Raw genomic sequence first — 144,179 nt, 5'->3', positions numbered from 1 at the left:
GGCTCTTGTTGATTCTTCTTTCTTCTCAAGGCTCGCTCAAAATCGTCGTCAAAGTCTAAGATATGCGCATGAACCGGTTGAGAACTCCGAGTCATAAACTAGTGCCTAAAACAAGGAAACAAATAGGTCAGAAACTAAAATAAATAACAAACTAATAACACACGAAAATAACTAAATAGAAATAACAAGGGATTAGCAAAGTTGCTAATCCCCGGCAACGGCGCCAAAATTTGATGCGAAAATTAACTTAACACACAAATTAACCCTCTTTTGACAATTGTAGCATATAAATAAGTAGGGATCGTTCTAAACCGGGGATTAGGAGGGATTGCTAAATCACTTGGAAACTGACTCAAAAACGTAAAACAAAGGTTAAAACACTAAACTAGACTCAAAGAATGCAAAATTAAACAATAAAAACCTAAAACAAACCAAAAGACTCAAAACAGCCCCAAAACACTCAAAACTGCCTTAAAAACACTTTCTGGGCAGTTTTGAGCACTTTCACTAATTTGGACGAATTTGGGTAACAACTTGAATCAAAACACTCAAAAACACAATCTAAAACATATTCTAACTAATTAGACACTCTAAGACACTTGGGGATTTGGTTTTTGACGAAAATCAAACAAACAAAAAAAATATGTAAAATAGGCAGATTCTGACGAAATTGGTGAAATTAAGTGGATGGTGAGATGGCTAGGAGGTTTTTCTCCACACATGGCATACTTGCACATAATACAATTTCCAGTTGCTTAATCAATGAATTCATGAACCTCAACACCCGAAATTAATTAGGTACGCTTAAATTAACTATCAGATTTCCCTTAGGTCATTGAATTGAATGGAATTAGCGCATTGCAATCAAATTATTCCTTAAAAGTTTTCTATATGAAAGCGCATAATAGAAAGACAATCAAAGATCATTAGGTTCTATGGAAATCATAGGTGTTGACGAGGCATTCGTAACTATGAAAGCGCATGATACTTATGCCAAGAATTTACTTAACATAATTGCGACCAACAATCTTAACTACTCATGGATGTGAGTTCCCAACGATTAGGTGAAGTTCCCTCATATCCTAGCATCATGTTTATGCATGCAAATCAAGCGTGCACTCTCAATTCATATACATAAGCAAGTTTTAATTAAAATAGATAAGTAAATTGAATTCATCATTCATGAAATCACAACTGAAAGTAATCAAATCATCATGCAAATATAACCATGGTTTCGAAATTCCCCCCTAGCCAAAGGGGGGATTAGTTCCTCATGCTTGCACAACAAAAAGTATTGAATTTAAACATTGAAATCATAAGAAAGAATACACCTAAATGCTCAGCAATCCAAGATGAATTCGATGCACAGATTGGCTCCTCTTCCTCCTCCTTGTTGCGGCACAAAGTGTGGGTGCTGGAATTGGTGGTTTTGGATGGTGTTTCCTTGTTTAGAGGGATGGAGGATGGTTGATTATGGTGGGGAAGGTGCGGCAGAGGTGTATGGATGTGTAGGGAGATGTGTGGATGTGTAGAATGGAGAATGGAGGTGCGGCACAAGGGTTTCTGAATAGCATAAGGGGGTTGTACGAATTTGTGGCTGAAAATATGTTTATATAGTCCTAGGGTTTATTAGATTAGGGTTTACTTAGCAGATTTGGTGGATTAGGGCCCTAGAATTCGGCCATGGGTTGTCAAATCCACCTAGGAGAAGGTTTTGGCCCACATAGTTTTATAAACTGATTTGTATACCCAAATCCACAAGGATTAGGCCTTGGAAATCAGAATCCCAAAGGGATTGGGCCTAGGAAGGTGCGGCTGATTTAGGGGAGAGGGTAGCTGATAGGAGCATATTTAGGCGACTTACTTAGCTTGTTTTCGTGCATCTATGTTGTTAATTCATAATTGTTTTAATAGTTTAAGCCATTTTCGTGTGTTTTTAGGTTCATATGGCTAAGGAAGCAAAAAGATGCATTTTGGAGCATTTTGGAGCAAAATTGGGCTTGGAATGGATAGCATATGCTTGGAGCCAAAGTGTTGGACGAATTTGAAAGCCTTGTATGGACTTTGGACATAAAACAAAGGGCCTAGCCCAATCAAACAATCCTTTGAGCCATGCAAAACCTCTAGCCCAATCAACAACCCTTAGCCACATGCATTCACATGCATCACAACCCCAAAACCATCAAGAACCACCATTCACACACACATGTGATAGGAGCATATTTATGCGACTTAAATGGCTTGTTCTCGTACATTTACGTTATGTTTCTTTAGTTATTTTAGTACTTTAAGCTATTTTCGTGTGTTTGTAGGTCCAAAGGGCTAAAGGAGCAAAAAGATGCATTTTGGAGACTTTTGGAGCACTTTTGGGCTAAGGACGGATAGCTTATGCTTGAAGCCAAAGTGTTGGACGAAATTGAAGACCTAATTGGAGCCAAAGTGTTGGAACCTTGTTCTCTTTAGTTTTAGGACATTTAAACCTTTCCTAATCCCAATCATGCCATGCATAACACACATCCATTCTAACACATTGTCATTGCACATGCATTTCCTTCATTAGTTAACCCACATGCACTTATCACTTATCATCACCACATATCATATCACTTAATCACTTATCACTTATCATCACCACTTAACCACTTATCATATCATAACCACATATCATATCACTTATCACTTATCACTTAACATAACATCCACCTACTTCACCTACAACATCCACTTCACCTACAACATCCACCCACTTCACCTACAACATCCACCTACTTCACCTACAACATCCACCTACTTCACCTACAAATGACATAGCCATATGTTCCCTCCACTACTCCTATAAATACCCTTGCATTCATTCATTCAATTGACATCTCATTTCATACACAACACATTACAAACACATTCTCCCTTCCCTAGCCGTGAGCTTCCCATCCATTCCCTTATAATCCAAATACCACTCCTCATCCATTTCCATAATCCCCCAAACCTCACCTTAGACCTTGTGCTACAACAACGAGGAAGATAAGAGGGCCTAAACGTTCATACAATTCAAGTGTGAGTTGTTGGAATGTTTAGGTGTTTCTTTGATTTCAAAGTTTAAATTCAATTCTCTTTGTTTTGTATGAGGAACTAAACCCCCCTTTAGCTAGGGGGGGATTCGAAATATATGTTTATGCTTGCATTTTGATTTGATTACTTTTAATTACGTTTCATAAATTGTGAATTCAATTTGTTTAACTGTTTGATTGATAACCTATTTATGTATGTTTATTAAGAATGAACGCTTAATTTTCATGCATGAATTTGACGCTAGAATATAAGTGAGTTTCACATAATAGTTATGAAGTTATATTCACAAGTAGTGGAGGTTGCTTATAAACAATCGCGTTAAACAAATTCTTGGCATAAGTTTCATGCAATCATAGTAACGAATGCCTCGTCAACACTTATAGTTTTCAAAGAACTTAATGATTCTTGCTTGTATATCTATTATGCAATTCATGTAGGGAACTTGTGAGGAATGTTTTGGGTTGTCGTATGCAATCATCCAATTCATTAACTTAAGGAAAACTTGACGGTTAATTTAAGCGGACCTAATTAACTTGGAGTGTTGAGAATTCATGGTTTATTGAAGTGCAATTGGAAATCATTTTATTATGCAAGTGTAACATGTATGGAGATGAACCCCTTAGCTAGCCATACCATCCATTCATTTCCGTCAATTTCATATTTACAATTTGTTTTCTTTACAATCTATCCATTTTAGTTTAAATTCGTCCAAAATCAATCCCCCCATATTTCGTTTAAGTCTTAGTCTTAATCTTTCTTATTTTTAGTTTTGAATTCTTCGAGTTTAGTATAGCATTTTAGTTTGTGTTTTTAAAAGCATTTTGAGTCTTTTGATTTGTTTTAGTGTTTTAAAGTTTAGTTTTACATTCTTTGAGTCTAGTTTAGTGTTTTATATTATGTTTTTACGTTTTTAAGTCAAATCCAAGTGATTAACAATCCCTCCTAATCCCCGGTCCAGAACGATCCCTACTTGCACCTATACTACAATTGATAAAAAGAGGGTTTAATTTGTGTGCGTATAAACCACGCATCAAATTTTGGCGCCGTTGCCGGGGATTAGCAACTTTGCTAATCCCTTGGTTCTTTTCTTTTTTTTTTTTTTTTTTTTTTTTTTTGGTTTAGTTGTTTTCGTTTTAGTTTCTAACTTAATGTTGTTTTCTTTGTTTGTTGTTACTTTTGATATTTGATTTAGTTCTCTTTCTTTGATTTTAGGTACTAGAGAAGTAAGATATGGATTTTGCTAGCATTCAAGCTCAATTGGCAAATCTTACTTCTAAATTGTCGCCGTATGCCGAAAGGACCACAATGCAGAGTGTCCCTACATTTGGTGCTTCATATAGGCAAGGATTTCAAGCCAATCAATGTCCACAAAGAGATTGGAGGGATCATTCAAACTCTATATGGTGGGAAGATCAACAAGTTCAACGTGAAGCATATTGGCAACCATATGAGGAGTTCTATTCAAGACCTATGCAGCCACCACAACTTCATATGCAATATGCTCAATTAAATTCAAGTTCGCCAATAGATTATAATCAAATTCTTAATGAAATAAATTCTTTGGCGCAGGGGTCACAAAATCAAGCCAAGGAGGCTCAACAAGAAGCATATTGGAAACCATATGAGGAGTTCAATACAACACCTATGCAGCCACCACAACCTCCCCCACAACAATTCCAATCAAGTTCAAGTATGTCCATGGATAATGATAAAAATTTTCAATTACTTACCTCTTTGGCGCAGGGGTCACAAAATCAAGCCAAGGAGTTGGGTAAATTGGACGAGCAATTTGGGCAGATTATGGAGTTCATGAAACAAATTCAAGAGCAAAGTGAACTCTCCAACTCAACTATTGAAAACTCGAAGGAAGATTTTGAAATCCATAATGCTATCACTTTGGGAAGTGCTATGGAGGTTGGAGCTGACCTAAAAATGTCCAAACATAGCCTAGAAGTGGATGAAGAGCTGCTAATTGAGGAGGAGGAAGAAGACATGCACACGGCAAGGGTAGAACAACCCTTGCCGCAGCCCCCTAAGCCCTCTAAACCACCCACCACCAGTAAGGACGTCCCAATTCCATGTTATTCTGATGTTATTCCACCCAATGTCCCTTTTCCTAGCAGGTTTTTGATTCCCAACCAAGAAGAGAGTAAAAAGGACATCATGGAAGCCTTCCCAAAGGTGCAAAATGCTATTCAAATTCTTGGTGCAACACAGCAAGTTTTAGATGGTGTTGAATTCTTCAAAGGACTTTGTACACCAAGAAGAATGATTCAAGAGAAGGTAGTGGCTGGAGAAGATGTAGAAGGCATCAAAGAGGACATATTTGAAACCACAATTCCCAAGGAAGTTGGATTTTATGACACGGGACAAGTCATAACTTTCGAAGGGGTGTTTATTCTGGAGTTCATTTTGGAGCACACAGGTAAGCCGCCTCCCCGAATTTCAATTTTCTTTTATACTAACATGTGGTTAATGATTCAGGCACCCAATCTGGAATTTAAACTATTACCGGATCATTTCAAGTATCACCTTCCATTCAAGGACCAATTCCATGCCGTTTGATTTTATTTATAAAAAAAAAAAAAAAAAAAAAAAAAAAAAACATGGCAGAATGATGGAGCTTCACAAAGGGCGTTTACTTGAAGCCCCACTACTGGGCAAAACTCTAGAAGCAGGAGGCATAGATGCGGAAGGCATCGGAGTAGAAGGCATCGAGGCGGAAGGCATCGGGGCGGAAGGTATCGGAGCGGGAGGCATCAAAGAAGAGGCCTCAATACTTGGCCAAACGCTGGATGAGCCCGGAAAAATGTGCCTCTGGAAGTAAGCCGCAAGCCTTTGACGGTCAGTTTGACGGTCACTTTGCATCCGACCATTGGATTCTTGTAGCTCATCAAGCTTCCTCTTCATACCCGTCGAATAGTTGTTGGCAAGCACGTGCAAACTTCTATTCTCGTACTTAAGCAGTTTGATCTCCTGCTTGAGACTTTCCACCTCTGCCATCAAAGATTCCACCTGACGGGAGCGGGCAAGCAGGCGTTGGCCCATGTTGGACACAGAACTCGCACACTGAACACTAAGTGCGAGGGATTCTTGAACGGCCAACTCATCGGACCGTCCTGACAGCAGCCTACTATCTTTTGGAGTAAGAAGGTTCCTAGCTACTATTGTAGCTGTTGTGGCGTCCTGCATCACAGAGTCTTCACCTGAAAGAGGACCGTTAGAAGATAAGAAAGAAGGGCGCCATACGTTACCTTGACGTGGCGCGGCCGTATCACTGCTGAGACTCAATTCTAAGCTAAGGTTCGATGGGTTTGCCATTTTTCAAAAGTGTTCAAAGAGATGGGGTGGATGGAGTTAATTCTCAAAGGGCCGGAGTCGATTTTCAAGAATGGGAATTCTTCAGAGTGTGTTTGTTGTGGTGATCGATAGCTCTATAAGAAGCCAAGGCGACGCGTCAACCAATTCGAAAAGCCGGAATTTCTGGCGTAATTTAGGCGACGCGTTCTCTGCTTTTCAGAAGACGCGTTCAACTTTGTCAAAAGATTTCTGACAAAGCTGAAAACACGTGGAGGCCATCATCGCAACTACACATCTTTAGCCGACAAAGCGCAAAGTTCGGCGACGCTTTCTCTGCTTTTCAGAAGACGTGTGCAGCTTTGTCAAAAGGAGCCGCATCTGCACTACCACGTGTCGTTCAGAAAGCGAAGGGGCGTCGTTCAGAAATCGAAGGGGCGCCTGCTCAGAAATCGAAGAGGCGTATTCAAAGATCGAAGAGGCGCCACTATTTCAAAAAGCCGGATTTGCGGGATCAAAACGTTTGTCGACAAGGGTAAAAAGTACCACCACTTGATATTATCTCTATATATGTCGACCTTCGTCTTTTATGGCAGGGCAAACCTGAAGAAAATGCCCAACTCTCCCTCACCTCTGAGGGCGCACTCCCAGCAATGCCTTTCGAAATACTCAATTCTTTCTTCTTCCCCAAAGATGATACCAGATGCCTGGAGTACATATGACCCAGGAGGAAACGGCGGATTGAAGCATGTGCTGATTCATTCACCGTTTCTTCAAAGCAAAGGTATCTCATATCATCAAGGTCAAAAGCAAAAATATCTCATATCATGCTCTTTCCCTGTCTTTTTCTTTGTCCTTGTTCTTACTTGCATGGCAAAGTAAAAGAAGCAATCAGCCGGCACTTGGAGTCAGTCTACCGATCTGGAGCCAACTGCCCGGAATCTATTCCTGATTGCTTACCTAGCGTTGCTCTCGAGTAGTCATCTTCAACGGTTGATACACTTCCAGAGAAGGGACCACTCCTGCAAAGATTGAACAAAGAAACAGATAACAGGAGGAAGCTCAGACCTTCGGGGGAGACCCTAAAAGGAATCCTGCTGCCCAGTTCAAGAGTAGCACAAAGGAAAATCAACGATGGGCGGAAACCAGTTCAAGAGTAAGCCTGTGGAATCACAAAGATCAAAGCCTCAATGCAATCACCAAGGAGAAGAGGGAATTTACACTCCATAACCAGATTTGCGTCCCTAAACTCTTCTCTTTGTTAATTACATTCTGCCATGTTTAGTATGTTTAAATGTTTTTTGTGTGTTTACTTATGTTTTGTGTGAACCATATGCTTAAAACATTGAGGACAATGTTTGATTTAAGTGTGGGGGGGTAACTAAGTTTATTTAATGCAAATTTGTGGGATTTTATCACCAATAACTTCAAATGTTGTTCCTTGCTGTTTTAAGGTGTTTTTAAGTTGTTTTAGAGTGTTTTAGTGTGTTTTGTTTTATAACTCCGAAAATCACATAAAAATTTGAAAAACTTGTTTTAAAAACCCTAAAAAGAGTGTTTTGAGTCGTTTTTGTGTGTTTGTGTCTTAGGGTACCTTCCAACACAATGATAAGGATTTGGTTTATAATTGCATGACGGTTAGAAAGAGTTATAAACATAGAGAAAAGTTTGATTTACTCTTGGTATATGCTTGGTTATGGTTATAATGTATGACTTCACATGCAATCATAAAAGAAAAAAATTCGTTTTTGTAACATGCTTGAAGGAAGTAACTCAAACAAACGCTACAACCCTGAGAGACTTGAGCCTATAACGTTCTTTGGAGAGTATAATCTGTGATTTCTTGTTTTCTAAAGTCGTTGCATGATCTCATTATTCTTTGCTTGGTTACTACTTAGAAGGCGTTTCATCATATAGTTCCAAATGCTAGAACTCATGCCCATTTCATTCAAAGCATGTTATTGATTTGCATAACACATATTCAAGAAGAAGTTGTGTAGTGACCACCACCATAGCCAAATAGCCTTACTTCCCATACTTCGTATATGTTGTAAGTTTTAACCCCGTTGAGCCTCGTTTTGCCTTTATTCCTTGTTTACCCATATCACCCCTTACCTAGCTTAGAGTAGGACTTTCCTATACCCTTGTTCTTAAAGTTTAGTGAGCATGACTTAAATGAATTCCTTTTGAGTTACATTATGCAAGAAAATGAGTGTGGGGGAGTAAAAGTTTGTTCTTACGTTTATATGTATGTTTTGAGATTCAAAAGAAAAAGAAGAAAAGAAAAGAAAAAAAAAAAAAAAAAAAAAAGAGGAGTGAAAATAAGTAAGAATGAACTCACGAGCGTTGATGGTTGAAGAAAGGGTCCAAAAAGTTGAATATGGCCCTAAGTTTTGTGTGATTTTCCCTTGGGTGTTCAAAGTTGACTTCTGCGTTCTTAAGGGAATTCTAAGTGTCTAATTCAATACTTTGCTCACTATTGCTTTAAGAATGTTTGTTTATCCTTCACCTTTCATTGTTAGCCAATACCCTAGCCCCGTTACTACCCTTTGACTTCTATATTGAGTGTTATGTATTTCAATTGTGGAGTTTGAACTTGGTATGAGCTTATGGTGTCACTGGTTCTCGCGTCTAAGTAGTAGCATTCCATTCATGAGATCATATCTAAACATGCTTATTAACTCCAGAAAATGCTTTCCTTATTATAACATATGTGAGTGTTCATCTACATGTTTACATCAATCTTCTCACATATACCTAGTGTAGGGTGTGTAGTCAGAAAATCTGTGTGAAAAACGAGAGTACATCTAGTAAGAAATTGAGGGAATTCTCTAAAGGCATGTTACTACATTTGAAATGTGTTTTAATTGCTTAATTGTGAACTAGTATGTGGTGACTATGATTAAGAATGTACTTAAGTGTAAAGATGGCTCAAATCTGTGAGAATAATGATTTTTAACTTGTCATATGCATTGGAAGTCCCTGATACGATTGTTGGAAGGTGTAGGTTGTGTTTTGTTCTTTTTGTTTTGTTTTTCTGTTTTGCTCGAGGACTAGCAAAAGCTAAGTGTGGGGGTATTTGATAGGAGCATATTTATGCGACTTAAATGGCTTGTTCTCGTACATTTACGTTATGTTTCTTTAGTTATTTTAGTACTTTAAGCTATTTTCGTGTGTTTGTAGGTCCAAAGGGCTAAAGGAGCAAAAAGATGCATTTTGGAGACTTTTGGAGCACTTTTGGGCTAAGGACGGATAGCTTATGCTTGAAGCCAAAGTGTTGGACGAAATTGAAGACCTAATTGGAGCCAAAGTGTTGGAACCTTGTTCTCTTTAGTTTTAGGACATTTAAACCTTTCCTAATCCCAATCATGCCATGCATAACACACATCCATTCTAACACATTGTCATTGCACATGCATTTCCTTCATTAGTTAACCCACATGCACTTATCACTTATCATCACCACATATCATATCACTTAATCACTTATCACTTATCATCACCACTTAACCACTTATCATATCATAACCACATATCATATCACTTATCACTTATCACTTAACATAACATCCACCTACTTCACCTACAACATCCACTTCACCTACAACATCCACCCACTTCACCTACAACATCCACCTACTTCACCTACAACATCCACCTACTTCACCTACAAATGACATAGCCATATGTTCCCTCCACTACTCCTATAAATACCCTTGCATTCATTCATTCAATTGACATCTCATTTCATACACAACACATTACAAACACATTCTCCCTTCCCTAGCCGTGAGCTTCCCATCCATTCCCTTATAATCCAAACACCACTCCTCATCCATTTCCATAATCCCCCAAACCTCACCTTAGACCTTGTGCTACAACAACGAGGAAGATAAGAGGGCCTAAACGTTCATACAATTCAAGTGTGAGTTGTTGGAATGTTTAGGTGTTTCTTTGATTTCAAAGTTTAAATTCAATTCTCTTTGTTTTGTATGAGGAACTAAACCCCCCTTTAGCTAGGGGGGGATTCGAAATATATGTTTATGCTTGCATTTTGATTTGATTACTTTTAATTACGTTTCATAAATTGTGAATTCAATTTGTTTAACTGTTTGATTGATAACCTATTTATGTATGTTTATTAAGAATGAACGCTTAATTTTCATGCATGAATTTGACGCTAGAATATAAGTGAGTTTCACATAATAGTTATGAAGTTATATTCACAAGTAGTGGAGGTTGCTTATAAACAATCGCGTTAAACAAATTCTTGGCATAAGTTTCATGCAATCATAGTAACGAATGCCTCGTCAACACTTATAGTTTTCAAAGAACTTAATGATTCTTGCTTGTATATCTATTATGCAATTCATGTAGGGAACTTGTGAGGAATGTTTTGGGTTGTCGTATGCAATCATCCAATTCATTAACTTAAGGAAAACTTGACGGTTAATTTAAGCGGACCTAATTAACTTGGAGTGTTGAGAATTCATGGTTTATTGAAGTGCAATTGGAAATCATTTTATTATGCAAGTGTAACATGTATGGAGATGAACCCCTTAGCTAGCCATACCATCCATTCATTTCCGTCAATTTCATATTTACAATTTGTTTTCTTTACAATCTATCCATTTTAGTTTAAATTCGTCCAAAATCAATCCCCCCATATTTCGTTTAAGTCTTAGTCTTAATCTTTCTTATTTTTAGTTTTGAATTCTTCGAGTTTAGTATAGCATTTTAGTTTGTGTTTTTAAAAGCATTTTGAGTCTTTTGATTTGTTTTAGTGTTTTAAAGTTTAGTTTTACATTCTTTGAGTCTAGTTTAGTGTTTTATATTATGTTTTTACGTTTTTAAGTCAAATCCAAGTGATTAACAATCCCTCCTAATCCCCGGTCCAGAACGATCCCTACTTGCACCTATACTACAATTGATAAAAAGAGGGTTTAATTTGTGTGCGTATAAACCACGCATCAACATGCACTTAATCCTTCATCATTACACCACCTTCTCCATCTTTATTCCACATGCATTCATCATAATTCACCCTAGCTACCACCATTCACACACACATGCACTTACTCTTTCATCATTGCACCACCATTCACACACACATGCACTTACTCTTTCATCATTGCACCACCAATTCAACACATGCATTTCCACCTTCCTACTTCATCATTTCATCCACATGCACTCTCAATCATAACAACCACATTCACTCTTAAACAATCACCCACATATTCTCCCATTCCCCCTATAAAAACCCATGCATTCATACACAAAAATCTCATCTCATTTTCATACACAACACATCACAAACACATCCAATCTTCCCTCATTGCCGTGAGCTACCATTCCCTTATAATCCAAACACCACTCCTCATCCATTTCCATAATTCCCCAATCCATTCAACACACCAACAACATCCCTTAGACCTTGTGCTACGACGAAGAGGAAGATAAGAGGGCCTAAACGTTCATACAATTCAAGTTTGAGTTGTTGGAATGTTTAGGTGTTTCTTTGATTCTCTTTGTTTTGTACCATGAGGAACTTCCTCTCGGCTTCATTCCATTCGATACACTCTCCCATTTCTTAAAGGATTTCGACATCAGTTTTGCTTCAAGGGTTATTTCTTCTTAATCCTATGTTCACTCATGTTATATATTTTTATGTCAAACCTTTTGTAAACATGAAGTGTAACTAATCTCTCTCTAGGGATTCGATGTAGCCTTGCAAGATTGCCATGTAGTTAATTCGGAATTCTCATTTAATCTATCTATTTCTTGTTTCATTCTCCGATTTAATTGTGACTTAGTGTGTTGATTTTAATGCTTGATCATCATTTGAATTAACCACAGGTTGTTTAGCCAAGATTAAAGCACACATCATGCATAATCTTGGTAGATATGTGAATGAATGAAGGGAATGTTTTGCAAACATCCTGCCGAGTGTTCCCTTTGGTTTTGTGAAAGTTTCTTGTGCACTACATAGTCTTGATTAGGAACCAAAGTTGCACATCACAATTAGGCTCATGATTAGAGACATTTGATCAAATCCACACATCATATGGCTGATCATATCTAAGTGAAACAAACCCAAGAAATAAGTAGAGGGATGAGTATAATCTGACTTAACAAGCATGGACTTGGCTTGGCAATGGTGAAATCGAATCTCTAGCTTCATCTCCATTTGTGCTATCTCTTTTTATTAGCTGTTGATTCATTCATTTTGTGTTTACTTCATTTCCTTATGCTTTAATTTACAATCTGTCATTTAGTTTAATCAAAACCTAAATCCCCCTTTACCTTATTGTTCAATTTAGTTTATGCTTTAAAGCATTTTGAGTCTTTGGTTTGTCTTAGTGTTTTAAAATTTAGTTTTGCATTCTTTGAGTCTAGTATAGTGTTTTAGATTGTGTTTTTAGCGTTTTTGAGTCAAATCCAAGTGATTAACAATCCCTCCTAATCCCCGGTCCAGAACGATCCCTACTTACATACTTACTACAATTGTCAAAAAGAGGGTTTAATTTGTGTGCGTATAATTCTCGCATCACTTAATCATTAAGCCACACATTCACACACATGCACTCCCATTTCTCTTCCCATTCACCCTTTGCCGTGCATGATAGGAGCATATTCATGCGACTTAAATGGCTTGTTCTCGTGCATTTACGTTATGTTTCTTTAGTTATTTTAGTCCTTTAAGCTATTTTCGTGTGTTTGTAGGTCCAAAGGGCTAAAGGAGCAAAAAGATGCATTTTGGAGACTTTTGGAGCACTTTTGGGCTAAGGATGGATAGCTTATGCTTGGCGCCAAAGTGTTGGACGAAATTGAAGACCTAATTGAAGACCAAAGTGTTGGAACCTTGTTCCCTTTAGTTTTAGGACATTTAAACCTTCCCAATTTCCTTAGCCGTGCATAACATTCCAACATTCCACTCCTTCATTTCAGCCACACTCCCACATATCATTACTTATCATCACCACTTATCACTTATCATAACCACATATCATATCATCATCACTTATCACTTATCACTTATCATAACCACATATCATATCATCATCACTTATCACTTAACATGCACCCATCACCTAACACAACACCTTTAATTCACATGCATTCACTCTTTAATTCACATGCATTTACTCTTTAATTCACATGCAAAACACCTCCATTCCATCTCCCATTTCAGATTGCATTCCATAATCATTCACTCACCTTTAATCCACATGCATCTTCAACAAATCAAATGAGCCACATTCACTCACCACAAACATTCCACATGCATTCATCAACATATCTAGTTGTCACTCACATGCATTCCATCCTTTAAAACATTGCACATGCACTCCCTTTAATTAATTAAGCCACATGCACTCCCATCCATTTCATCATTGCAGCCAACACATGCTTTCACATGCATTTTCAGATTGTCCCCTTGCACATGCAGCCACATATTCATTGCACATGCAATTCCAACCCACATGCATCCTTTAATCATTCAAACATGCAGCCACATTCCCTCCTAGCTGTCATGTTCCCCCCATTTCACCTATAAATAAGCATCCATTGCATTCATTCTAACTCATCCATTGCAGAAATGTAGACCATCAAACCATCTTTGTGCCGTGAGTCTCCCTTACAATCCAAACACCATCCTTCCATTTCCACCACTCCCCAAACCATTCACACCATCAAACTATCCCTAGACCTTGTGCTACAACGAAGAGGAAGAGAAGAGTGCCTAAACGTTCATACAATTCAAGTTTGAGTTGTTGGAATGTTTAGGTGTTTCTTTGATTTCAATGTTTAAATTCAATTCTCTTTGTTTTGTACGAATGAGGAATGGAAGAGAAGAGGGCCTAAACGTTCATACAATTCAAGTTTGAGTTGTTGGAATGTTTAGGTGTTTCTTTGATTCTCTTTGTTTTGTACCATGAGGAACTAAATCCCCTTTAGCTAGGGGGTGATTTGAATATATGTTTATGCTTGCATTTTGATTTGATTACTTCTAATTGCGTTTCATAAGTTGTGGATTCAATTTGTTTAACCGTTTGATTGATAACTTATTTATGTATGTTTATTAAGAATGCGCGCTTAATTTTCATGCATGAATATGACGCTAGAATATAAGTGAGTTTCACCTAATCGTTATGAACTTATATTCACAAGTAGTGGAGGTTGCTTATAAACAATCGCGTTAAACGAATTCTTGGCATAAGTTTCATGCAATTGATAGGAGCATATTCATGCGACTTAAATGGCTTGTTCTCGTGCATTTACGTTATGTTTCTTTAGTTATTTTAGTCCTTTAAGCTATTTTCGTGTGTTTGTAGGTCCAAAGGGCTAAAGGAGCAAAAAGATGCATTTTGGAGACTTTTGGAGCACTTTTGGGCTAAGGATGGATAGCTTATGCTTGGCGCCAAAGTGTTGGACGAAATTGAAGACCTAATTGAAGACCAAAGTGTTGGAACCTTGTTCCCTTTAGTTTTAGGACATTTAAACCTTCCCAATTTCCTTAGTCGTGCATAACATTCCAACATTCCACTCCTTCATTCACCACTTATCATATCATACACTTATCTTATCATCACCACATATCATTCATTTATTACTTATCATATCATTCATTCATCTACATATCAATAACCACTTATCATTCATTTATTACTTATCATATCATTCATTCATCTACATATCAATAACCACTCATCTTATCACTCAACATATCATTCATTTATCACTCAACATATCATACACTTATCACTCATCACACTTCATCATTATACCACCATTCATTCTTTAAAACACATGCACATTCACACACACTTCACACAAACAACATTCACATGCAAACACAAGCTTTAACCAACAAACAAAACAGCCAACACATGCACCAAAACACCTTTGCCGTGGCCTTCACTCCATCTTGCATTTTCAGCCATTCCACTTCATCATTACACCACCTTCTCCATCTTTAATCACATGCACCACCAATTCAACACATGCACTTGTTCCTCCATTAAATCAACCACATTCATCACCAAAGAACCCTTGTGCCGTGAGTTCCATTGCATTTCCAGCATCCTCACATGCATTCCCTTCACATTCACCCACATGCACATTCAATCATTCACTCATGCACCCTTTATTCTTCATCATTCAAGCCATGCCTTCACATTCATTTCCAAACAATAATCACTTCAAATCACATGCACAAACATGCATTTTCAGCACCATTACACTAGTCCATGCCGTGGCTCCCCCTTTGAAATTCCAGCTTTCCCATTGATGCGAGATTTATACGCGCACTCAAATTAAACCCTCGTTTGACAATTGTAGTAGAATGGATAAGTGAGGGATCGTTCTAGACCGGGGATTAGGAGGGAATGCAAATCTCTTGGAAACTGACTCAAAAACGTAAAATAAAGTTTAAAACACTAAACTAGACTCAAAGAATGCAAAATTAAAGTTTAAAACACTAAGACAAACCAAAAACTCAAAATGCTTTAAAAAACACAAACTAAAATGATTTCTAACTAAATTGACATTAAAGTAAAGGGGGATTTAAGTTTATACGAAATTAAATTAAATGAACAAATTAAAACAGAATGTAAATATGGAATTGATGAAATGGAATGAATGGATGATAGAATAGCTAAGGGGTTCATCTCCATACATGTTACACTTGCATAATAAAAAGATTTCCAATTGCATTTCAACAAATCATTAATTCTCAACGCCCCGGGTCAATTAGGTCCGCTTAAATTAACCGTCAAGTTTTCCTTAAGTTAATGAATTGGATGGGTTAGCGCAACGCAATTCACAACATTCTCCAAAAGTCCTTTACGTGAAAAGCACAATAAAGATACAATCAAAAATCATTAAGCATCATGAAAACTTTAAGTGTTGACGAGGCATTCGTTACTATGGAATACGCATGAAACTTATGCCAAGAATTCATTTAACGCGATTGTTTATAAGCAACCTCCACTACTTGTGAATATAAGTTCGTAACTATTAGGTGAAACTCACTTATATTCTAGCGTCATATTCATGCATGAAAATTAAGTGTACACTCTTAATAAACATACATAAATAAGTTATCAATCAAACGGTTAAACAAATTGAACCACAACTTATGAAACGCAATTAGAAGTAATCAAATCAAAATGCAAGCATAAACATTTATTTCGAATCACCCCCTAGCTAAAGGGGGTTTTAGTTCCTCATTACGTTGAAATCAAAGAAACACCTAAACATTCCAACAACTCAAACTTGAATTGTATGAACGTTTAGGCACTCTTCTCTTCCATTCCTTATACGTACAAAACAAAGAGAATTAAAATGAAACATTGAAATCAAAGAATCACCTAAACATTCCAACAACTCAAACTTGAATTGTATGAACGTTTAGGTCCTCTTCTCTTCCTCGTTGTTGTAGCACAAGGTCTAAGGTGAGGTTTGGGGGATTATGGAAATGTGGAATGGAGTGAGGAGTGATGGAAATGGAAAGATGGTTTTGGATTCTAAGGGGACTCACGGCAAAGAGAAGGAATGGAAGTGTTTGTGGTGTGTTGTGTATGAAATGAGATGTGTTTGAATGATGGGAATGCAAGGGCTTTTATAGGAGAATGAAGGTATAAATGGCTGTTTGTTTAAGCATGCAAGTGGCTAATTAATGATGGACAAATAGCTAGGAAAACATGTGAAAGCTGGAATTGCATGTGAAGGTGTTGGAATGTGAATGAAGGCCACGGCATGGGATGTTTTTCTGGAATGATGGCAGGTTGTGTATGTGTTTGGGAAGAGAATAAATGTATGATGGTGGCTGAATGATTAAAGGGAATGAATGGGAGTGACACTAGGTTGGTTATGCATGTGGAATGTGGCTGAATTGTTGGTGAAATGATGAATGGGAAAGCTGGAATTTCAAAAGGGGGAGCCACGGCATGGACTAGTGTAATGGTGCTGAAAATGCATGTTTGTGCATGTGATTTGAAGTGATTATTGTTTGGAAATGAATGTGAAGGCATGTGAAAGCTGGAAATGCATGTGAAGATGTTGGAAATGGAATGAAACTCACGGCAATAGTGTAATGGTGCATGTGTTGGCTGTTTTGTTTGTTGGTTAAAGCTTGTGTTTGCATGTGAATGTTGTTTGTGTGAAGTGTGTGTGAATGCATGTGGATTAAAGAGTGAATGCATGTGTTGAATGATTTCTTGGTGAGGGAATGCATGTGCAAATGCATGTGGAATGTGGCTGAAAATGAAAGGAGGAGTGCAATGGAATGTGCACGGCAATAATGTGTGTTTGTGCATGTGGGTGAATGTGCATGTGTTTTAGGTTGTAATGTGTAGATAATTATGAGTATGATAAATGATAAGTGTATGATATGTTGAGTGATATGTTGAGTGGTAAGTGAATGATAAGATAAGTGATAAGTGAATGATATGTTGAGTGATAAATGAATGATATGTTGAGTGATAAGATAAGTGGTTATTGATATGTAGATGAATGAATGATATGATAAGTAATAAATGAATGATAAGTGGTTATTGATATGTAGATGAATGAATGATATGATAAGTAATAAATGAATGATATGTGGTGATGATAAGATAAGTGTATGATGTGATAAGTGGTGAATGAAGGAGTGGAATGTTGGAATGTTATGCACGACTAAGGATATAGGAAAGGTTTAAATATCCTAAAACTAAAAGGAACAAGGTTCCAACACTTTGGTCTTCAATTAGGTTTTCAATTTCGTCCAACACTTTGGCTCCAAGCATAAGCTATCCATCCTTAGCCCAAAAGTGCTCCAAACGTCTCCAAAATGCATCTTTTTGCTCCTTTAGCCCTTTCGGCCTACAAACACACGAAAATAGCTTAAAGTACTAAAATAACTAAAGAAACATAACGTAAATGCACGAGAACAAGCCATTTAAGTCGCATGAATATGCTCCTATCACCCATTCATCATTTCACCAACAATTCAGCCACATTCCACATGCATAACCAACCTAGTGTCACTCCCATTCATTCCCTTTAATCATTCAGCCACCATCATACATTTATTCTCTTCCCAAACACATGCACAACCTGCCATCATTCCAGAAAAACATCCCATGCTGTGGCCTTCATTCACATTCCAACACCTTCACATGCAATTCCAGCTTTCACATGTTTTCCTAGCTATTTGTCCATCATTAATTAGCCACTTGCATGCTTAAACAAACAGCCATTTATACCTTCATTCTCTTATAAAAGCCCTTGCATTCCCATCATTCAAACACATCTCATTTTCATACACAACACACCACAAACACTTCCATCTTCTCCCTAGCCGTGAGTCTCTCCATTTTCTGCACCATTCCCTTCCCTTTCTCCTCCATTTCTTCCATTTCCATAATCCCCCAATCCATTCAACACACCAACAACATCCCTTAGTCCTTGTGCTACAACGAAGACGAAGAGAAGAGGGCCTAAACGTTCATACAATTCAAGTTTGAGTTGTTGGAATGTTTAGGCGTTTCTTTGATTTCAATGTTTAATTTCAATTCTCTTTGTTTTGTATGAGGAACTAAACCCCCCTTTAGCTAGGGGGGGATTCGAAATATATGTTTATGCTTGCATTTTGATTTGATTACTTCTAATTGCGTTTCATAAGTTGTGGATTCAATTTGTTTAACCGTTTGATGGATAACTTATTTATGTATGTTTATTAAGAATGCGCGCTTAATTTTCATGGATGAATATGACGCTAGAATATAAGTGAGTTTCACCTAATCGTTATGAACTTATATTCACAAGTAGTGGAGGTTGCTTATAAACAATCGCGTTAAACGAATTCTTGGCATAAGTTTCATGCAATCATAGTAACGAATGCCTCGTCAACACTTATAGTTTTCATGATGCTTAATGATTCTTGCTTGTTTCTCTATTATGCAATTCATGTAGGGAACTTGTGAGGAATGCTTTGGGTTGTCGTATGCAATCATCCAATTCATTAACTTAAGGAAAACTTGACGGTTAATTTAAGCGGACCTAATTAACCCGGGGTGTTGAGAATTCATGGTTTATTGAAATGCAATTGGAAATCATTTTATTATGCAAGTGTAACATGTATGGAGATGAACCCCTTAGCTAGCCATACCATCCATTCATTTCCGTTAATTTCATATTTACAATTTGTTTTCTTTACAATCTATCCATTTTAGTTTAAATTCGTCCAAAATCAATCCCCCCATATTTCGTTTAAGTCTTAGTCTTAATCTTTTTTTTATTTTTAGTTTTGAATTCTTCGAGTTTAGTATAGCATTTTAGTTTGTGTTTTTAAAAGCATTTTGAGTCTTTTGATTTGTTTTAGTGTTTTAAAGTTTAGTTTTACATTCTTTGAGTCTAGTTTAGTGTTTTATATTATGTTTTTACGTTTTTAAGTCAAATCCAAGTGATTAACAATCCCTCCTAATCCCCGGTCCAGAACGATCCCTACTTATACTTATACTACAATTGTCAAAAAGAGGGTTTAATTTGTGTGCGTATAAATCTCGCATCAATTGTTAATCACTTGGATTTGACTTAAAAACGTAAAAACACAATATAAAACACTATTTAATGCTCGAAGAAAGCAAAACTAAAAATAAGAAAGATTAAGACTAAGACTTCAACGAAATAGGGGGAATTGGATTTGGACGAATTTAAACTAAAATGGATACTTGGAAACAAAACAAATTGTAAATATGGATTTGACGGAAATGAATGGATGGGAAGCTAGCTAAGGGGTTCATCTCTATACATGTTATACTTGCATACAAAACGATTTCTAATTGCTTTTCAATAAACCATGAATTTTCAACGCCCCGGGTTAATTAGGTCCGCTTAAATTAACCGTCAAGTTTTCCTTAAGTTAATGAATTGGATGATTGCATACGACAATCCAAAGCATTCCTCACAAGTTCCCTACATGAATTGCATAATAGAGATACAAGCAAGAATCATTAAGCAACATGAAAACTATAAGTGTTGACGAGGCATTCGTTATTATGATTGCATGAAACTTATGCCAAGAATTTGTTTAACGCGATTGTTTATAAGCAACCTCCACTACTTGTGAATATAAGTTCATAACTATTACGTGAAACTCACTTATATTCTAGCGTCATATTCATGCATGAAAATTAAGCGTTCATTCTTAATAAACATACATAAATAGGATATCAATCAAATAGTTAAACAAATTGAATTCACAACTTATGAAACGTAATTAAAAGTAATCAAATCATAATGCAAGCATAAACATTTATTTCGAATCACCCCCTAGCTAAAGGGGGTTTTAGTTCCTCATTACGTTGAAATCAAAGAAACACCTAAACATTCCAACAACTCAAACTTGAATTGTATGAACGTTTAGGCACTCTTCTCTTCCATTCCTTATACGTACAACACAAAGAGAATTAAAATGAAACGTTGAAATCAAAGAATCACCTAAACATTCCAACAACTCAAACTTGAATTGTATGAACGTTTAGGTCATCTTCTCTTCCTCGTTGTTGTAGCACAAGGTCTAAGGTGAGGTTTGGGGGATTATGGAAATGGTAGAGGAGTGGTGTTGTGAAGTGTTGGAATGGTGTTTGGATTGTAAGGGAGATACACGGCAACAAGGGGTTTGTTGCTTGGTGTTTGTGACTGAAATGTGTATGGAAGAGTGAATGAATTTTGAGGAGTGTTGGATGCTTATTTATAGGTGAAAGGGGGGGAACATAATAGCTAGGAGGTTGGTGGAAATCTGAAATGGTGATGGGAGATGCATGTGGCTGATTTATGCATGTGATTAAAGGGTGGAAGTGCATGTACTTTGACAGAAATGAAAGGGAACCCACGGCATGGATGGTTTTCTGGAATGATGGCAGGTTGTGTATGTGTTTGGGAAGAGATTAAATGTATGATGGTGGTTGAATGATTAAAGGGAATGAATGGGAGTGACACTAGGTTGGTTATGCATGTGGAATGTGGCTGAATTGTTGGTGAAATGATGAAATGGAATGCTGAAAAGGTAGGGAACTCACGGCAAGGATGGTGTTTGGTGCTGGAAATAAATGTGTTTGCATGAGAAATAAAGCTAATGGTGAATGAATGTGAATGCATGTGAATTAAAGAAGGAATGCTTGTTTGGAAATGAATGTGAAGACATGTGAAAGCTGGAAATGCATGTGAAGATGTTGGAAATGGGAATGAAGGTCACGGCAATGGTTGGAGAAATGATTATGGATGCATGTGTTGAATGATTTCTTGGTGAGGGATGTGGAGTGATTGAATGTGGTGCAATGATAATGTTTTGTGGCTGAATTGGTGGTGGAATTATGATGGGAGTGCATATGATTAAAGAGTGGGAGTGCATGTGGGTGAATGTGAAGGGAATGCATGTGTTGATGACTAGGTTAGTGGGTGGAAATCTGAAAATGGCAAAAGGGAATGGGAGCTCACGGTTTTGAGTTGTTTGTTTGTGTGAAGTGTGTGTGAATGCATGTGAAGATGCTAATAAATAATGCATGTAGGGTTAGGAAATAAAATCATAACTTAAAGGGAGATGATTAAAGGGTGTTGAAAGGTTTTGCATGGCTTTGAAGTGATTGTGGATTGGGCTAGGGTTTTAAGTACATGAAATGGACCCAAATTGCTCCCCCTTGCATGGCAAGGAATGGTGTTTGTGTTAAGCCCAAGGCAAGGTGAATGTAATTGGGTTAGGGCCATTGTTTTATGTCCTCAAGTGCATACAAGGCCTTCAATTCCATCCAACACTTGGGCTCCAAGCATAAGCTATCCATCCTTAGCCCAATAGTGCTCCAAAACACTCCACAATGCATCCTTTCGTCAAACACGTCTTATTATCCTGAAAACACACAAAAGAAGCATAAAGGACTAAACTAACTAAAGAAACATAACGTAAATGTACGAGAACAAGTCATTTAAGTCGCATGAATATGCTCCTATCACGTATGCAATCATCCAATTCAATAACGTTAGGAAGATTTGAAGGTTAATTTAAGCGGACCTAATTAACTTGGAGCGTTGAGAATTAATGATTTGTTGAAATGCAATTGGAAATCGTTTTATTATGCAAGTATAACATATGTGGAGATGAACCCCGTAGCTAACCTTCCATCCATTCAATTTGTTCTTTCTTTTCTTGTTTCTGTTTTCATGTTTAATTTAACTTGTTGTTCAATTATGTTAAACATGTGAAACTAATTTCTTTTTAGTTAGAGGTGAATTTGAAGCCATGGACATATGTTGGTTATGATTTGATTTACTCCAGTTATGAATTCATGAACTTTAGATGTGGTTTACTTTTCTGTTTTGATTAAGAACTTGTTTATGTATGTGGGTTGAGGGTCGACACTTAATTTGCATGCCTAAACTTGATGCTAGGATATAAGGGAATTTCACCTAATCGTTATGAACTTATATTCATGAGTAGTAAAGATCGCTAGTCACGATTGTGTTTAGTAAACCCTAGGCTGGATTAACATGCGTATTCCATAGTTATGAATGCCTAGTCGATGTTTATGATTTCCATTGAACTTAATGATCCTTGTTGAATGTCTCTATCATGCGTATTCCATGGTTAGGGACTTTGATTAGGAATAATTTGGTTGTAATGCGTATTCCATTCAATCCAATGAATCTAGGGAAATCTAAAGGTTAGTTTAAGCGAACCTAATTAACTTGGAGCATTGTCATTCATCGTTTGTTGAAGTCATAACTGATGCGAAAATTAACTTAACACACAAATTAACCCTCTTTTGACAATTGTAGCATATAAATAAGTAGGGATCGTTCTAAACCGGGGATTAGGAGGGATTGCTAAATCACTTGGAAACTGACTCAAAAACGTAAAACAAAGGTTAAAACACTAAACTAGACTCAAAGAATGCAAAACTAAACAATAAAAACACTAAAACAAACCAAAAGACTCAAAACAGCCCCAAAACACTCAAAACTGCCTTAAAAACACTTTCTGGGCAGTTTTGAGCACTTTCACTAATTTGGACGAATTTGGGTAACAACTTGAATCAAAACACTCAAAAACACAATCTAAAACATATTCTAACTAATTAGACACTCTAAGACACTTGGGGATTTGGTTTTTGACGAAAATCAAACAAACAAAACAAATATGTAAAATAGGCAGATTCTGACGAAATTGGTGAAATTAAGTGGATGGTGAGATGGCTAGGAGGTTTTTCTCCACACATGGCATACTTGCACATAATACAATTTCCAGTTGCTTAATCAATGAATTCATGAACCTCAACACCCCAAATTAATTAGGTACGCTTAAATTAACTATCAGATTTCCCTTAGGTCATTGAATTGAATGGAATTAGCGCATTGCAATCAAATTATTCCTTAAAAGTTTTCTATATGAAAGCGCATAATAGAAAGACAATCAAAGATCATTAGGTTCTATGGAAATCATAGGTGTTGACGAGGCATTCGTAACTATGAAAGCGCATGATACTTATGCCAAGAATTTACTTAACATAATTGCGACCAACAATCTTAACTACTCATGGATGTGAGTTCCCAACGATTAGGTGAAGTTCCCTCATATCCTAGCATCATGTTTATGCATGCAAATCAAGCGTGCACTCTCAATTCATATACATAAGCAAGTTTTAATTAAAATAGATAAGTAAATTGAATTCATCATTCATGAAATCACAACTGAAAGTAATCAAATCATCATGCAAATATAACCATGGTTTCGAAATTCCCCCCTAGCCAAAGGGGGGATTAGTTCCTCATGCTTGCACAACAAAAAGTATTGAATTTAAACATTGAAATCATAAGAAAGAATACACCTAAATGCTCAGCAATCCAAGATGAATTCGATGCACAGATTGGCTCCTCTTCCTCCTCCTTGTTGCGGCACAAAGTGTGGGTGCTGGAATTGGTGGTTTTGGATGGTGTTTCCTTGTTTAGAGGGATGGAGGATGGTTGATTATGGTGGGGAAGGTGCGGCAGAGGTGTATGGATGTGTAGGGAGATGTGTGGATGTGTAGAATGGAGAATGGAGGTGCGGCACAAGGGTTTCTGAATAGCATAAGGGGGTTGTACGAATTTGTGGCTGAAAATATGTTTATATAGTCCTAGGGTTTATTAGATTAGGGTTTACTTAGCAGATTTGGTGGATTAGGGCCCTAGAATTCGGCCATGGGTTGTCAAATCCACCTAGGAGAAGGTTTTGGCCCACATAGTTTTATAAACTGATTTGTATACCCAAATCCACAAGGATTAGGCCTTGGAAATCAGAATCCCAAAGGGATTGGGCCTAGGAAGGTGCGGCTGATTTAGGGGAGAGGGTAGCTTGGCTTGCAAGGCAAGGTAAAGCCTTCTAGAAAGGTTTGGGGCGCCACTTTTCTAGGGCTTATAGAAAGAATAGGTTTTGTGGCAGATTTGGGCCTTCTAGAATAGAATGCTTCTAGAAATAGGTTCTAGAATTATCCATTTAGGTCCCCATGCAATTAGGATTAAGACATGATAAGGTTTGGATAAGATAAGATGAGATAAGGTTTGGATAATGTTTTGGATAATTGGATAATGTTGGATAAGGTTGGATAATGTTTAGATAATGTTTTGGATAAGGTTTCCTCTTTTGAGCTCCTTCCTTATCCACTTTGTCCTTAGCTTAGTTCCTTCCTCTTCTTATCACATATCTAGCCTCTTGAAGTTCAAATTCGTCCATCCATGTTAGCCCATATGCAAGCTATCCCCATAGTGTCCAAAATAGCTCCAAAATGCACCAAAATGCACTTTCTTGATACTTTGACCCATAGGACCTACAAACACACGAAATTGAGTTGTAATACGACATTAACTAAGAAATAATAGCACAAATGCACAAGAATAAGGTAGTTAAGTCGCCTAAATATGCTCCTATCAAATTCCCCCACACTTATCTTTTGCTAGTCCTCGAGCAAAACAAATAAACAAAAGAAACAAAACACATGCAAAACCATCAACACATGCACCCATCACCAAAACACTTATCTTTGCCGTGAGTTCCCTTGAAATTCCAGCTTTCCCATTCATCATTTCACCAACAATTCAGCCACATTCCACATGCATAACCAACCTAGTGTCACTCCCATTCATTCCCTTTAATCATTCAGCCACCATCATACATTTATTCTCTTCCCAAACACATACACAACCTGCCATCATTCCAGAAAACACACTCAATGCCGTGGGCTTTCAATGCAATTCCAGCATCTTCACATGCAATTCCAGCTTTCACATGCTTTCCTAGCTGTTTGTTCATCATTAATTAGCCACTTGCATGCTTAAACAAACAGCCATTTACACCTTCATTCTCCTATAAAAGCCCTTGCATTCACTCCCCATAACATCTCATTTTTCCATTGTACATACCACAACACAAACACACACCATCTTCACATCCTGAAATTCCCTTCCTTGCCGTGGGTTTCTTTCCATTTTCTACCATTCCTCATCCATTTCCATAATTCCCCAATCCATTCAACACACCAACAACATCCCTTAGACCTTGTGCTACAACGAAGAGGAAGAGAAGAGTGCCTAAACGTTCATACAATTCAAGTTTGAGTTGTTGGAATGTTTAGGTGTTTCTTTGATTTCAACGTTTAATTTCAATACTCTTTGTTTTGTACGAATGAGGAATGGAAGATAAGAGGGCCTAAACGTTCATACAATTCAAGTTTGAGTTGTTGGAATGTTTAGGTGTTTCTTTGATTCTCTTTGTTTTGTACCATGAGGAACTAAACCCCCCTTGGCTAGGGGGGGGGGTTCGAAATATATGTTTATGCTTGAATTTTGATTTGATTACTTCTAATTGCGTTTCATAAGTTGTGGATTCAATTTGTTTAACCGTTTGATTGATAACTTATTTATGTATGTTTATTGAGAATGCGCGCTTAATTTTCATGCATGAATATGACGCTAGAATATAAGTGAGTTTCACCTAATAGTTACGAACTTATATTCGCAAGTAGTGGAGGTTGCTTATAAACAATCGCGTTAAACAAATTCTTGGCATAAGTTTCATGCAATCATAGTAACGAATGCCTCGTCAACACTTATAATTTTCATAGAGCGTAATGATTCTTGCTTGTACCTCTTCTATACATTCATGTTGAGGACTTGTGGGGAATGTTTTGAATTGTCGCATGCATCATCCAATTCAATAACGTTAGGAAGATTTGAAGGTTAATTAGTGCATCACGGTTAACTTGGGGTGTTGAGTATCATAGTTTATTGAAATGCAATTGGAAATCATTTTATTATGCAAGTATAACATGTATGGAGATGAATGATAGGAGCATATTTAGGCGACTTACTTAGCTTGTTTTCGTGCATTTATATTGTTAATTCATAGTTGTTTTTGGCGTTTAAGCCATTTTCGTGTGTTTTTAGGTTCATGTGGCTAAGGAAGCAAAAAGATGCATTTTGGAGCAAAATTGGACTTGGAAGGGATAACTTATACTTGGAGCAAAAGGAATGGACGAAATTGAAGAGTTGATGTCACAAGGATCCCTACTTGCACCTATACTACAATTGACAAAAAGAGGGTTTAATTTGTGTGCGTATAAATCACGCATCAAATTTTGGCGCCGTTGCCGGGGATTAGTAAATTTGCTAATCTCTTGGATTGTTCGTTTCTGTTTTGTATTTGAGTTTTAGTTTTTGATTTGTGTTTTGTTTGTTGATTTTAAGTACTATAGAAGAACAACATGGCACTTGATAATGCTTCTCTTTTGTCACAGCTCATGGAACGGTCCCAAATGCAAAGCGTTGATATATTTGATCTTCAATCAAGGAATAACGTGTTTTCCAATACTTACAATTCAGATTGGAGTGATCAGTCAAACTCTATGTGGTGGGAAGCTCAACATGTTCAAGAAGAAGGATATTGGCAGCCACCACAACCTCATATTCAATATGCCCAACCAAATTCAAGTTCGTCAATAGATTATAATCAAAAGCTTAATGAATTAATTTGTTTGGTGCAGGGCTCACAAAATCAAGAGAATGAGGCTCAACAAGAAGGATATTGGCAGCCATATGAGGAGTTCTATTCAACGCCTATGCAGACACCACAAAGGTTGGACCTCTTGGAAAAGCAAATTGGGCAGATCGCAGAGTTCGTAGGACAGTTTCGAGACCAAGGCGAACTCCCTAGTTCAATCATTGAAAACTCGAAGGAAGATTTTGAAATCCATAATGCTATCACTTTGGGAAGTGCTATGGAGGTTGGAGCTGACCTAAAAATGTCCAAACATAGCCTAGAAGTGGATGAGGAGTTGCAATTTGAGGAAGAGGAATAACCCAACCCACGGCAAGGGTGGAAACATCTTTGCCGGAGGCACCTATTGCTCTTACGCCATCTAATTCAAGTAAGGTTGTTCCAAATTTAATTAATTCTAACCCCATTCCACCTAATATCCCTATTCCTTGCAGGTTCATGAATTCCAAGGAAGAAGAAAGTGAAAAAGACATCTTGGAAGCCCTTCCAAAGGTGCAAAGTAGGGAATATCATGAATTCATCAAAGAGGACGTTCTTGAGGCAAACAACCCCAAAGAAGTTGAATTTTATGACACATGACAAGGACCAATCCTCACATCAAATCTGTCCAAGGGCAAAGTTCCTGAAATGTTCAAAGAAGATGTGTTTATCCTTGAGTTCATGTCGGAGCACATAAGTAAGCCACCTCCTCCAATTTCAATTTTATTTTATACTAACATGTTGTTAATGATTCAGGCATCCAATCTTGAATTTAAACCATTACCGGATCATTTCAAGTATCACCGCCCATTCAAAGATAAATTCCATGCCGATTGATTCAAAAAAAAAAAAAAAAAAAAAAAAAAAAAGAAAAATAAATAAAATAAAGCAGATGTAGCCTTCACAGAGGTTGTTTGCTTGAGGCCCCACTACGTGGCTTTACTCTTGAAGCGGAATGCGTAGGAACAGAAGGCATCGGAGCGGGAGGCATCGGAGCTAGAGCATTCCAGGCCTCAATACTTGGCCAAACGCTGGATGACCCAGGAAAAAGGTGCCTCTGAAGATAAGCCGAAAACCTCTGACGGTCGCTTTGAATCCGACCTTCAGACTCTTGCAGCTCATCAAGCTTCCTCTTCATGCCCGTCGAATAGTTATTTGCAAGCACATGCAAACTTCTATTCTCATACTTCAGCTGCTGGACCTCCTGCTTGAGACTTTCCACCTCTGCCATCAATGATTCCACCTGACGGGAGCGGGCAAGCAGGCGTTGGCCCATGTTGGACACAGAACTCGCACATTGAACACTAAGTGCGAGGGACTCTTGAACGGCCAACTCATCGGACCGTCCTGACAGCAGCCTACTATCTTTTGGAGTGAGGAGGTTCCTAGCTACTATTGTAGCTGTTGTGGCGTCCTGCATCACGGAGTCTTCACCTGTGAGAGGACCGTTAGAAGATAAGAAAGAAGGGCGCCATACGTTACCTTGACGCGGCGCGCCCGTATCACTGCTAAGGCTCAATTCCAAGCTAAGGTTCGATGGGTTTGCCATTTTTCAAAAGTGTTCAAAGAGAAGGGGTGGATGGAGTAAATTTTCAAAGGGCAGGAGTCGATTTTCAAGAATGGGCAATCTTCAGAGTGTGTATGTTGGCGGTGATCGATAGCTCTATAAAAAGCCAAGGCGACGCGTCCACCGATTCAAAGAGCCGGATTTTGCTGCGTAAGTTAAGCGACGCTCCCTCGGCTTTTCAGAAAACGCGTTCAACTTTGTCAAAAGATTTCTGACAAAGTTGAAAACACGTGGAGGCCATCATCGCAACTACACGTCTTTAGCCGACAAGCGCAAAGTTCGGCGACGCTTTCTCTGCTTTTCAGAAAACGCGTGCAGCTTTGTCAAAAGGAGCCGCATCTGCACTACCACGTGTCGTTCAGAAAACGAAGGGGCGCCTGCTCAGAAATCGAAGAGGCGTCGTTCAGAAATCAAAGAGGCGTATTCAGAAATCGAAGAGGCGCCACTATTTCAAAAAGCCGGATTTGCGGGATCGAAGAGACGTTTGTCGACAAGGGTAAAAGAACAGTACCACCACTTGATATTATCTCTATATATGTCGACCTTCATCTTTTGTGGCAAGGCAGACATGAAGAAAATGCCCAACTCTTCCTCAACTCTGAGGGCGCACTCCCAGCAAAGCCTATCGAAATACTCATTTTTTTCTTCTTCCCCAAAGATGATACCAGATGCCTGGAGTACAGATGACCCAGGAGGAAACAGCACAACAAATACATGTGCTGATTCATTCACCGCTTCTTCAAAAGCAAAGGTATCTCATATCATCAAGGTCAAAAGCAAAAGTATCTCATATCATGCTCTTTCCCTGTCTTTTTCTTTGTCCTTGTTCTTACTCGCATGGGAAAGTGAAAGAAGCAATCAGCCGGCACTTGGAGTCAGTCTTTCGATCTGGAGCCAACTGCCTGGAATCTATTCCTGGTTGCTTACCTAGCGTTGCTCTCGAGTAGTCATCTTCAACGGTTGATACACTTCCGGAGAAGGGACCACTTCTGCAAAGGGGAGCGAGTAAGGCAAGTGAAAATGATACATTGAAGCATGTGGAGACAAACATAGGCTGAGTTATCCTCCAACCCTTTTCACTACGAATTGGAAAGATTGAACAAAGAAACAGACCAAAGGGGTAAGCTCAGACCTTCGGGGAAGACCAAAAGAATCCTCCAGCCCAGTAGCACAAAGGAAAATCAACAAGTGGAGGAGACCAAAAGAATCCTGCTGCCCAGTTCAAGAGTAGCACAAAGGAAAATCAACGATGGGCGGAAACCAGTTCAAGAGTAAGCCTGTGGAATCACAAAGATCAAAGCCTCAATGCAATCACCAAGGAGAAGAGGGAATTTACACTCCATAACCAGATTTGCGTCCCTAAACTCTTCTCTTTGTTAATTACATTCTGCCATGTTTAGTATGTTTAGTTGCTTTTTGTGTGTTTACTTATGTTTTGTGTGAATCTATGCTTAAAACATTGAGGACAATGTTTGATTTAAGTGTGGGGGGGGGGGGGGGTAACTAAGTATATTTAATGCAAATTCGTGGGATTTTATCACCCATTACTTCAAATGTTGTTCCTTGCTGTTTTAAGGTGTTTTTAAGTTGTCTTAGAGTGTTTCTAGTATGTTTTGTTTTATAACTTCGAAAATCACATAAAAAGTTGAAAAACATGTTTTAAAAAGCCTAAAAAGAGTGTTTTGAGTCGTTTTTGTGTGTTTGTGTCTTAGGGTACCTTCCAACACAATGATAAGGATTTGGTTTGTAATTGCATGACTGTTAAAAAGAGTTATAAACATAGAGAAAAGTTTGATTTACTCTTGGTATATGCTTGGTTATGGTTATAATGTATGACGTCACATGCAATCATAAAAGAAAAATTCGTTTTTGTAACATGCTTGAAGGAAGGAACTCAAACAAACGCTACAACCCTGTGAGACTCGAGCCATTACCTTCTTTGGAGAGTTATTTTCTGTGATTCTTTGTTTTCTAAAGTTGTTGCATGATCTCATTATCCATGCTTGGTTGCTACTTAGCATGCAATTGTATCATGATAGAACTAAATGCTAGAACTTATATCCGTTTCATTCAAAGCATGACATTGAATTGCATAACATATATCAAGATGAAGTTGTGTAGTTGCCACCATAGCCAAATAGCCTTACTTCCCATATTTCGTACTTGTTGTAAGTTTTAACCCCGTTGAGCCTTGTTTAGCCCATGTTCTTTGTTAACCCATATCATCCTCACTTAGCCTAGATTATGACCATTCGTACCCTTGTTCTTGAAGCATAGTAAGCATGACGGATAATGAATTCCTTTTGATTAATATGTTGCAGAAAATAAGTGTGGGGGAAGGGATTGTTGTGTGTATGTATGTGCCTAAGTCTTAAAGAAGGCACGGGAAAAAGAAAAAAAAAACAAAAAAACAAAAAAATGTGAGAAAAAGAAGAAGAAAAGAAAGAAAAAGAGTGCAAATAAGTGAGAATGGACTCACAAGTTTGATTGTTGAAGAAAGGGCCCAAAAAGTTTGAATTTGGCCCTAAGTTTTGTGACTTCCCCTTGGGTGTTCAAAGTTAATTTCTTCGTTCTAAAGGGAATTCTAAGTGCCTAATTCAATACTTTGCTCACTATTGCTTTAAGAATGTTTGTTTATCCTTCACCTTTCATTGTTAGTCAATACCCTAGCCCCGTTACAACCCTTTGACTTCTATCTTGAGTGTTATGTGTTTCAATTTGTGGAGTTTGAACTTGGTATGAGCGTATGGTGTCACTGGTTCTCGCATCTAAGTAGTGGCATTCCATTCATGAGATCATATATTTACATGTTAATAATTCCAGAAAATGCTTTCCTTGTTATAACATATGTGAGTGTTCGTCTACATGTTTACATCAATCTTCTCACATATACCTAGTGTAGGGAGTGTAGTCAGAAAATCTGTATGAAAAACGAGTGCATATCTTGTAAGGATTTGAGCAAATTCTCTAAGGCATGTTACTACATTCAAAACATGGTTTTAAATGCTTAATTGTGAAATTAGTATGTGGTGACTATGATTAAGTATGTACTTAAGTGTAAAGATAACCAAAATCTGTGGGAATAATGATTTTTAACATGTCATGTGCATTGGAAATCCCTGAGACGATTGTTGGAAGGTGTAGGTTGTGTTTTGTTCGTTTTGTTTTGTTTTTGGTTTCTTTTGTTTTGTTTTGCTCGAGGACTAGCAAAAGCTAAGTGCGGGGGAATTTGATAGGAGCATATTTAGGCGACTTACTTAGCTTGTTTTCGTGCATTTATATTGTTAATTCATAGTTGTTTTTGGCGTTTAAGCCATTTTCGTGTGTTTTTAGGTTCATGTGGCTAAGGAAGCAAAAAGATGCATTTTGGAGCAAAATTGGACTTGGAAGGGATAACTTATACTTGGAGCAAAAGGAATGGACGAAATTGAAGAGTTGATGTCACAAGGATTCCTACTTGAAGTAGCCACACACCTTCCACATTTCAGCCACATGCACTTGTTCCTCCATCATTGCACCAACAACAACATTGCACATGCACTCCCATTAATTAATTAACCCACATGCACCCTTTATTCTTTCATCATTCCAGCCACTCCACAATCCCATTCATCAACACATGCATCCACATGCATTCATCATCATAACCTAGCTGTCATTCCACTTCATTGCACATGCATCTTCAAATAAATCAGATTTCCATCATATTCACATGCATTCCATCCTTTAAAACATTGCACATGCACTCCCTTTAATTAATTAAGCCACATGCACTCCCATCCATTTCATCATTGCAGCCAACACATGCTTTCACATGCATTTTCAGATTGTCCCCTTGCACATGCAGCCACATTCCCTCCTAGCTGTCATGTTCCCCCCATTTCACCTATAAATAAGCATCCATTGAATTCATTCTCATTCACTCTTCCATATTCCAGAAATTCGTCAAAACCTCTCCACACCCTTGCAACAGCCACCAAAACACTTTTCTCCTCCATTACAGCCACTCCAACCACTCCCCAAACCATTCACACCATCAAACTATCCTTAGACCTTGTGCTACAACGAAGAGGAAGATAAGAGGGCCTAAACGTTCATACAATTCAAGTTTGAGTTGTTGGAATGTTTAGGTGTTTCTTTGATTCCAATGTTTAAATTCAACTAAACCCCCCCTTTGCTAGGGGGGATTCGAAATAAATGTTTATGCTTGCATTTTGATTTGATTACTTCTAATTGCGTTTCATAAGTTGTGGATTCAATTTGTTTAACTATTTGATTGATAACTTATTTATGTATGTTTATTGAGAGTGCACACTTAATTTTCATGCATGAATTTGATGCTAGAATATAAGTGAGTTTCACCTAATAGTTACAAACTTATATTCACAAGTAGTGGAGGTTGCTTATAAACAATCGCGTTAAACGAATTCTTGGCATAAGTTTCATGCAATCATAGTAACGAATGCCCCGTCAACACTTATAATTTTCATAGAGTGATAGGAGCATATTCATGCGACTTAAATAGCTTGTTCTCGTACATTTACGTTATGTTTCTTTAGTTATTTTAGTACTTTAAGCTATTTTCGTGTGTTTGTAGGTCCAAAGGGCTAAAGGAGTAAAAAGATGCATTTTGGAGACTTTTGGAGCACTTTTGGGCTAAGGACGGATAGCTTATGCTTGAAGCCAAAGTGTTGGACGAAATTGAAGACCTAATTGGAGCCAAAGTGTTGGAACTTTGTTCTCTTTAGTTTTAGGACATTTAAACCTTTCCTAATCCCAATCATGCCATGCATAACACACATCCATTCTAACACACTGTCATTGAACATGCATTTCCTTCATTAGTTAACCCACATGCACTTATCACTTATCATCACCACTTAACCACTTATCATATCATAACCACATATCATATCACTTATCACTTATTACTTCACCTACAACATCCACCCACTTCACCTACAACATCCACCTACTTCACCTACAACATCCACTTCATCTACAACATCCACCTACTTCACCTACAACATCCACCTACTTCACCTACAAATGACATAGCCATATATTCCCTCCACTACTCCTATAAATACCCTTGCATTCATTCATTCATGAACATCTCATTTCATACACAACACATTACAAACACATTCTCCCTTCCCTAGCCGTGAGCTTCCCATCCATTCCCTTATAATCCAAACACCACTCCTCATCCATTTCCATAATCCCCCAAACCTCACCTTAGACCTTGTGCTACAACAACGAGGAAGATAAGAGGGCCTAAACGTTCATACAATTCAAGTGTGAGTTGTTGGAATGTTTAGGTGTTTCTTTGATTTCAAAGTTTAAATTTAATTCTCTTTGTTTTGTACGTATGAGGAATGGAAGAGAAGAGTGCCTAAACGTTCATACAATTCAAGTTTGAGTTGTTGGAATGTTTAGGTGTTTCTTTGATTTCAAAGTTATGAGGAACTAAACCCCCTTTAGCTAGGGGGTGATTCGAAACTATGTTTATATTTGCAATATGAATTGATTAACTTTCGTTGGAATTTCATAAGTTGTGGATTCAATTTGTTTAACCGTTTGATTGATAACTTATTTATGAATGTTTATTAAGAATGCGCGCTTAATTTTCATGCATGAATATGACACTAGAATATAAGTGAATTTCACCTAATCGTTATGAACTTATATTCACAAGTAGTGGAGGTTGCTTATAAACAATCGCGTTAAATGAATTCTTGGCACGAGTTTCATGCTCATCATAGTAACGAATGCCTCGTCAACACTTATAGTTTCCATAATGCTTAATGATCTTTGATTGTATCTTTATTGTGCTTTTCACGTAAAGGACTTTTGGAGAATGTGGTGAATTGCGTTGCGCTAACCCATCCAATTCATTAACTTAAGGAAAACTTGACGGTTAATTTAAGCGGACCTAATTAACCCGGGGCGTTGAGTTTCATAATTTATCGAAAGACCAACTGAGAATCAATCTTGTATGCAAGTGTAACATGTGTGGAGAAGAACCCCTTGGCTATTCCATCATCCATATTTTCATCACATTCATATTTACGTTTTGCCTTTAATTACAATTTGTCCATTTAATTTAATCTCGTCCAAACACAATCCCCCCTTTACTTTATTGTTCAATTTAATTAGAAATCAATTTAGTTTATGTTTTAAAGTATTTTTGAATTCTTTGAGTCTAGTATAGTGTTTTATATTGTGTTTTTACGTTTTTGAGTCAAATCCAAGTGATTAACAATCCCTCCTAATCCCCGGTCCAGAACGATCCCTACTTATATCATTACTACAATTGTCAAAAAGAGGGTTTAATTTGTGTGCGTATAAATCTCGCACCAAATTTTGGCGCCGTTGCCGGGGATTAGAAAATTTGCTAATCCCTTGGATTGTTTGTTTCTGTATTGTCTTTTAGATTTAGTTTTTATTTGTGTTTTGTTTGTTAAGAACAACATGGCACTTGATAACGCTTCTCTTTTGTCACAGCTCATGGAAAGGTCCCAAATGCAAAGAGTTGATATATCTAATCTTCAATCAAGGAATAACGTGTTTTCCAATACTTACAATTCGGATTGGAGTGATCATTCAAACTCTATGTGGTGGGAACCTCAAAATGCTCAACAAGGAGGATATTGGCAGCCACCACAACCTCATATTCAATATGCCCAACCAAACTCAAGTTCGTCAATAGATTATAATCAAAAGCTTAATGAATTAATTTGTTTGGTGCAGGGCTCACAAATTCAAGACAATGAGGCTCAACAAGAAGGATATTGGCAGCCATATGAGGAGTTCTATTCAACGCCTATGCAGCCACCACAAAGGTTGGACCACTTGGATAAGCAAATTGGGCAGATCGCGGAGTTCGTAGGACAGTTTCGAGAGCAAGGCGAACTCCCTAGTTCAACCATTGCAAATCCGAAGGGAGAATTTGAAACTGCCAAGGAAATCATGTTGAGAAGTGACAAGGAGGTTGGAACGGACCCTCAACCATCAAAATCAAATCACAAGGAAGAGGAATACACCCAACCCACGGAAAGGGTGGAAACACCTTTACCGGAGGCACCTATTGCTCCTTTGCCATCTAATACAGGTATGGTTGTTCCAAATTTCATTATTTTTAACCCTGTTCCAAGATTCATGACTTCCAAGGAAGAAGAAGGTGAAAAAGACATCTTGGAAGCCCTTCCAAAGGTGACAAGTAAGGAATGTCATGAATTCATCAAAGAGGACGTTCTTGAAACCACAAAATCCAAAGAAGTTAAATTTGATGACATTGGACAAGTCATAACCATCACTTGCAATCTGGCCAAATCCAATATCCCTGAAACTTTCAAAGGAGTGGTGTTTGTCATTGAGTTCTTATCGGACAAAACAAGTAAGTTTTTTTTTCCAAATTCCATTAGATTTTATACTAACTTGCTATTTTTTTTGAATCAGGCACCTACACTAGAATTCAAACCACTGCCGGTTCACTTCAAGTATCACCTTCCATTCAAGGACCAATTTCATGTCGTTTGATTTTATTTATGTTAATAAAAAAAAAAAAAAAAAAAAAAAAAAAAAAAAAAAAGAAAGATACTAAACATGGAGAAAGGTGGAGCTTCACAAAGGTTGTTTGCGTGAAGCCCCACTACGAGGCGCAGAAGCGGAAGGCATAGAAGCGGGAGGCATAGAAGCGGGAGGCATCGGTGCGGAAGCCATCGGAGCGGGAGGCATCGGAGCTAGAGCATTCCAGGCCTCAATACTTGGCCAAGCGCTGGATGACCCAGGAAAAAGGTGCCTCTGGAGATAAGACGCAAGCCTTTGACGGTCACTGTGAATTCGACCCTCAGATTCTTGCAGCTCATCAAGCTTCCTCTTCATCCCCGACGAATAGTTATTTGCAAGCACATGCAAACTTCTATTCTCGTACTTAAGCTGCTGGATCTCTTGCTTAAGTCTTTCCACCTCTGCCATCAACGATTCCACTTGGCGGGACCGAGCAAGCAGGCGTTGGCCCATGTTGGACACAGAACTCGCACACTGAACACTAAGTGTGAGGGACTCTTGAACGGCCAACTCATCGGACCGTCCTGACAGCAGCCTACTATCTTTTGGAGTGAGGAGGTTTTTAGCTACTATTGTAGCTGTTGTGGCGTCCTGCATCACAGAGTCTTCACCTGAAAGAGGGCCGTTAGAAGATAAAAAAGAAGGGCGCCATACATTACCTTGACGGGGCGCAACCGGATCGCTGCTGAGACTCAAATCTAAGCTAAGGTTCGATGAGTTTGCCATTTTTTTTCAACGATGTTCAAAGAGAAGGGGTGGATGGAGTTAAAATTTCACAAAGGGCCGGAGTCGAGTTTCAGGAATGGGAAATCTTCAGAGTGTGTGTGTTGGGGTGATTGATAGCTCTATAAAAAGCCAAGACGACGCGTCCACCGATTCAAAGAGCCGGATTTTCAGGCGTAATTTAGGCGACGCCCCCTCGGCTTTTCAAGAAAACGCGTTCAACTTTGTCAAAAGATTTCTGACAAAGCTGAAAACACGTGGAGGCCATCATCGCATCTACACATCTTTAGCCGACAAGCGCAAAGTTCGGCGACGCTTTCTTTGCTTTTCAGAAGACGCGTGCAGCTTTGTCAAAAGGAGCCGCATCTGCACTACCACGTGTCGTTCAGAAAGCGAAGGGGCGTCGTTCAGAAATCGAAGGGGCGCCTGCTCAGAAATCGAAGAGGCGCCACTATTTCAAAGAGCCAGATTTACGGGATCAAAACGTTTGTCGACAAGGGTAAAAAGTACCACCACTTGATATTATCTCTATATATGTCGACCTTCGTCTTTTATGGTAGGGCAAACTTAAGAAAATGCCCAACTCTCCCTCACCTCTGAGGGCGCACTCCCAGCAAAGCCTTTCAAAATACTCAATTCTTTCTTCTTCCCCAAAGATGATACCAGATGCCTGGAGTACATATGACCCAGGAGGAAACGGCGGATTGAAGCATGTGCTGATTCATTCACCGCTTCTTCAAAGCAAAGGTATCTCATATCATCAAGGTCAAAAGCAAAAGTATCTCATATCATGCTCTTTCCCTGTCTTTTTCTTTGTCCTTGTTCTTACTTGCATAGCAAAGTAAAAGAAGCAATCAACCGGCACTTGGAGTCAGTCTTCCGATCTGGAGCCAACTGCCTGGAATCTATTCCTGATTGCTTACCTAGCGTTGCTCTCGAGTAGTCATCTTCAACGGTTGTTACACTTCCAGAGAAGGGACCACTCTTGCAAAGATTGAACAAAGAAACAGATAACAGGAGGAAGCTCAGACCTTCGGGGGAAACCAAAAGAACCATCCTGCTGCCCAGTTCAAGAAGTAGCACAAAGGAAAATCAACGATGGGCAGAAACCAGTTCAAGAGTAAGCCTGTTGAATCACAAAGATCAAAGCCTCAATGCAATCACCAAGGAGAAGAGGGAATTTACACTCCATAACCAGATTTGCGTCCCTAAACTCTTCTCTTTGTTAATTACATTATGCCATGTTTAATATGTTTAGCTGCTTTTTGTGTGTTTACTTATGTTTTGTGTGAATCTATGCTTAAAACATTGAGGACAATGTTTGATTTAAGTGTGGGGGGGTAACTAAAGTGTTTTGATGCAAATTCGTAGGGTTTTATCCACCATAACTTCTAATGTTGTTCCTTGCTATTTTAAGGTGTTTTTAAGTTGTTTTAGAGTGTTTTAGTGTGTTTTGTTTTATAATTCGAAAATCCCATAAAAATTTGAAAAATTGTTTTGAAAAACCCAAAAAGAGTTGTTTTAAAGTTGTTTTTGTGTGTGTGTTTGTGTCTTAGGGTACCTTCCAACACAACGATAAGGATTTGGTTTATAATTGCATGACGGTTAGAAAGAGTTATAAACATAGAGAAAAGTTTGATTTACTCTTGGTATATGCTTGGTTATGGTTATAATGTATGACTTCACATGCAATCATAAAAGAAAAAAAAATTCGTTTTTGTAACATGCTTGAAGGAAGAAACTCAAACAAACGCTACATCCCTGTGAGACTCGAGCCATTACTTTCTTTGGAGAGTTATTGATAGGAGCATATTTATGCGCCTTAGTTAGCTAGTTCTTATGCATTTTTGTTATGTTTTCTTCGTTAAAGTAGTCTTTTAAGCTACTTTCATGTGTTTTCAGGTTTAAAGGACATATTACATGAAATGATGCAATTTGGAGCTTTTGGAGCAAAACTGAGCTGGAATGTGGTGTACGCAAATAGAGCACGAGGAATGAACGTCCAAAACTATGCATCACACAATCTTCCTCCTAAGCCGTGCATCCCACCATTCCTATCCATCATCCATAAACCCTAATTCCCTTTAATCCAAAACCGTGCATTAATCAGCCACCATAATTCCATAACCCTAATATTCTATTCCCTAATTCGGAGCACCCATTCATGCCATTTTATTATCTATTCCATCACCCTAATATGCCATTATACCTTCCCACTAAACCCCCCCCATTTAACAAAAGAAAAGTTTCAAGCCGTGACCTCCCATTATTAATAAAAACCTAACACTCCCATTATTCAACCATTAAGCCATTCACTCCATTATAATACTCCCATTATTCATTCAGCCGCACCACCCCTTAATTCCCTTTAATCCATAGCCATCCATTTAATCCACCCAAAACCGTGCAAACCATCTCTCCACTTCCCATTAATCGTCCACTTCTCATTATCCATTATCCATGCATTGCCATTATCTCCCACTAATCTTCATCAATCCATGCACTTCCACCTATATATACCTATCACTCATTCATGTTTAAGGGGAGAGGAATCCGCACCATAATCTCATTTTTCCATTGTAATACACAAACATTTCCCCTTCTCCATTTTCTCCATTTCCACTCCATTCCACACTTCCATCCCATCAACCAACCTATCCTTAAACCTTGTGCTACAACAACGAGGAAGAGAAGAGTGCCTAAACGTTCATACAATTCAAATTTTGAGTTGTTGGAATGTTTAGGTGTTTCTTTGATTTCAAAGATATGAGGAACTAAACCCCCTTTAGCTAGGGGGTGATTCGAAATATATGTTTATGCTTGCATTTTGATTTGATTAATTCTAATTGCGTTTCATAAGTTGTGGTTCAATTTGTTTAACTGTTTGATTGATAACTTATTTATGAATGTTTATTAAGAATGCGCGCTTAATTTTCATGCATAAATATGACGCTAGAATATAAGTGAATTTCACCTAATCGTTATGAACTTATATTCACAAGTAGTGGAGGTTGCTTATAAACAATCGCGTTAAATGAATTCTTGGCACGAGTTTCATGCTCATCATAGTAACGAATGCCTCGTCAACACTTATAGTTTTCATAATGCTTAATGATCTTTGATTGTATCTTTATTGTGCTGTTCACGTAAAGGACTTTTGGAGAATGTGGTGAATTGCGTTGCGCTAACCCATCCAATTCATTAACTTAAGGAAAACTTGACGGTTAATTTAAGCGGACCTAATTGACCCGGGGCGTTGAGAATTAATGATTTGTTGAAATGCAATTGGAAATCGTTTTATTATGCAAGTATAACATATGTGGAGATGAACCCCGTAGCTAACTTTCCATCCATTTGTTCTTTCTTTTCTTGTTTCTGTTTTCATGTTTAATTTAACTTGTTATTCAATTATGTTAAACATGTGAAACTAATTTCTTTTTAGTTAGAGGCGAATTTGAAGCCATGGACATATGTTGGTTATGATTTGATTTACTCCAGTTATGAATTCATGAACTTTAGATGTGGGTTACTTTTCTGTTTTGATTAAGAACTTGTTTATGTATGTGGGTTGAGGGTCGACACTTAATTTGCATGCCTAAGACTTGATGCTAGGATATAAGGGAATTTCACCTAATCGTTATGAACTTATATTCATGAGTAGTAAAAATCGCTAGTCACGATTGTGTTTAGTAAACCCTAGGCTGGATTAACATGCGTATTCCATAGTTATGAATGCCTAGTCAATGTTTATGATTTCCGTTGAACTTAATGATCTTTGTTGAATGTCTCTATCATGCGTATTCCATGTGAGAGACTTTGATTAGGAATAATTTGGTTGTAATGCGTATCCCATTCAATCCAATGAATCTAGGGAAATCTGAAGGTTAATTTAAGCGGACCTAATTAACTTGGAGCATTGTCATTCATCGTTTGTTGAAGTCATAACTGGGAGTCAAATTATATGCTTATGTTCATGTGTGGATAAGGAACCCTCTAACTAGTTTTTCATCATTCTATTTCATTAATTTCGTTTTTTTTTTTTTTTAGAATCTGTTTTAATTCCAAGTTTCTGTTTTAGTTTAAATTCATCCAAAACCAATCCCCCATTTATTTTAAAGTGTTAGATTAATTAGAAATACATTTAGTTTGTGTTTATAAGTGCTTTGGGTACTGTTTGAGTCTTTTGGTTTGTTTGAGTGTTTTAAAGTTTAGTTTTGCAATTCTTTGAGTCTAGTATAGTGTTTTAAAATTTATTTTACGTTTTTGAGTCAAATCCAAGTGATTAACAATCCCTCCTAATCCCCGGTCCAGAACGATCCCTACTTGCATACTTACTACAATTGATAAAAGAGGGTTTAATTTGTGTGCGTATAAATCACGCACCAAATTTTGGCGCCGTTGCCGGGGATTAGAAAATTTGCTAATTCCTTGGATTGTTCGTCTTTATTATGTATTTTAGTTTTAGTTTCTGATTTGTGTTTTGTTTCTTGTTCTAGGTACTAGTTTATGACTTGGAGTTCTCATCCGATTCGTGAACATATCCTGGAGTGATTGGGTTCTTCGTCCGGCTGCAAGACATAAAAGAAAGCGCTACTTGGGAGGCAACCCAATGCACTAAATAAAACAAAGCATGTTCATAAAAAAAAAAAAAAAAAAAAAAAAAAAAAAAAAAAGATACTAAACATGGAGAAAGATGGAGCTTCACAAAGGTTGTTTACGTGAAGCCCCGCTACGAGGCGTCGGAGCGGAAGGCATAGGAGCAGGAGGCATAGAAGCAGGAGGCATAGAAGCGGGAGGCATCGGAGCGGAAGCCCTCGGAGCGGAAGGCATCGGAGCTAGAGCATTCCAGGCCTCAATACTTGGCCAAGCGCTGGATGACCCAGGAAAAATATGCCTCTGGAAGTAAGCCGAAAGCCTTTGACGGTCACTTTGACGGTCACTTTGCATTCGAACATTGGATTCTTGCAGCTCATCAAGCTTCCTCTTCATGCCCGTTGAATAGTTGTTTGCAAGCACATGCAAACTTCTATTCTCATACTTCAGCTGCTTGATCTCTTGCTTGAGACTTTCCACCTCTGCCATCAATGATTCCACCTGACGGGAGCGGGCAAGCAGGCGTTGGCCCATATTGGACACAGAGCTCGCACACTGAACACTAAGTGCGAGGGACTCTTGAACGGCCAACTCATCGGACCGTCCTGACAGCAGCCTACTATCTTTTGGAGTGAGGAGGTTCTTAGCTACTATTGTAGCTGTTGTGGCGTCCTGCATCACGGAGTCTTCACCTGTGAGAGGACCGTTAGAAGAAAAGAAAGAAGGGCGCCATACGTTACCTTGACGCGGCGCGCCCGTATCACTGCTAAGGCTCAATTCCAAGCTAAGGTTCGATGAGTTTGCCATTTTTCAAAAGTGTTCAAGGGGTGGATGGAATTAATTCTCAAAGGGCCGGAGTCGATTTTTCAAGAATGGGATTTCTTCAGAGTGTATTTGTTGGGGTGATCGATAGCTCCATAAAAAGCCATGGCGACGCGTCCACCGATTCAGAGATCCGGATTTTCCTCCGCAAATTTCGACGACGCATTCGCGGCTTTTCAGAAAACGCGCTCAGCTTTGTCAAAAGATATCTGACAAAGCTGATAACACGTGGAGGCCATCATCTCAATTACACGTCTTTAGCCGACAAGCGCAAAGTTCGGCGACGCTTTCTCTGCTTTTCAGAAAACGCGTGCAGCTTTGTCAAAAGAGCCGCACCCGTGACTACTTTTGCTATGCAGAAATCGAAGAGCCGTTCGTTCAGAAATCGAAGAGACGTCTGTCGACAGAGGGTAAAAGAGCAGTACCACCACTTTCTATTCAGAAAATCCCTATATTTGTCGACCTTCATCTCTTATGGCAAGGCAGACTTGAAGAAAATGCCCACCAACTCTCTCTCACCTCTGAGGGCGCACTCCCAGCAAAGCCTTTTGAATTACTCAAAATTTTCTTCTTCCCCAAAGATGATACCAGACGCCTGGAGTAAAGATGACCCAGGAGGAAATGCATGTGCTGATTCATGCACCGCTTCTTCAAAAGCAAAGGTATCTCATATCATAAAGGTCAAAAGCAAAAGTATCTCATATCATGCTCTTTCCCTGTCTTTTTCTTTGTCCTTGTTCTTACTCGCATGGCAAAGTGAAAGAAGCAATCAGCCGGCACTTGGAGTCAGTCTTCCGATCTGGAGCCAACTGCCTGGAACCTATTCCTGATTGCTTACCTGGCGTTGCTCTCGAGTAGTCATCTTCAACGGTTGATACACTTCCAGAGAAGGGACCACTCCTGCAAAGATTGAACAAAGAAACAGATAAAGGGGGAAAGCTCAGACCTTCGGGGAAGACCAAAAGAACCATCATGCTGCCCAGTTCAAGAAGTAGCACAAAGGAAAATCAACGATGGGCAGAAACCAGTTCAAGAGTAAGCCTGTGGAATCACCAAGATAAAGCCTCAATGCAATTATCAAGGAGAAGATGGAATTTACACTCCATAACCAGATTTGCGTACCTAAACTCTTCTCTTTGTTAATTACATTCTGCCATGCTTAGTATGTTTAGTTGCTGTTTTATATGTTTTCTTTTGTTTGGTGTGTTTTAAGCTTAAAACATTGAGGACAATGTTTGATTTAAGTGTGGGGGGGTAACTAAGTATGTTGATGCAAATTTGTTGGATTTTATCACCCATAACTTCAAGTATTGATCCTTGCTGTTTTAAAATGTTTTTAAACTGTTTTAATGTGTTTTGACTTAAAAATTCGAAAATCCCATAAAAATTTGAAAAATTGTTTTGAAAAAACCAAAAAGAGTTGTTTTTGTGTGTTTGTGTCGTAGGTTACCTTCCAACACAATGATGAGGATTTGGTTTTTAATTGCATGACGGTTAAAGAAAGTTACAAACATGGATGGACGTTTGATATACTCTTTGGTTTATGCTTGGTTGTAGTTATAGTTCACGAATTCACATGCAATCACAAAGAAAAAAAAAATTAGTTTTTATAACATGCTTGAAGGAATGAGCTCAAACTAACACTACATCCCTGTGAGACTTGAGCTTAAATGTTTATTTGGAGAGTTAAAATCTGTGCATTCTTTGTTTTCTAAAGTCGTTGCATGATCTCATTATTCTTTGCTTGGTTGCTACTTAGAAGGCGTTTCATCACTTAGTTCCAAATGCTAGAACTCATGCCCATTTCATTCAAAGCATGTCATTGATTTGCATAACACGTATTCAAGATGAAGTTGTGTAGTGAACACCATAGCCAAATTGCCATATTTCCCTTTTCATTTGTTTTATAGGATTTAACCCCGTTGAGCCTTGTCTAGCCTACTTTCTTTGTTAACCCGCATTATCCTCACCTAGCCTAGATTAGGACCATCCTTACCCTTGTTCTTGAAGCATAGTAAGCAATGAATTCCTTTTGATTAATGTGTTGCAGGAAATAAGTGTGGGGGAAAGTGTATTTATGTGAGTTTTTTTTTATGCCATAGGCACGGTTAAAAAAAAAAAAAAAAAAAAAAAAAAAAAAAAAATTTGAAAAGTATTGGTTGTTGAAGTAAGGGCCCAAAACAATGAATTAGGCCCTAAGAGTTGTTTGTGTTTCCCCTATTTGTCTAAAAGTTGATTTTTGCATTCTAAGGGAATTCTAGGTCTTAATTTCATTGCTTTACTTGCTATTGCTTAAAGAACTTTTGTTTATCCCTACCTTCCCTTGTGAGCCAATACCCCAAGCCCCGTTACAACCCTTGACTTCTATCTTGAGTGTTGTGCATTTCAATTGTGGAGTTTGAATTTGGTATGAGCATATGGTATCACTGGTTCTCGCATCTAAGTAGTAGAATCCCATTCATGAGATCATATCCATACACGTTTAATTACTCCCGAAATTGCTTTCTTTGTATAACGTATGTGAGTACTAGTCTTTCATGTTTACATCAATCTTCTCACATATAACTAGTGTAGGGTGTGTAGTCAGAAAATTTGAGTGAAAATTGAGTGCATAACGAGTGAGGAATTGAGGGAATTCTCTAAGGCATGTTACTACATTCAAAATATGTTTTAATTGATTAAATGCGAACTAGTGAATGGTGACTATGATTAAAGTATGTGCTTAAGGGGAAGTAGGACTAAAAGCTATGTGAGTAATGATCTTTGACATGTCATGTTTCATTGGAAATCCCTGAGGCAAACGTTGGAAGGTTTAGGTTGTTTTCTTTGTTTTGTTTCGTTTTGTTTACTTTAGTTGTTTTGTTTTGCTCGAGGACTAGCAAAAGTTAAGTGTGGGGGAATTTGATAGGAGCATATTTATGCGCCTTAGTTAGCTAGTTCTTATGCATTTTTGTTATGTTTTCTTCGTTAAAGTAGTCTTTTAAGCTACTTTCATGTGTTTTCAGGTTTAAAGGACATATTACATGAAATGATGCAATTTGGAGCTTTTGGAGCAAAACTGAGCTGGAATGTGGTGTACGCAAATGGAGCAAAACTGAGCTGGAATGTGGTGTACGCAAATGGCTTGTTCTCGTACATTTACGTTATGTTTCTTTAGTTATTTTAGTACTTTAAGCTATTTTCGTGTGTTTGTAGGTCCAAAGGGCTAAAGGAGCAAAAAGATGCATTTTGGAGACTTTTGGAGCACTTTTGGGCTAAGGACGGATAGCTTATGCTTGAAGCCAAAGTGTTGGACGAAATTGAAGACCTAATTGGAGCCAAAGTGTTGGAACCTTGTTCTCTTTAGTTTTAGGACATTTAAACCTTTCCTAATCCCAATCATGCCATGCATAACACACATCCATTCTAACACATTGTCATTGCACATGCATTTCCTTCATTAGTTAACCCACATGCACTTATCACTTATCATCACCACATATCATATCACTTATCACTTATCACTTAACATATCATCCACCTACTTCACCTACAACATCCACCTACTTCACCTACAACATCCACCTACTTCACCTACAACATCCACTTCACCTACAACATCCACCTACTTCACCTACAACATCCACCTACTTCACCTACAACCTCCACTTACTTCACCAACCTCACACACTTACTTCACCTACAAATGACATAGCCATATGTTCCCTCCACTACTCCTATAAATACCCTTGCATTCATTCATTCATGAACATCTCATTTCATACACAACACATTACAAACACATTCTCCCTTCTCTAGCCGTGAGCTTCCCATCTCTCCCCTTATAATCCAAACACCATTTTTCCATTCCCCTTCCACTTCTCCACCACTCCTCTTCCATTCCACACTTCCATCCCCCAAACCAATTATCCCTAGACCTTATGCTACAATAAAGAGGAAGAGAAGAGAGCCTAAACGTTCATACAATTCAAGTTTGAGTTGTTGGAATGTTTAGGCGTTTCTTTGATTTCAATGTTTAATTTCAATTCTCTTTGTTTTGTATGAGGAACTAAACCCCCCTTTAGCTAGGGGGTGATTCGAAATATATGTTTATGCTTGCATTTTGATTTGATTACTTCTAATTACGTTTCATAAGTTGTGAATTCAATTTGTTTAACTGTTTTATTGATAACCTATTTATGTATGTTTATTGAGAGTGCACACTTAATTTTCATGCATGAATTTGACGCTAGAATATAAGTGAATTTCACCTAATCGTTATGAACTTATATTCACAAGTAGTGGAGGTTGCTTATAAACAATCGCGTTAAACGAATTCTTGGCATAAGTTTCATGCAATCATAGTAACGAATGCCTCGTCAACACTTATAGTTTTCAAAGAACTTAATGATTCTTGCTTGTATCTCTATTATGCAATTCATGTAGGGAACTTGTGAGGAATGCTTTGGGTTGTCGTATGCAATCATCCAATTCATTAACTTAAGGAAAACTTGACGGTTAATTTAAGCGGACCTAATTAACTTGGAGTGTTGAGAATTAATGATTTATTGAAATGCAATTGGAAATCGTTTTATTATGCAAGTATAACATGTATGGAGATGAACCCCTTAGCTAGCATTCATCCATTCAATTCCATCACATTCATATTTACATTCTGTCTAGTTTATTAACTTGTTTCGTTATTTCAATTTTCGTAAAACCTAAACCCCCCTTTACTTTCTTGTTCTTTAATGCTTAGAATCTATTTAGTTTATGTTTTAAAGTATTTTTGAATTCTTTGAGTCTAGTTTAGTGTTTTATATTGTGTTTTTATGTTTTTGAGTCAAATCCAAGTGATTAACAATCCCTCCTAATCCCCGGTCCAGAACGATCCCTACTTGCACATATACTACAATTTGACGAAAAGAGGGTTTAATTTGTGTGCGTATAAATCTCGCATCAAATTTTGGCGCCGTTGCCGGGGATTAGAAAATTTGCTAATCCCTTGGATTATTTGTTTCTGTATTGTCTTTTAGATTTAGTTTTTTTTATTTGTGTTTTGTTTGTTAAGAACAACATGGCACTTGATAACGCTTCTCTTTTGTCACAGCTCATGGAAAGGTCCCAAATGCAAAGAGTTGATATATTTAATCTTCAATCAAGGAATAACGTGTTTTCCAATACTTACAATTCGGATTGGAGTGATCATTCAAACTCTATGTGGTGGGAACCTCAAAATGCTCAACAAGGAGGATATTGGCAGCCACCACAACCTCATATTCAATATGCCCAACCAAATTTAAGTTCGTCAATAGATTATAATCAAAAGCTTAACGAATTAATTTGTTTGGTGCAGGGCTCACAAAATCAAGACAATGAGGCTCGACAAGAAGACAAAAGGTTGGATCACTTGGAAAAGCAAATTGGGCAGATAGCGGAGTTCGTAGGACAATTTTGCGACCAAGGCAAACTCCCTAGTTCAACCATTGTAAATCCGAAGGGAGGATTTGAAGCACCTTTGCCGGAAGCACTTATTGCTCCTACGCCATCTAATTCAAGTAAGGTTGTTCCAATTAGTTCTAACCCCATTCCACCTAATATCCCTATTCCTTGCAGGTTCATGAATTCCAAGGAAGAAGAAAGTGAAAAAGACATCTTGGAAGACCTTCCAAAGGTGCAAAGTAGGGAATTTCATGAATTCATCAAAGGGGATATACTTGAGACAACAATGCCCAAAGAAGTTGAATTTGATGACATTGGACAAGTCATAACCATCACATGCAATCTGGCCAAATCCAATATCCCTGAAACTTTCAAAGGAGTGGTGTTTGTCATTGAGTTCTTATCGGACAAAACAAGTAAGTTTTTTTTTCCAAATTCCATTAGATTTTATACTAACTTGCTATTTTTTTTTAATCAGGCACCTACACTAGAATTCAAACCACTGCCGGTTCACTTCAAGTATCACCTTCCATTCAAGGACCAATTTCATGCCGTTTGATTTTATTTATGTTAATAAAAAAAAATAAATAAATAAAAAAAAAAAAAAAAAAAAAAAAAGAAAGATACTAAACATGGAGAAAGGTGGAGCTTCACAAAGGTTGTTTGCGTGAAGCCCCACTACGAGGCGCAGAAGCGGAAGGCATAGAAGCGGGAGGCATAGAAGCGGGAGGCATCGGAGCGGAAGCCATCGGAGCGGGAGGCATCGGAGCTAGAGCATTCCAGGCCTCAATACTTGGCCAAGCGCTGAATGACCCAGGAAAAAGGTGCCTCTGGAGATAAGACGCAAGCCTTTGACGGTCACTGTGAATTCGACCCTCAGATTCTTGCAGCTCATCAAGTTTCCTCTTCATCCCCGACGAATAGTTATTTGCAAGCACATGCAAACTTCTATTCTCGTACTTAAGCTGCTGGATCTCTTGCTTAAGTCTTTCCACCTCTGCCATCAACGATTCCACTTGGCGGGACCGAGCAAGCAGGCGTTGGCCCATGTTGGACACAGAACTCGCACACTGAACACTAAGTGCGAGGGACTCTTGAACGGCCAACTCATCGGACCGTCCTGACAGCAGCCTACTATCTTTTGGAGTGAGGAGGTTTTTAGCTACTATTGTAGCTGTTGTGGCGTCTTGCATCACAGAGTCTTCACCTGAAAGAGGACCGTTAGAAGATAAAAAAGAAGGGCGCCATACATTACCTTGACGGGGCGCAACCGGATCGCTGCTGAGACTCAAATCTAAGCTAAGGTTCGATGAGTTTGCCATTTTTTTTCAACGATGTTCAAAGAGAAGGGGTGGATGGAGTTAAAATTTCACAAAGGGCCGGAGTCGAGTTTCAGGAATGGGAAATCTTCAGAGTGTGTGTGTTGGGGTGATTGATAGCTCTATAAAAAGCCAAGACGACGCGTCCACCGATTCAAAGAGCCGGATTTTCCGGCGTAATTTAGGCGACGTCCCCTCGGCTTTTCAAGAAAACGCGTTCAACTTTGTCAAAAGATTTCTGACAAAGCTGAAAACACGTGGAGGCCATCATCGCAACTACACATCTTTAGCCGACAAAGCGCAAAGTTCGGCGACGCTTTCTCTGCTTTTCAGAAGACGTGTGCAGCTTTGTCAAAAGGAGCCGCATCTGCACTACCACGTGTCGTTCAGAAAGCGAAGGGGCGTCGTTCAGAAATCGAAGGGGCGCCTGCTCAGAAATCGAAGAGGCGTATTCAAAGATCGAAGAGGCGCCACTATTTCAAAAAGCCGGATTTGCGGGATCAAAACGTTTGTCGACAAGGGTAAAAGGTACCACCACTTGATATTATCTCTATATATGTCGACCTTCGTCTTTTATGGCAGGGCAAACCTGAAGAAAATGCCCAACTCTCTCTCACCTCTGAGGGCGCACTCCCAGCAAAGCCTTTCGAAATACTCAATTCTTTCTTCTTCCCCAAAGATGATACCAGATGCCTGGAGTACATATGACCCAGGAGGAAACGGCGGATTGAAGCATGTGCTGATTCATTCACCGCTTCTTCAAAGCAAAGGTATCTCATATCATCAAGGTCAAAAGCAAAAGTATCTCATATCATGCTCTTTCCCTGTCTTTTTCTTTGTCCTTGTTCTTACTTGCATGGCAAAGTAAAAGAAGCAATCAGCCGGCACTTGGAGTCAGTCTTCCGATCTGGAGCCAACTGCCTGGAATCTATTCCTGATTGCTTACCTAGCGTTGCTCTCGAGTAGTCATCTTCAACGGTTGTTACACTTCCAGAGAAGGGACCACTCCTGCAAAGATTGAACAAAGAAACAGATAACAGGAGGAAGCTCAGACCTTCGGGGGAAACCAAAAGAACCATCCTGCTGCCCAGTTCAAGAAGTAGCACAAAGGAAAATCAACGATGGGCAGAAACCAGTTCAAGAGTAAGCCTGTGGAATCACAAAGATCAAAGCCTCAATGCAATCACCAAGGAGAAGAGGGAATTTACACTCCATAACCAGATTTGCGTCCCTAAACTCTTCTCTTTGTTAATTACATTCTGCCATGTTTAGTATGTTTAAATGTTTTTTGTGTGTTTACTTATGTTTTGTGTGAATCTATGCTTAAAACATTGAGGACAATGTTTGATTTAAGTGTGGGGGGGTAACTAAAGTGTTTTGATGCAAATTCGTAGGGTTTTATCCACCATAACTTCTAATGTTGTTCCTTGCTATTTTAAGGTGTTTTTAAGTTGTTTTAGAGTGTTTTAGTGTGTTTTGTTTTATAATTCGAAAATCCCATAAAAATTTGAAAAATTGTTTTGAAAAACCCAAAAAGAGTTGTTTTAAAGTTGTTTTTGTGTGTGTGTTTGTGTCTTAGGGTACCTTCCAACACAATGATAAGGATTTGGTTTATAATTGCATGACGGTTAGAAAGAGTTATAAACATAGAGAAAAGTTTGATTTACTCTTGGTATATGCTTGGTTATGGTTATAATGTATGACTTCACATGCAATCATAAAAGAAAAAAAAATTCGTTTTTGTAACATGCTTGAAGGAAGGAACTCAAACAAACGCTACAACCCTGAGAGACTTGAGCCTATAACGTTCTTTGGAGAGTATAATCTGTGATTTCTTGTTTTCTAAAGTCGTTGCATGATCTCATTATTCTTTGCTTGGTTACTACTTAGAAGGCGTTTTATCATATAGTTCCAAATGCTAGAACTCATGCCCATTTCATTCAAAGCATGTTATTGATTTGCATAACACATATTCAAGAAGAAGTTGTGTAGTGACCACCACCATAGCCAAATAGCCTTACTTTCCATACTTCGTATATGTTGTAAGTTTTAACCCCGTTGAGCCTTGTTTAGCCTTTATTCTTTGTTTACCCACATTTTCCTCACCTAGCCTAGTTTAGGACAATCCCCACCCTTGTTCTTAAAAGATAGTGAGCATGACTTAATTGAATTCCTTTTGAGTTACATTATGAAAGAAAATAAGTGTGGGGGAGAGAATGTTTAAGTGTTTATGTTTTGAGATTCAAAAGAAAAGAAAAAGAAAAACAAAAAAAAAAAAAAGAGAAAAGAAAGAAAGAAAGAAAAAAAGAGCTTAAAAAAAAAAATGAAAATAAGTGAAAATGAACTCACGAGCGTTGATGGTTGAAGAAAGGGTCCAAAAAAAGATGAATATGGCCCTAAGTTCTGTGTAATTCCCCCTTGAGTGATCAAAGTTGACTTCTGCATTCTAAAGGAAATTCTAAGTGCCTAATTCAATACTTTGCTCACTATTGCTTGAAGAACGTTTGTTATCCTTACCTTTCATTTTTAGCCAATTACCCCAAGCCCCGTTACAACCCTTGACTTCTATATTGAGTGTTATGTATTTCAATTGTGGAGTTTGAACTTGGTATGAGCTTATGGTGTCACTGGTTCTCGCGTCTAAGTAGTAGCATTCCATTCATGAGATCATATCTAAACATGCTTATTAACTCCAGAAAATGCTTTCCTTATTATAACATATGTGAGTGTTCGTCTACATGTTTACATCAATCTTCTCACATATACCTAGTGTAGGGTGTGTAGTCAGAAAATCTGTGTGAAAAACGAGAGTACATCTAGTAAGAAATTGAGGGAATTCTCTAAGGCATGTTACTACATTCAAAACATGGTTTTAAATGCTTAATTGTGAACTAGTATGTGGTGACTATGATTAAGAATGTACTTAACTGTAAAGATGGCTCAAATCTGTGAGAATAATGATTTTTAACTTGTCATGTGCATTGGAAGTCCCTGATACGATTGTTGGAAGGTGTAGGTTGTGTTTTGTTCTTTTTGTTTTGTTTTTCTGTTTTGCTCGAGGACTAGCAAAAGCTAAGTGTGGGGGTATTTGATAGGAGCATATTTATGCGACTTAAATGGCTTGTTCTCGTACATTTACGTTATGTTTCTTTAGTTATTTTAGTACTTTAAGCTATTTTCGTGTGTTTGTAGGTCCAAAGGGCTAAAGGAGCAAAAAGATGCATTTTGGAGACTTTTGGAGCACTTTTGGGCTAAGGACGGATAGCTTATGCTTGAAGCCAAAGTGTTGGACGAAATTGAAGACCTAATTGGAGCCAAAGTGTTGGAACCTTGTTCTCTTTAGTTTTAGGACATTTAAACCTTTCCTAATCCCAATCATGCCATGCATAACACACATCCATTCTAACACATTGTCATTGCACATGCATTTCCTTCATTAGTTAACCCACATGCACTTATCACTTATCATCACCACATATCATATCACTTATCACTTATCACTTAACATATCATCCACCTACTTCACCTACAACATCCACCTACTTCACCTACAACATCCACCTACTTCACCTACAACATCCACTTCACCTACAACATCCACCTACTTCACCTACAACATCCACCTACTTCACCTACAACCTCCACTTACTTCACCAACCTCACACACTTACTTCACCTACAAATGACATAGCCATATGTTCCCTCCACTACTCCTATAAATACCCTTGCATTCATTCATTCATGAACATCTCATTTCATACACAACACATTACAAACACATTCTCCCTTCTCTAGCCGTGAGCTTCCCATCTCTCCCCTTATAATCCAAACACCATTTTTCCATTCCCCTTCCACTTCTCCACCACTCCTCTTCCATTCCACACTTCCATCCCCCAAACCAATTATCCCTAGACCTTATGCTACAATAAAGAGGAAGAGAAGAGAGCCTAAACGTTCATACAATTCAAGTTTGAGTTGTTGGAATGTTTAGGCGTTTCTTTGATTTCAATGTTTAATTTCAATTCTCTTTGTTTTGTATGAGGAACTAAACCCCCCTTTAGCTAGGGGGTGATTCGAAATATATGTTTATGCTTGCATTTTGATTTGATTACTTCTAATTACGTTTCATAAGTTGTGAATTCAATTTGTTTAACTGTTTTATTGATAACCTATTTATGTATGTTTATTGAGAGTGCACACTTAATTTTCATGCATGAATTTGACGCTAGAATATAAGTGAATTTCACCTAATCGTTATGAACTTATATTCACAAGTAGTGGAGGTTGCTTATAAACAATCGCGTTAAACGAATTCTTGGCATAAGTTTCATGCAATCATAGTAACGAATGCCTCGTCAACACTTATAGTTTTCAAAGAACTTAATGATTCTTGCTTGTATCTCTATTATGCAATTCATGTAGGGAACTTGTGAGGAATGCTTTGGGTTGTCGTATGCAATCATCCAATTCATTAACTTAAGGAAAACTTGACGGTTAATTTAAGCGGACCTAATTAACTTGGAGTGTTGAGAATTAATGATTTATTGAAATGCAATTGGAAATCGTTTTATTATGCAAGTATAACATGTATGGAGATGAACCCCTTAGCTAGCATTCATCCATTCAATTCCATCACATTCATATTTACATTCTGTCTAGTTTATTAACTTGTTTCGTTATTTCAATTTTCGTAAAACCTAAACCCCCCTTTACTTTCTTGTTCTTTAATGCTTAGAATCTATTTAGTTTATGTTTTAAAGTATTTTTGAATTCTTTGAGTCTAGTTTAGTGTTTTATATTGTGTTTTTATGTTTTTGAGTCAAATCCAAGTGATTAACAATCCCTCCTAATCCCCGGTCCAGAACGATCCCTACTTGCACATATACTACAATTTGACGAAAAGAGGGTTTAATTTGTGTGCGTATAAATCTCGCATCACTTTACTTGCTATTGCTTAAAGAACTTTTGTTTATCCCTACCTTCCCTTGTGAGCCAATACCCCAAGCCCCGTTACAACCCTTGACTTCTATCTTGAGTGTTGTGCATTTCAATTGTGGAGTTTGAATTTGGTATGAGCATATGGTATCACTGGTTCTCGCATCTAAGTAGTAGAATCCCATTCATGAGATCATATCCATACACGTTTAATTACTCCCGAAATTGCTTTCTTTGTATAACGTATGTGAGTACTAGTCTTTCATGTTTACATCAATCTTCTCACATATAACTAGTGTAGGGTGTGTAGTCAGAAAATTTGAGTGAAAATTGAGTGCATAACGAGTGAGGAATTGAGGGAATTCTCTAAGGCATGTTACTACATTCAAAATATGTTTTAATTGATTAAATGCGAACTAGTGAATGGTGACTATGATTAAAGTATGTGCTTAAGGGGAAGTAGGACTAAAAGCTATGTGAGTAATGATCTTTGACATGTCATGTTTCATTGGAAATCCCTGAGGCAAACGTTGGAAGGTTTAGGTTGTTTTCTTTGTTTTGTTTCGTTTTGTTTACTTTAGTTGTTTTGTTTTGCTCGAGGACTAGCAAAAGTTAAGTGTGGGGGAATTTGATAGGAGCATATTTATGCGCCTTAGTTAGCTAGTTCTTATGCATTTTTGTTATGTTTTCTTCGTTAAAGTAGTCTTTTAAGCTACTTTCATGTGTTTTCAGGTTTAAAGGACATATTACATGAAATGATGCAATTTGGAGCTTTTGGAGCAAAACTGAGCTGGAATGTGGTGTACGCAAATAGAGCACGAGGAATGAACGTCCAAAACTATGCATCACACAATCTTCCTCCTAAGCCGTGCATCCCACCATTCCTATCCATCATCCATAAACCCTAATTCCCTTTAATCCAAAACCGTGCATTAATCAGCCACCATAATTCCATAACCCTAATATTCTATTCCCTAATTCGGAGCACCCATTCATGCCATTTTATTATCTATTCCATCACCCTAATATGCCATTATACCTTCCCACTAAACCCCCCCCATTTAACAAAAGAAAAGTTTCAAGCCGTGACCTCCCATTATTAATAAAAACCTAACACTCCCATTATTCAACCATTAAGCCATTCACTCCATTATAATACTCCCATTATTCATTCAGCCGCACCACCCCTTAATTCCCTTTAATCCATAGCCATCCATTTAATCCACCCAAAACCGTGCAAACCATCTCTCCACTTCCCATTAATCGTCCACTTCTCATTATCCATTATCCATGCATTGCCATTATCTCCCACTAATCTTCATCAATCCATGCACTTCCACCTATATATACCTATCACTCATTCATGTTTAAGGGGAGAGGAATCCGCACCATAATCTCATTTTTCCATTGTAATACACAAACATTTCCCCTTCTCCATTTTCTCCATTTCCACTCCATTCCACACTTCCATCCCATCAACCAACCTATCCTTAAACCTTGTGCTACAACAACGAGGAAGAGAAGAGTGCCTAAACGTTCATACAATTCAAATTTTGAGTTGTTGGAATGTTTAGGTGTTTCTTTGATTTCAAAGATATGAGGAACTAAACCCCCTTTAGCTAGGGGGTGATTCGAAATATATGTTTATGCTTGCATTTTGATTTGATTAATTCTAATTGCGTTTCATAAGTTGTGGTTCAATTTGTTTAACTGTTTGATTGATAACTTATTTATGAATGTTTATTAAGAATGCGCGCTTAATTTTCATGCATAAATATGACGCTAGAATATAAGTGAATTTCTGATGCGAGTTTTATACGCGCACAAATTAAACCCTCTTTTTGTCAAATTGTAGTATAGGTGCAAGTAGGGATCGTTCTGGACCGGGGATTAGGAGGGATTGTTAATCACTTGGATTTGACTCAAAAACGTAAAAACACAATATAAAACACTATACTAGACTCAAAGAATTCAAAAATACTTTAAAACATAAACTAAATTGATTTCTAATTAAATTGAACAATAAAGTAAAGGGGGGATTGTGTTTGGACGAGATTAAATTAAATGGACAAATTGTAATTAAAGGCAAAACGTAAATATGAATGTGATGAAAATATGGATGATGGAATAGCCAAGGGGTTCTTCTCCACACATGTTACACTTGCATACAAGATTGATTCTCAGTTGGTCTTTCGATAAATTATGAAACTCAACGCCCCGGGTTAATTAGGTCCGCTTAAATTAACCGTCAAGTTTTCCTTAAGTTAATGAATTGGATGGGTTAGCGCAACGCAATTCACCACATTCTCCAAAAGTCCTTTACGTGAAAAGCACAATAAAGATACAATCAAAGATCATTAAGCATTATGAAAACTATAAGTGTTGACGAGGCATTCGTTACTATGATGAGCATGAAACTCGTGCCAAGAATTCATTTAACGCGATTGTTTATAAGCAACCTCCACTACTTGTGAATATAAGTTCATAACGATTAGGTGAAATTCACTTATATTCTAGTGTCATATTCATGCATGAAAATTAAGCGCGCATTCTTAATAAACATTCATAAATAAGTTATCAATCAAACGGTTAAACAAATTGAATCCACAACTTATGAAATTCCAACGAAAGTTAATCAATTCATATTGCAAATATAAACATAGTTTCGAATCACCCCCTAGCTAAAGGGGGTTTAGTTCCTCATAACTTTGAAATCAAAGAAACACCTAAACATTCCAACAACTCAAACTTGAATTGTATGAACGTTTAGGCACTCTTCTCTTCCATTCCTCATACGTACAAAACAAAGAGAATTAAATTTAAACTTTGAAATCAAAGAAACACCTAAACATTCCAACAACTCACACTTGAATTGTATGAACGTTTAGGCCCTCTTATCTTCCTCGTTGTTGTAGCACAAGGTCTAAGGTGAGGTTTGGGGGATTATGGAAATGGATGAGGAGTGGTGGAAATGGAAAGATGGTTTTTGGATTCTAAGGGAGACTCACGGCTAAGAGAGAAAGGGATGTGTTTGTGGTGTGTTGTGTATGAAATGAGATGTCTATGAATGAATGAATGCAAGGGTATTTATAGGAGTAGTGGAGGGAACATATGGCTATGTCATTTGTAGGTGAAGTAGGTGGATGTTGTAGGTGAAGTAGGTGGATGTTGTAGGTGAAGTGGGTGGATGTTGTAGGTGAAGTGGGTGGATGTTGTAGGTGAAGTAGGTGGATGTTGTAGGTGAAGTGGGTGGATGTTGTAGGTGAAGTGGATGTTGTAGGTGAAGTAGGTGGATGTTATGTTAAGTGATAAGTGATAAGTGATATGATATGTGGTTATGATATGATAAGTGGTTAAGTGGTGATGATAAGTGATAAGTGATTAAGTGATATGATATGTGGTGATGATAAGTGATAAGTGCATGTGGGTTAACTAATGAAGGAAATGCATGTGCAATGACAATGTGTTAGAATGGATGTGTGTTATGCATGGCATGATTGGGATTAGGAAAGGTTTAAATGTCCTAAAACTAAAGAGAACAAGGTTCCAACACTTTGGCTCCAATTAGGTCTTCAATTTCGTCCAACACTTTGGCTTCAAGCATAAGCTATCCGTCCTTAGCCCAAAAGTGCTCCAAAAGTCTCCAAAATGCATCTTTTTGCTCCTTTAGCCCTTTGGACCTACAAACACACGAAAATAGCTTAAAGTACTAAAATAACTAAAGAAACATAACGTAAATGTACGAGAACAAGCCATTTAAGTCGCATAAATATGCTCCTATCAAATACCCCCACACTTAGCTTTTGCTAGTCCTCGAGCAAAACAGAAAAACAAAACAAAAAGAACAAAACACAACCTACACCTTCCAACAATCGTATCAGGGACTTCCAATGCACATGACAAGTTAAAAATCATTATTCTCACAGATTTGAGCCATCTTTACACTTAAGTACATTCTTAATCATAGTCACCACATACTAGTTCACAATTAAGCATTTAAAACCATGTTTTGAATGTAGTAACATGCCTTAGAGAATTCCCTCAATTTCTTACTAGATGTACTCTCGTTTTTCACACAGATTTTCTGACTACACACCCTGCACTAGGTATATGTGAGAAGATTGATGTAAACATGTAGACGAACACTCACATATGTTATAATAAGGAAAGCATTTTCTGGAGTTAATAAGCATGTTTAGATATGATCTCATGAATGGAATGCTACTACTTAGACGCGAGAACCAGTGACACCATAAGCTCATACCAAGTTCAAACTCCACAATTGAAATACATAACACTCAATATAGAAGTCAAGGGTTGTAACGGGGCTTGGGGTAATTGGCTAAAAATGAAAGGTAAGGATAACAAACGTTCTTCAAGCAATAGTGAGCAAAGTATTGAATTAGGCACTTAGAATTTCCTTTAGAATGCAGAAGTCAACTTTGATCACCCAAGGGGGAATTACACAGAACTTAGGGCCATATTCAATTTTTTTTTTGACCCTTTCTTCAACCATCAACACTCGTGAGTTCATTTTCACTTATTTTCATTTTTTTTTAAGCTCTTTTTTCTTTCTTTCTTTTTTTTTTCTTTTTTTTTTTTTTTTTTTTTTTTTTTTTTCTTTTCTTTTGAATCTCAAAACATAAACACTTAAACATTCTCTCCCCCACACTTATTTTCTTTCATAATGTAACTCAAAAGGAATTCAATTAAGTCATGCTCACTATCTTTTAAGAACAAGGGTGGGGATTGTCCTAAACTAGGCTAGGTGAGGAAAATGTGGGTAAACAAAGAATAAAGGCTAAACAAGGCTCAACGGAGTTAAAACTTACAACATATACGAAGTATGGGAAGTAAGGCTATTTGGCTATGGTGGTGGTCACTACACAACTTCTTCTTGAATATGTGTTATGCAAATCAATAACATGCTTTGAATGAAATGGGCATGAGTTCTAGCATTTAGTTCTATCATGATACAATTGCATTCTAAGTAGCAACCAAGCAAGGAATAATGAGATCATGCAACAACTTTAGAAAATAAAGAATCACAGAAAATAACTCTCCAAAGAAAGTAATGGCTCGAGTCTCACAGGGATGTAGCGTTTGTTTGAGTTTCTTCCTTCAAGCATGTTACAAAAACGAATTTTTCTTTTATGATTGCATGTGAAGTCATACATTATAACCATAACCAAGCATATACCAAGAGTAAATCAAACTTTTCTCTATGTTTATAACTCTTTCTAACCGTCATGCAATTATAAACCAAATCCTTATCATTGTGTTGGAAGGTACCCTAAGACACAAACACACAAAAACGACTTTTAAAACAACTCTTTTTGGGTTTTTCAAAACAATTTTTCAAATTTTTATGGGATTTTCGAATTATAAAACAAAACACACTAAAACACTCTAAAACAACTTAAAAACACCTTAAAACAGCAAGGAACAACATTAGAAGTTATGGTGGATAAAACCCTACGAATTTGCATCAAAACACTTTAGTTACCCCCCCACACTTAAATCAAACATTGTCCTCAATGTTTTAAGCATAGATTCACACAAAACATAAGTAAACACACAAAAAGCAACTAAACATTTTAAACATGGCATAATGTAATTAACAAAAAGAAGAGTTTAGGGACGCAAATCTGGTTATGGAGTGTAAATTCCCTCTTCTCCTTGGTGATTGCATTGAGGCTTTGATCTTTGTGATTCCACAGGCTTACTCTTGAACTGGTTTCTACCCATCGTTGATTTTCCTTTGTGCTACTTCTTGAACTGGGCAGCAGGATGGTTCTTTTGGTTTCCCCCGAAGGTCTGAGCTTCCTCCTGTTATCTGTTTCTTTGTTCAATCTTTGCAGGAGTGGTCCCTTCTCTGGAAGTGTATCAACCGTTGAAGATGACTACTCGAGAGCAACGCTAGGTAAGCAATCAGGAATAGATTCCAGGCAGTTGGCTCCAGATCGGAAGACTGACTCCAAGTGCCGGCTGATTGCTTCTTTTACTTTGCCATGCAAGTAAGAACAATGACAAAGAAAAAGACAGGGAAAGAGCATGATATGAGATACTTTTGCTTTTGACCTTGATGATATGAGATACCTTTGCTTTGAAGAAGCGGCGAATGAATCAGCACATGCTTCAATCCGCCGTTTCCTCCTGGGTCATATGTACTCCAGGCATCTGGTATCATCTTTGGGGAAGAAGAAAGAATTGAGTATTTTGAAAGGCTTTTCTGGGAGTGCGCCCTCAGAGGTGAGGGAGAGTTGGGCATTTTCTTCAGGTTTGCCCTGCCATAAAAGACAAAGGTCGACATATATAGAGATAATATCAAGTGGTGGTACTTTTTACCCTTGTCGACAAACGTTTTGATCCCGCAAATCCGGTTCTTTGAAATAGTGGCGCCTCTTCGATCTTTGAATACGCCTCTTCGATTTCTGAGCAGGCGCCCCTTCGATTTCTGAACGACGCCCCTTCGCTTTCTGAACGACACGTGGTAGTGCAGATGCGGCTCCTTTTGACAAAGCTGCACGCGTCTTCTGAAAAGCAGAGAAAGCGTCGCCGAACTTTGCGCTTGTCGGCTAAAGATGTGTAGATGCGATGATGGCCTCCACGTGTTTTCAGCTTTGTCAGAAATCTTTTGACAAAGTTGAACGCGTTTTCTGAAAAGCCGAGGGAGCGTCGCCTAAATTACGCCGGAAAATCCGGCTCTTTGAATCAGTGGACGCGTCGTCTTGGCTTTTTATAGAGCTATCAATCACCCCAACACACACACTCTGAAGATTTCCCATTCCTGAAACTCGACTCCGGCCCTTTGTGAAATTTTAACTCCATCCACCCCTTCTCTTTGAACACTTTTGAAAAAAATGGCAAACTCATCGAACCTTAGCTTAGATTTGAGTCTCAGCAGCGATCCGGTTGCGCCCCGTCAAGGTAATGTATGGCGCCCTTCTTTTTTATCTTCTAACGGTCCTCTTTCAGGTGAAGACTCTGTGATGCAGGACGCCACAACAGCTACAATAGTAGCTAAAAACCTCCTCACTCCAAAAGATAGTAGGCTGCTGTCAGGACGGTCCGATGAGTTGGCCGTTCAAGAGTCCCTCGCACTTAGTGTTCAGTGTGCGAGTTCTGTGTCCAACATGGGCCAACGCCTGCTTGCTCGGTCCCGCCAAGTGGAATCGTTGATGGCAGAGGTGGAAAGACTTAAGCAAGAGATCCAGCAGCTTAAGTACGAGAATAGAAGTTTGCATGTGCTTGCAAATAACTATTCGTCGGGGATGAAAAGGAAGCTTGATGAGCTGCAAGAATCTGAGGGTCGAATTCACAGTGACCGTCAAAGGCTTGCGTCTTATCTCCAGAGGCACCTTTTTCCTGGGTCATCCAGCGCTTGGCCAAGTATTGAGGCCTGGAATACTCTAGCTCCGATGCCTCCCGCTCCGATGGCTTCTGCTCCGATGCCTCCCGCTTCTATGCCTCCCGCTTCTATGCCTTCCGCTTCTGCGCCTCGTAGTGGGGCTTCACGCAAACAACCTTTGTGAAGCTCCACCTTTCTCCATGTTTAGTATCTTTCTTTTTTTTTCTTTTTTTTTTTTTTTTTTTTTTTTTTATTAACATAAATAAAATCAAACGGCATGGAATTGGTCCTTGAATGGAAGGTGATACTTGAAGTGAACCGGCAATGGTTTGAATTCTAGTGTAGGTGCCTGATTCATAAAAAACAGCAAGTTAGTATAAAATGTAAAGGAATTTGAAAAAAACTTACTTGTTTTGTCCGACAAGAACTCAATGACAAACACCACTCCTTTGAAAGTTTCAGGGATATTGGACTTGGCCAGATTGCATGTGATGGTTATGACTTGTCCAATGTCATCAAATTCAACTTCTTTGGGCATTGTTGTCTCAAGTATATCCCCTTTGATGAATTCATGAAATTCCCTACTTTGCACCTTTGGAAGGTCTTCCAAGATGTCTTTTTCACTTTCTTCTTCCTTGGAATTCATGAACCTGCAAGGAATAGGGATATTAGGTGGAATGGGGTTAGAACTAATTGGAACAACCTTACTTGAATTAGATGGCGTAGGAGCAATAAGTGCTTCCGGCAAAGGTGCTTCAAATCCTCCCTTCGGATTTACAATGGTTGAACTAGGGAGTTTGCCTTGGTCGCAAAATTGTCCTACGAACTCCGCTATCTGCCCAATTTGCTTTTCCAAGTGATCCAACCTTTTGTCTTCTTGTCGAGCCTCATTGTCTTGATTTTGTGAGCCCTGCACCAAACAAATTAATTCGTTAAGCTTTTGATTATAATCTATTGACGAACTTAAATTTGGTTGGGCATATTGAATATGAGGTTGTGGTGGCTGCCAATATCCTCCTTGTTGAGCATTTTGAGGTTCCCACCACATAGAGTTTGAATGATCACTCCAATCCGAATTGTAAGTATTGGAAAACACGTTATTCCTTGATTGAAGATTAGATATATCAACTCTTTGCATTTGGGACCTTTCCATGAGCTGTGACAAAAGAGAAGCGTTATCAAGTGCCATGTTGTTCTTAACAAACAAAACACAAATAAAAACTAAATCTAAAAGACAATACAGAAACAAACAATCCAAGGGATTAGCAAATTTTCTAATCCCCGGCAACAGCGCCAAAATTTGATGCGAGTTTTATACGCGCACAAATTAAACCCTCTTTTTGTCAAATTGTAGTATAGGTGCAAGTAGGGATCGTTCTGGACCGGGGATTAGGAGGGATTGTTAATCACTTGGATTTGACTCAAAAACGTAAAAACACAATATAAAACACTATACTAGACTCAAAGAATTCAAAAATACTTTAAAACATAAACTAAATTGATTTCTAATTAAATTGAACAATAAAGTAAAGGGGGGATTGTGTTTGGACGAGATTAAATTAAATGGACAAATTGTAATTAAAGGCAAAACGTAAATATGAATGTGATGAAAATATGGATGATGGAATAGCCAAGGGGTTCTTCTCCACACATGTTACACTTGCATACAAGATTGATTCTCAGTTGGTCTTTCGATAAATTATGAAACTCAACGCCCCGGGTTAATTAGGTCCGCTTAAATTAACCGTCAAGTTTTCCTTAAGTTAATGAATTGGATGGGTTAGCGCAACGCAATTCACCACATTCTCCAAAAGTCCTTTACGTGAAAAGCACAATAAAGATACAATCAAAGATCATTAAGCATTATGAAAACTATAAGTGTTGACGAGGCATTCGTTACTATGATGAGCATGAAACTCGTGCCAAGAATTCATTTAACGCGATTGTTTATAAGCAACCTCCACTACTTGTGAATATAAGTTCATAACGATTAGGTGAAATTCACTTATATTCTAGTGTCATATTCATGCATGAAAATTAAGCGCGCATTCTTAATAAACATTCATAAATAAGTTATCAATCAAACGGTTAAACAAATTGAATCCACAACTTATGAAATTCCAACGAAAGTTAATCAATTCATATTGCAAATATAAACATAGTTTCGAATCACCCCCTAGCTAAAGGGGGTTTAGTTCCTCATAACTTTGAAATCAAAGAAACACCTAAACATTCCAACAACTCAAACTTGAATTGTATGAACGTTTAGGCACTCTTCTCTTCCATTCCTCATACGTACAAAACAAAGAGAATTAAATTTAAACTTTGAAATCAAAGAAACACCTAAACATTCCAACAACTCACACTTGAATTGTATGAACGTTTAGGCCCTCTTATCTTCCTCGTTGTTGTAGCACAAGGTCTAAGGTGAGGTTTGGGGGATTATGGAAATGGATGAGGAGTGGTGGAAATGGAAAGATGGTTTTTGGATTCTAAGGGAGACTCACGGCTAAGAGAGAAAGGGATGTGTTTGTGGTGTGTTGTGTATGAAATGAGATGTCTATGAATGAATGAATGCAAGGGTATTTATAGGAGTAGTGGAGGGAACATATGGCTATGTCATTTGTAGGTGAAGTAGGTGGATGTTGTAGGTGAAGTAGGTGGATGTTGTAGGTGAAGTGGGTGGATGTTGTAGGTGAAGTGGGTGGATGTTGTAGGTGAAGTAGGTGGATGTTGTAGGTGAAGTGGGTGGATGTTATGTTAAGTGATAAGTGATAAGTGATATGATATGTGGTTATGATATGATAAGTGGTTAAGTGGTGATGATAAGTGATAAGTGATTAAGTGATATGATATGTGGTGATGATAAGTGATAAGTGCATGTGGGTTAACTAATGAAGGAAATGCATGTGCAATGACAATGTGTTAGAATGGATGTGTGTTATGCATGGCATGATTGGGATTAGGAAAGGTTTAAATGTCCTAAAACTAAAGAGAACAAGGTTCCAACACTTTGGCTCCAATTAGGTCTTCAATTTCGTCCAACACTTTGGCTTCAAGCATAAGCTATCCGTCCTTAGCCCAAAAGTGCTCCAAAAGTCTCCAAAATGCATCTTTTTGCTCCTTTAGCCCTTTGGACCTACAAACACACGAAAATAGCTTAAAGTACTAAAATAACTAAAGAAACATAACGTAAATGTACGAGAACAAGCCATTTAAGTCGCATAAATATGCTCCTATCAATTTCACCTAATCGTTATGAACTTATATTCACAAGTAGTGGAGGTTGCTTATAAACAATCGCGTTAAATGAATTCTTGGCACGAGTTTCATGCTCATCATAGTAACGAATGCCTCGTCAACACTTATAGTTTTCATAATGCTTAATGATCTTTGATTGTATCTTTATTGTGCTGTTCACGTAAAGGACTTTTGGAGAATGTGGTGAATTGCGTTGCGCTAACCCATCCAATTCATTAACTTAAGGAAAACTTGACGGTTAATTTAAGCGGACCTAATTGACCCGGGGCGTTGAGAATTAATGATTTGTTGAAATGCAATTGGAAATCGTTTTATTATGCAAGTATAACATATGTGGAGATGAACCCCGTAGCTAACTTTCCATCCATTTGTTCTTTCTTTTCTTGTTTCTGTTTTCATGTTTAATTTAACTTGTTATTCAATTATGTTAAACATGTGAAACTAATTTCTTTTTAGTTAGAGGCGAATTTGAAGCCATGGACATATGTTGGTTATGATTTGATTTACTCCAGTTATGAATTCATGAACTTTAGATGTGGGTTACTTTTCTGTTTTGATTAAGAACTTGTTTATGTATGTGGGTTGAGGGTCGACACTTAATTTGCATGCCTAAGACTTGATGCTAGGATATAAGGGAATTTCACCTAATCGTTATGAACTTATATTCATGAGTAGTAAAAATCGCTAGTCACGATTGTGTTTAGTAAACCCTAGGCTGGATTAACATGCGTATTCCATAGTTATGAATGCCTAGTCAATGTTTATGATTTCCGTTGAACTTAATGATCTTTGTTGAATGTCTCTATCATGCGTATTCCATGTGAGAGACTTTGATTAGGAATAATTTGGTTGTAATGCGTATCCCATTCAATCCAATGAATCTAGGGAAATCTGAAGGTTAATTTAAGCGGACCTAATTAACTTGGAGCATTGTCATTCATCGTTTGTTGAAGTCATAACTGGGAGTCAAATTATATGCTTATGTTCATGTGTGGATAAGGAACCCTCTAACTAGTTTTTCATCATTCTATTTCATTAATTTCGTTTTTTTTTTTTTTTAGAATCTGTTTTAATTCCAAGTTTCTGTTTTAGTTTAAATTCATCCAAAACCAATCCCCCATTTATTTTAAAGTGTTAGATTAATTAGAAATACATTTAGTTTGTGTTTATAAGTGCTTTGGGTACTGTTTGAGTCTTTTGGTTTGTTTGAGTGTTTTAAAGTTTAGTTTTGCAATTCTTTGAGTCTAGTATAGTGTTTTAAAATTTATTTTACGTTTTTGAGTCAAATCCAAGTGATTAACAATCCCTCCTAATCCCCGGTCCAGAACGATCCCTACTTGCATACTTACTACAATTGATAAAAGAGGGTTTAATTTGTGTGCGTATAAATCACGCACCAGTTATTTTCTGTGATTCTTTATTTTCTAAAGTTGTTGCATGATCTCATTATTCCTTGCTTGGTTGCTACTTAGAATGCAATTGTATCATGATAGAACTAAATGCTAGAACTCATGCCCATTTCATTCAAAGCATGTTATTGATTTGCATAACACATATTCAAGAAGAAGTTGTGTAGTGACCACCACCATAGCCAAATAGCCTTACTTCCCATACTTCATATATGTTGTAAGTTTTAACCCCGTTGAGCCTTGTTTAGCCTTTATTCTTTGTTTACCCACATTTTCCTCACCTAGCCTAGTTTAGGACAATCCCCACCCTTGTTCTTAAAAGATAGTGAGCATGACTTAATTGAATTCCTTTTGAGTTACATTATGAAAGAAAATAAGTGTGGGGGAGAGAATGTTTAAGTGTTGATGTTTTGAGATTCAAAAGAAAAGAAAAAAAAAAAAAAAGAGAAAAGAAAGAAAGAAAAAAAAAAAAAAAGAGCTTGAAAAAAAAAAAAAAAAAAAAAAAAAAAAAAAAATGAAAGAATAAGTGATTGAAGAAAGGTTCCAAAACACCAATTCTGGGCGTAAATTGTCTAAATTCTCCCTTTTTGTTCAAAAGTTGAGTTTTCATTCAAAAGTGAATTCTAAGTTGATTCAAATGCTTTGCTCACTATTTCTTTAAAAACCTTTGTTTTCCATATCCCTTCTTTGTTATCCACATACCCCAAGCCCCGTTACAACCCTTGACTTCTATCTTCAGTGTTGTGTATTTCAATTTGTGGAGTTTGAACTTGGTATGAGCATATGGTATCACTGGTTCTCGCGTCTAAGTAGTAGCATTCCATTCATGAGATCATATCTAAACATGCTTATTAACTCCAGAAATTGCTTCCTTTGAAATACATATATGTGAGTGTTCGTTTTTATGATTACATCAATCTTCTCACATATAACTAGTTTAGGGTGTGTAGTCAGAAAATCTGTGTGAAAAACGAGAGCATATCTTGTAAGGAATTGAGCAAATTCTCTAAGGCATGTTACTACATTCAAAATATAGTTTTAAATGCTTAATTGTGAATTAGTATGTGGTGACTATGATTAAGAATGTACTTAAGTGTCAAGATGGCTAAAATCTGTGGGAATAATGATTTTTAACTTGTCTTGTGCATTGGAAATCCGTGAGACGATTGTTGGAAGGTGTAGGTTGTGTTTTGTTCGTTTTGTCTAGTTTCGTGTTCTTTTGTTTTGTTTTGCTCGAGGACTAGCAAAAGATAAGTGTGGGGGTATTTGATAGGAGCATATTCATGCGACTTAAATAGCTTGTTCTCGTACATTTACGTTATGTTTCTTTAGTTATTTTAGTACTTTAAGCTATTTTCGTGTGTTTGTAGGTCCAAAGGGCTAAAGGAGTAAAAAGATGCATTTTGGAGACTTTTGGAGCACTTTTGGGCTAAGGACGGATAGCTTATGCTTGAAGCCAAAGTGTTGGACGAAATTGAAGACCTAATTGGAGCCAAAGTGTTGGAACTTTGTTCTCTTTAGTTTTAGGACATTTAAACCTTTCCTAATCCCAATCATGCCATGCATAACACACATCCATTCTAACACACTGTCATTGAACATGCATTTCCTTCATTAGTTAACCCACATGCACTTATCACTTATCATCACCACATATCATATCACTTAATCACTTATCACTTATCATCACCACTTAACCACTTATCATATCATAACCACATATCATATCACTTATCACTTATTACTTCACCTACAACATCCACCCACTTCACCTACAACATCCACCTACTTCACCTACAACATCCACTTCATCTACAACATCCACCTACTTCACCTACAACATCCACCTACTTCACCTACAAATGACATAGCCATATATTCCCTCCACTACTCCTATAAATACCCTTGCATTCATTCATTCATGAACATCTCATTTCATACACAACACATTACAAACACATTCTCCCTTCCCTAGCCGTGAGCTTCCCATCCATTCCCTTATAATCCAAACACCACTCCTCATCCATTTCCATAATCCCCCAAACCTCACCTTAGACCTTGTGCTACAACAACGAGGAAGATAAGAGGGCCTAAACGTTCATACAATTCAAGTGTGAGTTGTTGGAATGTTTAGGTGTTTCTTTGATTTCAAAGTTTAAATTTAATTCTCTTTGTTTTGTACGTATGAGGAATGGAAGAGAAGAGTGCCTAAACGTTCATACAATTCAAGTTTGAGTTGTTGGAATGTTTAGGTGTTTCTTTGATTTCAAAGTTATGAGGAACTAAACCCCCTTTAGCTAGGGGGTGATTCGAAACTATGTTTATATTTGCAATATGAATTGATTAACTTTCGTTGGAATTTCATAAGTTGTGGATTCAATTTGTTTAACCGTTTGATTGATAACTTATTTATGAATGTTTATTAAGAATGCGCGCTTAATTTTCATGCATGAATATGACACTAGAATATAAGTGAATTTCACCTAATCGTTATGAACTTATATTCACAAGTAGTGGAGGTTGCTTATAAACAATCGCGTTAAATGAATTCTTGGCACGAGTTTCATGCTCATCATAGTAACGAATGCCTCGTCAACACTTATAGTTTCCATAATGCTTAATGATCTTTGATTGTATCTTTATTGTGCTTTTCACGTAAAGGACTTTTGGAGAATGTGGTGAATTGCGTTGCGCTAACCCATCCAATTCATTAACTTAAGGAAAACTTGACGGTTAATTTAAGCGGACCTAATTAACCCGGGGCGTTGAGTTTCATAATTTATCGAAAGACCAACTGAGAATCAATCTTGTATGCAAGTGTAACATGTGTGGAGAAGAACCCCTTGGCTATTCCATCATCCATATTTTCATCACATTCATATTTACGTTTTGCCTTTAATTACAATTTGTCCATTTAATTTAATCTCGTCCAAACACAATCCCCCCTTTACTTTATTGTTCAATTTAATTAGAAATCAATTTAGTTTATGTTTTAAAGTATTTTTGAATTCTTTGAGTCTAGTATAGTGTTTTATATTGTGTTTTTACGTTTTTGAGTCAAATCCAAGTGATTAACAATCCCTCCTAATCCCCGGTCCAGAACGATCCCTACTTATATCATTACTACAATTGTCAAAAAGAGGGTTTAATTTGTGTGCGTATAAATCTCGCACCATAGAGCGTAATGATTCTTGCTTGTATCTCTATTATGCAATCATGTAGGGGACTTGTGGGGAATGTTTTGGGTTGTCGTATGCAATCATCCAATTCAATAACGTTAGGAAGATTTGAAGGTTAATTAGTGCATCATGGTTAACTTGGGGTGTTGAGAATTAATGATTTATTGAAATGCAATTGGAAATCGTTTTATTATGCAAGTATAACATGTATGGAGATGAACCCCTTAGCTAGCCTTCATTCCATTCATTCTATCACATTCACATTTACATTTTGCTTTAATTTACAATCTGTACATTTTAGTTTAATTTCGTATAAAACTCAATCCCCCTTTACTTTAATGTCAAATTAGTTAGAAAAACATTTAGTTTGTGTTTATAAGTGTTTTGTTTCATTTTGTTTCCCAAATTCGTCCAAAGTACTCAAGGTGCTCAAAACTGCCCAGAAAGTGTTTTTAAGGCAGTTTCGAGTGCTTTGGGTACTGTTTGAGTCTTTTGGTTTGTTTTAGTGTTTTAAAGTTTAGTTTTACATTCTTTGAGTCTAGTTTAGTGTTTTATATTACGTTTGTGATTCAATTTGTTACATAAATTCGTCCAAAGTACTCAAAGTGCTCAAAACTGCCCAGAAAGTGATTTTAAGGCAGTTTTGAGTGTTTTGGGTAATGTTTGAGTCTTTTGGTTTGTTTTAGTGTTTTAAAGTTTAGTTTTGCATTCCTTGAGTCTAGTATAGTATTTCATATTGTTATTTTACGTTTTTGAGTCAAATCCAAGTGGTTAACAATCCCTCCTAATCCCCGGTCCAGAACGATCCCTACTTATACTTATACTACAATTGACAAAAAGAGGGTTTAATTTGTGTGCGTATAAATCACGCATCAATGAACCCCTTAGCTAGGTTCCCATCCATTCAATTCCATCAAATTCATCTTTACATTCTGTCTAGTTTATTAACTTCTTTCGTTATTTCAATTCTCGTCAATTTAAAACCCCCCTTTACTTTCTTGTTCTTTAGTGTTTAGACTTTGTTTAGTTTATGTTTTAAAGTGTTTTGATTCAATTTATTTCCCAAAATTCGTCCAAATTCACCAAAGTACTCAAAACTGCCCAGAAAGTGATTTTAAGGCAGTTTTGAGTGTTTTGGGTGATGTTTGAGTCTTTTGGTTTGTTTTAATGTTTTAAGTGTTTAGTTTTACATTCTTTGAGTTAGTTTAGTGTTTTATATTGTGTTTTTACGTTCTTGAGTCAAGTTATTACATAAATTCGTCCAAATTTGTGTTTGTGCTCAAATCTGCCCAGAAAGTGGTTTTTAGGCAGATTTGAGTGTGTTTGTGTTGTTTTGAGTCTTTTGGTTTGTCTTAGTGTTTTAAAGCTTAGTTTTGCATTCTTTGAGTCTAAGTTAGTATTTCATATTGTTATTTTATGTTTTTGAGTCAATCCAAGGGGTTAACAATCCCTCCTAATCCCCGGTCTAGAACGATCCCTACTTATACATATACTACAATTTGACGAAAAGAGGGTTTAATTTGTGTGCGTATAATTCTCGCATCACCAACGTTCGTCTTAGGGATTTCCAATGAAACATGACATGTCAAAGATCACCACTCACATAGATTTAAGCAATCCTTACCCTCGAGCATACTTAATCATAGTCACAATTCACTAGCTCGCATTTAATCAATTAAAACAACATTTTGAATGTAGTAACATGCCTTAGAGAATTTCCTCAATTCCTCACCGGATATACTCTCTGTTTTCACTCAGATTTTCTGACTACACTCCCTACACTAGGTATATGTGAGAAGATTGATGTAAACATGTAGACGAACACTCACATATGTTAGAACAAGAAAAGCATTTTCTGGAATTATTAACATGTATGTATATGATCTCATGAATGGAATGCTACTACCTAGACACGAGAACCAGGGATACCATATGCTCAAACCAATTCTAAACTCCACATATTGAAATACATAACAATCAAGATAGAAGTCTAAGGGTTGTAACGGGGCTAAGGTATTGGTTAACAAGGAAAGGTAGAGGAAACAAACATTCTTAAAGCAATAGTGAGCAAAGTAATGAATTAGGCACTTAGAATTCCCTTTAGAATGTAGAAGTCAACTTTGAATACCCAAGGGGAAGTCACACAAAACTTAGGGCCATATTCAAACTTTTTGGACCCTTTCTTCAACAATCAATGATAGGAGCATATTTAGGCGACTTAACTAGCTTATTCTTGTGCATTTGTGCTATTATTTCTTAGTTAATGTCGTATTACAACTCAATTTCGTGTGTTTGTAGGTCCTATGGGTTAAAGTATCAAGAAAGTGCATTTTGGTGCATTTTGGAGCTATTTTGGACACTAGGTGGTGAGCTTGCATGTGGGCTAACATGGATGGACGAATTTGGACTTCAAGAAGTTGGAAATGTGATAAGAAGAGGAAGGAACTAAGCTATGGACAAAGTGGATAAGGAAGGAGCTCAAAAGAGGAAACCTTATCCAAAACATTATCAAAACATTATCCAACCTTATCCAACCTTATCCAATTATCCAAAACATTATCCAAACCTTATCTCATCTTATCCTATCCAAACCTTATCATATCTTACTCCTAATTACATGGGGACCTAAATGGATAATTCTAGAACCTATTTCTAGAAGCATCCTATTCTAGAAGGCCCAAATCTGCCACAAAACCTATTCTTTCTATAAGCCCTAGAAAAGTGGCGCCCCAATCCATTCTAGAAGGCTTTGGCTTGCCTTGCAAGCCAAGCAACCCTCTCCCCTAAGTCAGCCGCACCTCCCTAGGCCCAATCCCTTTGGGATTCTGATTTCCAAGGCCTAATCCTTGTGGATTTGGGTATACAATTCGTTTTATAAAACTATGTGGGCCAAAAACCTCTTCCTAGGTGGATTTGACAACCCATGGCTGAATTCTAGGGCCCTAATCCACCAAATCTGCTAAGTAAACCCTAATCTAATAAACCCTAGGACTATATAAACATATTTTCAGCCACAAATTCGTACACCCCCTTATGCTATTCAGAAACCCTTGTGCCGCACCTCCATTCTCCATTCTAAGCCTCCATAGACCTCCCTACACATCCATACATCTCTGCTGCACCCTTCCCACCATAATCAACCATCCTCCATCCCTCCATACTAGAAAACACCATCCAAAACCACCAATTCCATCACCCACACTTTGTGCCGCAACAAGGAGGAGGAAGAGGAGCCAATCTGTGCATCGAATCCATATTGGAATTGCTGAGCATTTAGGTGTATTCTTTCTTATGATTTCCATGTTTAAGTTCAATACTTTTTGTTGTGCAAGCATGAGGAACTAATCCCCCCTTTGGCTAGGGGGGAAATTCGAAACCATGGTTATATTTGCATGATGATTTGATTACTTTCAGTTGTGATTTCATGAATGATGAATTCAATTTACTTATCTATTTTAATTAAAACTAGTTTATGTATATGAATTGAGAGTGCACGCTTGATTTGCATGCATAAACATGATGCTAGGATATGAGGGAACTTCACCTAATCGTTGGGAACTCATATCCATGAGTAGTTAAGATTGTTGGTCGCAATTATGTTAAGTAAATTCTTGGCATAAGTATCATGCGCTTTCATAGTTACGAATGCCTCGTCAACACCTATGATTTCCATAGAACCTAATGATCTTTGATTGTCTTTCTATTATGCGCTTTCGTATAGAAAACTTTTAAGGAATAATTTGATTGCAATGCGCTAATTCCATTCAATTCAATGACCTAAGGGAAATCTGAGAGTTAATTTAAGCGTACCTAATTAACTTGGGGTGTTGAGGTTCATAAATTCATCGAATAAGCAACTGGAGATTATTTTGTATGCAAGTATGCCATGTGTGGAGAAAAACCTCCTAGCCATCTCACCATCCATTTAATTTCACCAATTTCGTCAGAATCTGCCTAGTTTACATATTTGTTTTGTTTGTTTGATTTTCGTCAAAAACCAAATCCCCAATTGTCTTAGAGTGTCTAACTGGTCCAAATATGTTTTAGATTGTGTCTTTAAGAGTTTTGAGTCAAGTTAGAATCAATTTTCGTCCAAATTTGTGTTTAGGCTCAAAACTGCCCAGATTGTGTTTTTAAGGCAGTTTTGAGTGTTTTTAGCCTATTTTGAGTTTTGTGAACGTGTTGAGTCTTTTTAAGTGAGTTTAAGTGTTTTAAAGGTTAGTTTTATTTATTTGAGTCAGTTTAGAGTGTTTAGCAAGCCCTCCTAATCCCCGGTGTAAGAACGATCCCTACTTATTTATATGCTACAATTGTCAAAAGAGGGTTAATTTGTGTGTTAAGTTAATTTTCGCATCAATCAACACTTGTGAGTTCTTTCTCACTTCTTTTCTTTATTTCCTTCTTTTTCACGATTTTTTTCTTTCTTTTTCTTTTTTTTTTCTTTTTTCTTTCTTTTTCCCGTGCCCCTTTTAAGACTTTGGCACACACACACTCACAAAATCCTTTCCCCCACACTTGTTTTCTGCACAAATGTCACTCAATAGGAATTCCTTCTAAGTTATGCTCCACTATACTTTAAGAACGAAGGTATGGAAAGTCCTATTCTAGGCTAGGTAAGGATGATGTGGTTAACAAGAAAATAGGCTATATAAGGCTCAAAGGGGTTTAATCCTACAATACAAATGACAATGGTGGATTCGGCTGTTTGGCTATGGTGGTGACTACTACACAACTTCATCTTGTTATTTGTTATGCTAATCAATTTCATGCTTTGAATGAAACGGGTATGAGTTCTAGTATTTGGAACTATAGTGATGAACCGCATTCTAAGTAGCAACCAAGCAAAGAATAATGAGATCATGCAACGACTTCAGAAAACAAGAATGCACAAATTAATAACTCTCCAAATAAACGTTTAGGCTCAAGTCTCTCAGGGATGTAGCGTTTGTTTAAGTTCCTTCCTTCAAGCATGTTACAAAAACTGATTTTATCCTTTGTGATTACATGTGAATTCGTAAATGTCAACTACAACTAAGCATAAACCAAAGAGTATATCAAACTTCCATCATTGTTTGTAACTCTCTTTAACAGTCATGCATTAAAAACCAAATCCTCATCATTGTGTTGGAAGGTACCCTAAGACACACAAACACACAAAAACAACTTTTTTTGGCTTTTTCAAAACACTTTTGTCGATTTTTTTCAAATTTTCGGATTTTTACTTCAAAACACACTAAAATAGCTTAAAACGCACTAAAACACTTAAAAACAGTGAGAAACAACATTAGAAGTGATAGGTGATAGAATCCCACGAATTTTTGCATAAAAACACATGTTTACCCCCCCCACACTTAAATCAAACATTGTCCTCAATGTTTCACACAAAGACTCACATAAAAGCAAACAAATAATAAGCAACTAAGCATGAGAAAATAAACAGCAAGGAGAAGGGTTTAGAAACGCAAATCTGGGTTTGGAATGGAAGTTCCATCTTTTCCTTGTCGAATACATGGGTTGCCTCCCAAGAAGCGCTTGCTTTAACGTCTTCCAGCCGGACGAATACGCCATGCTAAGCGTCACTAGTAGTACCCACGGCATGGAGGGGTACATCATCCACCACATGCTCCTCGAAGTTCTCGTAGTAGGGCTTTAATCGATGGCCATTCACCTTGAACTCTTGTCCTGTTTTCAAGCTTTGAACTTGGACTGCACCATAAGGAAAAACATTAGTAATAACAAATGGGCCAACCCACTTAGAACGCAACTTACCAGGAAACAAGCGAAGGCGGGAATTAAAGAGTAGCACTTTCTGCCCAATGGAGAATGATTTGCCTCGAATCATCTTATCATGAAAAGCCTTTGTCTTTTCCTTGTAAATTCGAGCGTTGTCATACGCCTCGTTCCTAATCTCTTCTAATTCATTCAATTGGAGCTTCCTGTGAAGTCCAGCCGCATCAATGTCCATGTTGAATGTCTTGATGGCCCAATGCGCCTTGTGCTCCAAATCCACGGGAAGATGGCATGGTTTGCCATAAATGAGCCGAAATGGGGACATGCCCAGGGGGGTCTTGTAAGCCGTGCGATATGCCCACAACGCATCCTCCAATCGTACACTCCAATCCTTCCTTGTAGGGCCCACGGTTTTTTCTAGAATCTGCTTAATCTCCCTATTTGAAACCTCGGCTTGCCCATTGGTCTGAGGATGATAAGGTGTTGAAACCTTATGCGTGACGTTGTACTTCTTGAGCAAAGCCTCAATGGTTCGATTGCAAACGTGAGATCCTCCATCACTTATGATCACTCGTGGCATTCCAAACCTTGCAAATAGGTTAGTTCTAATGAAATCTGCAACCACTCGAGAATCATTAGTTCGGGTGGCTTTTGCTTCCACCCATTTCGACACATAATCCACAGCAAGTAAGATATACAAGAAACCATGTGAGGAAGGAAAAGGACCCATAAAATCAATACCCCAAACATCAAAAATTTCAACCGGGAGAATAACATTTTGCGGCATTTGATCCTTTGCACTAATGTTGCCCATTCTTTGGCAACGATCACAAGACATACAAAAGTTTCTAGCATCCTTAAATAAAGTTGGCCAATAGAATCCACATTCTAAAACCTTAAGGGCTGTGCGTTGTGTCCCAAAGTGTCCCCCACATGCATAAGTGTGACAAAATGTTAAAATAGAAGTGAATTCCATGTCATGCACACACTTACGTATAATCTGATCCGAGCAATATTTCCACAAGTATGGATCATCCCAAACATAAAACCTAGCGTCTTTTTTCAATTTATCACGTTGGTTTCTATTTAAAGTGTTAGGAACTTGTTTAGTCACCAAATAATTTACCAAATCCGCATACCAAGGCTCACTTACTGGCGCCGTTGCCGGGGATTAGCAACTTTGCTAATCCCTTGGATTGTTATTTTCGTTTTCTTATTAGATCAGATTCTTATGTTATTTTGTTTCTTGTTTTAGATACTAGTTTATGACTCGGAGTTCTCATCCAATTCGTGAACATATCTTGGACTTTGACGACGATTTTGAGCGTGAGTTGAGACGTAAGAGGAAGAACCCGGAACCTACTGAATCAAGTGCAAGTTCCGAGTCCGTATCTGAATTTGAAGAAGAGGAACCCACGGCAAGAGTGGGTGTAGTAGACATGGCAGCGGACAACCGAACAATCAAGGAGCTTTCCGCTTCGGGATTGGCCAATGCCGCACCCTTGTGCATCCAATACCCAAGGGCGGCTCAAGACAAGACTGCCGAGTTCGAATTGAAGTCAAGCCTGTTACATCACATTCCGAAGTACCATGGGCTATCCATGGAAGATCCGAACAAGCATTTGAAGGAGTTTGAAGTCGTTTGCTCAAGCATGACTCCGGTGAACGTAGATGAGAGCATCTTGAAGATGAAGGCCTTTCCCTTTTCTCTCCAAGAGAAAGCGAAAGATTGGTTGTACGAATTGGCTCCCGGAACTGTCACATCATGGGAGAGCATGAAACGAGCTTACTTGGAGAAGTTTTTCCCAACTTCTCGAGTCATCCTCCTACGAAAAAGGATAAGTGGAATTCAACAAGATGAAGGTGAATCCTTTCCTACTTATTATGAACGTTTTAAATCTCTTGTTGCTTCATGTCCACAGCATCAAATGAAGGAGGAACTACTTCTACAATACTTTTACGAGGGACTTCTACCTATTGAACGTCAAATGCTAGATGCCTCAGCGGGAGGAGCATTGGTGGACAAGACCCCTACGGCTGCAAAGATCTTGATTGCTAATCGAGCATTGAATGCTCAACAATACGAAGGCGTTGGACAGAGGAGTACCCCACGGCAACACCAAGTCAATGAGGTAAGTACCATAACCGAACTTCAAAATCAAATGGCTAACCTTACTACGTTGCTTTCTCAGGTGGTGGAAGGTCCAAAAGTCAAAACCGTAGCTTCTTGTGGCGTATGCTCCATGCAAGGACACCCTACGGACAAGTGCCCACAATTGATCGAGAATGGAGGGTGGGAGACACTCAATGCCGTGGGATATGGCGACCAATACCAAACACGTGGTGATCCGTTTTCTAATACTTACAATCCCGGTTGGCGTGATCATCCGAATTTCAAATGGCGAGACCCCCAACAAGGTCAACAACAAAGCGGATTTAGGCAACAACCCCCGGGTTTCTATCAAAAGCCGTTGGCACCACCACAAGCCCAAGCACAACCTGCCCAAAGCAATGTAGGTAATTCAAGTGATAATGATAAGATTTTTCAATTACTTACTACTTTGACGCAGGAAGTCCAAACTCAAAACAAAGAGAGGCAAATCCAAGACAAGAGGGTGGACAACTTGGAGAAGCAAGTGGGACAAATTGCCGAGTTCATGGGGAAATTTCGTGAGCAAGGAAGGTTGCCTAGCTCAACGGTGGTCAATCCGAAAGGTGGATTCGAATCTGCAAAAGCTATGCATTTGCGAAGTGGAAAGCAAGTCGGATCTGACCTCAAACCATCCAAATCACGTTCCAACGAGGAGGACGAGTTGAGAATTGAAGAGGAGGAGCAAAGGCCGCTCACGGCCAAGGTGGAACCAAATGTGCCGCAAGTTCCAAGTGATCCCAAGTCGTCCAATTCACCCAATAAAGGTAAAAACGTGTCAAGTTCAGTTCCTACTAATGCTTTTCCTTTGAATGTGCCCTTTCCTAGCAGGTTTATGCAATCTAAGACAGAGGAGGATGAAAAAGACATCCTGGAGACGTTTAGGAAGGTGCATGTCAATATCCCGCTCCTTGATGCAATAAAGCAAATTCCGAAGTACGCTAAGTTTTTGAGGAAGATTTGTACAACAAGGAAACGGATTCGGGAGAAAGAGGTGGTACATGTAAGTGAGAATGTCTCTGCAATGTTGCAAAGAAAGCTGCCACCTAAATGCAAAGATCCAGGTAGTTTCACTATCCCTTGTGTAATTGGAAATACAAGGTTCGAACATGCTATGCTAGATTTAGGTGCATCAATTAATGTCATGCCATACTCTGTTTATGCATCTATGAATCTAGGAGAGCTTAAAAATGATGGTGTTATTATTCAATTAGCGGATCGATCTAATGCATACCCGAGAGGAGTTTTGGAAGATGTTTTGGTGCAGGTGGACCACTTGATTTTTCCTGCAGATTTCTATGTGCTTGACATGGAGGATTCAACCCACTCTCCACCATCGCCAATCTTACTTGGACGACCTTTCATGAAAACAGCCCATACCAAGATTGACGTGGCCAAGGGAGCCTTAACTATGGAGTTTGGCGGTGATACGATTAACTTTAAAGTTTCTGAATACATTGAGAATCCTAATGATGTTCGTTCTTGTTTTGCCATTGGTACAATTAAAAATATAGGGCAGGAACGTTCAACACCAATCAAGAAGGATGCGTCTAGAACCACCATCGAGGAAGGAATTGAAGGAGAGCATAAGGAGCATGCCACTACCTTACAAACACCCAATCTGGCCGTACCTAAGGATAAAATTGGCGAGATGGTGGCTACCCTAGGGGCATTGCCACAACATCCTAGTAAGTCTCCAATCCCAATTCCAATTCCCATTTCAACTAATAGGTTGTTACCTTCTTTGGTACAGGTTCCAAATCGATTTCAAGGTGGTGGGAGCGTCTACATGAACTATAGGAACCAAAATACCACCATTAGGGAGGATCACTATCCCCTCCCATTCATAGAGCCATATTACGAAAGTGTTGAAGGGCAAGTTGTGGAGGACATCCCACTCCATGCCGTGGGCTCCAAGAGAGGATAAGAAGAATGTTCGTCCGGCTGTACGACGTTAAAACAAGCGCTACTTGGGAGGCAACCCATGCATTCAACAAAGAAAGACCGAGAAAGCACTCCAATTCCAGATTTGCGTTCCTAAACTCTTCTCTTTGTTGTTGATTTTGTTTCTGCCATGTTAGGTTGTTAGATGTTGTTTTGTTTGTTTGTTTGTTAATTGTGTGAGTCTATGCTTGAAACATTGAGGACAATGTTTGATTTAAGTGTGGGGGGGTAACCAAAGTGTTTTGATGCAAATTCGTAGGGTTTTGTCACCCATAATTTCAAATGTTGTTTCTTGCTGTTTTTAGGTGCTTTTAGGCTGTTTTAGAGTGTTTTAGAGTTTGTTGTTCTAAAAATCCGAAAATCCCAGAAAAAAAAAATTGAAAAAATTGTTTTGAAAACCCAAAAAGAGTTGTTTTTAAGTTGTTTTTGTGTGTTTGTTTGTGTCTTAGGATACCTTCCAACACAATGATGAGGATTCGGTTTGTAATTGCATGACTGTTAAAGAGAATGATTAACATGGATGAAAGTTTGATTTACTCTTTGTTTATGCTTGGTTGTGGTTATAACTTATGACTTCACATGTAATCAAAAAGAAAAAAAAAATTAGTTTTTGCAACATGCTTGAAGGAAGGAACTCAAACAAATGCTACAACCTTGTGAGACTTGAGCCTAAACGTTTATTTGGAGAGTTAAAATCTGTGCATTCTTGTTTTCTAAAGTTGTTGCATGATCTCATTATTCTTTGCTTGGCTACTACTTAGAAGGCGTTTCATCATTTAGTACCAAATACTAGAACTCATGCCAATTTCATTCAAAACATGTTATTGAATTACATAACACATATTCAAGATGAAGTTAGTAGTAACCACCATAGCCAAATTGCCATATTTCCCTATTTCATTTGTTTGTAGGATTTAACCCCGTTGAGCCTTGTGTAGCCTACTTTCTTGGTTAAACCACAATTATCCTCACCTAGCCTAGATTAGGACCACCCATACCTTTGTTCTTGAAGCATAGTAAAAGCATAACTCAAAGATGAATTCCTTTTGATCATTGCATTGTAGAAAACAAGTGTGGGGGAAGGATTCTTGAGATAGGGGTGTGCCAAAGTCTTGAATGAGGCACGGCAAAGAAAAGAAAAAAAAAGAGAGAGAAAGAAAAGAAAAAATAAAATTCGTGGAAAATAAGAAGAAAAAAAAGAAAAAGTTGTGAAAAGTATGAAAAGGAGTTGAAAGAGCATAAAATGAGCTCTAAGTTGTTGGTTATTGAAGAAAGGGTCCAAAACGTTGCATTTGACCCTAAGTATGCACGTGTATTCCCCTTTGTGTTTAAAGTTATTCTCTGCACTCTAAGTGAATTCTAAGTATCAAGTTCATTGCTTTGCTTACTATTGTTTAAAGAACGTTTGTTTTATCCTTTACCTTTCTTTGTTAGCCAATACCCCTAGCCCCGTTACAACCCTTGACTTTAATCTTGAGTGTTATGTGTTTCAATTTGTGGAGTTTAAAATTGGTACGAGCATATGGTGTCACTGGTTCTCGCATTTAGGTAGTAGCGTTCCATTCATGAGATCATATCTAAACATGTTATTAACTCCGAAAAGTGCTTTCTTTGTCATACATATATGTGAGCATTCGTTTTCATATTTACATCTATCTTCTCACATATAACTAGTATAGGGTGTGTAGTCAGAAAATCTGTGTGAAAATTGAGTGCATATCTAGTAAGGAATTGAGGAAATTCTCTAAGGCATGTTACTACATTCAAAATCATGTTTTAATTGGTTATTTGTGAACTAATGAGTAGTGACTATGATTAAGTAAATGCTTAAGCGTAAAGATGGCTAAAATCTGTGGGAATGATGATTTTTAACATGTCATGTGCATTGGAAATCCCTGAGGCGATTGTTGGAAGGTGCAGGTTGTGTTTTACTCGTTTTACTTCGTTATTTACTTTGTTTCATTTTGTTTTGCTCGAGGACTAGCAAAAGCTAAGTGTGGGGGAATTTGATAGGAGCACATTTACGCACCTTAGTTTAGCTTGTTTTTGTGCATTTATAGTGTTTTTCCTTAGTAAAGTGGTCTTTTAAGCTAGTTCTATGTGTTTTCAGGTTTTAAGGGCAAAGTATGCATAAGGATGCATTTTGGAGCCTTTTGGAGCAAATTAGAGCTTGGAATGGACATCATATGCTTGGAGCCAAGAGGATGGACGAAATTGAAGACTTGAAGATGATGATTCCTACTTGAGCAAGGTTTCCTAGTTGAAGTAGGAAAGTCCCTGATGGAAGATGGTTTCCTAGTTGAATTAGGATTCCTAGAAGAATGAAGTTTCCTACTCAAATAAGGTTTCCTACTTGATGAAGGAAAGTCAAAATCCAAATGGTCTCAAGTGAAGCAACAAAGAAGTTTTCCAAGTCCAAGAAGGAAAAGAATTCCAAGATGAAGAAGGATTAGCTTTCCTAATCCTAATGCACAAGGTTTTCAGCCACAAAGAGGAGTCCTAAACACTTTAGGACACCTTATCCTAATCCTATAGGGATGCCATGCACTTTACCTTATCTTGGAGGGTTTCTAGAAGCCTTAGATGCCCTATCCTATCTTTGCCGTGGGTTTTATCCAAATCCCCTTAGTTTTTAGGCTTTCTAGAAGCCCTAACATTATCCCTACAAAGGTGCTGCACCCTTATCTCTTTTTCCCTACAAATTTGGCCCTTAAAACATGATTCTATGAACCTTATCTTATCTCCTACAAAAGTGGCGCCCCAAATCCTTCTAGAAGTGCCAATTTCTGCCACAAAACACTTTGTTTCTAGAACCCTAAAAATCTGGCGCCTCTATTCCTTTTCCTTTGGGGTTTCCTACCTTCTAGATGGCCTATTTCCTTGTGGATTTGGGTTATTCAAGTCCATATCTGATTACCCTAGGGTTTTAAGTGCCTATATATACTCATATTAACCCCTAGATCAGACCACCACCTCTCATACACATTCATTAATTCCAGAAATTCGTCCAACCCTCTCCACACCCTTGCCGCAGCCACCAAACACCTTTCTCCTTAGTTTAAAGCCTTGCCGCACCATCCCCTTCCCCTAAACACTACTACATCCCTCCATAACCATACATCCATACACCTAAGGCCCTAAACCTGTCCCTAGACCTTTGCCGCACCAAGGAGGAGGAGAAGGAAGCTCGGAAGTTCATGCAATTCAAGTTCGCGTCGCTGGAATTTCTAGGTGTTTCTTTTCCTTTGATTTCAATGTTTAAATTTATTTCTCTTTGTTTTGTGCGTATGAGGAACTAAACCCCCCCTTGGCTAGGGGGGGATTCGAAACCATGAACATACTTGCTATATGATTTGATTACTTCTAATTGCGTTTCATAAGTTGTGAATTCAATTTACTTATCTATGTGAATTACATTGATTTGTGTGTGTTGGTTGAGAGTGCACGCTTAATTATCATGCATAAATTGGATGCTAGGATATAAGGAAATTTCACCTAATCGTCATGGAATTATATTCACAAGTAGTAAAGGTTGATGATCTCAATCGCGTTAAGTAAATTCTTGGCATAAGTTTCATGCAATCATAGTAACAAGTGCTTCGTCAATGCTTATGGTTTTCATAGAACTTAATGATTCTTGCTTGTATCTCTATTATGCAATCATGTAGGGGACTTGTGGGGAATGTTTTGGGTTGTCGTATGCAATCATCCAATTCAATAACGTTAGGAAAATCTGAAGGTTAATTTAAGCGAACCTAATTAACTTGGGGCGTTGAGAATTCATGGGTTATTGAAAAGCAATTGGAAATCGTTTTATATGCAAGTATAACATGTGTGGAGATGAACCCCTTAGCTAGCTTCCCATCCATTCAATTCCATCAAATTCGTTTTACAATCTGTTCTAATTTAAAAAGTTGTTTTGTTCTTAAATTCGTCCAAAACCAATCCCCCTTTACTTTGTTGAGTCATAGTAGTTAGAAATCACTTTAGTTTGTGTTTTTAAGTGTCTTAGGTCAAAGTAAAACCAATTTTCGTCCAAAGTTGTGTCTAGTGTTCAAAACTGCCCAGATTGTGTTTTTAAGGCAGTTTTGAGTGTTTTGGTGCTGTTTTGAGTCTTTTGGTTTGTTTTGGTGTTTTAAAGTTTAGTTTTGCATTCTTTGAGTCTAGTATAGTGTTTTAAACTTGTTTTTACGTATTTGAGTCAGTTTCCAAGTGATTACCAATCCCTCCTAATCCCCGGTCCAGAACGATCCCTACTTACATTCTTCACTACAATTGATAAAAAGAGGGTTTAATTTGTGTGCGTATAATTCTCGCATCACTTACCTTAATGGATAACAATTGCTCGTCGGGGAATGTTTCTACAATAGGGTACGGCTCCTCCTCATGTATCATGCGGCTTAGGTGGTCAGCCACCACATTTTCACTTCCCTTTTTGTCCTTGATTTCGATGTCAAACTCTTGAAGAAGTAACATCCATCGAATTAACCGTGGTTTGGCTTCCTTCTTCGTGAACAAGTACTTTAAAGCTGCATGATCAGTGAAAATAATAACCTTAGTGCCAAGTAAATATGATCGAAATTTATCTAAAGCAAAGACAATGGCAAGAAGTTCTTTTTCAGTAGTTGAATAGTTCAATTGAGCGTCATTCAATGTCCGAGATGCGTAGTAGATAACATGCGGCTTCTTGTCCTTCCTTTGGCCTAAAACAGCCCCTAACGCATAGTCAGATGCATCGCACATTAGCTCAAACGGAAGACTCCAATCTGGTGGCACAATGATGGGTGCCGTGGTTAGCATGTCCTTGAGGAGTTGGAAAGCTGCCGTGCATTCCTTGGTGAAGTCGAAAGGTGCATCTTTTTGTAGGAGGCGGCATAAAGGTTGGGAGAACTTCGAGAAATCCTTGATGAACCTCCTATAAAAACCTGCATGTCCAAGGAACGAACGAACCTCTCTAACCGAAGTAGGAGAGGGTAAGTGACGCACAAGATCTATTTTTGACTTATCTACCTCAATACCTTTTTCAGAAATAATATGACCTAAAACTATGCCTTGTTTAACCATGAAATGACATTTCTCCCAATTTAACACAAGGTTAGTTTCAATGCATCGTTTTAAAATCAAACTAAGGTTATTCAAACAACCATCAAATGAATCACCAAAAAGCGCTGAAATCATCCATAAAAACTTCAATAATTTTCTCAACATAATCTGAAAATATGCTCATCATGCATCTTTGAAATGTGGCAGGTGCATTACATAAACCAAATGGCATACGACGATAAGCAAATGTACCAAAAGGGCATGTGAAAGTGGTTTTTTTCTTGATCTTCTGGAGCTATCACAATTTGATTATAACCTGAATACCCATCAAGAAAACAATAAAACGCATAACCCGCTAACCTTTCAAGCATTTGATCAATGAATGGCAAGGGAAAATGATCTTTCCTTGTCGTGGCATTGAGCTTCCTATAGTCAATACAAACCCTCCAACCTGTTTGGACTCGCGTAGGAACAAGCTCATTTTCGGCATTTGTCACCACAGTTACTCCGGATTTCTTTGGAACACATTGCACCGGAGACACCCACCGACTGTCTGAAATTGGATAGATCACTCCACAATCCAAGAGCTTGATTATCTCCTTCTTCACAACTTCCATCATTGGAGGGTTGAGTCGGCGTTGAGCCTCTCGAGATGCTTTGGACCCCTCCTCCAAAAGTATACGATGCATGCACGTGGTCGGGCTTATTCCCTTGATGTCGGCCAACGTCCAACCAATCGCAGTTTTGTACTCCTTTAACACCCTCACTAACTTACCTTCTTCTTGTGCCGTGAGTGAGGAGGATATGATGACGGGCAAGGTCTCTTGGTCTCCCAAGAAAACATACTTCAAATGGCTTGGCAATGGTTTAAGTTCAAGGGAAGGTGGCTGCACAACTGAAGGAATGGGCTTATTAGTTGAAATTGGAATTGAAATTAGGTCCGAAGACTTACCAGATTGTAGTGGCAATGACTCAAGGGCAGCCACTATCTCGACCATGTCAACATTAGGGGGCACGGCATGGTGCTCACCATGCATGCCGTGGGTATGCAATTGCCCTCCTTCCTTGTCTTTGAGTTCCATTCCTCTTGTAATGACCAATTCAAGTGCATCTTCGTTCAATTGTTCAAAATGGTCCTGCGCCAACGAATCAATTACATCAATAGCAAAACATGAATGATCATCAAGAGGGTACTTAATAGATTCAGAAAGATTGAAATTAATAACTTCCCCATCAAATTCCATTGTCAAAGTCCCATTAAACACATCAATCTTCGTGCGGGCTGTTTTCATAAATGGGCGGCCAAGAAGAATTGGCAATGACGGGGCATGGTTTGATTCTTCCATTTCCAACACGTAGAAATCCGCCGGAAAGATTAGATGATTAACCTGCACTAAAACATCTTCCAAAACACCTTTTGGATAGGCATTAGATCTATCGGCCAATTGAATAATCACACCATCATTTTTTAACTCACCTAGGTTCATAGCTGCATAAATGGAGTAAGGCATAACATTAATAGATGCACCTAAGTCTAGCATAGCATGTTCAAACCGATTATTGCCAATAACACAAGGAATTGTAAAACTACCCGGATCTTTGCATTTAGGGGGCAATTTACGTTGCAAGATGGCTGAGACATTCTCACTTACCTTTACAACCTCTTCGTTTGAAATTCTCTTCCTAGTAGTACAAAGTTCTTTTAAAAACTTAGCATACCTCGGAACTTGCTTAATTGCATCCAAAAGTGGTATATTGACTTGTACTTTTCGAAACGTCTCTAAAATGTCCTTTTCAGCCTCCTCCTTCTTTGTTTGCATGAATCTACGAGGAAATGGTACATTTGGAGGAATAACATTAGAAATAACCGAATTTGGAACATCCTTACCCTTAGAAGCCGAGTGGTGTACTTTGGGTGGCTGCGGCATGGTGTCTCCCAACCTTGCGGTGGCTTGCTCATGCTCCCCCTCTTCAAATTGCAACTTTTCGTCCTCCATTAGGGCTGAATTAGAGGGTTGTGAAGCCGTTCCAACTTGTTTTCCACTTCGCAACATGATTGCTTTCGCAGATTCGAATCCTCCTTTCGGGTTGACAACGGTTGAACTAGGCAACTTACCTTGCTCTCTAAATTGGCCCATGAACTCCGCAATCTGCCCTACTTGCTTTTCTAATTCATCAACCTTTTTGTCCCTATTTTGCATTCCCTGCGCCATAGAAGTTAGTAATTGAAAAATTTGATCATTATCTATGGACGAACCTGATTTGGGTTGTGTAGGTTGTGATTGGGGTGGTGTGGGTGCATATGGCCTTTGGTAGAACCCCAGAGGTTGCTGCCTAAATGTGCTTTGTTGTTGGGGTTGTTGTGGCTCCCTCCATTTGAAATTTGGATGATCTCTCCAACCGGGATTGTATGTGTTAGAGAAAGGATCACTCCTTGGTTGGTTTTGGTTCCCATAACCCACGGCATTGAGGGATTCCCACCCTCCGTTCTCAATCAATTGAGGGCACTTGTCCGTGAGATGTCCATTCATGGAGCACACGCCACAAACAGCCACGTTTCGTACCTTTGGGATTTCAACCACCTGCGAAAGAAGAGAAGTAAGATTAGCCATTTGATTTTGAAGTTCGGAAATAGCACTTACCTCGTTGACTTGTTGCTGCCGTGGCATGTCTCTTTGGCCAACTCCTTCGTATTGTTGAGCATTCAAAGCTCGGTTGGCAATGAGAGTCTTGGTGGCCATAGGTGTTTTGTCCACTAAAGCTCCACCCGCTGAGGCGTCTAGCATTTGACGTTCAATTGGTAGAAGCCCTTCGTAGAAATATTGAAGAAGAAGCTCCTCCTTCATCTGGTGCTGTGGACATGAAGCAACAAGCGTTTTAAAACGTTCATAATAAGTTGGAACTGATTCACCTTGATCTTGCTGAATGCCACTAATTCTTTTACGTAAAAGAATGACTCGAGAAGTTGGGAAAAACTTCTCCAAAAACGCCCTTTTCATACTCTCCCATGATGTGACAGTTCCGGGAGCCAGTTCATACAACCAATCTTTAGCCTTTTCCAAGAGAGAAAATGATGCGAATTATATAAGCACACAAATTAAACCCTCTTTTCGACAATTGTAGTATAGATATAAGTAGGGATCGTTCTAGGCCGGGGATTAGGAGGGATTGCTAATCTAATGAAAATTGACTCAAAGATGTGAAAATATGTTTTAAAACACTTTAAATAGACTCACAAGACTCTTACTAACTTATATGACTCAAAACAAACTTTAAAGACTCAAAACAACCAAAAACAACCAAAAAGACTCAATTTAGACTCTATGACTTAATTTGGACGAAAATACACTTGGTTTTGACTCTAAAGACTCAAAAAGACTCTTTTGGACAGATTTGGAACAAATAAGAAAGGGGGTTTTGATTTTGGACGAATTTAAAAGAAAACAAGTGACTTAAAACTTTAAAACAGATTTTGGACGAAAATAAGAAAAACTAATGGATGATGGGATAGCCAAGGGATACTTCTCCACACATGATACTTTCTAACATAAATTGATTTCCAGTTGCTTTTCCGATAAACCATGAACCTCAACACCCCAGATTAACCGTGACATCACTAATTAACCCTCAGATTTCCCTTAAGTTAGTGGATTGGATGACATCATACGACAACCCAAAGCATTCTTCAAAAAGTCCCCTACATGACATCATAATAGAGATACGGTTAAAGATCATTACGTTCAATGGAAACCATAAGTATTGACAAAGCACTTGTAACTATGACATCATGATACGCATGCTAGGAATTTACTTAACATGATTGTGAAAACAACCTTAACTACTTGTGAATATAAGTTTGTGACGATTATGTGAAACACCCTTATATTCTAGCCCCAAATTCAAGCATGCAAATTAAGTAGGCCTCCCTAATAAACATACAAGAATAAGTTATCCATCAAACGGTTAAGTAAATTGCATTCGCAATTTATGAAATCACAACTGGAATTAATCAAATCATATTATAATTGTAATCATGGTTTCAAAGCATCCCTAGGCTAAAACGAGTTTAGCCTCTCATGTTCATGACAAAACAAAGCAATATAGATTTAAACATTGAAAATAAAAGATAGATTACACCTAGACACGTCCAACACTCCAACTTGAATGTACAAACGCCCAAGGCTTGGTCTTCCTTCTCCTCCTCCTTGCTAGGTCACGGCATAAGGGTCTATGGTGAGTTTGTGGACGATTTTCTGGATTTTGGATGGTTTTAGGTATATATGGTGGTGCGGCAAGGGGTTATGGTGGTGTATGGAGGTTGGGATGGATGTATGGAAGTAGGGGAATGATGGATGGGTGGTTGCAAGGTCACGGCAAGGGTTGATTTCTGAAGGGATGTATGAATGTTGTGTGAAGGGATGGTTGTTGTTGTGTGAAGGGTGGTGGTTAAATGGCACGGCAAGGCTGTTTATATAGGCTAGTTTGGCACACTTAGTGTAGGAAAAGGATTGCCTAATCCTATTGAAAAAGGGGTATCTTAAGGCAGAAACCAAAGGGGATTGGAAATAGGGAATTCGGCTAGGATTTAGGGATTCTAGAAGGTTTTTGGTGCGGCACATGTATAGGGCTGAGATAAGGTTTCTAGAAGGGAAGGTTTAGGGCAGATTCCTAAACCTAAAGGGCCAAGGATACATGATATTTGTGTAGGAAAAGGATTGCAATTCCTAAACCTACAAGGAATGGAGTTCTTGCGGCAATTTAGTGGATAAGGCTTCTAGAAACTGAATTATGTGCTTAAATGTGTAATTGATTCTCCCTAAGTAGCTAGGTTTAGGTCCCAATCTGATTTGGATAGGAGAGAAAAGGATAATGTTAGAGATAGGATAGGATAAGGTTTCTAGGATAGGATAAGATAAGGTTTGGATAAGGTGGGATAAGGTTCCTTGTTTCTTGCTTCTTCCTTATCTTCATTGGAATAGAACTTCTTCCACCAGATTTGTAGCCTTTCCTAGCTCTTCTAGTCTTCAATTTCGTCCATCCTCATTGCTACATGATTAAGCTATCCAATCCAAGCCCAAAAATGCTCCAAATAGCCTCAAAATGCACTTTCTTGCTCCTTTTGCCATTAGGACCTAAAAACACACGAAAATACTTTAAAAGACTGAAATACATAGTAATTAACTCACTAAGTGTAAGGAAACAACACAACTAAGTAGCATAAATATGCTCCTATCAGAAAAGGGGAAAGCCTTCATCTTCAAAATGCTCCCATCAACATTCACCGGGGTCATACTTGAGCAAACAACCTCGAACTCCTTCAAGTGTTTATTAGGATCTTCCATAGACAAGCCATGGAACTTAGGAATATGATGCAATAAACTGGACTTGAGTTCGAACTCGTCAGTCTTGTCGGGGGCTGCCCTTGGATATTGAATGCATAGAGGCATGGCATTAACCAATCCCGAAGCGGAAAGCTCCTTGATTGTTCGGTTGTCGGCTGCCATAACTTGTTCTTCCTCAACAACCCTTGCCGTGGCCTCCTCCTCCACTTGTATTTCGTCCTCTTCAAGGTCTGGTGCAGGTGGAGGTGGTTGAGGCTCTTGTTGATTCTTCTTTCTTCTCAAGGCTCGCTCAAAATCGTCGTCAAAGTCTAAGATATGCGCATGAACCGGTTGAGAACTCCGAGTCATAAACTAGTGCCTAAAACAAGGAAACAAATAGGTCAGAAACTAAAATAAATAACAAACTAATAACACACGAAAATAACTAAATAGAAATAACAAGGGATTAGCAAAGTTGCTAATCCCCGGCAACGGCGCCAAAATTTGATGCGAAAATTAACTTAACACACAAATTAACCCTCTTTTGACAATTGTAGCATATAAATAAGTAGGGATCGTTCTAAACCGGGGATTAGGAGGGATTGCTAAATCACTTGGAAACTGACTCAAAAACGTAAAACAAAGGTTAAAACACTAAACTAGACTCAAAGAATGCAAAACTAAACAATAAAAACACTAAAACAAACCAAAAGACTCAAAACAGCCCCAAAACACTCAAAACTGCCTTAAAAACACTTTATGGGCAGTTTTGAGCACTTTCACTAATTTGGACGAATTTGGTTAACAACTTGAATCAAAACACTCAGAAACACAATCTAAAACATATTCTAACTAATTAGACACTCTAAGACACTTGGGGATTTGGTTTTTGACGAAAATCAAACAAACAAAACAAATATGTAAAATAGGCAGATTCTGACGAAATTGGTGAAATTAAGTGGATGGTGAGATGGCTAGGAGGTTTTTCTCCACACATGGCATACTTGCACATAATACAATTTCCAGTTGCTTAATCAATGAATTCATGAACCTCAACACCCCAAATTAATTAGGTACGCTTAAATTAACTATCAGATTTCCCTTAGGTCATTGAATTGAATGGAATTAGCGCATTGCAATCAAATTATTCCTTAAAAGTTTTCTATATGAAAGCGCATAATAGAAAGACAATCAAAGATCATTAGGTTCTATGGAAATCATAGGTGTTTGATGCGAGATTTATACGCACACAAATTAAACCCTCTTTTTGTCAATTGTAGTATAAGTATGTAAGTAGGGATCGTTCTGGACCGGGGATTAGGAGGGATTGTTAATCACTTGGATTTGACTCAAAAACGTAAAAACAAAGTTAAAAACGTTCACAAAGACTCAAAGGACTCAAAACAAGTTCAATAGACTCAAAACTGCCTAAAAACACTAACTAGGCAGTTTCTGACCTTAAACCCAATGTTGGACGAATTTAAGATTATGGCTTGATTCAAATGTAAAAACACAATATAAAACACTATACTAGACTCAAAGAATGCAAAACTAAACTTTAAAACACTAAAACAAACCAAAAGACTCAAAACAACACAAACACACTCAAATCTGCCTAAAAACCACTTTCTGGGCAGATTTGAGCACAAACACAAATTTGGACGAAATTAAGTAATAACTTGACTCAAGAACGTAAAAACACAATATAAAACACTAAACTAACTCAAAGAATGTAAAACTAAACACTTAAAACATTAAAACAAACCAAAAGACTCAAACATCACCCAAAACACTCAAAACTGCCTTAAAATCACTTTCTGGGCAGTTTTGAGCACTTTGGTGAATTTGGACGAAATTGGGAAATAAAATGAATCAAAACACTTTAAAACATAAACTAAACAAATTCTAAACACTAAAGAACAAGAAAGTAAAGGGGGGTTTTAAATTGACGAGAACTGAAATAACAAAACAAGTTAATAAACTAAACAGATTGTAAAACGAATTTGATGGAATGGAATGAATGGATGATAGAATGGCTAACGGGTTCATCTCCATACATGTTATACTTGCATAACAAAATGATTTCCAATTGCATTTCAATAAACCATGAAACTCAACACCCCGGGTTAACCGTGATGCACTAATTAACCTTCAAATCTTCCTAACGTTATTGAATTGGATGGGTTAGCGCATACAACAATTCAAAACATTCCCCACAAGTCCTCAACATGAATGCATAGAAGAGATACAAGCAAGAATCATTACGCTCTATGAAAATTATAAGTGTTGACGAGGCATTCATTACTATGGATTGCATGAAACTTATGCCAAGAATTTGTTTAACGCGATTGTTTATAAGCAACCTCCACTACTTGTGAATATAAGTTGATAACGATTAGGTGAAACTTACTTATATTCTAGCGTCATATTCATGCATGAAAATTAAGCGCGCATTCTCAATAAACATACATAAATAAGTCATCAATCAAACGGTTAAACAAATTGAATCCACAACTTAGGAAACGCAATTAGAAGTATTCAAATCAAAATGCAAGCATAAACATATATTCGAATCACCCCCTAACCAAGGGGGGTTTAGTTCCTCATGGTACAAAACAAAGAGAATCAAAGAAACACCTAAACATTCCAACAATTCAAACTTGAATTGTATGAACGTTTAGGCCCTCTTATCTTCCATTCCTCATTCGTACAAAACAAAGAGCATTGAAATTAAACATTGAAATCAAAGAAACACCTAAACATTCCAACAACTCAAACTTGAATTGTATGAACGTTTAGGCACTCTTCTCTTCCTCGTTGTTGTATCACAAGGTCTAAGGTGAGTTTTGGTGGTGTGAATGGTTTGGGGAGTGGTTGGAGTGGCTGCAATGGAGGAGAAAAGTGTTTTGGTGGCTGCTATGATGAAATGGATGGGAGTGCATGTGCAATGTTTTAAAGGATGGAATGCATGTGACTATGATGGAAATCTGATGGGAACTCATGGCAAGGATGATTTCTGGTGGTGAATGGGTGTATGTTTGAATGATTAAAGGGACATGTGGGTTGGAAATGATGAAGGAAATGCATGTGAGTGACAACTAGATATGTTGATGAATGCATGTGGAATGTTTGTGGTGAGTGAATGTGGTGGTGAATGTGGCTGATTTGATTTATGGAAGATGCATGTGGATTAAAGGTGAGTGAATGATTATGGAATGCAATCTGAAATGGGAGATGGAATGGGATGTTTTGCATGTGAATTAAAGAGTAAATGCATGTGAATTAAAGAGTGAATGCATGTGCAATGACAGCTAGGTTGAATATGCATGTGGAATGGCTGATTTATTTGAAGATGCATGTGCAATGAAGTGGAATGACAGCTAGGTTATGATGATGAATGCATGTGGCTGATTTAATTGAATAGGAAAGCATGTGGATTTAATGGTTTAAAGGGTGAATGCATGTGGATGCATGTGTTGATGAATGGGATTAGGAAAGGTTTAAATGTCCTAAAACTAAAGGGAACAAGGTTCCAACACTTTGGTCTTCAATTAGGTCTTCAATTTCGTCCAACACTTTGGCTCCAAGCATAAGCTATCCATCCTTAGCCCAAAAGTGCTCCAAAAGTCTCAAAAATGCATCTTTTTGCTCCTTTAGCCCTTTGGACCTACAAACACACGAAAATAGCTTAAAGTACTAAAATAACTAAAGAAACATAACGTAAATGCACGAGAACAAGCCATTTAAGTCGCATGAATATGCTCCTATCAAATACCCCCACACTTATCTTTTGCTAGTCCTCGAGCAAAACAAAACAACAAAAGAACACGGAACTAGACAAAACGAACAAAACACAACCTACACCTTCCAACAATCGTCTCACGAATTTCCAATGCACATGACAAGTTAAAAATCATTAGTCCCATAGATTTTTGTCATCTTCACACTTAAGTACATTCTTACTCATAGTCACCACATATTATTTCACAATTAAGCATTTAAAACTATGTTTTGAATGTAGTAACATGCCTTAGAGAATTTGCTCAAATCCTTACAAGATATGCACTCGTTTTTCACACAGATTTTCTGACTACACACCCTACACTAGGTATATGTGAGAAGATTGATGTAAACATGTAGACGAACACTCACATATGTTATAACAAGGAAAGCATTTTCTGGAATTATTAACATGTATATATATGATCTCATGAATGGAATGCTACAACTTAGAACGAGAACCAGTGATTCCATAAGCTCATATCAATTCCAAACTCCACATTATTGAACACATAACGATCAAGATAGAAGCATAAGGGTTGAAACGGGGCTAAAGGTGTTTGGCTAACAAAGAAAGGATAGGGAAAACAAATGTTCTTTAAGCAATAGTGAGCAAAGTATTGAATTAGGCACTTAGAATTCCCTTTAGAACGCAGAAGTCAACTTTGAACACCCAAGGGGAAGTCACACAAAACTTAGGGCCATATTCAAACTTTTTGGGCCCTTTCTTCAACAATCACACTTGTGAGTCCATTCTCACTTATTTTCACTCTTTTTCTTTCTTTTCTTCTTCTTTTTCTCTCATTTTTTTTTCTTTTTCCCGTGCCTCCTTTAAGACTTAGGCACATACATACACACAAAAATCCCTTCCCCCACACTTATTTTCTGCAACGTATTAATCAAAAGGAATTCATTTAAGTCATGCTCACTATACTTCAAGAACAAGGGTATAGGAAAGTCATACTCTAGGCTAGGTAAGGGGTGATGTGGTTAGCAAAGAAAATAGGCTAAACGAGGCTCAACGAGGTTAAAACTAATATATACGAAATATGGGAAGTAAGGCTATTTGGCTATAGTGGCAACTACACAACTTCATCTTGATATATGTTATGCAACTCAATGTCATGCTTTGAATGAAACGGATATAAGTTCTAGCATTTAGTTCTATCATGATACAATTACATTCTAAGTAGCAACCAAGCAAGAAATAATGAGATCATGCAACAACTTTAGAAAACAAAGAATCACAGAAAATAACTCTCCAAAGAAAGTAATGGCTCGAGTCTCACAGGGATGTAGCGTTTGTTTGAGTTCCTTCCTTCAAGCATGTTACAAAAACGAATTTTTCTTTTATGATTGCATGTGAAGTCATACATTATAACCATATCCAAGCATATACCAAGAGTAAATCAAACTTTTCTCTATGTTTATAACTCTTTTTAACCGTCATGCAATTACAAAGCAAATCCTTATCATTGTGTTGGAAGGTACCCTAAGACACAAACACACAAAAACGACTCAAAACACTCTTTTTAGGCTTTTTAAAACATGTTTTTCAAATTTTTATGTGATTTTCGGAGTTATAAAAACAAAACATACTAAAACACTCTAAAACAACTTAAAAACACCTTAAAACAGCAAGGAACAACATTTGAAGTTATGGGTGATAAAATCCCACGAATTTGCATTAAATATACTTAGTTACCCCCCCACACTTAAATCAAACATTGTCCTCAATGTTTTAAGCATAAGTAAACACACAAAAAGCAATTTAAACATACTAAACATGGCAGAATGTAATTAACAAAGAGAAGAGTTTAGGGACGCAAATCTGGTTATGGAGTGTAAATTCCCTCTTCTCCTTGGTAATTGCATTGAGGCTTTGATCATAGTGACTCCACAGGCTTACTCTTGAACTGGTTTCCGCCCATCATTGATTTTCCTTTGTGCTACTCTTGATCTGGGCAGCAGGATTCTTTTGGTCTCCCCCGAAGGTCTGAGCTTACTCCTTTGGTCTGTTTCTTTGTTCAATCTTTCCAATTCGTATTGAAAAGGGTTGGAGGATAACTCAGCCTAAGTTTGTCTCCACATGCTTCAATGTATCATTTTCACTTGCCTTACTCGCTCCCCTTTGCAGAAGTGGTCCCTTCTCTGGAAGTGTATCAACCGTTGAAGATGACTACTCGAGAGCAACGCTAGGTAAGCAATCAGGAATAGATTCCAGGCAGTTGGCTCCAACTCGGAAGACTGACTCCAAGTGCCGGCTGATTGCTTCTTTCACTTTGCCATGCGAGTAAGAACAAGGACAAAGAAAAAGACAGGGAAAGAGCATGATATGAGATACTTTTGCTTTAGACCTTGATGATATGAGATACCTTTGCTTTTGAAAAAACGGCGAATGAAGCAGCACATGTATTTGTTGTGGTTGTCTCCACATGCTTCGATCGACCGTTTCCTTCTGCCTCATTTGTACTCCAGGTTTCTGGTATCTTCTTTGGGGGAGAAAAAATTGAGTATTTCAAGAGGCTTTGCTGGGAGTGCGCCCTCAGAGGTGAGAGAGAGTTGGGCATTTTTTTCAGGTATGCCTTGCCATAAAAGACGAAGGTCGACATATATAGAGATAATATCAAGTGGTGGTACTGTGTTTTTACCCTTGTCGACAAATTTCTCTTCGATATCTGAACGACGCCTCTTCGATTTCTGAGCAGGCGCCCCTTCGATTTCTGAACGACGCCCCTTTGCTTTCTGAACGACACGTAGTAGTGCGTATGCGGCTCCTTTTGACAAAGCTGCACGCGTTTTCTGAAAAGCAGAGAAAGCATCGCCGAACTTTGCGCTTGTTGGCTAAAGATGTATAGTTGCGGTGATGGCCTCCACGTGTTGTCTGAAAAGAAGAATTCTTTTGACAAAGTTGAACGCGTCTTCTGAAAAGCCGAGAAAGCGTTGCCTAAATTACGCCGGAAATTCCGGCTCTTTGAATCGGTGGACGCGTCGCCTTGGCTTTTTATAGAGCTATCAATCACCGCCAACATACACACTCTGAAGATTTCCCATTCTTGAACATCGTCTCCGGCCCTTTGAAATTTTAACTTCATCCACCCCTTCTCTTTGAACACTTTCGAAAAAAAATGGCAAACTCATCGAACCTTAGCTTAGATTTGAGTCTCAGCAGCGATCCGGTTGCGCCCCGTCAAGGTAATGTATGGCGCCCTTCTTTTTTATCTTCTAACGGTCCTCTTTCAGGTGAAGACTCTGTGATGCAGGACGCCACAACAGCTACAATAGTAGCTAGGAACCTCCTCACTCCAAAAGATAGTAGGCTGCTGTCAGGACGGTCCGATGAGTTGGCCGTTCAAGAGTCCCTCGCACTTAGTGTTCAGTGTGCGAGCTCTGTGTCCAACATGGGCCTACGCCTGCTTGCTCGGTCCCGCCAAGTGGAATCGTTGATGGCAGAGGTGGAAAGACTTAAGCAAGAGATCCAGCAGCTTAAGTACGAGAATAGAAGTTTGCATGTGCTTGCAAATAACTATTCGTCGGGGATGAAGAGGAAGCTTGATGAGCTGCAAGAATCTGAGGGTCGAATTCACAGTGACCGTCAAAGGCTTGCGTCTTATCTCCAGAGGCACCTTTTTCCTGGGTCATCCAGCGCTTGGCCAAGTATTGAGGCCTGGAATGCTCTAGCTCCGATGCCTCCCGCTCCGATGGCTTCCGCTTCTATGCCTCCTGCTTCTATGCCTTCTGCTCCTATGCCTTCCGCTTCTATTCCTTCTGCTTCGACGCCTCGTAGTGGGGCTTCACGTAAACATCCTCTGTGAAGGCTCCATCTTTCTCCATGTTTAGTATCTTTTTATTTTTATTTTATTTTTTATTATTTTTTTTTTATTAACATAAATAAAATCAAACGGCATGGGATTGGTCCTTGAATGGAAGGTGATACTTGAAGTGAACCGGCATTGGTTTGAATTCTAATGTAGGTGCCTGATTCATAAAAAACAACAAGTTAGTATAAAATGTAATGGAATTTGAAAAAAATGACTTGTTTTGTCTGACAAGAACTCAATGACAAACACCACTCCTTTGAAAGTTTCAGGGATATTGGACTTGGCCAGATTGCATGTGATGGTTATGACTTGTCCAATGTCATCAAATTCAACTTCTTTGGGCATTGTTGTCTCAAGTATATCCTCTTTGATGAATTCATGAAATTCCCTACTTTGCACCTTTGGAAGGTCTTCCAAGATGTCTTTTTCACTTTCTTCTTCCTTGGAATTCATGAACCTGCAAGGAATAGGGATATTAGGTGGAATGGGGTTAGAACAAATTGGAACAACCTTACTTGAATTAGATGGCGTAGGAGCAATAAGTGCTTCCGGCAAAGGTGCTTCAAATTCTCCCTTCGGATTTACAATGGTTGAACTAGGGAGTTTGCCTTGGTCGCAAAATTGTCCTACGAACTCCGCTATCTGCCCAATTTGCTTTTCCAAGTGGTCCAACCTTTTGTCTTCTTGTCGAGCCTCATTGTCTTGATTTTGTGAGCCCTGCACCAAACAAATTAATTCGTTAAGCTTTTGATTATAATCTATTGACGAACTTAAGTTTGGTTGGGCATATTGAATATGAGGTTGTGGTGGCTGCCAATATCCTCCTTGTTGAGCATTTTGAGGTTCCCACCACATAGAGTTTGAATGATCACTCCAATCCGAATTGTAAGTATTGGAAAACACGTTATTCCTTGATTGAAGATTCAATATATCAACTCTTTGCACTTGGGACCTTTCCATGAGTTGTGACAAAAGAGAAGCATTATCAAGTGCCATCTAGTACTTGAATTCAACAAACAAAACACAAATAAAAAAAACTAAATCTAAAATACATAACAGAAACAAAAACAATCCAATAGATTAGCAAATTTTCTAATCCCCGGCAACGCGCCAAAATTTGATGCGAGATTTATACGCACACAAATTAAACCCTCTTTTTGTCAATTGTAGTATAAGTATGTAAGTAGGGATCGTTCTGGACCGGGGATTAGGAGGGATTGTTAATCACTTGGATTTGACTCAAAAACGTAAAAACAAAGTTAAAAACGTTCACAAAGACTCAAAGGACTCAAAACAAGTTCAATAGACTCAAAACTGCCTAAAAACACTAACTAGGCAGTTTCTGACCTTAAACCCAATGTTGGACGAATTTAAGATTATGGCTTGATTCAAATGTAAAAACACAATATAAAACACTATACTAGACTCAAAGAATGCAAAACTAAACTTTAAAACACTAAAACAAACCAAAAGACTCAAAACAACACAAACACACTCAAATCTGCCTAAAAACCACTTTCTGGGCAGATTTGAGCACAAACACAAATTTGGACGAAATTAAGTAATAACTTGACTCAAGAACGTAAAAACACAATATAAAACACTAAACTAACTCAAAGAATGTAAAACTAAACACTTAAAACATTAAAACAAACCAAAAGACTCAAACATCACCCAAAACACTCAAAACTGCCTTAAAATCACTTTCTGGGCAGTTTTGAGCACTTTGGTGAATTTGGACGAAATTGGGAAATAAAATGAATCAAAACACTTTAAAACATAAACTAAACAAATTCTAAACACTAAAGAACAAGAAAGTAAAGGGGGGTTTTAAATTGACGAGAATTGAAATAACAAAACAAGTTAATAAACTAAACAGATTGTAAAACGAATTTGATGGAATGGAATGAATGGATGATAGAATGGCTAAGGGGTTCATCTCCATACATGTTATACTTGCATAATAAAATGATTTCCAATTGCATTTCAATAAACCATGAAACTCAACACCCCGGGTTAACCGTGATGCACTAATTAACCTTCAAATCTTCCTAACGTTATTGAATTGGATGGGTTAGCGCATACAACAATTCAAAACATTCCCCACAAATCCTCAACATGAATGCATAGAAGAGATACAAGCAAGAATCATTACGCTCTATGAAAATTATAAGTGTTGACGAGGCATTCATTACTATGGATTGCATGAAACTTATGCCAAGAATTTGTTTAACGCGATTGTTTATAAGCAACCTCCACTACTTGTGAATATAAGTTGATAACGATTAGGTGAAACTTACTTATATTCTAGCGTCATATTCATGCATGAAAATTAAGCGCGCATTCTCAATAAACATACATAAATAAGTCATCAATCAAACGGTTAAACAAATTGAATCCACAACTTATGAAACGCAATTAGAAGTATTCAAATCAAAATGCAAGCATAAACATATATTCGAATCACCCCCTAACCAAGGGGGGTTTAGTTCCTCATGGTACAAAACAAAGAGAATCAAAGAAACACCTAAACATTCCAACAATTCAAACTTGAATTGTATGAACGTTTAGGCCCTCTTATCTTCCATTCCTCATTCGTACAAAACAAAGAGCATTGAAATTAAACATTGAAATCAAAGAAACACCTAAACATTCCAACAACTCAAACTTGAATTGTGTGAACGTTTAGGCACTCTTCTCTTCCTCGTTGTTGTATCACAAGGTCTAAGGTGAGTTTTGGTGGTGTGAATGGTTTGGGGAGTGGTTGGAGTGGCTGCAATGGAGGAGAAAAGTGTTTTGGTGGCTGCTATGATGAAATGGATGGGAGTGTGATAGGAGCATATTCATGCGACTTAAATGGCTTGTTCTCGTGCATTTACGTTATGTTTCTTTAGTTATTTTAGTACTTTAAGCTATTTTCATGTGTTTGTAGGTCCAAAGGGCTAAAGGAGCAAAAAGATGCATTTTGGAGACTTTTGGAGCACTTTTGGGCTAAGGACGGATAGCTTATGCTTGAAGCCAAAGTGTTGGACGAAATTGAAGACCTAATTGGAGCCAAAGTGTTGGAACCTTGTTCTCTTTAGTTTTAGGACATTTAAACCTTTCCTAATCCCAATCATGCCATGCATAACACACATCCATTCTAACACATTGTCATTGCACATGCATTTCCTTCATTAGTTAACCCACATGCACTTATCACTTATCATCACCACATATCATATCACTTAATCACTTATCACTTATCATCACCACTTAACCACTTATCATATCATAACCACATATCATATCACTTATCACTTATCACTTAACATATCATCCACCTACTTCACCTACAACATCCACCTACTTCACCTACAACATCCACCTACTTCACCTACAACATACATCCACTTCACCTACAACATCCACCTACTTCACCTACAACATCCACCTACTTCACCTACAACATCCACTTCACCTACAACATCCACCTACTTCACCTACAACATCCACCTACTTCACCTACAAATGACATAGCCATATGTTCCCTCCACTACTCCTATAAATACCCTTGCATTCATTCATTCATGGACATCTCATTTTCATACACAACTCACCACAAACACATCCTTTTCTCTCTTAGCCGTGAGTCTCCCTTAGAATCCAAAAACCATCTTTCCATTTCCATCACTCCTCACTCCATTCCACACTTCCATTCTCCCAAACCAACTATCCTTAGACCTTATGCTACAATAAAGAGGAAGAGAAGAGGGCCTAAACGTTCATACAATTCAAATTTGAGTTGTTGGAATGTTTAGGCGTTTCTTTGATTTCAATGTTTAATTTCAATTCTCTTTGTTTTGTATGAGGAACTAAACCCCCCTTTAGCTAGGGGGTGATTCGAAATTATGTTTATGTTTGTAATATGATTTGATTACTTTTAATTACGTTTCATAAATTGTGAATTCAATTTGTTTAACTGTTTGATTGATAACCTATTTATGTATGTTTATTAAGAATGAACGCTTAATTTTCATGCATGAATTTGACGCTAGAATATAAGTGAGTTTCACATAATAGTTATGAACTTATATTCACAAGTAGTGGAGGTTGCTTATAAACAATCGCGTTAAACAAATTCTTGGCATAAGTTTCATGCAATCATAGTAACGAATGCCTCGTCAACACTTATAGTTTTCATGATGCTTAATGATTCTTGCTTGTTTCTCTATTATGCAATTCATGTAGGGAACTTGTGAGGAATGCTTTGGGTTGTCGTATGCAATCATCCAACTCATTAACTTAAGGAAAACTTGACGGTTAATTTAAGCGGACCTAATTAACCCGGGGTGTTGAGAATTCATGGTTTGTTGAAATGCAATTGGAAATCTTTTTATTATGCAAGTGTAACATGTATGGAGATGAACCCCTTAGCTATTCTATCATCCATTCATTCCATTTCATCAATTCCATATTTACATTCTGTTTTAATTTGTTCATTTAATTTAATTTCGTATAAACTTAAATCCCCCTTTACTTTATTGTTCAATTTAATTAGAAATCAATTTAGTTTATGTTTTAAAGTATTTTTGAATTCTTTGAGTCTAGCATAGTGTTTTATATTGTGTTTTTACGTTTTTGAGTCAAATCCAAGTGATTAACAATCCCTCCTAATCCCCGGTCCAGAACGATCCCTACTTGCACCTATACTACAATTTGACAAAAAGAGGGTTTAATTTGTGCGCGTATAAAACTCGCATCAAATTTTGGCGCCGTTGCCGGGGATTAGAAAATTTGCTAATCCCTTGGATTGTTTGTTTCTGTATTGTCTTTTAGATTTAGTTTTTTTTATTTGTGTTTTGTTTGTTAAGAACAAGATGGCACTTGATAATGCTTCTCTTTTGTCACAACTCATGGAAAGGTCCCAAATGCAAAGAGTTGATATATTTAATCTTCAATCAAGGAATAACGTGTTTTCCAATACTTACAATTCGGATTGGAGTGATCATTCAAACTCTATGTGGTGGGAACCTCAAAATGCTCAACAAGGAGGATATTGGCAGCCACCACAACCTCATATTCAATATGCCCAACCAAATTTATGTTCATCAATAAATTATAATCAAAAGCTTGATGAATTAATTTGTTTGGTGCAGGGCTTACAAAATCAAGACAATGAGGCTCAACAAGAAGGATATTGGCAGCCGTATGAGGAGCTCTATTCAACGCCTATGCAGCCACCACAACCTGCCCAAAGTAATGTAGGTAATTCAAATGATAATGATACGATTTTTCAAATACTTACTACTCTGGAAAAGCAAATTGGGCAGATAGCGGAGTTCGAAGGACAATTTTGCGACCAAGGCGAACTCCCTAGTTCAACCATTGCAAATCAGAAGGGAGAATTTGAAACTGCCAAGGAAATCATGTTGAGCAGTGACAAGGAGGTTGGAACGGACCCTCAACCATCAAAATCAAATCACAAGGAAGAGGAATACACCCAACCCACGGAAAGGGTGGAAACACCTTTACCGGAGGCTCCTATTGCTCCTATGCCATCTAATACAGGTATGGTTGTTCCAAATTTCATTATTTTTAACCCTATTCCTTGCAGATTCATGACTTCCAAGGAAGAAGAAGGTGAAAAAGACATCTTGGAAGCCCTTCCAAAGGTGACAAGTAGGGAATGTCATGAATCCATCAAAGAGGACGTTCTTGAAACCACAAAATCCAAAGAAGTTAAATTTGATGACATTGGACAAGTAATAACCATCACTTGCAATCTGGCCAAGTCCAATATCCCTGAAACTTTCAAAGGAGTGGTATTTGTCATTGAGTTCTTGTCGGACAAAACAAGTAAGTATTTTTTTCCAAATTCCATTAGATTTTATACTAACTTGCTATTTTTTTTGAATCAGGCACCTACACTAGAATTCAAACCAATGCCGGTTCACTTCAAGTATCACCTTCCATTCAAGGACCAATTCCATGCCGTTTGATTTTATTTATGTTAATAATAAAAAAATAAAAAAATAAAAAAATAAAAAAAAAGAAAAAGAAAAAAAGAAAGATACTAAACATGGAGAAAGGTGGAGCTTCACAAAGGTTGTTTGCGTGAAGTCCCACTACGAGGCGCAGAAGCGGAAGGCGCAGAAGCGGGAGGCATAGAAGCGGGAGGCATCGAAGCGGAAGGCATCGGAGCGGGAGGCATCGGAGCTAGAGCATTCCAGGCCTCAATACTTGGCCAAGCGCTGGATGACCCAGGAAAAAGGTGCCTCTGGAGATAAGACGCAAGCCTTTGACGGTCACTGTGAATTCGACCCTCAGATTCTTGCAGCTCATCAAGCTTCCTCTTCATCCCCGACGAATAGTTATTTGCAAGCACATGCAAACTTCTATTCTCGTACTTAAGCTGCTGGATCTCTTGCTTAAGTCTTTCCACCTCTGCCATCAACGATTCCACCTGACGGGAGCGGGCAAGCAGGCGTAGGCCCATGTTGGACACAGAGCTCGCACACTGAACACTAAGTGCGAGGGACTCTTGAACGGCCAACTCATCGGACCGTCCTGACAGCAGCCTACTATCTTTTGGAGTGAGGAGGTTTTTAGCTACTATTGTAGCTGTTGTGGCGTCCTGCATCACAGAGTCTTCACCTGAAAGAGGACCGTTAGAAGATAAAAAAGAAGGGCGCCATACATTACCTTGACGGGGCGCAACCGGATCGCTGCTGAGACTCAAATCTAAGCTAAGGTTCGATGAGTTTGCCATTTTTTTTTTCAAAAGTGTTCAAAGAGAAGGGGTGGATGGAGTTAAAAATTTCACAAAGGGCCGGAGTCGAGTTTCAGGAATGGGAAATCTTCAGAGTGTGTATGTTGGCGGTGATCGATAGCTCTATAAAATGCCAAGGCAACGCGTCCACCGATTCAAAGAGCCGGATTTTCCGGCGTAAGTTAGGCGACGCTCCCTCGGCTTTTCAGAAAACGCGTTCAACTTTGTCAAAAGATTTCTGACAAAGCTGAAAACACGTGGAGGCCATCATCGCAACTACACGTCTTTAGCCGACAAGCGCAAAGTTCGGCGACGCTTTCTCTGCTTTTCAGAAAACGCGTGCAGCTTTGTCAAAAGGAGCCGCATCTGCACTACCACGTGTCGTTCAGAAAGAGAAGGGGCGTCGTTCAGAAATCGAAGGGGCACCTGCTCAGAAATCGAAGAGGCGTATTCAAAGATCGAAGAGGCGCCACTATTTCAAAAAGCCGGAATTGCGGGATCAAAACGTTTGTCGACAAGGGTAAAAAGTACCACCACTTGATATTATCTCTATATATGTCGACCTTCGTCTTTTATGGCAGGGCAAACCTGAAGAAAATGCCCAACTCTCCCTCACCTCTGAGGGTGCACTCCCAGCAAAGCCTTTCAAAATACTCAATTCTTTCTTCTTCCCCAAAGATGATACCAGATGCCTGGAGTACATATGACCCAGGAGGAAATGGCGGATTGAAGCATGTGCTGATTCATTCACCGCTTCTTCAAAGCAAAGGTATCTCATATCATCAAGGTCAAAAGCAAAAGTATCTCATATCATGCTCTTTCCCTGTCTTTTTCTTTGTCCTTGTTCTTACTCGCATGGCAAAGTAAAAGAAGCAATCAGCCGGCACTTGGAGTCAATCTTCCGATCTGGAGCCAACTGCCTGGAATCTATTCCTGATTGCTTACCTAGCGTTGCTCTCGAGTAGTCATCTTCAACGGTTGATACACTTCCGGAGAAGGGACCACTTCTGCAAAGGGGAGCGAGTAAGGCAAGTGAAAATGATACATTGAAGCATGTGGAGACAAACATAGGCTGAGTTATCCTCCAACCCTTTTCAATACGAATTGGAAAGATTGAACAAAGAAACAGACCAAAAGGGTAAGCTCAGACCTTCGGGGGAGACCAAAAAAACCATCCTGCTGCCCAGTTCAAGAAGTAGCACAAAGGAAAATCAATGATGGGCGGAAACCAGTTCGAGAGTAAGCCTGTGGAATCATCAAGATCAAGCCTCAATGCAATCAACAAAGAGAAGAGGGAATTTACACTCCATAACCAGATTTGCGTCCCTAAACTCTTCTCTTTGTTAATTACATTCTGCCATGTTTAGTATGTTTAGTTGTTGTTTGTGTGTTTACTTATGTTTTGTGTGAATCTATGCTTAAAACATTGAGGACAATGTTTGATTTAAGTGTGGGGGGGGTAACTAATGTTGTTAATGCAAATTCGTGGGATTTTATCACCCATAACTTCAAATGTTGTTCCTTGCTGTTTTAAGGTGTTTTTAAGTTGTTTTAGAGTGTTTTAGTATGTTTTGTTTTTATAACTCCGAAAAGCACATAAAAATTTGAAAAATTGTTTTGAAAAGCCTAAAAAGAGTGTTTTGAGTCGTTTTTGTGAGTTTGTGTCTTAGGGTACCTTCCAACACAATGATAAGGATTTGGTTTGTAATTGCATGACTGTTAAAAAGAGTTATAAACATAGAGAAAAGTTTGATTTACTCTTGGTTTATGCTTAGTTATGGTTATAATGTATGACTTCACATGCAATCATAAAAGAAAAATTCGTTTTTGTAACATGCTTGAAGGAAGGAACTCAAACAAACGCTACAACCCTGTGAGACTCGAGCCATTACCTTCTTTGGAGAGTTATTTTCTGTGATTCTTTGTTTTCTAAAGTTGTTGAATGATCTCATTATTCCTTGCTTGGTTGCTACTTAGAATGCAATTGTATCATGATAGAACTAAATGCTAGAACTTATATCTGTTTCATTCAAAGCATGATATTGAGTTGCATAACATATATCAAGATGAAGTTGTGTAGTTGCCACCATAGCCAAATAGCCTTACTTCCCATATTTCGTATATATTGTAAGTCTTAACACCGTTGAGCCTCGTTTAACCTATTTTCTTTGCTAACCATATCACCCCTTACCTAGCCTAGATTAGGACCATCCGTACCCTTGTTCTTAAAAGATAGTGAGCATGACTTAAATGAATTCCTTTTGAGTACATTTTGCAAGAAAATGAGTGTGGGGGAGTAAAAGTTTGTTCTTAAGTTTGTATGTTTTGAGAGTCAAAAGAAAAGAAAAAAAAAAAAAAATTGGGAAAAACATATGAAAAAGAAAAACAGAAAAGAAGAGAAAAGAAAGAAAGAAAAAAAAAAAAAAAAGAGCTTGTTCCCCCTTGTTGTTCAAAAGTTGAGTTTTCATTCAAAAGTGAATTCTACGTTAATTCAAATGCTTTGCTCGCTATTTCTTTAAGAACCTTTGTTTTCCATATACCTTCTTTGTTAGCCAAATACCTTTAGCCCCGTTACACCCCTTTGACTTCTATCTTGATCGTTATGTGTTCAATAATGTGGAGTTTGAAATTGATATGAGCTTATGGAATCACTGGTTCTCATTCTAAGTAGTAGCATTCCATTCATGAGATCATATTCATGTCATTATCGTAAATCCAGAAAATGCTTTCCTTGTTATAACATATGTGAGTGTTCGTCTACATGTTTACATCAATCTTCTCACATATAACTAGTGTAGGGTGTGTAGTCAGAAAATCTGTGTGAAAAACGAGTGCATATCTTGTAAGGATTTGAGCAATTTCTCTAAGGCATGTTACTACATTCGAAATGTGTTTTAAATGCTTAATTGTGAACTAGTATGTGGTGACTATGATTAAGAATGTACTTAAGTGTAATGATGGCAAAAATCTGTGGGAATGATGATTTTTAACTTGTCATGTGCTTTGGAAATCCCTAAGACGGTTGTTGGAAGGTTTAGGTTGTGTTTTACTTGTTTTGTTTCGTTTGGTTTTGTTTTGTTTTTCTTTCTGTTTTGCTCGAGGACTAGCAAAAGATAAGTGTGGGGGTATTTGATAGGAGCATATTCATGCGACTTAAATGGCTTGTTCTCGTGCATTTACGTTATGTTTCTTTAGTTATTTTAGTACTTTAAGCTATTTTCATGTGTTTGTAGGTCCAAAGGGCTAAAGGAGCAAAAAGATGCATTTTGGAGACTTTTGGAGCACTTTTGGGCTAAGGACGGATAGCTTATGCTTGAAGCCAAAGTGTTGGACGAAATTGAAGACCTAATTGGAGCCAAAGTGTTGGAACCTTGTTCTCTTTAGTTTTAGGACATTTAAACCTTTCCTAATCCCAATCATGCCATGCATAACACACATCCATTCTAACACATTGTCATTGCACATGCATTTCCTTCATTAGTTAACCCACATGCACTTATCACTTATCATCACCACATATCATATCACTTAATCACTTATCACTTATCATCACCACTTAACCACTTATCATATCATAACCACATATCATATCACTTATCACTTATCACTTAACATATCATCCACCTACTTCACCTACAACATCCACCTACTTCACCTACAACATCCACCTACTTCACCTACAACATACATCCACTTCACCTACAACATCCACCTACTTCACCTACAACATCCACCTACTTCACCTACAACATCCACTTCACCTACAACATCCACCTACTTCACCTACAACATCCACCTACTTCACCTACAAATGACATAGCCATATGTTCCCTCCACTACTCCTATAAATACCCTTGCATTCATTCATTCATGGACATCTCATTTTCATACACAACTCACCACAAACACATCCTTTTCTCTCTTAGCCGTGAGTCTCCCTTAGAATCCAAAAACCATCTTTCCATTTCCATCACTCCTCACTCCATTCCACACTTCCATTCCCCCAAACCAACTATCCTTAGACCTTATGCTACAATAAAGAGGAAGAGAAGAGGGCCTAAACGTTCATACAATTCAAATTTGAGTTGTTGGAATGTTTAGGCGTTTCTTTGATTTCAATGTTTAATTTCAATTCTCTTTGTTTTGTATGAGGAACTAAACCCCCCTTTAGCTAGGGGGTGATTCGAAATTATGTTTATGTTTGTAATATGATTTGATTACTTTTAATTACGTTTCATAAATTGTGAATTCAATTTGTTTAACTGTTTGATTGATAACCTATTTATGTATGTTTATTAAGAATGAACGCTTAATTTTCATGCATGAATTTGACGCTAGAATATAAGTGAGTTTCACATAATAGTTATGAACTTATATTCACAAGTAGTGGAGGTTGCTTATAAACAATCGCGTTAAACAAATTCTTGGCATAAGTTTCATGCAATCATAGTAACGAATGCCTCGTCAACACTTATAGTTTTCATGATGCTTAATGATTCTTGCTTGTTTCTCTATTATGCAATTCATGTAGGGAACTTGTGAGGAATGCTTTGGGTTGTCGTATGCAATCATCCAACTCATTAACTTAAGGAAAACTTGACGGTTAATTTAAGCGGACCTAATTAACCCGGGGTGTTGAGAATTCATGGTTTGTTGAAATGCAATTGGAAATCTTTTTATTATGCAAGTGTAACATGTATGGAGATGAACCCCTTAGCTATTCTATCATCCATTCATTCCATTTCATCAATTCCATATTTACATTCTGTTTTAATTTGTTCATTTAATTTAATTTCGTATAAACTTAAATCCCCCTTTACTTTATTGTTCAATTTAATTAGAAATCAATTTAGTTTATGTTTTAAAGTATTTTTGAATTCTTTGAGTCTAGCATAGTGTTTTATATTGTGTTTTTACGTTTTTGAGTCAAATCCAAGTGATTAACAATCCCTCCTAATCCCCGGTCCAGAACGATCCCTACTTGCACCTATACTACAATTTGACAAAAAGAGGGTTTAATTTGTGCGCGTATAAAACTCGCATCAGAGTGCATGTGCAATGTTTTAAAGGATGGAATGCATGTGACTATGATGGAAATCTGATGGGAACTCATGGCAAGGATTATTTCTGGTGGTGAATGGGTGTATGTTTGAATGATTAAAGGGACATGTGGGTTGGAAATGATGAAGGAAATGCATGTGAGTGACAACTAGATATGTTGATGAATGCATGTGGAATGTTTGTGGTGAGTGAATGTGGTGGTGAATGTGGCTGATTTGATTTATGGAAGATGCATGTGGATTAAAGGTGAGTGAATGATTATGGAATGCAATCTGAAATGGGAGATGGAATGGGATGTTTTGCATGTGAATTAAAGAGTAAATGCATGTGAATTAAAGAGTGAATGCATGTGCAATGACAGCTAGGTTGAATATGCATGTGGAATGGCTGATTTATTTGAAGATGCATGTGCAATGAAGTGGAATGACAGCTAGGTTATGATGATGAATGCATGTGGCTGATTTAATTGAATAGGAAAGCATGTGGATTTAATGGTTTAAAGGGTGAATGCATGTGGATGCATGTGTTGATGAATGGGATTAGGAAAGGTTTAAATGTCCTAAAACTAAAGGGAACAAGGTTCCAACACTTTGGTCTTCAATTAGGTCTTCAATTTCGTCCAACACTTTGGCTCCAAGCATAAGCTATCCATCCTTAGCCCAAAAGTGCTCCAAAAGTCTCAAAAATGCATCTTTTTGCTCCTTTAGCCCTTTGGACCTACAAACACACGAAAATAGCTTAAAGTACTAAAATAACTAAAGAAACATAACGTAAATGCACGAGAACAAGCCATTTAAGTCGCATGAATATGCTCCTATCAGTGTTGACGAGGCATTCGTAACTATGAAAGCGCATGATACTTATGCCAAGAATTTACTTAACATAATTGCGACCAACAATCTTAACTACTCATGGATGTGAGTTCCCAACGATTAGGTGAAGTTCCCTCATATCCTAGCATCATGTTTGTGCATGCAAATCAAGCGTGCACTCTCAATTCATATACATAGGCAAGTTTTAATTAAAATAGATAAGTAAATTGAATTCATCATTCATGAAATCACAACTGAAAGTAATCAAATCATCATGCAAATATAACCATGGTTTCGAAATTCCCCCCTAGCCAAAGGGGGGATTAGTTCCTCATGCTTGCACAACAAAAAGTATTGAATTTAAACATTGAAATCATAAGAAAGAATACACCTAAATGCTCAGCAATCCAAGATGAATTCGATGCACAGATTGGCTCCTCTTCCTCCTCCTTGTTGCGGCACAAAGTGTGGGTGCTGGAATTGGTGGTTTTGGATGGTGTTTCCTTGTTTAGAGGGATGGAGGATGGTTGATTATGGTGGGGAAGGTGCGGCAGAGGTGTATGGATGTGTAGGGAGATGTGTGGATGTGTAGAATGGAGAATGGAGGTGCGGCACAAGGGTTTCTTGATAGGAGCATATTTAGGCGACTTACTTAGCTTGTTTTCGTGCATTTATATTGTTAATTCATAGTTGTTTTTGGCTTTTAAGCCATTTTCGTGTGTTTTTAGGTTCATGTGGCTAAGGAAGCAAAAAGATGCATTTTGGAGCATTTTGGAGCAAAATTGGACTTGGAATGGATAGCTTATGTTTGGAGCAAAAGGAATGGACGAAATTGAAGGATTCCTAATCCATTGCAGCCACATGCTTTCACATGCATAAATCAGCCACATGCATCTCCCATCACCATATCAGATTTCCATCATATTCACATGCATTCCATCCTTTAAAACATTGCACATGCACTCCCTTTAATTAATTAAGCCACATGCACTCCCATCCATTTCATCATTGCAGCCAACACATGCTTTCACATGCATTTTCAGATTGTCCCCTTGCACATGCAGCCACATATTCATTGCACATGCAATTCCAACCCACATGCATCCTTTAATCATTCAAACATGCAGCCACATTCCCTCCTAGCTGTCATGTTCCCCCCATTTCACCTATAAATAAGCATTCATTCTCATTCATTCTAATTCACTCTTCCATATTCCAGAAATTCGTCAAAACCTCTCCACACCCTTGCAGCAGCCACCAAAACACTTTTCTCCTCCATTGCAGCCACTCCAACCACTCCCCAAACCATTCACACCATCAAACTATCCTTAGACCTTGTGCTACAACGAAGAGGAAGATAAGAGGGCCTAAACGTTCATACAATTCAAGTTTGAGTTGTTGGAATGTTTAGGTGTTTCTTTGATTTCAATGTTTAATTTCAATGCTATTTGTTTTGTACGAATGAGGAATGGAAGAGAAGAGGGCCTAAACGTTCATACAATTCAAGTTTGAGTTGTTGGAATGTTTAGGTGTTTCTTTGATTCTCTTTGTTTTGTACCATGAGGAACTAAACCCCCCTTGGTTAGGGGGTGATTCGAATATATGTTTATGCTTGCATTTTGATTTGAATACTTCTAATTGCGTTTCATAAGTTGTGGATTGATGCGAGATTTATACGCACACAAATTAAACCCTCTTTTCGTCAAATTGTAGTATATGTATAAGTAGGGATCGTTCTGGACCGGGGATTAGGAGGGATTGTTAACCACTTGGATTTTACTCAAAAACGTAAAATAACAATATGAAACACTATACTAGACTCAAAGAATTCAAAATTAAACTTTAAAACACTAAGACAAACCAAAAGACTCAAAACAACACAAACACACTCAAATCTGCCTAAAAACCACTTTCTGGGCAGATTTGAGCACAAACACAAATTTGGACGAAATTAAGTAATAACTTGACTCAAGAACGTAAAAACACAATATAAAACACTAAACTAACTTAAAGAATGTAAAACTAAACACTTAAAACATTAAAACAAACCAAAAGACTCAAACATCACCCAAAACACTCAAAACTGCCTAAAAATCACTTTCTGGGCAGTTTTGATCACTTTGGTGAATCTGGACGAAATTGGAAAATAAAATGAATCAAAACACTTAAAAGCACAAACTAAATTGATTTCTAACTAAATTGGACATTAAAGTAAAGGGGGATTTAGATTTATACGAAAATTGAAATAACAAAACAAGTTAATAAACTAAACAGATTGTAAAACGAATTTGATGGAATGGAATGAATGGATGATAGAATGGCTAAGGGGTTCATCTCCATACATGTTATACTTGCATAATAAAATGATTTCCAATTGCATTTCAATAAACTATGATACTCAACACCCCAAGTTAGCCGTGATGCACTAATTAACCTTCAAATCTTCCTAACGTTATTGAATTGGATGATGCATACGACAATTCAAAACATTCCCCACAAGTCCTCAACATGAATGCATAGAAGAGGTACAAGCAAGAATCATTACGCTCTATGAAAATTATAAGTGTTGACGAGGCATTCGTTACTATGGATTGCATGAAACTTATGCCAAGAATTCATTTAACGCGATTGTTTATAAGCAACCTCCACTACTTGTGAATATAAGTTCATAACGATTAGGTGAATATAAGTTCAATCAAACAGTTAAACGAATTGAATCCACAACTTATGAAACGCAATTAGAAGTATTCAAATCAAAATGCAAGCATAAACATATATTCGAATCACCCCCTAACCAAGGGGGGTTTAGTTCATCATGGTACAAAACAAAGAGAATCAAAGAAACGCCTAAACATTCCAACAACTCAAACTTGAATTGTATGAACGTTTAGGCCCTCTTATCATCCATTCCTCATTCGTACAAAACAAAGAGCATTGAAATTAAACATTGAAATCAAAGAAACACCTAAACATTCCAACAACTCAAACTTGAATTGTATGAACGTTTAGGCACTCTTCTCTTCCTCTTCGTTGTAGCACAAGGTCTAGGGATAGTTTGATGGTGTGAATGGTTTGGGGAGTGGTTGGAGTGGCTGCAATAGAGGAGAAAAGTGTTTTGGTGGCTGCTGCAAGGGTGTGGAGAGATTTTGACGAATTTCTGGAATATGGAAGAGTGCATGAGAATGAATGCTTATTTATAGGTGAAATGGGGGGAACATGACAGCTAGGAGGGAATGTGGCTGCATGTTTGAATGATTAAAGGATGCATGTGGGTTGAAATTGCATGTGCAATGAATATGTGGCTGCATGTGCAAGGAGACAATCTGAAAATGCATGTGAAAGCATGTGTTGGCTGCAATGATGAAATGGATGGGAGTGCATGTGGCTTAATTAATTAAAGGGAGTGCATGTGCAATGTTTTAAAGGATGGAATGCATGTGAATATGATGGAAATCTGATATGGTGATGGGAGATGCATGTGGCTGATTTATGCATGTGAATGCATGTGGCTGCAATGGATTAGGAATCCTTCAATTTTGTCCATTCCTTTTGCTCCAAACATAAGCTATCCATTCCAAGTCCAATTTTGCTCCAAAATGCATCTTTTTGCTTCCTTAGCCATATGAACCTAAAAACACACGAAAATTGCTTAAACGACTAAAACAACTATGAATTAACAATATAAATGCACGAAAACAAGCTAAGTAAGTCGCCTAAATATGCTTCTATCATGGATTCAATTCGTTTAACTGTTTGATTGATAACTTATTTATGTATGTTCATTGAGAGTGCACACTTAATTTTCATGCATGAATATGACGCTAGAATATAAGTGAGTTTCACCTAATCGTTATGAACTTATATTCACAAGTAGTGGAGGTTGCTTATAAACAATCGCGTTAAACAAATTCTTGGCATAAGTTTCATGCGTATTCCATAGTAACGAATGCCTCGTCAACACTTATAATTTTCATAGAGCGTAATGATTCTTGCTTGTATCTCTTCTATGCATTCATGTTGAGGACTTGTGGGGAATGTTTTGAATTGTTGTATGCGCTAACCCATCCAATTCAATAACGTTAGGAAGATTTGAAGGTTAATTAGTGCATCACGGTTAACCCGGGGTGTTGAGTTTCATGGTTTATTGAAATGCAATTGGAAATCATTTTATTATGCAAGTATAACATGTATGGAGATGAACCCCTTAGCCATTCTATCATCCATTCATTCCATTCCATCAAATTCGTTTTACAATCTGTTTAGTTTATTAACTTGTTTTGTTATTTCAATTTTCGTATAAATCTAAATCCCCCTTTACTTTAATGTCCAATTTAGTTAGAAATCAATTTAGTTTGTGCTTTTAAGTGTTTTGATTCATTTTATTTCCCAATTTCGTCCAGATTCACCAAAGTGCTCAAAACTGCCCAGAAAGTGATTTTAAGGCAGTTTTGAGTGTTTTGGGTGATGTTTGAGTCTTTTGGTTTGGTTTAATGTTTTAAAGCTTAGTTTTACATTCTTTGAGTCTAGTTTAGTGTTTTATATTACGTTTTTACGTTTGTGATTCAATTTGTTACATAAATTCGTCCAAAGTACTCAAAGTGCTCAAAACTGCCCAGAAAGTGATTTTAAGGCAGTTTTGAGTGTTTTGGGTAATGTTTGAGTCTTTTGGTTTGTTTTAGTGTTTTAAAGTTTAGTTTTACATTCTTTGAGTCTAGTTTAGTGTTTTATATTACGTTTTTACGTTTGTGATTCAATTTGTTACATAAATTCGTCCAAAGTACTCAAAGTGCTCAAAACTGCCCAGAAAGTGATTTTAAGGCAGTTTTGAGTGTTTTGGGTAATGTTTGAGTCTTTTGGTTTGTTTTAGTGTTTTAAAGTTTAGTTTTGCATTCTTTGAGTCTAGTATAGTGTTTCATATTGTTATTTTACGTTTTTGAGTCAAATCCAAGTGGTTAACAATCCCTCCTAATCCCCGGTCCAGAACGATCCCTACTTGCACCTATACTACAATTTGACGAAAAGAGGGTTTAATTTGTGTGCGTATAAATTCCCGCATCAAATTTTGGCGCCGTTGCCGGGGATTAGCAACTTTGCTAATCCTTTGGATTGTTATTTTCGTTTTGTTTTTAGTTTTTGATTTGTGTTTTATTTGTTGAATTCAAGTACTAGAGAAGAACAACATGGCACTTGATAATGCTTCTCTTTTGTCACAGCTCATGGAACGGTCCCAAATGCAAAACGTTGATATATTTGATCTTCCATCAAGGAATAACGTGTTTTCCAATACTTACAATTCAGATTGGAGTGATCATTCAAACTCTATGTGGTGGGAAGCTCAACATGTTCAAGAAGAAGGATATTGGCAGCCACCACAACCTCATATTCAATATGCCCAACCAAATTCAAGTTCGTCAATAGATTATAATCAAAAGCTTAATGAATTAATTTGTTTGGTGCAGGGCTCACAAAATCAAGAGAATGAGGCTCAACAAGAAGAATATTGGCAGCCATATGAGGAGTTCTATTCAACGCCTATGCAGACACCACAAAGGTTGGACCTCTTGGAAAAGCAAATTGGGCAGATCGCGGAGTTCGTAGGACAGTTTCGAGACCAAGGCGAACTCCCTAGTTCAACCATTGAAAACTCGAAGGAAGATTTTGAAATCCATAATGCTATCACTTTGGGAAGTGCTATGGAGGTTGGAGCTGACCTAAAAATGTCTAAACATAGCCTAGAAGTGGATGAGGAGTTGCAATTTGAGGAAGAGGAATACACCCAACCCACGGCAAGGGTGGAAACACCTTTGCCGGAGGCACCTATTGCTCCTACGCCATCTAATTCAAGTAAGGTTGTTCCAAATTTAATTAATTCTAACCCCATTCCACCTAATATCCCTATTCCTTGCAGGTTCATGAATTCCAAGGAAGAAGAAAGTGAAAAAGACATCTTGGAAGCACTTCCAAAGGTGCAAAGTAGGGAATATCATGAATTCATCAAAGAGGACGTTCTTGAGGCAAACAAACCCAAAGAAGTTGAATTTTATGACACAAGACAAGGACCAATCCTCACATCAAATCTGTCCAAGGGCAAAGTTCCTGAAATGTTCAAAGAAGATGTGTTTATCCTTGAGTTCATGTCGGAGCACATAAGTAAGCCACCTCCTCCAATTTCAATTTTCTTTTATACTAACATGTTGTTAATGATTCAGGCATCCAATCTTGAATTTAAACCATTACCGGATCATTTCAAGTATCACCGCCCATTCAAAGATAAATTCCATGCCGATTGATTCAGAATAAAAAAAAAAAAAAAAAAAAAAAAAAAGAGAAAAAAAATAAAATAAAGCAGATGTAGCCTTCACAGAGGTTGTTTGCTTGAAGCCCCACTACGTGGCATTACTCTTGAAGCGGAAGGCGTAGGAGCAGAAGACATAGGAGCAGAAGGCATCGGAACGGAAGGCATCGAAGCGGAAGGCATCGGAGCGGGAGGCATCGGAGCTAGAGCATTCCAGGCCTCAATACTTGGCCAAGCGCTGGATGACCCAGGAAAAAGGTGCCTCTGGAGATAAGTCGCAAGCCTTTGACGGTCACTGTGAATTCGACCCTCAGATTCTTGCAGCTCATCAAGCTTCCTCTTCATCCCCGACGAATAGTTATTTGCAAGCACATGCAAACTTCTATTCTCGTACTTAAGCTGCTGGATCTCTTGCTTAAGTCTTTCCACCTCTGCCATCAATGATTCCACCTGACGGGACCGAGCAAGCAGGCGTTGGCCCATGTTGGACACAGAACTCGCACACTGAACACTAAGTACGAGGGTCTCTTGAACGGCCAACTCATCGGACCGTCCTGACAGCAGCCTACTATCTTTTGGAGTGAGGAGGTTCTTAGCTACTATTGTAGCTGTTGTGGCGTCCTGCATCACGGAGTCTTCACCTGTAAGAAGACCGTTAGAAGATAAAAAAGAAGGGCGCCATACGTTACCTTGACGCGGCGCGCCCGTATCACTGCTAAGGCTCAATTCCAAGCTAAGGTTCGATGAGTTTGCCATTTTTCAAAAGTGTTCAAAGAGAAGGGATGGAGTTAAATTTCAAAGGGCCGGAGTCGATTTTCAAGAATGGGAAATCTTCAGAGTGTGTTTGTTGTGGTGATCGATAGCTCAATAAAAAAGCCAAAGCGACGCGTCCACCGATTCAAAAAGCCGGAATTTCCGGCGTAATTTAGGCAACGCTTTCTCGGCTTTTCAGAAGACACGTTCAACTTTGTCAAAAGAATTCTTCTTTTCAGACAACACGTGGAGGCCATCACCGCAACTACACATCTTTAGCCGACAAGCGCAAAGTTCGGCGATGCTTTCTCTACTTTTCAGAAAACGCGTGCAGCTTTGTCAAAAGGAGCCGCATACGCACTACTACGTGTCGTTCAGAAAGCAAAGGGGCGTCGTTCAGAAATCGAAGGGGCGCCTGCTCAGAAATCGAAGAGGCGTCGTTCAGATATCGAAGAGAAATTTGTCGACAAGGGTAAAAACACAGTACCACCACTTGATATTATCTCTATATATGTTGACCTTCGTCTTTTATGGCAAGGCATACCTGAAAAAAATGCCCAACTCTCTCTCACCTCTGAGGGCGCACTCCCAGCAAAGCCTCTTGAAATACTCAATTTTTTCTCCCCCAAAGAAGATACCAGAAACCTGGAGTACAAATGAGGCAGAAGGAAACGGTCGATCGAAGCATGTGGAGACAACCACAACAAATACATGTGCTGCTTCATTCGCCGTTTCTTCAAAAGCAAAGGTATCTCATATCATCAAGGTCTAAAGCAAAAGTATCTCATATCATGCTCTTTCCCTGTCTTTTTCTTTGTCCTTGTTCTTACTCGCATGGCAAAGTGAAAGAAGCAATCAGCCGGCACTTGGAGTCAATCTTCCGATCTGGAGCCAACTGCCTGGAATCTATTCCTGATTGCTTACCTAGCGTTGCTCTCGAGTAGTCATCTTCAACGGTTGATACACTTCCGGAGAAGGGACCACTTCTGCAAAGGGGAGCGAGTAAGGCAAGTGAAAATGATACATTGAAGCATGTGGAGACAAACATAGGCTGAGTTATCCTCCAACCCTTTTCAATACGAATTGGAAAGATTGAACAAAGAAACAGACCAAAGGGGTAAGCTCAGACCTTCGGGGAAGACCAAAAGAATCCTCCAGCCCAGTAGCACAAAGGAAAATCAACAAGTGGAGGAGCCAAAAGAATCCTGCTGCCCAGTTCAAGAGTAGCACAAAGGAAAATCAACGATGGGCGGAAACCAGTTCAAGAGTAAGCCTGTGGAATCACAAAGATCAAAGCCTCAATGCAATCACCAAGGAGAAGAGGGAATTTACACTCCATAACCAGATTTGCGTCCCTAAACTCTTCTCTTTGTTAATTACATTCTGCCATGTTTAGTATGTTTAAATGCTTTTTGTGTGTTTACTTATGTTTTGTGTGAATCTATGCTTAAAACATTGAGGACAATGTTTGATTTAAGTGTGGGGGGGTAACTAATGTTGTTAATGCAAATTCGTGGGATTTTATCACCCATAACTTCAAATGTTGTTCCTTGCTGTTTTAAGGTGTTTTTAAGTTGTTTTAGAGTGTTTTTAGTGTGTTTTGTTTTATAACTCCGAAAATCACATAAAAATTTGAAAAACATGTTTTGAAAAGCCTAAAAAGAGTGTTTTGAGTCGTTTTTGTGTGTTTGTGTCTTAGGGTACCTTCCAACACAATGATAAGGATTTGGTTTGTAATTGCATGACTGTTAAAAAGAGTTATAAACATGGAAAAAAGTTTGATTTACTCTTGGTATATGCTTGGTTATGGTTATAATATATGACTTCACATGCAATCATAAAAGAAAAATTCGTTTTTGTAACATGCTTGAAGGAAGAAACTCATAATAACGCTACATCCCTGTGAGACTCGAGCCATTACTTTCTTTGGAGAGTTATTTTCTGTGATTCTTTGTTTTCTAAAGTTGTTGCATGATCTCATTATTCCTTGCTTGGTTGCTACTTAGAATGCAATTGTATCATGATAGAACTAAATGCTATAACTTATATCCGTTTCATTCAAAGCATGACATTGAATTGCATAACATATATCAAGATGAAGTTGTGTAGTTGCCACCATAGCCAAATAGCCTTACTTCCCATTTTTCGTATTTGTTGTAAGTTTTAACCCCGTTGAGCTTTGTTTAGCCTTTATTCATTGTTAACCCACATTATCCTAACCTAGCCTAGTTTAGGACTGTCCACACCCTTGTTCTTAAAAGATAGTGAGCATGACTTAAATGAATTCCTTTTGAGTACATTATGAAAGAAAATGAGTGTGGGGGAGAGAATGTTTTGTTCTTAAGCGTTTATGTATGTTTTGAGAGTCAAAAGAAAAGAAAAAATTCTGAAAAACATATGAAAAAGAAAAAAAACAGAAAAGAAAAGAAAGAAAGAAAGAAAAAAAAAAAAAAAGAGCTTGTTCCCCCTTGTTGTTCAAAAGTTGAGTTTTCATTCAAAAGTGAATTCTAAGTTAATTCAAATGCTTTGCTCGCTATTTCTTTAAGAACCTTTGTTTTCCATATCCCTTCTTTGTTAGCCAAACACCTTTAGCCCCGTTTCAACCCTTATGCTTCTATCTTGATCGTTATGTGTTCAATAATGTGGAGTTTGGAATTGATATGAGCTTATGGTGTCACTGGTTCTCGATTCTAAGTAGTTGCATTCCATTCATGAGATCATATCTAAACATGCTTATTAACTCCAGAAATTGCTTCCTTTGAAATACATATATGTGAGTGTTCGTTTTTATGTTTACATCAATCTTCTCACATATAACTAGTTTAGGGTGTGTAGTCAGAAAATCTGAGTGAAAATTGAGTGCACATATTGTAAGGAATTGAGCAAATTCTCTAAGGCATGTTACTACATTCAAAGTATTGTTTTAAATGCTTAATTGTGAATTAGTATGTGGTGACTATGATTAAGTATGTACTTAAGTGTAAAGATAACCAAAATCTGTGGGAATAATGATTTTTAACATGTCATGTGCATTGGAAATCCCTGAGACGATTGTTGGAAGGTGTAGGTTGTGTTTTGTTCGTTTTGTTTTGTTTTTGGTTTCTTTTGTTTTGTTTTGCTCGAGGACTAGCAAAAGCTAAGTGTGGGGGAATTTGATAGGAGCATATTTAGGCGACTTACTTAGCTTGTTTTCGTGCATTTATATTGTTAATTCATAGTTGTTTTTGGCTTTTAAGCCATTTTCGTGTGTTTTTAGGTTCATGTGGCTAAGGAAGCAAAAAGATGCATTTTGGAGCATTTTGGAGCAAAATTGGACTTGGAATGGATAGCTTATGTTTGGAGCAAAAGGAATGGACGAAATTGAAGGATTCCTAATCCATTGCAGCCACATGCTTTCACATGCATAAATCAGCCACATGCATCTCCCATCACCATATCAGATTTCCATCATATTCACATGCATTCCATCCTTTAAAACATTGCACATGCACTCCCTTTAATTAATTAAGCCACATGCACTCCCATCCATTTCATCATTGCAGCCAACACATGCTTTCACATGCATTTTCAGATTGTCCCCTTGCACATGCAGCCACATATTCATTGCACATGCAATTCCAACCCACATGCATCCTTTAATCATGCAAACATGCAGCCACATTCCCTCCTAGCTGTCATGTTCCCCCCATTTCACCTATAAATAAGCATTCATTCTCATTCATTCTAATTCACTCTTCCATATTCCAGAAATTCGTCAAAACCTCTCCACACCCTTGCAGCAGCCACCAAAACACTTTTCTCCTCCATTGCAGCCACTCCAACCACTCCCCAAACCATTCACACCATCAAACTATCCTTAGACCTTGTGCTACAACGAAGAGGAAGATAAGAGGGCCTAAACGTTCATACAATTCAAGTTTGAGTTGTTGGAATGTTTAGGTGTTTCTTTGATTTCAATGTTTAATTTCAATGCTCTTTGTTTTGTACGAATGAGGAATGGAAGAGAAGAGGGCCTAAACGTTCATACAATTCAAGTTTGAGTTGTTGGAATGTTTAGGTGTTTCTTTGATTCTCTTTGTTTTGTACCATGAGGAACTAAACCCCCCTTGGTTAGGGGGTGATTCGAATATATGTTTATGCTTGCATTTTGATTTGAATACTTCTAATTGCGTTTCATAAGTTGTGGATTCAATTCGTTTAACTGTTTGATTGATAACTTATTTATGTATGTTCATTGAGAGTGCACACTTAATTTTCATGCATGAATATGACGCTAGAATATAAGTGAGTTTCACCTAACCGTCAAGTTTTCCTTAAGTTAATGAATTGGATGATTGCATACGACAACCCAAAGCATTCCTCACAAGTTCCCTACATGAATTGCATAATAGAGAAACAAGCAAGAATCATTAAGCATCATGAAAACTATAAGTGTTGACGAGGCATTCGTTACTATGATTGCATGAAACTTATGCCAAGAATTCGTTTAACGCGATTGTTTATAAGCAACCTCCACTACTTGTGAATATAAGTTCATAACGATTAGGTGAAACTCACTTATATTCTAGCGTCATATTCATGCATGAAAATTAAGCGCGCATTCTTAATAAACATACATAAATAAGTTATCAATCAAACGGTTAAACAAATTGAATCCACAACTTATGAAACGCAATTAGAAGTAATCAAATCAAAATGCAAGCATAAACATATATTTCGAATCCCCCCCTAGCTAAAGGGGGGTTTAGTTCCTCATACAAAACAAAGAGAATTGAAATTAAACATTGAAATCAAAGAAACGCCTAAACATTCCAACAACTCAAACTTGAATTGTATGAACGTTTAGGCCCTCTTCTCTTCCTCTTTATTGTAGCATAAGGTCTAGGGATAATTGGTTTGGGGGATGGAAGTGTGGAATGAAAAAGGAATTATGGAAATAGGTGAGGAGTGGTGGAGAAAATGGTGCAGAAAATGGAGAGAAACTCACGGCTAGAGAAGGAATGGAGTGTTTGTGTTGTGGTATCTACAATGGAATGAGATGTTTTGAATGATGGGAATGCAAGGGTATTTATAGGAGGAGTGGAGATGTATATGGCTATTTGTTTAAGGTGTTTGTGTGGAGGAATGATGGAGAATTGCATGTGGAATGGCTGCAATGATGAAGAATGAAAGCTGGAAAATAAAAGGGAAAGCTGGAAATCTGAAAATGCAAATGGGAATCCTGAAATGCAAAGGTGGCCACGGTTTTGAGTGTGTTTTGTGTTGGAAATGCATGTGAATGCATGTGAATGTTGTTTGTGTGAAGTGTGTGTGGGTCAAAGAGTGAATGGTGGTGTAATGATGAAGTGTGATGGCTGAAAATGTCAAGGGAAATGCATGTGATTGCATGGCAAAGAATTTCAGGATGCATGTGTGTTGGTGTGTTGTGTGATTGTTTTGTGGTTTAAGTGGCTTAATTAAAGAATGGGAGTGCATGTGGCTTAGGTGGTGTAATGATGAAGTGGGAATTGAAAGAATGTGGTTTGGAAAGTGGAAGGGAAGGCACGGCACAAAGGGGGAAGTGTTGGAAATGCATGTGATGCATGCCAATGTTGTCTTTTGGTGCATGTGTGTGTTGAATGGTGTCCTTTAATTATGCACGGTTTAGGGCTGTTAAGGGGAGAGAAATGGGAGTGAATGTGGCTTAATGATGAAGGGGGAAAGCTTGGAAAGCATGTGGCAAGGTTGGTTGCATGATGATGATGCATGTGAGTTGAAATGCATATGTTTAAATGGTTGAAATGTGTAGATGATTATGAGTATGATAAGTGATAAGTGAATGATGTATTAAGTGATAAATGAATGATATGTTAAGTGATAAATGAATGATATGTGGTGAGTGATAAGTGAATGGAAGTGATAAGTGATAAGTGAATGGAAGTGATAAGTGAATGGTTTGATAAGTGAATGATATGATAAGTGAATGCTTATAATAAGTGAATGATATGATAAGTGAATGATTTAAGTGTTTAAAATAGGGAACAAAGCCCTTCCTTGCATGGCAAGGAAGGGAAACACAAGGAAACACACGACAATGTCCTAAGGCTGCAAGGAATGTTGTTTTTGTGTTCTAAAATGCGTAGGAGTCTTCAATGATGCTTAAACATGAGGTCTTTTAGGATTTAACTTTCCTACTTCAAGTCTTTAATTTCGTCCATCCTCTTGGCTCCAAGCATATGATATCCATTCCAATCTCTAATTTGCTCCAAAAGGCTCCAAAAGGCATCCTTTTGCATACATTGCCCTTAGAACCTGAAAACACACAAAAGAAGCATAAAGGACTAAAATAACTAGAGAAACATAACGTAAATGCACGAGAACAAGCCATTTAAGTCGCATGAATATGCTCCTATCAAATACCCCCACACTTATCTTTTGCTAGTCCTCGAGCAAAACAGAAAGAAAAACAAAACAAAACCAAACGAAACAAAACAAGTAAAACACAACCTAAACCTTCCAACAACCGTCTTAGGGATTTCCAAAGCACATGACAAGTTAAAAATCATCATTCCCACAGATTTTTGCCATCATTACACTTAAGTACATTCTTAATCATAGTCACCACATACTAGTTCACAATTAAGCATTTAAAACACATTTCGAATGTAGTAACATGCCTTAGAGAAATTGCTCAAATCCTTACAAGATATGCACTCGTTTTTCACACAGATTTTCTGACTACACACCCTACACTAGTTATATGTGAGAAGATTGATGTAAACATGTAGACGAACACTCACATATGTTATAACAAGGAAAGCATTTTCTGGATTTACGATAATGACATGAATATGATCTCATGAATGGAATGCTACTACTTAGAATGAGAACCAGTGATTCCATAAGCTCATATCAATTTCAAACTCCACATTATTGAACACATAACGATCAAGATAGAAGTCAAAGGGGTGTAACGGGGCTAAAGGTGTTTGGCTAACAAAGAAGGTATATGGAAAACAAAGGTTCTTAAAGAAATAGCGAGCAAAGCATTTGAATTAACGTAGAATTCACTTTTGAATGAAAACTCAACTTTTGAACAACAAGGGGGAACAAGCTCTTTTTTCTTTCTTTCTTTCTTTTCTTTTCTGTTTTTCTTTTTCATATGTTTTTCACAATTTTTTTCTTTTCTTTTGACTCTCAAAACATACATAAACGCTTAAGAACAAAACATTCTCCCCCACACTCATTTTCTTTCATAATGTACTCAAAAGGAATTCATTTAAGTCATGCTCACTATCATTTAAGAACAAGGGTGTGGACTGTCCTACACTAGGCTAGGTAAGGGGTGATGTGGTTAGCAAAGAAAATAGGCTAAACGAGGCTCAACGGGGTTAAAACTAATATATACGAAATATGGGAAGTAAGGCTATTTGGCTATGGTGGCAACTGATGCGTGATTTATACGCACACAAATTAAACCCTCTTTTTGTCAATTGTAGTATAAGTATAAGTAGGGATCGTTCTGGACCGGGGATTAGGAGGGATTGTTAATCACTTGGATTTGACTCAAAAACATAAAAACAAAGTTAAAAACGTTCACAAAGACTCAAAGGACTCAAAACAAGTTCAAAAGACTCAAAACTGCCTAAAAACACTAACTAGGCAGTTTCTGACCTTAACCCCAATGTTGGACGAATTTAGGATTATGGCTTGATTCAAACGTAAAATAACAATATAAAACACTATACTAGACTCAAAGAATGCAAAACTAAACTTTAAAACACTAAAACAAACCAAAAGACTCAAACATCACCCAAAACACTCAAAACAGCCTTAAAATCACTTTCTGGGCAGTTTTGAGCACTTTGGTGAATTTGGACGAATTTTGGGAAATAAATTGAATCAAAACACTTTAAAACATAAACTAAACAAAGTCTAAACACAAAAGAACAAGAAAGTAAAGGGGGGGGGGGTTAGGTTTTGACGAATTTAAACTAAAAGAACAGATTGTAAGTAAAAGCAAAATGTAAATGTGAATGTGTGATAGAATTGAATGGAATGAAGGCTAGCTAAGGGGTTCATCTCCATACATGTTATACTTGCATAATAAAATGATTTCCAATTGCATTTCAATAAACTATGATACTCAACACCCCAAGTTAACCGTGATGCACTAATTAACCTTCAAATCTTCCTAACGTTATTGAATTGGATGATGCATGCGACAATTCAAAACATTCCCCACAAGTCCTCAACATGAATGCATAGAAGAGGTACAAGCAAGAATCATTACGCTCTATGATACAATCAAAGATCATTAAGCATTATGAAAACTATAAGTGTTGACGAGGCATTCGTTACTATGATGAGCATGAAACTCGTGCCAAGAATTCATTTAACGCGATTGTTTATAAGCAACCTCCACTACTTGTGAATATAAGTTCATAACGATTAGGTGAAACTCACTTATATTCTAGCGTCATATTCATGCATGAAAATTAAGCGCGCATTCTCAATAAACATACATAAATAAGTTATCAATCAAACGGTTAAACAAATTGAATCCACAACTTATGAAACGCAATTAGAAGTAATCAAATCAAAATGCAAGCATAAACATATATTTCGAATTCCCCCCTAGCCAAGGGGGGTTTAGTTGAATTTAAACATTGGAATCAAAGAAACACCTAAACATTCCAACAACTCAAACTTGAATTGTATGAACGTTTAGGCACTCTTCTCTTCCATTCCTCATACGTACAAAACAAAGAGTATTGAAATTAAACATTGAAATCAAAGAAACACCTAAACATTCCAACAACTCAAACTTGAATTGTATGAACGTTTAGGCACTCTTCTCTTCCTCTTCGTTGTAGCACAAGGTCTAAGGATAGTTTGATGGTGTGAATGGTTTGGGGAGTGGTTGGAGTGGCTGCAATGGAGGAGAAAAGTGTTTTGGTGGCTGCAATGAGGGTGTGGAGAGGTTTTGACGAATTTCTGGAATATGGAAGAGTGTATGAGTTGAGGTGTGTTAATGGAAGGAATGGTGGAGTGAATGGATGAATTTCTGTGGTGGAAGAGTTGTGAATGAATGAGAATGAATGAATGAGTATTTATAGGTGAAATGGGGGGAACATGACAGCTAGGTTGCATGTGCTAATGCTTGTGTGTGCATGTGAAATCTGCCAAGATGCATGTGAAAGTGTATGAAATGCAATCTGAAATGGGATAGCATGTGGGTGAATGTGTGGCTGCAATGATGAAGTGAATGCATGTGTTGAATGATTAAAGTGCATGTGCAATGTTTTAAAGGATGGAATGATGGAGGAACAAGTGCATGTGAATGCATGGTGATAGCATGTGCACGGTTTTGGTTGGAATGATGGCAGATTGTGAAAACATGTGAATGCATGTGTTTGATGAATGATAAGTGGTGAATGATATGATAAGTGATAAGTGATGAATGATAAGTGGTGAATGATATGATAAGTGATAAGTGGTGAATGATAAGTGATGAATGATAAGTGGTGAATGATATGATAAGTGATAAGTGGTGAATGATAAGTGATGAATGATAAGTGGTGAATGATATGATAAGCGGTGAATGATAAGTGATATGATATGTGATTATGATAAGTAATGGGAGCATGTGAGGGAATGAATAATGAATGCATGTGTATGGTTTTGGGAGAAAGGTGGAGATGCACGGCATAAGGGAATTGGAAAGGTTTAAATGTCCTAAAACTAAAGGGAACAAAGTTCCAACACTTTGGTCTTCAATTTCGTCCAACATTTTGGCGCCAAGCATAAGCTATCCATCCTTAGCCCAAAAGTGCTCCAAAAGTCTCCAAAATGCATCTTTTTGCTCCTTTAGCCCTTTGGACCTACAAACACACGAAAATAGCTTAAAGGACTAAAATAACTAAAGAAACATAACGTAAATGCACGAGAACAAGCCATTTAAGTCGCATGAATATGCTCCTATCAAATACCCCCACACTTATCTTTTGCTAGTCCTCGAGCAAAACAAAACAACAAAAGAACACGAAACTAGACAAAACGAACAAAACACAACCTACACCTTCCAACAATCGTCTCACGGATTTCCAATGCTCATGACAAGTTAAAAATCATTATTCCCACAGATTTTAGCCATCTTTACACTTAAGTACATTCTTAATCATAGTCACCACATACTAGTTCACATTTAAGCATTTAAAACCATTTCGAATGTAGTAACATGCCTTAGAGAATTTCCTCAATTCCTTACTAGAATGCACTCTATTTTCACATAGATTTTCTGACTACACACCCTACACTAGTTATATGTGAGAGATTGATGTAAACATGAAAGACTAGTATCTCACATATGTTATAACAAAGAAAGCATTTTCTGGATTTACGATAATGACATGAATATGATCTCATGAATGGAATGCTACTACTTAGAATGAGAACCAGTGATTCCATAAGCTCATATCAATTCCAAACTCCACATATTGAACACATAATGATCAAGATAGAAGCATAAGGGTTGAAACGGGGCTAAAGGTGTTTGGCTAACAAAGAAAGGATAGGGAAAACAAATGTTCTTTAAGCAATAGTGAGCAAAGTATTGAATTAGGCACTTAGAATTCCCTTTAGAACGCAGAAGTCAACTTTGAACACCCAAGGGGAAGTCACACAAAACTTAGGGCCATATTCAAACTTTTTGGGCCCTTTCTTCAACAATCACACTTGTGAGTCCATTCTCACTTATTTTCACTCTTTTTCTTTCTTTTCTTCTTCTTTTTCTCACATTTTTTTTTCCCGTGCCTCCTTTAAGACTTAGGCACATACATACACACAAAAATCCCTTCCCCCACACTTATTTTCTGCAACATATTAATCAAAAGGAATTCATTTAAGTCATGCTCACTATACTTCAAGAACAAGGGTATAGGAAAGTCCTACTCTAGGCTAGGTAAGGGGTGATGTGGTTAGCAAAGAAAATAGGCTAAACGAGGCTCAACGAGGTTAAAACTAATATATACGAAATATGGGAAGTAAGGCTATTTGGCTATGGTGGCAACAACACAACTTCATCTTGATATATATTATGCAATTCAATGTCATGCTTTGAATGAAACGGATATAAGTTCTAGCATTTAGTTCTATCATGATACAATTGCATTCTAAGTAGCAACCAAGCAAGGAATAATGAGATCATGCAACAACTTTAGAAAACAAAGAATCACAGAAAATAACTCTCCAAAGAAAGTAATGGCTCGAGTCTCACAGGGTTGTAGCGTTTGTTTGAGTTCCTTCCTTCAAGCATGTTACAAAAACGAATTTTTCTTTTATGATTGCATGTGAAGTCATACATTATAACCATAACCAAGCATATACCAAGAGTAATTCAAACTTTTCTCTATGTTCATAACTCTTTTTAACAGTCATGCAATTACAAACCAAATCCTTATCATTTTGTTGGAAGGTACCCTAAGACACAAACACACAAAAATGACTCAAAACACTCTTTTTAGGCTTTTTAAAACATGTTTTTCAAATTTTTATGTGATTTTCGGAGTTATAAAACAAAACAAACTAAAAACACTCTAAAACAACTTAAAAACACCTTAAAACAGCAAGGAACAACATTTGAAGTAATGGGTGATAAAATCCCACGAATTTGCATTAAATATACTTAGTTACCCCCCCCACACTTAAATCAAACATTGTCCTCAATGTTTTAAGCATAGATTCACACAAAACATAAGTAAACACACAAAAAAAAAAAAAAAACAATTTAAACATACTAAACATGGCAGAATGTAATTAAGAAAGAGAAGAGTTTTAGGGACGCAAATCTGGTTATGGAGTGTAAATTCCCTCTTCTCCTTGGTAATTGCATTGAGGCTTTGATCCTTGTGATTCCACAGGCATACTCTTGAACTGGGCTGCATGATTCTTTTGGTCTCCTCCACTTGTTGATTTTCCTTTGTGCTACTGGGCTGGAGGATTCTTTTGGTCTTCCCCGAAGGTCTGAGCTTACTCCTTTGGTCTGTTTCTTTGTTCAATCTTTCCAATTCGTATTGAAAAGGGTTGGAGGATAACTCAGCCTAAGTTTGTCTCCACATGCTTCAATGTATCATTTTCACTTGCCTTACTCGCTCCCCTTTGCAGAAGTGGTCCCTTCTCTGGAAGTGTATCAACCGTTGAAGATGACTACTCGAGAGCAACGCTAGGTAAGCAATCAGGAATAGATTCCAGGCAGTTGGCTCCAGATCGGAAGACTGACTCCAAGTGCCGGCTGATTGCTTCTTTTACTTTGCCATGCGAGTAAGAACAAGGACAAAGAAAAAGACAGGGAAAGAGCATGATATGAGATACTTTTGCTTTTGACCTTGATGATATGAGATACCTTTGCTTTTGAAGAAGCGGTGAATGAATCAGCACACTTCAATCCGCCATTTCCTCCTGGGTCATCTGTACTCCAGGCATCTGGTATCATCTTTGGGGAAGAAGAAAGAATTGAGTATTTTGAAAGGCTTTGCTGGGAGTGCGCCCTCAGAGGTGAGGGAGAGTTGGGCATTTTCTTCAGGTTTGCCTTGCCATAAAAGACGAAGGTCGACATATATAGAAATAATATCAAGTGGTGGTACTGTTTTTTTACCCTTTTCGACAAACGTTTTGATCCCGCAAATCCGGCTTTTTGAAATAGTGGCGCCCCTTCGATTTCTGAACGACGCCTCTTCGATTTCTGAGCGGGCGCCCCTTCGATTTCTGAACGACGCCCCTTCTCTTTCTGAACGACACGTGGTAGTGCAGATGCGGCTCCTTTTGACAAAGCTGCACGCGTTTTCTGAAAAGCAGAGAAAGCGTCGCCGAACTTTGCGCTTGTCGGCTAAAGACGTGTAGTTGCGATGATGGCCTCCACGTGTTTTCAGCTTTGTCAGAAATCTTTTGACAAAGTTGAACGCGTTTTCTGAAAAGCCGAGAACGCGTCACCTAAATTACGCCGGAAATTCCAGTTTTTTGAATTGGTGGACGCGTCGCCTTGGCTTCTTATAGAGCTATCGATCACCACAACAAACACACTCTGAAGAATTCCCATTCTTGAAAATCAACTCCGACCCTTTGAAAATTTACTCCATCAACCCTTATCTTTGAACACCTTTGAAAAATGGCAAACTCATCGAACCTTAGCTTGGAATTGAGCCTTAGCAGTGATACGGGCGCGCCGCGTCAAGGTAACGTATGGCGCCCTTCTTTCTTATCTTCTAACGGTCTTCTTACAGGTTCTTTTGTTTTGTTTTGCTCGAGGACTAGCAAAAGATAAGTGTGGGGGTATTTGATAGGAGCATATTCATGCGACTTAAATAGCTTGTTCTCGTACATTTACGTTATGTTTCTTTAGTTATTTTAGTACTTTAAGCTATTTTCGTGTGTTTGTAGGTCCAAAGGGCTAAAGGAGCAAAAAGATGCATTTTGGAGACTTTTGGAGCACTTTTGGGCTAAGGACGGATAGCTTATGCTTGAAGCCAAAGTGTTGGACGAAATTGAAGACCTAATTGGAGCCAAAGTGTTGGAACCTTGTTCTCTTTAGTTTTAGGACATTTAAACCTTTCCTAATCCCAATCATGCCATGCATAACACACATCCATTCTAACACATTGTCATTGAACATGCATTTCCTTCATTAGTTAACCCACATGCACTTATCACTTATCATCACCACATATCATATCACTTAATCACTTATCACTTATCATCACCACTTAACCACTTATCATATCATAACCACATATCATATCACTTATCACTTATCACTTAACATAACATCCATCCACTTCACCTACAACATCCACCTACTTCACCTACAACATCCACCCACTTCACCTACAACATCCACCCACTTCACCTACAACATCCACCCACTTCACCTACAACATCCACCTACTTCACCTACAACATCCACTTCACCTACAACATCCACCTACTTCACCTACAACATCCACCTACTTCACCTACAAATGACATAGCCATATGTTCCCTCCACTACTCCTATAAATACCCTTGCATTCATTCATTCATGAACATCTCATTTCATACACAACACACCATTTTTCCATTTCCCTATTAATCCAAACACCACTCCCCAAACCATTCACACCATCAAACTATCCTTAGACCTTGTGCTACAACAACGAGGAAGAGAAGAGTGCCTAAACGTTCATACAATTCAAGTTTGAGTTGTTGGAATGTTTAGGTGTTTCTTTGATTTCAATGTTTAAATTCAATTCTCTTTGTTTGTACGTATGAGGAATGGAAGAGAAGAGTGCCTAAACGTTCATACAATTCAAGTTTGAGTTGTTGGAATGTTTAGGTATTTCTTTGATTTCAAAGTTATAATAAACTAAACCCCCTTTAGCTAGGGGGTGATTCGAAATATATGTTTATGCTTGCATTTTGATTTGATTACTTCTAATTGCATTTCATAAGTTGTTGATTCAATTTGTTTAACCGTTTGATTGATAACTTATTTATGTATGTTTATTAAGAATGCGCGCTTAATTTTCATGCATGAATATGACGCTAGAATATAAGTGATTTTCACCTAATCGTTATGAACTTATATTCACAAGTAGTGGAGGTTGCTTATAAACAATCGCATTAAATGAATTCTTGGCACGAGTTTCATGCTCATCATAGTAACGAATGCCTCGTCAACACTTATAGTTTTCATAATGCTTAATGATCTTTGATTGTATCTTTATTGTGCTGTTCACGTAAAGGACTTTTGGAGAATGTTGTGAATTGCGTTGCGCTATGATAGGAGCATATTTATGCGACTTAAATGGCTTGTTCTCGTACATTTACGTTATGTTTCTTTAGTTATTTTAGTACTTTAAGCTATTTTCGTGTGTTTGTAGGTCCAAAGGGCTAAAGGAGCAAAAAGATGCATTTTGGAGACTTTTGGAGCACTTTTGGGCTAAGGACGGATAGCTTATGCTTGAAGCCAAAGTGTTGGACGAAATTGAAGACCTAATTGGAGCCAAAGTGTTGGAACCTTGTTCTCTTTAGTTTTAGGACATTTAAACCTTTCCTAATCCCAATCATGCCATGCATAACACACATCCATTCTAACACATTGTCATTGCACATGCATTTCCTTCATTAGTTAACCCACATGCACTTATCACTTATCATCACCACATATCATATCACTTAATCACTTATCACTTATCATCACCACTTAACCACTTATCATATCATAACCACATATCATATCACTTATCACTTATCACTTAACATAACATCCACCTACTTCACCTACAACATCCACCCACTTCACCTACAACATCCACCCACTTCACCTACAACATCCACCTACTTCACCTACAACCTCCACTTACTTCACCAACCTCACACACTTACTTCACCTACAAATAACATAGCCATATGTTCCCTCCACTACTCCTATAAATACCATTGCATTCATTCATTCATGGACATCTCAATTCATACACATTTCAGTCACAAACTCTCCATTTTCAGAATGTAGACCATCAAACTCCCTTGTGCCGTGCCCTCCCTTACAATCCAAACACCATTTTTCCATTTCCCTATTAATCCAAACACCACTCCCCAAACCATTCACACCATCAAACTATCCTTAGACCTTGTGCTACAACAACGAGGAAGAGAAAAGTGCCTAAACGTTCATACAATTCAAGTTTGAGTTGTTGGAATGTTTAGGTGTTTCTTTGATTTCAATGTTTAAATTCAATTCTCTTTGTTTGTACGTATGAGGAATGGAAGAGAAGAGTGCCTAAACATTCATACAATTCAAGTTTGAGTTGTTGGAATGTTTAGGTATTTCTTTGATTTCAAAGTTATAATAAACTAAACCCCCTTTAGCTAGGGGGTGATTCGAAATATATGTTTATGCTTGCATTTTGATTTGATTAATTCTAATTGCGTTTCATAAGTTGTGGTTCAATTTGTTTAACCGTTTGATTGATAACTTATTTATGAATGTTTATTAAGAATGCGTGCTTAATTTTCATGCATCAATATGACGCTAGAATATAAGTGAGTTTCACCTAATAGTTACGAACTTATATTCACAAGTAGTGGAGGTTGCTTATAAACAATCGCGTTAAATAAATTCTTGGCATAAGTTTCATGCGTAGTCCATAGTAACGAATGCCTCGTCAACACTTAAAGTTTTCATGATGCTTAATGATCTTTGATTGTATCTTTATTGTGCTTTTCACGTAAAGGACTTTTGGAGAATGTTGTGAATTGCGTTGCGCTAACCCATCCAATTCATTAACTTAAGGAAAACTTGACGGTTAATTTAAGCGGACCTAATTGACCCGGGGCGTTGAGAATTAATGATTTGTTGAAATGCAATTGGAAATCGTTTTATTATGCAAGTATAACATATGTGGAGATGAACCCCATAGCTAACTTTCCATCCATTTGTTCTTTCTTTTCTTGTTTCTGTTTTCATGTTTAATTTCACTTGTTATTCAATTATGTTAAACATGTGAAACTAATTTCTTTTTAGTTAGAGGCGAATTTGAAGCCATGGACATATGTTGGTCATGATTTGATTTACTCCAGTTATGAATTCATGAACTTTAGATGTGGGTTACTTTTCTGTTTTGATTAAGAACTTGTTTATGTATGTGGGTTGAGGGTCGACACTTAATTTGCATGCCTAAGACTTGATGCTAGGATATAAGGGAATTTCACCTAATCGTTATGAACTTATATTCATGAGTAGTAAAAATCGCTAGTCACGATTGTGTTTAGTAAACCCTAGGCTGGATTAACATGCGTATTCCATAGTTATGAATGCCTAGTCAATGTTTATGATTTCCGTTGAACTTAATGATCTTTGTTGAATGTCTCTATCATGCGTATTCCATGTGAGAGACTTTGATTAGGAATAATTTGGTTGTAATGCGTATCCCATTCATTCCAATGAATCTAGGGAAATCTGAAGGTTAATTTAAGCGGACTTAATTAACTTGGAGCATTGTCATTCATCGTTTGTTGAAGTCATAACTGGGAGTCAAATTATATGCTTATGTTCATGTGTGGATAAGGAACCCTCTAACTAGTTTTTCTTCATTCTATTCCATCAATTTCGTTTGTACAATCTGTTTTGTTTCCAAGTTTCTATTTTAGTTTAATTTCGTCCAAAACCAATCCCCCATTTACTTTATTGTCCAATTTAGTTAGAAAGTATCTTAGTTTGTGTTTTTAAGAGTTTTGATTCAATTTATTTCCCAATTTCGTCCAAATTCACCAAAGTGCTCAAAACTGCCCAGAAAGTGTTTTTAAGGCAGTTTTGAGTGTTTTGGGTGATGTTTGAGTCTTTTGGTTTGTTTTAGTGTTTTAAAGTTTGGTTTTACATTCTTTGAGTCTAGTTTAGTGTTTTATATTGTGTTTTTATGTTTTTGAGTCAAATCCAAGTGATTAACAATCCCTCCTAATCCCCGGTCTAGAACGATCCCTACTTATACATATACTACAATTTGACGAAAAGAGGGTTTAATTTGTGTGCGTATAAAATTGTTTTCTTTGTTTGTTGTTACTTTTGATATTTGATTTAGTTCTCTTTCTTTGATTTTAGGTACTAGAGAAGTAAGATATGGATTTTGCTAGCATTCAAGCTCAATTGGCAAATCTTACTTCTAAATTGTCGCCGTATGCCGAAAGGACCACAATGCAGAGTGTCCCTACATTTGGTGCTTCATATAGGCAAGGATTTCAAGCCAATCAATGTCCACAAAGAGATTGGAGGGATCATTCAAACTCTATATGGTGGGAAGATCAACAAGTTCAACGTGAAGCATATTGGCAACCATATGAGGAGTTCTATTCAAGACCTATGCAGCCACCACAACTTCATATGCAATATGCTCAATTAAATTCAAGTTTGCCAATAGATTATAATCAAATTCTTAATGAAATAAACTCTTTGGCGCAGGGGTCACAAAATCAAGCCAAGGAGTTGGGTAAATTGGACGAGCAATTTGGGCAGATTATGGAGTTCATGAAACAAATTCAAGAGCAAAGTGAACTCTCCAACTCAACTATTGAAAACTCGAAGGAAGATTTTGAAATCCATAATGCTATCACTTTGGGAAGTGCTATGGAGGTTGGAGCTGACCTAAAAATGTCCAAACATAGCCTAGAAGTGGATGAAGAGCTGCTAATTGAGGAGGAGGAAGAAGACATGCACACGGCAAGGGTAGAACAACCCTTGCCGCAGATCCCTAAGCCCTCTAAACCACCCACCACCAGTAAGGACGTCCCAATTCCATGTTATTCTGATGTTATTCCACCCAATGTCCCTTTTCCTAGCAGGTTTTTGATTCCCAACCAAGAAGAGAGTAAAAAGGACATCGTGGAAGCCTTCCCAAAGGAGCAAAATGCTATTCAAATTCTTGGTGCAACACAGCAAGTTTTAGATGGTGTTGAATTCTTCAAAGGACTTTGTACACCAAGAAGAATGATTCAAGAGAAGGTAGTGGCTAGAGAAGATGTAGAATGCATCAAAGAGGACATATTTGAAACCACAATTCCCAAGGAAGTTGGATTTTATGACATGGGACAAGTCATAACTTTCGAAGGGGTGTTTATTCTGGAGTTCATTTTGGAGCACACAGGTAAGCCGCCTCCCCGAATTTCAATTTTCTTTTATACTAACATGTGGTTAATGATTCAGGCACCCAATCTGGAATTTAAACTATTACCGGATCATTTCAAGTATCACCGCCCATTCAAAGATAAATTCCATGCTGTTTGATTTTATTTATGAAAAAAAAAAAAAAAAAAAAAAAAAAAAGATACTAAATTTAAAAAAAAAAAAAAAAAAAAAAAAAAAAAAAAAAAAAAAAAACATGGCAGAATGATGGAGCTTCACAAAGGGCGTTTACTTGAAGCCCCACTACTGGGCAAAACTCTAGAAGCAGGAGGCATAGATGCGGAAGGCATCGGAGTAGAAGGCATCGAGGCGGAAGGCATCGGGGCGGAAGGTATCGGAGCGGAAGGCATCAAAGAAGAGGCCTCAATACTTGGCCAAACGCTGGATGAGCCCGGAAAAATGTGCCTCTGGAAGTAAGCCGCAAGCCTTTGACGGTCAGTTTGACGGTCACTTTGCATCCGACCATTGGATTCTTGTAGCTCATCAAGCTTCCTCTTCATGCCCGTCGAATAGTTGTTGGCAAGCACGTGCAAACTTCTATTCTCATGCTTAAGCAGTTTGATCTCCTGTTTAAGACTTTCCACATCTGCCATCAATGATTCCACCTGACGGGAGCGGGCAAGCAGGCGTTGGCCCATGTTGGACACAGAACTCGCACACTGAACACTAAGTGCGAGGGACTCTTGAACGGCCAACTCATCGGACCGTCCTGACAGCAGCCTACTATCTTTTGGAGTGAGGAGGTTCCTAGCTACTATTGTAGCTGTTGTGGCGTCCTGCATCACGGAGTCTTCACCTATGAGAGGACCGTTAGAAGATAAGAAAGAAGGGCGCCATACGTTACCTTGACGCGGCGCGGCCGTATCACTGCTGAGACTCAATTCTAAGCTAAGGTTCGATGGGTTTGCCATTTTTCAAAAGTGTTCAAAGAGATGGGGTGGATGGAGTTAATTCTCAAAGGGCCGGAGTCGATTTTCAAGAATGGGAATTCTTCAGAGTGTGTTTGTTGTGGTGATCGATAGCTCTATAAGAAGCCAAGGCGACGAGTCCACCAATTCGAAAAGCCGGAATTTCCGGCGTAATTTAGGCGACGTGTTCTCGGCTTTTCAGAAGACGCGTTCAACTTTGTCAAAAGATTTCTGACAAAGCTGAATACACGTGGAGGCCATCATCGCAACTACACATCTTTAGCCGACAAGCGCAAAGTTCGGCGACGCTTTCTCTGCTTTTCTGAAGACGTGTGCAGCTTTGTCAAAAGGAGCCGCATCTGCACTACCACGTGTCGTTCAGAAAGCGAAGGGGCGTCGTTCAGAAATCGAAGGGGCGCCTGCTCAGAAATCGAAGAGGCGTATTCAAAGATCGAAGAGGCGCCACTATTTCAAAAAGCCGGATTTGCGGGATCAAAACGTTTGTCGACAAGGGTAAAAAGTACCACCACTTGATATTATCTCTATATATGTCGACCTTCGTCTTTTATGGCAGGGCAAACCTGAAGAAAATGCCCAACTCTCCCTCACCTCTGAGGGCGCACTCCCAGCAAAGCCTTTCGAAATACTCAATTCTTTCTTCTTCCCCAAAGATGATACCAGATGCCTGGAGTACATATGACCCAGGAGGAAACGGCGGATTGAAGCATGTGCTGATTCATTCACCGCTTCTTCAAAGCAAAGGTATCTCATATCATCAAGGTCAAAAGCAAAAATATCTCATATCATGCTCTTTCCCTGTCTTTTTCTTTGTCCTTGTTCTTACTTGCATGGCAAAGTAAAAGAAGCAATCACCCGGCACTTGGAGTCAGTCTACCGATCTGGAGCCAACTGCCTGGAATCTATTCCTGATTGCTTACCTAGCGTTGCTCTCGAGTAGTCATCTTCAACGGTTGTTACACTTCCAGAGAAGGGACCACTCCTGCAAAGATTGAACAAAGAAACAGATAACAGGAGGAAGCTCAGACCTTCGGGGGAAACCAAAAGAACCATCCTGCTGCCCAGTTCAAGAAGTAGCACAAAGGAAAATCAACGATGGGCAGAAACCAGTTCAAGAGTAAGCCTGTGGAATCACAAAGATCAAAGCCTCAATGCAATCACCAAGGAGAAGAGGGAATTTACACTCCATAACCAGATTTGCGTCCCTAAACTCTTCTCTTTGTTAATTACATTATGCCATGTTTAATATGTTTAGTTGCTTTTTGTGTGTTTACTTATGTTTTGTGTGAAACTATGCTTAAAACATTGAGGACAATGTTTGATTTAAGTGTGGGGGGGTAACTAAAGTGTTTTGATGCAAATTCGTAGGGTTTTATCCACCATAACTTCTAATGTTGTTCCTTGCTGTTTTAAGGTGTTTTTAAGTTCTTTTAGTGTGTTTTGTTTTATAATTCGAAAATCCCATAAAAATTTGAAAAATTGTTTTGAAAAACCCAAAAAGAGTTGTTTTAAAAGTCGTTTTTGTGTGTTTGTGTCTTAGGGTACCTTCCAACACAATGATAAGGATTTGGTTTATAATTGCATGACGGTTAGAAAGAGTTATAAACATAGAGAAAAGTTTGATTTACTCTTGGTATATGCTTGGTTATGGTTATAATGTATGACTTCACATGCAATCATAAAAGAAAAAAAATTCGTTTTTGTAACATGCTTGAAGGAAGAAACTCAAACAAACGCTACATCCCTGTGAGACTCGAGCCATTACTTTCTTTGGAGAGTTATTTTCTGTGATTCTTTATTTTCTAAAGTTGTTGCATGATCTCATTATTCCTTGCTTGGTTGCTACTTAGAATGCAATTGTATCATGATAGAACTAAATGCTAGAACTCATGCCCATTTCATTCAAAGCATGTTATTGATTTGCATAACACATATTCAAGAAGAAGTTGTGTAGTGACCACCACCATAGCCAAATAGCCTTACTTCCCATACTTCATATATGTTGTAAGTTTTAACCCCGTTGAGCCTTGTTTAGCCTTTATTCTTTGTTTACCCACATTTTCCTCACCTAGCCTAGTTTAGGACAATCCCCACCCTTGTTCTTAAAAGATAGTGAGCATGACTTAATTGAATTCCTTTTGAGTTACATTATGAAAGAAAATAAGTGTGGGGGAGAGAACGTTTAAGTGTTGATGTTTTGAGATTCAAAAGAAAAGAAAAAAAAAAGAGAAAAGAAAGAAAGAAAGAAAAAAAAAAAAAAAAAAGAGCTTGAAAAAAAAAAAAAAAAAAAAAAAAAAAAATGAAAGAATAAGTGATTGAAGAAAGGTTCCAAAACACCAATTCTGGGCGTAAATTGTCTAAATTCTCCCTTTTTGTTCAAAAGTTGAGTTTTCATTCAAAAGTGAATTCTAAGTTGATTCAAATGCTTTGCTCACTATTTCTTTAAAAACCTTTGTTTTCCATATCCCTTCTTTGTTATCCACATACCCCAAGCCCCGTTACAACCCTTGACTTCTATCTTCAGTGTTGTGTATTTCAATTTGTGGAGTTTGAACTTGGTATGAGCATATGGTATCACTGGTTCTCGCGTCTAAGTAGTAGCATTCCATTCATGAGATCATATCTAAACATGCTTATTAACTCCAGAAATTGCTTCCTTTGAAATACATATATGTGAGTGTTCGTTTTTATGATTACATCAATCTTCTCACATATAACTAGTTTAGGGTGTGTAGTCAGAAAATCTGTGTGAAAAACGAGAGCATATCTTGTAAGGAATTGAGCAAATTCTCTAAGGCATGTTACTACATTCAAAATATAGTTTTAAATGCTTAATTGTGAATTAGTATGTAGTGACTATGATTAAGAATGTACTTAAGTGTAAAGATGGCTCAAATCTGTGAGAATAATGATTTTTAACTTGTCATGTGCATTGGAAGTCCCTGATACGATTGTTGGAAGGTGTAGGTTGTGTTTTGTTCTTTTTGTTTTGTTTTTCTGTTTTGCTCGAGGACTAGCAAAAGCTAAGTGTGGGGGTATTTGATAGGAGCATATTTATGCGACTTAAATGGCTTGTTCTCGTACATTTACGTTATGTTTCTTTAGTTATTTTAGTACTTTAAGCTATTTTCGTGTGTTTGTAGGTCCAAAGGGCTAAAGGAGCAAAAAGATGCATTTTGGAGACTTTTGGAGCACTTTTGGGCTAAGGACGGATAGCTTATGCTTGAAGCCAAAGTGTTGGACGAAATTGAAGACCTAATTGGAGCCAAAGTGTTGGAACCTTGTTCTCTTTAGTTTTAGGACATTTAAACCTTTCCTAATCCCAATCATGCCATGCATAACACACATCCATTCTAACACATTGTCATTGCACATGCATTTCCTTCATTAGTTAACCCACATGCACTTATCACTTATCATCACCACATATCATATCACTTAATCACTTATCACTTATCATCACCACTTAACCACTTATCATATCATAACCACATATCATATCACTTATCACTTATCACTTAACATAACATCCACCTACTTCACCTACAACATCCACCCACTTCACCTACAACATCCACCCACTTCACCTACAACATCCACCTACTTCACCTACAACCTCCACTTACTTCACCAACCTCACACACTTACTTCACCTACAAATAACATAGCCATATGTTCCCTCCACTACTCCTATAAATACCATTGCATTCATTCATTCATGGACATCTCAATTCATACACATTTCAGTCACAAACTCTCCATTTTCAGAATGTAGACCATCAAACTCCCTTGTGCCGTGCCCTCCCTTACAATCCAAACACCATTTTTCCATTTCCCTATTAATCCAAACACCACTCCCCAAACCATTCACACCATCAAACTATCCTTAGACCTTGTGCTACAACAACGAGGAAGAGAAAAGTGCCTAAACGTTCATACAATTCAAGTTTGAGTTGTTGGAATGTTTAGGTGTTTCTTTGATTTCAATGTTTAAATTCAATTCTCTTTGTTTGTACGTATGAGGAATGGAAGAGAAGAGTGCCTAAACATTCATACAATTCAAGTTTGAGTTGTTGGAATGTTTAGGTATTTCTTTGATTTCAAAGTTATAATAAACTAAACCCCCTTTAGCTAGGGGGTGATTCGAAATATATGTTTATGCTTGCATTTTGATTTGATTAATTCTAATTGCGTTTCATAAGTTGTGGTTCAATTTGTTTAACCGTTTGATTGATAACTTATTTATGAATGTTTATTAAGAATGCGTGCTTAATTTTCATGCATCAATATGACGCTAGAATATAAGTGAGTTTCACCTAATAGTTACGAACTTATATTCACAAGTAGTGGAGGTTGCTTATAAACAATCGCGTTAAATAAATTCTTGGCATAAGTTTCATGCGTAGTCCATAGTAACGAATGCCTCGTCAACACTTAAAGTTTTCATGATGCTTAATGATCTTTGATTGTATCTTTATTGTGCTTTTCACGTAAAGGACTTTTGGAGAATGTTGTGAATTGCGTTGCGCTAACCCATCCAATTCATTAACTTAAGGAAAACTTGACGGTTAATTTAAGCGGACCTAATTGACCCGGGGCGTTGAGAATTAATGATTTGTTGAAATGCAATTGGAAATCGTTTTATTATGCAAGTATAACATATGTGGAGATGAACCCCATAGCTAACTTTCCATCCATTTGTTCTTTCTTTTCTTGTTTCTGTTTTCATGTTTAATTTCACTTGTTATTCAATTATGTTAAACATGTGAAACTAATTTCTTTTTAGTTAGAGGCGAATTTGAAGCCATGGACATATGTTGGTCATGATTTGATTTACTCCAGTTATGAATTCATGAACTTTAGATGTGGGTTACTTTTCTGTTTTGATTAAGAACTTGTTTATGTATGTGGGTTGAGGGTCGACACTTAATTTGCATGCCTAAGACTTGATGCTAGGATATAAGGGAATTTCACCTAATCGTTATGAACTTATATTCATGAGTAGTAAAAATCGCTAGTCACGATTGTGTTTAGTAAACCCTAGGCTGGATTAACATGCGTATTCCATAGTTATGAATGCCTAGTCAATGTTTATGATTTCCGTTGAACTTAATGATCTTTGTTGAATGTCTCTATCATGCGTATTCCATGTGAGAGACTTTGATTAGGAATAATTTGGTTGTAATGCGTATCCCATTCATTCCAATGAATCTAGGGAAATCTGAAGGTTAATTTAAGCGGACCTAATTAACTTGGAGCATTGTCATTCATCGTTTGTTGAAGTCATAACTGGGAGTCAAATTATATGCTTATGTTCATGTGTGGATAAGGAACCCTCTAACTAGTTTTTCTTCATTCTATTCCATCAATTTCGTTTGTACAATCTGTTTTGTTTCCAAGTTTCTATTTTAGTTTAATTTCGTCCAAAACCAATCCCCCATTTACTTTATTGTCCAATTTAGTTAGAAAGTATCTTAGTTTGTGTTTTTAAGAGTTTTGATTCAATTTATTTCCCAATTTCGTCCAAATTCACCAAAGTGCTCAAAACTGCCCAGAAAGTGTTTTTAAGGCAGTTTTGAGTGTTTTGGGTGATGTTTGAGTCTTTTGGTTTGTTTTAGTGTTTTAAAGTTTGGTTTTACATTCTTTGAGTCTAGTTTAGTGTTTTATATTGTGTTTTTATGTTTTTGAGTCAAATCCAAGTGATTAACAATCCCTCCTAATCCCCGGTCTAGAACGATCCCTACTTATACATATACTACAATTTGACGAAAAGAGGGTTTAATTTGTGTGCGTATAAAATTCACGCATCACGCTAACCCATCCAATTCATTAACTTAAGGAAAACTTGACGGTTAATTTAAGCGGACCTAATTAACCCGGGGTGATGAGTTTCATAATTTATTGAAATGTAATTGGAAATCTTTTTATTATTCAAGTGTAACATATGTGGAGATGACCCCCTTAGCTAGCATTCATCCATTCTATTTCATCAATTTCATATTTACATTCTGTTTTAATTTGTTCATTTAATTTAATTTCGTATAAACTTAAATCCCCCTTTACTTTAATGTCAATTTAGTTAGAAATCATTTTAGTTTGTGTTTTTAAAAGCATTTTGAGTCTTTGGTTTGTCTTAGTGTTTTAAAGTTTAGTTTTACATTCTTTGAGTCTAGTTTAGTGTTTTATATTGTGTTTTTACGTTTTTGAGTCAAATCCAAGTGATTAACAATCCCTCCTAATCCCCGGTCCAGAACGATCCCTACTTATACTTATACTACAATTGTCAAAAAGAGGGTTTAATTTGTGCGCGTATAAATCCCGCATCAAATTTTGGCGCCGTTGCCGGGGATTAGAAAATTTGCTAATCCCTTGGATTGTTTGTTTCTGTATTGTCTTTTAGATTTAGTTTTTATTTGTGTTTTGTTTGTTAAGAACAACATGGCACTTGATAACGCTTCTCTTTTGTCACAGCTCATGGAAAGGTCCCAAATGCAAAGAGTTGATATATCTAATCTTCAATCAAGGAATAACGTGTTTTCCAATACTTACAATTCGGATTGGAGTGATCATTCAAACTCTATGTGGTGGGAACCTCAAAATGCTCAACAAGGAGGATATTGGCAGCCACCACAACCTCATATTCAATATGCCCAACCAAACTCAAGTTCGTCAATAGATTATAATCAAAAGCTTAATGAATTAATTTGTTTGGTGCAGGGCTCACAAATTCAAGACAATGAGGCTCAACAAGAAGGATATTGGCAGCCATATGAGGAGTTCTATTCAACGCCTATGCAGCCACCACAAAGGTTGGACCACTTGGATAAGCAAATTGGGCAGATCGCGGAGTTCGTAGGACAGTTTCGAGACCAAGGCGAACTCCCTAGTTCAACCATTGCAAATCCGAAGGGAGAATTTGAAACTGCCAAGGAAATCATGTTGAGAAGTGACAAGGAGGTTGGAACGGACCCTCAACCATCAAAATCAAATCACAAGGAAGAGGAATACACCCAACCCACGGAAAGGGTGGAAACACCTTTACCGGAGGCACCTATTGCTCCTATGCCATCTAATACAGGTATGGTTGTTCCAAATTTCATTATTTTTAACCCTGTTCCAAGATTCATGACTTCCAAGGAAGAAGAAGGTGAAAAAGACATCTTGGAAGCCCTTCCAAAGGTGACAAGTAAGGAATGTCATGAATTCATCAAAGAGGACGTTCTTGAAACCACAAAATCCAAAGAAGTTAAATTTGATGACATTGGACAAGTCATAACCATCACTTGCAATCTGGCCAAATCCAATATCCCTGAAACTTTCAAAGGAGTGGTGTTTGTCATTGAGTTCTTATCGGACAAAACAAGTAAGTTTTTTTTTCCAAATTCCATTAGATTTTATACTAACTTGCTATTTTTTTTTAATCAGGCACCTACACTAGAATTCAAACCACTGCCGGTTCACTTCAAGTATCACCTTCCATTCAAGGACCAATTTCATGCCGTTTGATTTTATTTATGTTAATAAAAAAAAATAAA

Source organism: Pyrus communis, chromosome 12, assembly GCF_963583255.1.
Source record: "Pyrus communis chromosome 12, drPyrComm1.1, whole genome shotgun sequence".
NCBI lineage: Eukaryota > Viridiplantae > Streptophyta > Magnoliopsida > Rosales > Rosaceae > Pyrus > Pyrus communis.
This window is presented reverse-complemented; position numbering follows the sequence as displayed.